The sequence below is a fragment of the Thalia democratica genome, chromosome 2, assembly GCF_965202585.1.
Source record: "Thalia democratica chromosome 2, ktThaDemo2.hap1.1, whole genome shotgun sequence".
Lineage (NCBI taxonomy): Eukaryota > Metazoa > Chordata > Thaliacea > Salpida > Salpidae > Thalia > Thalia democratica.
Window position 1 is genome coordinate 37,103,972 of NC_139166.1, and position 122,323 is coordinate 37,226,294.

Genomic DNA, 122,323 nt, shown 5'->3' on the forward strand with positions numbered 1-122,323 from the left:
TATATTTATTTATTTATAATATAAAAAAACAACTCGTTTTCAAATCGTTTACTTAGTTTCGATGCTTTATGCATCTCCTCAGAACGATAATAAAGAACAAAGTAAGATTTTTAAAGAATAAAACAAAAAAACACATTGTGACGTTTTTCAACTAAAATTGAATAATTTTAGTTAGCCTATTTTAAAAACAAATTATGTACAAGTTAACTTATCTTTGCTTTGTTTGTTCTTGTTTTTAGATTTATTTTGTTGTTATTTTTTTGTTATTATTTAGTGGTTATTGTTCTTTTGAAATACATATTTTGATTATGTAGGCAGGGTTGCTGCTTTTATTTAATGATAAATCTTTTTTAATTTTTTCAATCTCGTATTTTCAATCTTGTATATATATATATATATATAGAACTAAGTTATTTAACTTGATAAATCAAATCTTTCACACTGAGCCCACCTTGAGGGCTTTATTTATAAAAAGGATTATTTCAAGAAGTAAAACTTCAAGGACTCGAGTTTCGTGCTTGTGCACTCATCAGCTTCAAAACAAGTTCAAGATAAAGCACAAAAACAAAACACACAAATAAAGTTAAAAAAATTAGAATAAATAGATTATTTAGCAATCTATTTATGCTAAATTTTTTAACATTCATTTGTGATATTTTTTTTAAAGTAAAATTAAACTTAAATAGTTTTTCAAACGATTTATTAGCAAACAGCATTATTTTTTCTATGTTAAAAATTTGTAGTTTTAATTCAATATTGTTTAAATAATAAAATTCTCTTGTAACTTTTTTGTATTGTACATAAAACTAAATACTAGCATATAAAATTTAAAGTACGTTATTGTATAGCAAACTAGTATAACATGACCTATATAATGAAATTAAGTAAATAGGTAGTAAAAATAGTGATTAAATTTTCAAACAGGATAGAATATTGTTGAATGACATTTACTATTTAACAAAAGTTTAATCAAACTTATAAAAAGTTTAATATAAAAACAATATTAGTCGAACAACATACACTTTTTTGAATATAAAATAAATGTTCATACTGACTTTAAAGTCTATCCTAATAATATGTTAAGAAAACCAATTATCCATTGTGAAAATCCACAATTTTTAAAAGTTTTGGTTCTAAAATTCAATTTCAACTACTTTTTTTGCAACATAATAAAAAAACATATAGTAAAAAAATTGTTAAATAATTTACATTATTCTATATAAAGCCTTTTTTGTTAACTATAACGTTAATATACAATAATACTGTTTAAGGTTTTGTTTTAATTAATCAATAACTAGAAAAAATTACAATGAAATTTTAGTTTAAAATATTAAATAAATTTATTTTTACAGTTTGTTTATAAAAAAATACAATCAAAGAAATTCTCAGAAAAATTGAAATGACATCAAGTTACATCTTGTTTCATTGTTGAAATGACACTATTCTTGTATTGTGTTTAGCTTTCCGATGTTAATATTATCTAAAAGAACAGAACAATTAATTTTTCTTTTTATCTAAAATATATTTTGAAATGACACTAACGTTAGAGTTAAATATAAGCCTAACAAAACAAGTTAATTGTTATGTAAGTTCACAGCTATATGTAACATACAAAGAAAATAATACTTAAAAAGTACAAAAAATAAGTCGCATTGTTGAAATGACACTATTATATACAGTTGAAGAGACACCTAAGTTGCCAGCTAAAATCACATTCAGTAATATTAGTACAGCGAAGCCCTGCTAATGTACCTATTTAAAAAATAGCTTGAAAACAATTGAAAATAAAGCTGAAAAATTTTTGTATATTGAACCAAAGTGTGAGCAAATGAAGTTGAGTATAATCATCTTTTATTTTTTGGAATTACTGTATTTACTTAATGTCTTATGTTGCGATTTACTTTTTTTTTTGTATTAAATAATAAATGATCACAATTAGTATATTGTTTAACATATTTGTGTATATTTTTTGTAAGGAACTAAGGTTTGTTTATTATGATTTTTATTAACTTATAATTTAAAATTTAAGTTATACACACGAGTCGGGGCACACGATTTTCAACATTATTTGCAGGTACTTTTACTATTTTATATGATATTCAATATATGTATACTAACAGGTCCAAATTTCTTCAATGTGTTTTTTAAAGAGTAAAGACGTCGGTAAGGTACGAACTTTGAGAGGTACGCACCCGCTTAAGGTACGCACTTTTTTTAAAATTTTCCTTTAACTATTTATAATTGGTTTGAGATACTTATTTAAAACTAAGTATTTAAAAGATAGAAATAGTAGATCAAAAACTGTAACTTCTAGTGACATTTCAACTACGTTTGACATTTTTACTGTATCAAAACTTTATCGTCAAATAATTGAAAATTTTAATTTTTATGAAACATGTATTTGACTAAAACCTAAAAAAAAATAAGTTTAATAATAAGTTTAAATTACTTTAGTCAATTTTTTACTAGAACTGTTTAAAAAAAAAATTATATTTATCAGTAGATTAAAATAAATATGCAACTATTTAAAATAAATGAAACTCTAAAATTTGTCAAACTTAAACAAAATATAATAACTTTTTAAGTTTTAACTACAGACTAATTTTTAAACAACTAAATAAACAACTTGAACTTCCTTTTACTTAGTTCAATTTTCGTTTGTGTTATCTGTGGAAGATAAACCAAGTTTTTTAGCATTTTATATCGTTAGGTCAACAATATTATAAATCATAAGTTTCAGCCGAATTTTTAGGCTAAACAAAAAACTAACAGATAATCTTAAATATAAACCTTAATTTATTTCAAAAAGAACTATTATAATAATACTTTTATTATTTGATGATTATTTAATAGTATTATTTGTATCAGAAATTTAGCCTCAAAAATACTTTAACTTTAACCTTTTTTGTTTAAAAACAGCTTCTACACATGACTCATGCTTGTTTCGGAAACTAAAGATTATCTTTTAAGCGTAACTACTACATTGCATGACTGACTTGATTTTAGCAAAACATAATATTTATTCTGATGTAGTTAAAAAATGCTATGAAACATAAATTATTGCATTAACTCTTATACAAAAATCTACTTTTTCATTGATTAAACATATGTAAATATAAAACTAATTATTCTGCTTTTGTATCAACGCTTTTTATTACTTACAAAAACTATTTCAATAATACTAACAACTTAACTATAAAGAAATATCTTCATATGAACAAAAACGAAAATTTTTAATACTTTTAATACTATAAATTAACTACTAAAATCATCATTCTGTTCGTACAGGAGTGACCTCCCGCACTCAACTAGCAATTTAATTAAAAAACGAATTACAAACAAAAAACTTTTAAGTACTACTAACATATTACTTTTAGTTATCTGAAAAATTAGTCTTCTTCTTCTTCGTACGGGAATGACTTCCTGCACTCAATAAACAAATAATGAAACTAGTTTATTTTGTTCTTTTTCAAAAATAAGTATCTAAACACACTTTGTTCTATTTTCAACTCTTTGCCGCGACCACTTATGTGATCCTTCAGATCACCCAAAAACCTTTCTACCGTTTGGGAATGAACCCAACGGTTTGAAGGATTGACGAAACTGACGCGATGGCAGGCATGGTAAAATTTTAAAACCACTAATTGCAGCTCTTTTATGGCTATAGTAACTAGAAAACTAAAATAACAAATTATGGTTACATGACAATTCAAATTCGGACAATTCAAATTCCGACAACTCAAATTCTTAAAAAAATAATTAGAAGACTATATCTCAAAAAATAATTGAAACTTGAGAAAAAAAAAAATGCTTATGTAGACCTTATTAATATCTACAAGCCACTTTTTATTTTTTGCAAAATCTTAAATACTTTTTAAGATATTTTAAAACTACTAAAAATAATTATGTTTTTTACTTTATTTTAACCATATACCAAAAAATATTCAATGTTTTGCAAAAAGAAAAAAATGGCTTGAAGATATTAATAGGACTTACATATGTATTTTTTATATTTGACAAATATGCATTACTTTTTTAGTTGTAGCCCTTTCAATTTTTTTATAAGAATTTGAATTGTCGGAATTTGAATTGTCCGAATTTGAATAGTCGTGCACCCCAAATTATAGCTTCTTATTTTTTCTCATACTTTACATTGGATTATATTTTATAAGTTAATCTTTATTACCAAGCTTTAATAAACTTATTATAATACTAAATTACAAAAGTTTAAATTTACAATCTATTAAATATAAAAAAATTGGTAACTTCCTAGGATGATGTCGCACCAATATCACTATTTTACACTTTCAATTTTACACTTTGATAAGACAAGTATAGAAATAAAAAGCTTTAAATAAGTTTTAAAAATAGAGACCGTAAGGTAAATAAAAAGAACAAATATAAATAAATAAAAATAAAATATAATGTATAAAAATAAGATTTTAAATATATTTTTAAAATTTAAAATTTGTAGTTACGTATATAAATTAATTTCATTTAATACAAAGTTTTTAATAATGCACGCACACTTATTATTTAAATTAAGCGGTGTTTTTAGAATATTTATTAAATAAAAAATTACTATAACTATTTACAGATAAAAATGAAGACAAGCTGTTTAGAGCAAAGATAAATTACTGCAACTTCTGCTGACCTATCATCTAATTTCGATATTTTAACTACATGCGATTTATCGTGACATAAATAAAATATTCTCATTATGAAAGTCTGTATTTAGTTTAAAATAAAGTTATAATAATAAGTATTAAACAGAATATATCCTTCCAGTTATATAAAAATTACTTATCTAACACTTGTAAGTAAATAAACTAAGTAAATAAACTTAAACAACTAAAATAAAAAAAACTTTACATATAAACCGTTTTATTAATAAACGAAAATGATATATAATTAATGTCATGAAGTTTTAAATTAATATAAACTTGTTTAGTTAATAAACACATGAATTAATGCTTTTCAAAGTTCTATCATTTTAATTGTATAAAGAAATATGTGTAAAAAAGTAATCAAAAAGAAAAATAAGAACTTATGTCTAACACACTTATTTTATGACATTAGCTGGGATAAAAAATAAAAATTACTACATTATTAACTTACCTATAACTAGTTATTTCATGAACCATAAAAAAGTTTACTTGATATATATATTATAATTTTAATGATAATAAGAAATAATATCAGTGTACAGCTCGATATTTTTTTTGATAGTAATATATTTAATTTGCGACGCTTGTTACCATCTCTGCGCTATGGTTAACGGTGTAATGGCAGTAATCAATCGACGCCCCGTTGGTGTCGACAAGATTACTTATATTGTTGTCGGCGGGCCAGCAGTCACTTATTATAATAGGTCCTCTTCTAATATGTTTTCTAATGAGCGGCTCGAGGTTTGGCATGCTTTGTCTACCGCCAAGCCCGAGAGACACACAAAACCTTCGGCCCGTGTGTCTCTCGATGCCTCCGAACGACGCCCCCGATGTTGTGCCTAATTAACAGGTCGCGGTAGTATTGTTCTCTTCTAAATTTAGCGCTCTGTATTAGTTTTTTATTATAATTATCAAATCCTTTCACTTTATTATATACTAAAAGTTTATTAACTTTAAACATTATAACTGATAAACTAATAAAGGACATAATAAGATATTAAGAAAGTCAGTACAGTGCTTATTCACTTATACGGACACATTGGGCAAGATTTTTCTGTAAACATGTCCATATAACTAAAAATCCGGAAACTACAAAAAATATTTTTTTTCATATAATGACATAACTGCTGCATATAATGCAATGCATAATAAAAGTGTTATGGTAAAACTAAATACATAGTAATTGTGAGTAATATATAAATAGTAAAAGCTAAGCTTTAGGTTAATTAATTTATTTTTTCAATGGTAGAAAAACATCAGACTTACTAACCTTCTGCAACTTTATACGTTTTTCGAGGGTCAAGCAAGTAAAATTCATCATTTGCAATTCTACCTGCCCTAACTATTGAATTTAAAAAAATATTAACTTTTGTTTAAAAGAAATTATGATATTAAATTGTAAATAAAAAACAGACAGAAAGAAAACGGGAAACTTTGAATAAGTTTTAAGTCAATTTAACGGAAATATATCACTCTTAACAAACTAGTTTTTATTGGAAGTTTTACTAAAATAAGAAATAATAGACGTTTGTTTTATAGTTTTTCCACGTTTTTCAGCAGAAAACTCCTGGAATAAAAAAAAATGTGAAACATTTTGAATGAATTTTTGTGTTTACTATTGAATATTTTTTGAAATTTTTTCTGACCGAAACTGTCCGGATAAGTGAGTGTCCGGAATCCGGATAAGTGAAGTCCGGATAAGTGAATAAGCACTGTACCTTTAGAATTAGCGACATTTTAATCAAGTCCTTTTCTAAGGGACAGACTCTACATTCTTTAAATTCTATATCAGTTCCATAGATGATAGAAATGTTGGTAATTTTATAACAATATGATTTGCAATGTTTGCTTATTACTAGTTTTTATGTTACCATTGTCACAATTTTAACGTGTTTCAAACAAGTTATTAAATATTGTTTCAAAACAACTTGTTGTGGCGAGTTTTATAAAGTATTAGTTGTAGTTATTTTTAAATAAGTAGTAGTTTTACGATTTTTAATAAAATTAATTAGTATTGGCATGATTTTAAAACAATATTTTGGTCATGTTAATCAAATTTAAGACTAAATTCTAAAATAAATAAATAAAAAAAATAAAAATTTAATAAAATAAAGTAACATTTATTTTAATAATATCAATTTTTTTATTGTTTGGTTTTTTCAATATTGCTAGGTTAAACTGCTTTTTACTAAAGCTAACGAAATTTTACTTTTATTTTTATATTAAATAATTTCAAACTTTATTTTTTTTTAAATGCTTGCCTGATTAGTAAGTTAATGTTATCTTCAACGCTTTCATTGAATATTTTTTATGAATTTAATTTAGGCTTGCATCGTTATAGTTATGCGTGCAACAATTTATAGTTTAAATAAAACTATTTTACCAAGCTTTTATTGTTGAATAAAGAAAAAAAATAAATATTGTGCAGATACTTATTAAAAAAACAACAATGGATTGAAAATTTTATTGTTTTATTAAGCACATACATAGTGTGTGCAATGATTTTTTAATATAATGAAACAATTTAACCAAGTTTTAATTTAAATAAACAAGAAATTTTACGCGTGCATAAACTTTTAGAGAAAATAAAACAAGTTAGTCCAAATTTATTGTTATATAAAGCGAAAAATAGCAATCTCTTTATCGGTTTTTTTAATAAACGTTTTTAATATTGTTAACATCAGTGTTTTACTTTTGTTTCTTATATAAAAAAACTAGAAAGAGCGTAGCAGTCGCCTCTTAATTGCCATGAAACAGCTAATTATAGCTAAGCTTTAGGTAAATAATCATAATTAAATAAATAATTTTGAAATTTCTAGGTTTAGCTTTTGACAAATGTTCAAATATTTTAGAACTAATTTGACTTAAAACTATTTTAATACTTTTTAAATCTTAATTGTAAAAAAACGATCTAATTTTTTTTTTTATTTTAATTTTCGGCAAACAAAAAAAGAAACACAGTTAAAAAAAATATTGAATAGTATATTTATTATAAAAGTATAGTATATTTGTTATACTTAATTGGTTTTAAAAATTAAATTCAAGTTGTTTATTTACTTAAAAAAACATTATATTTTTTTAAAGTTTGATAAATTTTAGAGTTTCATTTCTTTTAAATAGTTGCATTCTTTTTTAATTAACTAATAAATATAATTAATTTTCTATTTAAAACAGTTCTAGTACAAGTATGACTAAACTTTGGATTAAGTAAATATATTATTAAACTAATTTTTTATAATTTTATTTGTTTTTTGTCAAATACATGTTTCATGAAATAAAGATTTTTATTTATTTGACGATAAAGTTTTGATACAGTAAAAATTTCAAACGTAGTTGAAATGTCACTAGAAGCTTCTTAGAATGTTTTCGTTTCAGATAACACCTGTAAAAAGTTTACAAGTAGTTATTTTAAAGTATGTTTTCTAAAAAAAATTAAAAAAAAAGTTAAAAAAAGATAGTGCGTACCTAACGCGGCTGCGTACCTCTCAAAGTTCGTACCTTACCGACGTCATTACTTTTTAAAAAGCACATTGAAGAAATTTGGACCTGTTAGTAAACATATATTGAATATCATATAAAATATTAAAAAGTTTCTGCAAATAATATTAAACAGCTTGTACCCCGATTCGTGTGTATAACCTAAATTTGTCTGTGTATTTATGGCTATTTATTACTGATAAAAATACTAAATAGCATAAAGTCTATCTAGTTTTTAAGTATTGAGTGTCTTTTTTTGAAATTTGTTATAAAAAATTAACGTGACTTGAAACTTTTGTATTGTTTAGTTATGCAGGGTTGCCAAACACTCAGGGAACTCATGGAATTTTCAATATATAGAAAATCTCAAGAAATTTTGATTCTTTTTTTAACTCAGGGAATCTCAGGGCAGTTTTGGTTTTTTCTAAAAATTGCATAGAAATTTTAAGATTTTTTAAAAAATCGCAGGGAAAAATTATTTCTAGATCTAGAATGAGATTTAGTGAATCAACTTTTAATATTTTGTTTAAAAAAGTTAATTTTATTCATTTTCAAGTGCTTATTTGAAATTTTTTTAGCCTTGCGGCTAATTCTTCAATATTCTTAGAATTAAAATTGTAATTTTGTTAAATGTTACTCAAGTTAGACACACATTCGAATACAAGTTCTATATTGGACTTTCACCTCCATTACTCACTTTAATCTTTAAATATCCTTTTAATATTTCGTACATACAATTTAGTACATCTTTTCTTTAGGAAATAGAACATATCGAGAAAAAATGACGATTACTAACGTCATAATCGACCAAAAAATTTAAGGATTTGAAAAAAACTCAGGGAAGTTTAAGGTTACTCAGGGAAGTTTTTGACTATTTACAAAAGTTAACTTAAGGAATTTTTTAAAAGAAAAATTCACCCCCTGACCAAAATACCATGCTATGCCACTGCAAGGTACTATGTTCCATGCTCACAATATTTATGACAAATTCCTTGCCCACCTTATATAAAACTTGTCTTGTGTGGTAAAAAATGATAACTTTCTCTAATTGTGCTCAAGGCAAGTTTATTTTTAGACGAGCATAAAGTTAATTTTATAGGCAAATTTATTAATTAAAAAAAAAACATAAAACTTTAATGTGAATTATTTTTCTTATCTTAAAAGCTATCTAAAATTTTTTATTTTATTTTAGAGAACGCACCTTTGTCTTTAATTAAAAAAAAAAATATTTGGTTTGGGGTTGGAATTATTTCATGGGGTCCCTCCAAAAATAAAGGTTTTTTTTTTGTTTTTTTTTCATCAAAAGGTATTAAAACCAAAAATAAATATTATTTTTTATATTTTATTTTCTTTTTCCCTTAGTTTGCATGTTATTTAAACTCTTAAATGTTTATTTTATAATTAATGTTAATATTTTTTACAATTTGGCCCCAAATCAAAATGTAGTATATTACACTATCATTTGCCTTGGCCATTTCCTAGATAAAAAATTGATAAAAGAAAAAAAAAAGTTAAAAAGAATGTGAATTACAACAAATTTAATTAAAATAAAATAATTTAATTAAATTTGTTGTAATTCACATTCTTATTAATTATTTTTTTCCTTTTATCAATTTTTTATCTAGGAAATGGCCAAGGCAAATGATAGTGTAGTATACATCATTTTGATTTGGGGCCAAATCGTAAAAAATATTAACATTAATTATAAAATAAACATTTAATAGTTTAAATAACATGCAAACTAAGGGAAAAAGAAAATAAAATATAAAAAATAATATTTATTTTTGGTTTTAATACCTTTTGATGAAAAAAAAAGAAAAAAAAAACCTTTATTTTTGGAGGGACCCCATGAAATAATTCCAACCCCAAACCAAATATATTTTTTTTAAATTAAAGACAAAGGTGCGTTCTCTAAAATAAAAAAAAAATTTTTAGATAGCTTTTAAGATAAGGAAAATAATTAACATTAAAGTTTTATGTTTTTTGAAAAAATATTAAATTTGCCTATAAAATTAACTTTATGCTCGTTATTTTTAGGTGGTCAAGGAACAAAGTAGAAAAAAAAGCCTGTACACACAAAACAATTTTTAATAAAAATATTTTCACATATATTAACAATATTTTCACATATAAGTACAATTTGATTGAAAAAATATCTGTCTAAGTCCATAAAGGATGAAAGTCTCTTAAATATATTTAATCAATTACATAATAAAAAAGCAGCTAATTAAGTAGGTTATCTGCTACCTCTTTAGTTCTGTTCTCATGCTTAATTACACTTTTTTTGTGAACATAATGTGTGCAGATGAGGGAGAGGTGACTTTAAGTTTATTAAGTGAAATTTGCTGTATCTTGAGTTATTACAAAGAACTTAATGTGCACAATGTTTACAAAGTTAGTGCACATATAGTTTTTAAAACTCACATAATATTTTAAAAGACCTTTTATAAATCACTTTTTAATTTAAGCTGAAGAGAATTTAAATTTGTTATGATGACATCACAACTAAAATTTGTTTTGATATGTATTTTTTTCTGATACATAACTTTTTGTAGTGACTAGTAGTTACTAGATTTACAAAAAGAAAAATTCAAAAGAACTCTGTGTTATTAGTTTGACACAGCAAAGCTTGCATCAGCCCAATAAATCTAGTAGAGTGCAAATTGTTGCAATATACAGGGTTCCCACTTCCCTAGTTTTTTTCTATTTCCTCTACTCAGTACACTCAGAATATTTTGAAGTTTTTGAAAATCTCACCACAGCTCAGGATAACCTTGGATATTTTAATTTCTTTTAACTCAGGCTAACTCAGGATATTTTTTTTAAATACAAGATGGTTTTAAGATTTTTTTCAAATCTCAAGATAATTTTTCATAATTTTTCATAATTTTTTAATGAGATTCAAGGTCCTGGACAAGACATTAAAAGGTATACGTGGCGTGTGACTCGATAAAGGTTCTTTGTGCACCATGTCTTATGACCAAATATTTTGAGCATTTTTTTATCGTTAATTGATTTAGTTTCAATATTTTGTTATTTTATATCCAATTTTCAGGGTTGCCACACACTCAGAAAACTCAGGGAATTTTCAAGTTGTAGAAAATCTCAGGGAATTTTGGTGTTTTTTTTTAACTTAAAATATCAGGGAAAAATTTTTCTAGATCTAGAATGAGATTTAGTTAATCTAGTTTCAATATTTTTTTCAAAAAAGTTAATTTTATTTATTTTTAAGTGCTTATTTAGAAATTTTTTAGTTTTGCAGCTAGTTCTTTAATATTATTTTAATAACATTTTAATTTTTTAATAAATAATAAAGTTTTTAAAAATTTGAAAAAAACTCAGGGAAGTTTAAGGTTACTCAGGGAAGTTTTTTTTTTAAGGTAGAAAAAGTTTTTTTTCAATCAGGGAAGATTTTTTGACTCAAAGAGTGGCAACCCTGAATTTTATATAAGAACTAGAACTCAATTTAATAAAATTATAAGCCTTAAAGTTATGCATATTTTGATCTGTAGTTGGTTTTAAAATGATTTTTAACTGGTCTACAAAAAATTGATTATATTCAGTAGTCGACTAAAAATTATTTAATAAACTTTAAATTACAAATGACATCAAACTTAGTTTTTAAATTCAAATAAGATTTATCATACTTTGCAATAAATATTATGCAGATTATTATAATATTTCAAATGAAATAGTTGTTTTTATTGTTATATTCTTAAAACAATCTTTATTGTACTAAAGATTAAAAACAAAAAAAGTATAATTTATTTATAAATTTGGTTTTTATTTTAGTTTATACAAAATTTTGATTTTTCACAGATCTGATTTGCTAAAACTTGGTGATAATGAAAATTTCAGTTTACAACTCTACTTCAGATATGGTTTTTCAAGTAGAAACCACTTTTTCTGAAACCCTTAAACAGTTGAAAGAAAAATGTTGTATTAAAATCAAAGCAAATGAAACTAATAACATAAAAATTTCTAAGGATGGAAATGAATTGCTAGGAGATGAAAAGCAGTTAAAAGAATTAAACATTGTAGATAATGATTTTTTGATACTCGTAGTAATAAAGCAAACTGTTCAGGCAACTTCATCTAATTCTACTAATACAGCTCCCATGATTGATTTTTCAAAAATTAAGGTATTAAGTTGGTACCTTTGTTTAAAATGCTGTGCTGTTGTTATTTTTTGATACTTATATTGGTTTAATCTTAAAACACCTTTTTACAAATTAGTCTTATTTTAATAAGTTTTAACTAAGCTACAAGCTGCTTTTTACAGATTTTTTAAACTCATAATAATTTTTGAGATATAGCTGGTTAAAATTAGAGACTATAATAGGTTCCTTATGGGAGGCGTAAAGTAAAACAACAAATAACTAGCAATCACTAAAAGTCTATCTTATCCCACGTTTTTTGAGATAACTACCTCAAACTTTCAGGAAATGTTCCTTGCAATACTTAGAAAATTCTGTCATAACAAAATTTGAAAAAAATTAAAAAATAAAAATATTATTTAAAAAACTAACAAAAAAACTTTTGATTTTGTTTATTTTTTAAATAATATTTTTTTTTCAACTTTAAAAAATTTCCATATGACAGATTTTAAAATATTGCAAGGAAAATTTCCTAAAAGTTTGAGGTATTTATCTAGAAAAATGTAGGAGAAGATAGATTTTTAGTGAAATAGTCTATTTTTGATATTTTAGTTTGTGCCTCCCATAAGTAACCTAATATAGCCTCCAACTTTGATCTGCTATATCTCAGAATTATTTTGAATTTTTAAAATCTGTTAAAAGCGTCTTGTAGCTTACTTAAAACTTAATAAAAAAGATAAAACTGTGAAAAAATTGATTTACCACCCCCCTATGCCCTTAAGCTTGTAACAAAACATTTAAGAAATTAAAAATATTAGTATTTTTACTAAACTTCTTAAAGTTATAAAAAAATGAACTCTCTTTTAAGAGTTGATACAATTTTTAAATTTTTATTTAATTAGAAATTGTTTTAAAAAAATTCTAAATGGTTACAAGTTTTAAGAAAACACAGTTGGAGAATAAGTAAATGAGTTAATGATGCAGGGTTGCCAAAAGACACGGAAACCTATAAAAGACTAAAATAAGAAAAAAAATGGGAAAACTCTAAAATTTTGATTATGTTACAGGGTTGCCACACACTCAAGGTACCCAGGGAAATTACAGTTTTTTTTTTGAAATTCTAGAAAATGTTATTGTTACTCAAGATATTCTGAATTTTTTTTTTAACTTAGGATGACCTCGGGCAGTTTTGTTTTAAAAAAAATCTGGATAGTTAAAAGATTTTTTTTTAATCTCAGGGTATAATTTTTCTAGATCTAGAATGAGATTTAGTTGATCCAGTTTCAATATTATGTTATTTTATATAATCAATTTTGTTAAAGAACATGGTTTTGTTGATTTAGAAATGCCTTTGCAGCTAGTTCTCCACTATTTCTAGAAATAAAATTTTAGTTATTGTTTTATATAAAAAAACAATAGTTATCATGGATTGAGTTTATATAAAACATAAAAAGTTTAGAGATATAAAAGTTTTTTTATGCATAAAAATGTCCTAATATAATTTTTAATTTTAGTTACTTATATAGTTTAGTAAAATTGTATTGTTTTATACGTCATTAATTTAAAAACAAAGTTGTTTGTTATAACTTATAAATACTTCTTTTCAGTAAAAAAAAAAACTACAGACTATTGTTGTCTGATTTTCAAAAACAGTATTTCTCATAAGTTTAGTGAATATCTAATATAGAAGCATACTCATTTATTCATCCTTTAAATTATTAAGAAGTAAAATGAACATGAGATATAAGTAAGTTGCAACAGAGGCAAAAATTTCCTTTTTAAGGATTAAAAAACTCAGGATGACTCAGGGCAGTTTTTAGTCACTCAAGGCAGTTTTTTTTGACTCAAAGATTGGCAACTTGATATTAAACAATTTTTACATGTTAAGTAATGAAATTCTGTTTTGATACGAATAGTCTATAATAAACAATAGTTTTTTTGGTATCATTTATAGTTTTATTTTTTGTAAAATGCATTTTAAGTATTATTATAGATCTTTTCAATATTTTATACTATTTATATCAGTTATTTATATTAAATTAAGTTTTATACTTTTAAGGACATAAAAAAACATTCAAAAACTTGGAAAAAATTTAGAAAACAACGAAAAAAATCAAAAAATCTTTGGCAACCCTAAATATGTAATGTAATACTAAGTTAATGAAAAAATCATTATATTTAAATATTTTATTAAAAAAGACAAATCTCAAACAACAAGTATAAATATTAACTCACATATCTAATATAAATAATGATAAAATGACCTACAATTCAACGAGTCTATATAAATATAGTAAAAAAAAGATTACTTGATTAAAAATATATTAAAACTTTTTATATTTTTTTAATGTTGACATGTAGGAGTTGTTTTATGATTTTTTATTAAAAAAACGTTGTTTGTAATTTGATTTGAAACAGATTAAAAAACAATAAGTTTTTAGCATGATTTATAGCTATATAATATCAAGCCGTAGTGATACTTCCATAATTATTTAAAAGTTTGTAGCAATTTTGCAAACTTAAGACTTAATGTATAATTTTTTTCAGGTTCCTAAAGCTACAAGAGTAAAAAGGCAAGAATCTGCATCAGTAGACCCTATGTCTAACGCGCATGCGGTTGCGAAACAATTGAAATCTGATCCTACTGCATTAGCTTTACTCAAAGAACGTAATCCTGACCTTGCTAGTGCCCTTTTAAGTGATGATATGGCTCAGTTTGCTGCACAGCTAGAAAAAATAAAGTTTTTTTCTTTTTATTTTACTTATTTATTCCTTCATAGCTATTATAATTTAATTTGTTTTAGATAGAACTTTGGAGTATTGTTTTTTGACAACTATCCTAGTACTTTATTGATATAATTTCTGAGAGTTTATTGCTACTATAAGTTTTACTACTTTTAATATTTATGTCGCATGTTTGAAAAAGATTGGCGTTTCCTATAGCTACTTATGCTATAATAATAGCAATAATTAGTCAACTGTTTATTACAAATAAATCTTTTAATTGCTTTAAATTTTTCTTATATGACCTTATTTGTACAATAGTAATTTTTTAGTTTAATTATATTACAGTCACACTGTTGAGTACAGCTCCTAAAACTACATTAAAGCTATAAAAATAAAAGTTTAATTTAACAATGGTACATGACTAACAATAAAGGCAAAAACTATAAACCTAGTAAAATCAAAAATACTAACACAAAAAAAAACATTAAAAAGTAAATATGCAACCAAAATAACTTAAAGCTCAGGGTTGCCACTTTACCTGGATTCCTGGAAAAACCTGTAATTTGACAATTCAGGCTAAAAAGTCCTGGAATATTAATAATTTTCACATGTTCAGTAGTAAAACTTCGATTTGACTGAAAAAATCTATCATATAAATAAAAAAAATTTGTCATCATCAAAAAATTTTTTTATTAAAAAACATATTTGAAGTAGCTTTGCAGTATCTTTTCAATGTTTTTTTTTTTACTTTTTAAATTAGTTTCTAACCTTAAACTTAACTTTTTACTAAAAATAGACCCAAAATGTATACTTTTAAAAACCTGGAAGAAATTTGGAAAACTTGGTAAAATGTTTGTAAAAACGAGTGGCAACCCTGTAAAGCTTGATATATTTTGTTAAATTATTAACTTTAATCAGTTTTGTTGGGTTTTGAAAGGGAAATAATTTAATTAAAGTGGCTAATTTATAAAAGTTGTGGATTATAATATGGTCAACAAATTCAATAAAAGTATTACTAATAATTACTAAAAAAAATGTTTAAGTAAAAGGGGACACCAATCAACTATTTTTTTCTATGGAGTGTTTATGTTATGTTAGCAGACACTACAATTAGTCTTTCCAAGTTACTGTTGCTTAAACGTCTTAATCTGAATTAGGATACTAAATGTCAGATTTTATTAGTACAAGTCAGAATTGCCACACACTCGTTTAAGTCTTAAATTACAAATAAATTATAGATCAACTTAGTCTAACTTAGGCTTTGAACTTTGAAAATCTCCGGCTGACTCAGGTTGTTTAAACATTTTTACTTAAATCTCAGGTTAGTTTTTATGACTTTGAAATACTTTTTTCCTTAAAAGTTGTGTTTTTTATCTATAAATTAAACCATTTTGTTCTAAAAATGATGTTTCAAGCTTGATTACATAATTTAAATATATAATTTTTTTTTTTCTTAAAGTTTTCTAATAAACTCAGGCTATTTTGATAAAATTAGACTAGATTCTGATCACTCAGGCTGACTTTTTTACTACAAAGAGTGGCAACTTTGACAAATGCTTGAAAATTTCTCAACTCTCAAAAGAAGTCTGTAAAATGATTATTTGATTCGTTCTGTTTAAAACTTATAATTAGTTTTGAATAAGATTAAAGTAGATTTCAATTTAAGAGAAAATAAATAATTTAATTGTTAACAAGAATGAGAAGTTTAATAATAATTATATAAACACAATAAACTTAAAGTATGTATATACATAATACACTAAATGCTATATAAAAATATAATTGTAATAAATTACATTATGGAAGTTAAAACTTTAAAAATATTAGACATATAAGCTGATGTGCTAAGCCGTGAAACCTAGTAACTATTGAAACAACTAATAACATGTTTTAAGTATAAATCAAAATGATAATTGTAATTATGGAACTAAGTAAACTAAATTTTATAAGCAAAATGCAAAAGAAGTTCTTAATGACATCACACAGCTTAAATATTAATAACAAAATTCATTAAAAAATTGTATAACTTTCTATGCACATCGCACATAATTCACAATTTTTGTAATCATCACAATTATTTTGATAACGGATTTTGAAAGTGTAATCAGTTAATTTGACTGGCAATAAATAATCTGAAGACACAAAATTAAAGAAAATATCAGGGAAAGTCTATCAGACCAAAGCTTGGACTTACGTGTGCTGAGACAAGCTCAAGTTAACATAAAGGTTTGATCATACCATTTCGATCATTTTGTTTAACCAGATAGACATTCACCAATGTTTTCTTTGATCGCACTAATGATCTAAATGGTATGATCAAACCTTATGCCAAATTAAACACGGTTACAGTAACTCTTAGTGGATTTTAGTATTCATTAAGTCAGATCTGCTTAGGTGATTTTTAAGTTCTCACAGAATATAAATAAAAGATAATCAAGAGATCAGTGCAATATTTAAATCATGAGCAACATAACTTTTTATCACTATTTTTATTAGCTGTCTGTGATCATTAGGTTTTTTTTTGTATAACTTTATTGTAGTCTTAGGAGCTGTACTTCAGCAAAAAATTGCAGTTTAGCATATGATTGTTTATTATATTCCTAAATTTCCTTATCTTGATTGATTTAATATTAATATGTTTGACACATCTGCTATCACACCTATTTAAGTAAGCTTAATCTTTACATAATATTTTTAAGCTTTCTGTTGATTTTTTATAGTTTCCTCAAAGTAATATTTAAAAATAAACTACTTAACCTTGATTTCAAGAGGTTAAAATAGATACTATTAAACTATATTAATTAATTAAGTCAGTTAATAAGGTTAAGTTTTCATGAAATTATTTAATAATTGAAAAATAAACTATTACTTGAAAGTTATTTATTAAAGGTTATGTAAATAAAAAAGGAAATAGAAGCAAGCAGTTATTTTCTATCTTTTTTAAAAAGTATAGTTCACAACAATTCCAAAAGCTAGTTTTTAAAGTTATTACCCTAAATATACCATACTAATAAATAAATTTTGTAAGTATGTACCAACATTTTTAATCACATTTTATTAAAGATAAGTGCTAAATATATTATAAGTTTAAAATAATGTTTTTTATATTAATAAGTTGTTTACTATACAACTATTATTGAAACAGGCAAGCTAAAGCTAAAGAAGATATGCAAAGAATTCAAATGATGAATGCTGATCCAATGGACGCTGAAGTTCAAAGAAAAATAGCAGAAGAAATTGAAAAAAGAAATATTGAAGAAAATATGCATTTGGCACTTGAAAATGCTCCAGAAAGTTTTGCCCAAGTTGTAATGTTGTGGATTAATGTTAGAGTTAATGGGCACCATGTAAAAGGTTTAATATTTTCTTATAGATTGTAAACATTATGACTACCTTATTAAAATTACAACTTTAAAAATAAAATTATACCAGTTTTATTAATATTCTTTTTTGTACTTTTTTTCAGCTAGATTTTAAGAAACTTAATACTAACTATGTTCATATTGTTATCCAGGGTTTAAATTCTTTGTTTAGTAGTTAAAGGTCAAATAAACTTAGTTAAAAAATGCAAATATTTCACTATACAGCAAGAACGTAGCAAATCTGCAGCAACGTACTATGTTTTGCAAAAAAAAAACGAGCTTTTTTCCAGTGTTTATATTAGAAATGCTCTGTTTTCGTAGTTTGAGTATGAATTTATGCTTAGTTTAAAACTGCTAAGAGATAAATAAAAAAAGATACTGTTACTAGACTCTTTAACAATTTTAGTATATTTAGGTGTTAACAAAAAAATTTTTTTAAGTTTATGATGTAAAATATAAACATATAGTATATTTTTAAAGTTAGACATTATAAAAATCTACTAAGATCTTAAGTTTTTATGAAATTAGAGAAAAAAAATAGACAAGTTTTTTTAGTATTGACTTAAATTAATTTTTACAATATGTTTTAAAAACTTATTTATTCTTTTGGGTTTTAAGAACCCATGAAACTTATAAATGTTAATTGCCAACTATAAAATTTCACACATAATTTCAGAATGTTTCAGATATTTTGAAATTAAAAAGTTTTTAATTTTTGTGAGTGTATTGAGCCCCATAAAAATAAATTACTTTAAAAATAAAAATTAAGGTCTTGATTCATAAAAGTCAGACTAAATCAGTTTTTTTTTTGGAAAGTTTAGCAAAATCTCAGTTTTTTTCAGTTTAAATGCTTGAAAAATCGAGAATAACTTAAAAAAATAAATAATTAACTTTTGGACTCATTTTTGAAGAAGAATTTGGTTTTTGTAGCCTTAATTTAAGTAAAATCCATGCAGTGTTGGCAAAATGTCAATTTTTATCATTTCAAATGCTCGAAATTTTCTGAATTTCTAAAAACAAATTTGAGAATATGTTTTTTTAGGTGAATTATTAAATTGTGAAATTTATCATTTATTTTTTGTAAACAATTTGTCAGTTATTTGTCACTACAATTTCTTTAAACTTTTCGAACTCCTAAAATAGACTTTTTTTTTGGGTAGATATGATTTTCAACTAAAGCATTGAAGGATTTTTTGCAAAATGGTTAGTATATTTATCGGGTAGTTGTCAAATATGCACTAATGGACACTTTTGTAAGAGTTAAAATTTTTATTTATCTATTTGACTTTTTATTAATTTACTTTTTATTTTATTTTACAGTCACTCTTACCCCTAACCCTTACCTTGGTCGGTAAATTTGTTTTCTTAAAACTTTACTTGTTTATTTTGTTTATATATATTATTTTTACTATCATTGTTACACCTAACTATTTTATACCCTTGGTCCGTATTTTTTTCTTTTTAATAATTGTTTGTTTTTTCTTTTTCTTATTGTTATTTGTTTTTTTTCTCACAGTTACCCTTAATCCTTACCCTTGGTGGGAGTTTTATTGGTTTATTATATTTTTATTAATAATTTTGTTTCATTTTAATTTGATCATTTATTTTTTTTCTCTTGTTTAAAAATTACCCTTCATTTAAAAGTGTCTTCGTGAATATTTGACACGTCCCCATATTTATCAGTGAGAGGTGAAAATTATAAAGTAATTTTGTCACTGTTGCTGTTATTCAAGTTAAAAATTAAGAACCCGTGAGCTAGCAATATGAAAATAAAAATGAATATGTTATTAGTAATTTAAAAATAATATAAGTTTCGAAAACTAAAATTTTTGAAATAGTTTTGGGGCTATATCTAAATAAATATTGATAAATAAAAATAGATTAAAAGTTCTACTAATAAGGCTACGCAGTTAGCAATAACCTAAAAGATTATTATATATTTCATCTGATTATAAGCTCAACTGGGTTGCCAACCAACAAAGGTTAGGAAAATTGTCAGTTAAAACCGGTCTAAGTTTTGAAATATCAGTCTAAAGTTGCGAAGTTTTGCGTACGAAGACGTTGGTTGTTGTTTATAAAATTTTGAACATAGTTTCAGTATGTATCACATGTTATAAAAATTAAAAAGCTTTAAAATTAAAAAATGCTGAGTAACAGTCACCAAAATAACAAAAGCTGAGCGCGTATAATACAGGGTTCGTGCGCGTCAGGCTAAATCTGTTTTTTTTTTTGAAAAAAGTTAAAAAACGTCAGGATAAATCAGTTTTTTTATTTAAAAATTTGAGAATCTCAGTTTTTCTCAGTTCAAATGTTTGAAAATTTTTGATTAAAAAAAATCGAGAAATGTTTTTAAGATCAAATTGAGATGTGAATTTATTTCTAAATAAGTATTTAACTGTTCAAAAATATAGGTTTAATGGTTTGCTAACAAAAGATCCTAGTGAAATAACTTCACTGGAATATAAATAAAAACAAATTGTACAGTAATCTTCCTTTATTGTACCAACATGTGTTTCTGTGTGTTAACGAATCAACACACTTTAACTGGGTTGTTAATGGAAAAGTTTTTTGGGAGTTTTTCTTTCCATTAACAACCCAGTTGAAGTATGTTGATTCGTTAACACACAGAAACATGTGTTGGTACAATAAAGGAAGATTACTGTAAAATTTGTTTTTCTAAATAAATATTTAGTTATTAAAGACAAAATCAGTCAGTATTTGTAAAAATAAATGCTTAAAACTTTTTGTTGAATTTCTAAAAGTTTTTTAAGAATCTTCATTATTTTGTTTTGAGTAGATTATATACGTCATTATTATGAAAAAAAAAAATAGTTTAACATTACAATTTAGGTCAACAACTTAGCTGTTTGTTTGAATTTGTTTACATCAGCTATGTTTTTCAGAGTTTAGTTGGTTGAACTGTTTTAATTTCTAATTAAAAGGCTTTATACCAAATACTTTTTAGATTAAAACTCTTAGCAGTTTATTCATATATTTTACTGTTTGTTTAAAGTTATTAGACATATTCACAAAACTAAAACTTAGCTTAAAGATATAAGTACTAAGTTTTGTTGGAGTACAAATTTAAGGTACAATTCATTTTTCTTTACAAGAACAAAATATTAAATTTTTTTTTTATTTGTAAGCTTTTTAAATCTAATACGACATCAATAATCACTGTATTTATTTAGAGTTGAGGATTTATAATTATGTATCAATTTTAAGTATTAGTCAAAATACTATAATAAACATTTTTTACATATTTAAATAATCGTGTAAGCGTTTCATTTTAAATTTTAATAAAACACGACAATGCACGTCGTTTTGTTATAAATCTTCTGGTTGTAATGTTTTTACTTAGTGCTTAATTAAATTGAACAGTTGTGTTTAGTAACATATATTAAATTTTTACACTAGTAATAGATTAGATATAACACTTATTTTAAAACTTATTACTGAATTAGTTATGTTAAGGGCATAGGGGGGTCAATCACCTTATTCACAATTTAGTCTTATTTTATTGAGTTGTAACTAAGCTATGAGTTGCTTTTTGCATATTTTTAAAGCTCAAAGTATTTTTGAGATAAAGCTGGTTGAAGTCGGAGACTACAATAGTACTAATCAAAACCCCCCAATATCTAAAATGACTTCTAAAAGGGATTTTCCTTACTTTAAAAAAATGTCAGGCTAAATTGGTTTCAGTCAGGCTAAATATAAAAAATTCGCGCACGAACCCTGGGTATACTGGACCACATAAAACTTAAATAGAAATTAGAATACAACATGTTGATTTTAAACTCTTTAGTTTTCTACACAGTTTCTGATCGTACCATGAGCTTTAAAAATTAAAAATGTTTTTGACAAATTTCAAAAGTATTATCATTATTAACAAATTCTTTATTCCAATGCTTCTTAAAACTTACGAGGACTTCTATCTCATTAGTTATTTTGATATGGCCAGAGAACAGAAAACTTTATTTAGTAAATACATGATGCTGTAATACATGATGCCTACAAGCTAGCCAAAATATTTGATTACCAAGACACTTTTAGAATTTTACACAAGCACCTGTAAAGCTTGTATTGCAGCTTGTGTGTCAAAAACCATGTCATGAATGCTGTTTACAAAGTTCAATTTTTAAAGAAAGTTAATCGTCTCTTTACGAACTTTTTTATCGTAAATATCTACAAAATGTTTCCTCATAAAGAAACTCATAGAAATTTATGTTTTATTTCTTGAGGCAGAAACTGACAAGCGTTTTTCTTTTAAGTGCCATCCAATATTTGGTTAATTTGTTGACCTAATACACTAGAAGGTCTTTTTTTTTTGAGCAGGCCATTGATATTGGAAGAAACTGCTTTAGTTATATTCAGGGTTGCCACTTAACCTGGAAAACCTGGAATTTGAGAAGTTTTGAAAAAAAACTGGAAAAACCTTAAATTTAACAATTTTCACATGTTCAGTAGTAAAATTTGGATTTTACTCAAAAAATATATCATATAAATAAAAAAATTTGGTCATCATCAAAAATGTTTTTTATTAAAAAACATATTTGAAGTAGCTTTACAGTATCTTTTCTATATTTTTATACTATTTAACACAGTTTCTTACCTTAAACTTAACTTCAAACGAAAGATAGACCCAAAAATGTGTACTTTTAAAAACCTAGAAGAAATTTGGAAAGCCTAGAATTTTTTTTGAAAAAACGAGTGGCAACCCTGTATATTGTTTAAGAGTTTTTGAATACGTGCTTAACTTAAATTAACAGAATTTTATATCCACAACTAATATCTATAACATTTATAGTATCCTAATCACATAAACAATTGCTGATAATTGAGCTGAATTGATATTAGCAGGGTGGCCAAAAAACCTGGAATTTGATAATTTAGACTAAAAAACCTGGAATTTGAGAAATTAAAAAAGAAAAAACCTGGAGTTTTGAACGAAAATCACTGAAAAACCTGTAATTTTAACCAATTTTTTTCGATATGACACAAAAAATCTAGAATTTTTCTTTGTCATCATCAAATTTTTTTATTAAAAAATACATTTATAGTAGCTGTACAGTATTTTTTCGATGTTGTTATACTATTTAACACAGTTTTTTACCTTAAACTTAATTTTAGATTACAAATACACCGAAAAACAAGTACCTCTAAACACATGGAATAAATTTTGAAAACCTGGAAAAAATTTGCCAAAAACCATGGGCCACCTTGATTACTTCTTTTTAAGAAATTCAGCAGGTAAAAACACATACTTTTTTTTGAAAACATACGTGTGCGATTTTTTCTTAGGAAGTTCGATTTATGATTGCACACCCGAATCTAAATTAAGAAAGTCACTAAGGGGAATTTCTTGATTTGTCATAACTAATAAGCAAGATGGTTTTGAGATTTCCTTGACTACCTTGTGGTTGAGTTTATCAATTCGACTAATGCTCCTTTTGTCTAAAACCTCTAAGTAGTTACTCAATCAGTATTTCGACATTTAAGTAAATAAAATATGCTGCACACAAGAAGGTCAGAATTCATTACATAACAATAATATATTTTCTTTATCATCTGAGGTGAAAATTATTTTTAAAGCACGTAGTCTCTTTTTTGCTGTTTTAGTTTACTTCTTCCCTAAGAAAAAAATTAATTTTCCAACTTTGCTATTGATCAAATAAAAAATTGATATAAATTAACTAAATAGCAACTTATAGCTTGGATAAAATCGAGTCTTGTTGAAACGTTGAGGTGTCTTCCCTAATACTTGCTGAGTCAGCAAAATGAAAAAGTTTTTTTTAATGACGTTTTAATTTTTGAGTATTAAAAAAAAATTTTTTAATTAATTTTTAATATTTTTGTGTAAAGTTGGTTAGAATAAGGGTATAAAATAAAAAAAAACTTTAACAAACTTTGCTAACTCAGCAAATATTAGGGGAAACACCTTCATTACAATCAGACCCGATAAAATCCTACAAAATAAATCTAACTCGTAAAAAAAAGACCCCCATTAACCTTATAAATCTACCGATAAAACGAAGTTTTCAAATGTAATTAGTTTAAATTTGGTAAAAGCGAAAAAGTTTATTTTATTTGTGCTACTTTTCTATATGATTTGCCACGCTGAAAAACATTACAACTTTTAGCTTCAGTGTTTTGCACCGGATACACCCTACTGTTTATAGAGAAATTAAAACTTTAAATTTAGTCTGCTTTTTTTTTGTTTTAGCATTCGTTGATTCTGGAGCCCAGATGACAATAATGAGTGCAGATTGTGCTAAAAGGTGTAACATTATGCGTTTAGTTGACAAACGTTTCTCTGGCATTGCAAAAGGAGTGGGCACTCAACCTATTCTTGGTAAAGTACATTTGGCACAAATACAAATTGAAAATATATTTCTTCCTGTTTCTTTTTCTGTTATGCCTGACCAACCAATGGACGTTTTGCTTGGACTCGATATGCTACGGAGGTTAGCTACATACTTTTTATTTTTAAATTGAAGATATGCACTTAAAATTTTACATTGATACCATAATATTCATAGTTATAAAGTTAAGTTACTTTTTGCTAAATGAAAAAATCCATTTTTTTTTTATTTATAGGATTTTATTACAGTATAATGATAATTTATTATAAGGTAGTACTCACTGGAAGGCTTATTATATTATTTTTTATTTTCGGGATTTCAATAACATTTTATTTTAGGTATTTTTGATTATAAAATTCAAATTTACTATAAGTTTTATTTGAGTAATTTAAAAATTGCTGAAAGTAAGATTAAAAAAAATAAAGAAAAAATGTTGCTTATAAACTGTAAATTACGGATATAAGGGGTTGCTCTAACATTTTTATTAAAAAAACATTAGCTCTTAAATGAAAGCTTATAGTACAATATTCACTTATCCGGATAGTTTCAGTCAAAAAGAAATTTCAAAGAAAATTAATACTAAACATAAGCATTTTTGTGCGATACAATTATTTAGGTTTTCATACTGTAAGAAAATTTTAAGTGATTTTATAAAATCTCCAATTTAGTTCATACTATTATGACGTAAAAACTTTATACAAAACTAGTTTAGTTATCAAAAACCTATGTATGTAAAATATAACCCTCAGCTCTTGATACCAACAATTTACCTGGTTTGTGTTTGTCTGATATGTTAGTCGGCTCAGGGTTACTTGTTGGTATGTGGTTACTAGCATCCAAAACCTTTTCAGCGTCTTGAGCACGCGTTGCGTGTTCAGTAACTAACCTCGAGCGGTCATATGCTGACAAAGGTATGGATTTCTTGCTGCTAGCACTCATATTGATATAAAAGTGATTGTGCTACAAATCGTGTTAATGAGAGAATGTTACAATTAAATGTACTCTACAAGAGGTCTAATTTAATCTAGCCTACAAATAAGTGCTAGAGATTTAACTTAAGCTTAACTAGGTTTAATTCTAGTTAGTAAACAAATATGAATTAACACTCAATATTTTTGTACAATGTAACAATCTACGATCTTCGAAAAGAAACTAAGTGGCTCGCTAAAATTAGTGACGTTATCAAAAATATAAATCAATGCCCAATAATGCTTAGTAAATGACTCAAAAATTCGTCTCAAACATAATTAAAAGTAGTGCTCGAAAACTAAGCACATACGCCTACACCTACAAATTAACGCCAACTAACTCTACATTAACACGCTTGACCTCTCTTGCGGTGAATTTTATACCGTTTTCGCGTGTTTAATAAATCTCTTCAGAATGAGACAAAGCAGATATGCATTTAAAAGTAAGTCAGTAATTTTTTAATTTTAAATAATATTATTTGAAACATGACTTAAAGTTTTTTATTTAGCTTTTAAAGTTTTTTTGATAGTTGATTAGATTATATATTTTTAAGAATATGAATGTATTGCCCAACATGTCTGGATAAGTTAATAACCACTGTAGTAATTGTTGCAAGTTTTTTCAACAATGTAAGAATTTGAATGAACTTTTTCATTGCCAGTTTTCTTTGAAACTTAAAACTTCAATAAAATTATATTTACTGTTTTTTTTTGAGCTAGAAAACTATCAGGAAATGTTCCCTTCAACATTTGGAAAAATCTGCCGGAACAAATTGAAATTATACAAGTATTAATATTTTTCTGCAGTTTTAGAGAACTTTAATTGCAATAATAATTTTTAACCCAATATAATAAAGTATTTTCTATTACATGTAGTTTCATATTAAATACTATATCTTTATATTTTAAAACTATGTGAATTTTTTTTTATCTGTCAAGGTAGTTAATATAATTAAGATCTTTTAAATATTGATTAGACTGTTTTTCTTATAGTCTCCAGGATAACAAAAGAACTCATGACTTTAGTCTAGTAAAAGTAAAGCATACATGCATAGATATAATTTTGTTCACATTACATCCTCTGCTAGACAAGGTTTCAATAAAAAAGGTTTTATGTCTAAAACTATAAAATATTTTAGGCACCAATGTATTATCAATTTACAACAAAATTGCTTGTCAATTTCAACCCCACAAGGAACGACTGATACTTATTTTCTTGGTGAAGCTGATATTCCAAACAGTCAAAAATTTAATAATAAAGATTTTGAATCGGAGAATCAAAATACTTCATCCGGCGTTTCATCAGCTGAAAACATTGTACGTGTTTCTAATATGTGTTTCGTTATTTTTAATTGATTAATCAAAATTCTCATAATCTTAGTTTTTTGCATAGAAAATGTGATATATTTTAGTTTTTAGTTTCTATTTGTTTAGTTGTACAATTGTTGTGAAAATACATATTTATTTAGTTTAGATTTTTCTTAATGTTAAGATGTATGGAGCGCAAGTAATTTAAAAAAGATTTTTTTTTACTAAAGTTGAATCTTTAATAAATAAAAAAATATTTATAAATAATTTTATGAGAAAAGATTTTAAGTTCATAGATGCTTTTTAATTATTCACAATATTTTAGTTTTTCTATAATACTTAAAAATGTCCAAGTAAAAACTATTAAAACTAAAGTAAAGAAATATTTACTCTTGTAGGAAGGTTTTTAAACGTATTTGTATATACCATTTGCAACGTTTTGTTAACAGATTACTCATTTTGTTTTATATTTAATTTCACAAAGGTTTTCAAAACTATACTAGTTCCATTTTCAAATGTTAAATGAATTTGAAAAAAATTTTGGTTAGTAAACAGTTTAAAAATAACTTTAAAATATGACGTATGAATAAATTTAAATAAATACAACTTTAGTGATTAAGCAAGTAAAACTAAAGTTAATATATGTTTATTAATAAATTGTTAACAATTTTGCTTTTCCATTTAATGCTGTTTGCGTATTTAACTTAGGTCGCTCTTCCTCAATCAATATTGATTCCAGGTTGTAGAGTTCGCTTTGTTTACATCGTTTCAAAACTTTAAAGTTTTGAACTATGTCAGAGTTTTGACAGGGTGTGCAATTAAAAAGATGTTCAAATATTGCGCTGTTTTTATCTGCTCCGCAGTGGTCTGTAATTCGTCGGAAGATTTGCTTTGATGTTTCTTCAATGTAGGAAATGCTCTGGTCTGCAGAGCAGGTTTATTTATAAATAACATTTGCGTCAAATGCTTCCGAGCATTTACTTTTGTTGCTGAAGTAGTGAGAAACTTTTTTGCTGGTGTAGGCCGGTTTAATAACAATGTTGTGTTTTTGAAATATGGATGCTATTCGTTTTTGAAATCTTATTGAACAACTAACTACCTACGTAAACTGTTGTGAAATAAGAGCAGTTTTCGGTTTCTGTTTTCTTTTAATTTTTTGTATTGATATTTTCATTATGTTTAAATGTTTAGTTGTCGATTTTGTGAACTTAAAGGAGTTTGTTGATTTTGGACTCTATAAGGTTTTTTTGGATACTGATTCTTAAGAAATAAGTTTTTAATTTTTGTAAGTTCTTCTTTGAAAGCTGTAAAATTTGAGCATATATTTAGCTCTCTGTTTAGAAAAAAAATTATTAAACCGAGTTTCCAAGATTTTGGACAAATACTAAAGTATTGCATTATTTGACCTGTGTCTGTTGCTTTTCTGTACACATTTGTGTGTAGTTGGTTTGATACTTGATTTAATTCAGTGTAGAGAAATGGTAGTTTTTTGTCAACAAATCTTTCTAAAACGAATTCTAAGTTTGGGTGTAGAGTATTTATTTCGTGATAGAAGTTTGTTAATTCAGTTGTGTGTGACTACGAATGTATCATCTACGTATCTTGAGTAGAATAGAGGTTTTGTTTTTCAAGGGTAGTTATTTTTATGGGTAGTATTTTATGGGCACTGTTTTATGGGTAGAATTGCTGCAATTAATTCTGCCCATAATTTGATGTAATGTCATTAAAATTATGGGTAGTATTTAGATGTTGCTGCAATTAAATGAAAAAAAAAAACTGTCTAGGCCTGATATAAATATTATAGATTGTTTTTTATTTTAAAATTTATAAACATACAAATAAAAATAACTTGAATACACATAAACCAATAGTTTGATTTATTTGTACAATTATTTAAATTATACTTTGTAAACTGACAGAAGTAGTGGCTAGAATTATTGAAAGATTATGGATAGTTTATTATGTAATGTTTAATAAAGAAAAAAAACTTGTTTACACTTAAACTATTTGTTTGATTTATATGTAAATTTATGTAATTTTTATTTTTTATACTAACAGAAGTAATGACTTAGAATACTATAGGTATTTTGAATATTTTTTTTGTTTATGATTTTATAAACAACATAAAAAAGTTAAAATTTTGTACACATATACCAATTGTTTGATTTATAGTTGTATATATGTAATTTATATTTAGTAAACTTAAAGAAGTAGTGGTTTGGCCTTAAGTGTACTATTTTATGGGCACTATTTTATGTGTAGAATTGCTTCAATCAATTATGCCCATATTTTGATGTGATGTCATTTAAATTATGGGTAGTATTTAGATGTTGCTGCAATTAAATTGCTGTAACTAAATGAAAAATAAAATACTGTCTAGGCCTTATATAAATATTATGGATAGTTTTAAATTTATAAACAAACAAAAAAAAAATAACTCAAGTAGACATAAGCCAATAGTTTGATTTATTTGTACATTTAGTTAAATTATATTTTGTAAACTAACAGAAGTACTGGCTAGAACAAATTATGGGCATAATTGATTGAAGCAATTCTACAAATTATAGTGCCCATAAAATAGTACACTTAAGGCCAAACCACTACTTCTATAAGTTTACTAAATATAAATTACATATATACAACTATAAATCAAACAACTGGTTTATGTGTGTTCAAGTTTTTTTTTTTAATTTTGTTTATAAAATCTTAAATAAAAAAGTGTCAAAAATACTTATAATATGCCAAGCCATTACTTCTGTCAAAATAAAAAATATAAATTACATAAATTTACATATAAATCAAACAATTAGTTTAAATGTGTTCAAGTTTTTTTTTTCTTTATTAAATATTACATAAAAAAGCTATCCATAATCTTTTAATAAGTCTAGCCACTACTTCTGTCAGTTTAAAAAATATAATTTAAATAAATGTTAAAATAAATCAAACTATTGGTTTATGTGTATTTAAAATATTTTTTATTTGTTTGTTTATAAATTTAAGACTACAAAAACTATCCATAATATCTATATAAGGCCTAGACAGTATTTTATTTTTTATTTAGTTGCAGCAACATCTAAATACTACCCATAATTTTTATGACGTCACATCAAATTATGGGCAGAATTGATTGCAGCAATTCTACCCATAAAATAGTGCTCATAAAATACTACCCATAAAAAGTCCTACCGGTTTTTTAATTTGTTTGTAATTGGCAGTTTTTTTTTGATGCTACAAACCAATTGGCTAGGAATGGGGCCAATGGGCTACCCAATGTAACACCGTCTGTTTGTTTGTAGACTTTTACACCATAAAGGAAATACTTTGGGAGCACAACTGTAAAGTTTTTCTAAATATATTTTTTGTTATTTAAGTTTCTTTGAAAATTGATTTGATGTTTGTGTCATAAGTTGTTCTAAATATGTCTTCAATAACGTGAGTATATAGGCTTTTTGATGTCTAAACTAGCAAAAGCGTTTGAATGTTTTATATTTATAAAATATATAATAAATAAATTTAATATATAAACGTTGAAACGCTTTTGCTAGTTTAAAAATAAAAAGATTATATACTTACGTTCCGCTAAAAGAAGTAAATGAAGACATATTAACAACAATTAATGACACAAATATAAAGCCCATTTCCAATGAAAATAAAATTACAAAAAAATATATTTAAAAAAGTGTTACAGTTGTGCTCCTAACGTATTTTCTTTATGTGGAAAACGTCTACAAACTAATAGACGGTGTTGCAATGTGTAGCCCATCGGCCCCAAACCTAGCCAATCGGTTTGTAGCATCAAAAGAAAACTACCAACTAAAAAAAAAATTCAAAAACAAAACCTCTATTCTACACAAGATACGTAGATGATATATTCTTAGTCACCCAAAACAAAACTGAAATAACAAACTTCTGTTACGAAATAAATGCTCTACACCCAAACTTAGAATTCACTTTAGAAAGATTTGTTGACAAAAAATTACCGTTTCTCTACACTGAATTAAATCAAGTATCAAACCAACACACAATTGGTACAGAAAAACCACAGACAAAGGTCTAATAATGCAAAGCACTAGTATTTGTCCAAAATCTTAGAAATACGGTTTAATAAACTTTTATTATCTAAACAGAGAGCTAAATATATGCTCAAATTTTACCGCTTTCAAAGAAGAACTTACAAAAATTAAAAACTTGTTTCTTAAGAACCAGTATCCAAAAAACCTTATAGAGTCCAAAATCAACAAACTCCTTTAAGTTCACAAAATCGACAACTAAACATTTAAACATAATGAAAATATTAACACAAAAAATTTAAAAAAAACAGAAACCGAAAACTGCTCTTATTTCACAACAGTTTACGTAGGTAGTTAGTTGTTCAATAAGATTTCAAAAACGAATAGCATCCATATTTCAAAAACACAACATTGTTATTAAACCGGCCTACACCAGCAAAAAAGTTTCTCACTACTTCAGCAACAAAAGTAAATGCTCGGAAGCATTTGACGCAAATGTTATTTATAAATAAACCTGCTCTGCAGACCAGAGCATTTCCTACATTGAAGAAACATCAAAGCAAATCTTCCGACGAATTACAGACCACTGCGGAGCAGATAAAAACAGCGCAATATTTGAACATCTTTTTAATTGCACACCCTGTCAAAACTCTGACATAGTTCAAAACTTTAAAGTTTTGAAACGATGTAAACAAAGCGAACTCTACAACCTGGAATCAATATTGATTGAGGAAGAGCGACCTAAGTTAAATACGCAAACAGCATTAAATGGAAAAGCAAAATTGTTAACAATTTATTAATAAACATATATTAACTTTAGTTTTACTTGCTTAATCACTAAAGTTGTATTTATTTAAATTTATTCATACGTCATAATTTAAAGTTATTTTTAAACTGTTTACTAACCAAATATTTTTTTAACTGATTTTTACTATTTACTGGAAAATGGAATTAGTACAGTTTTGAAAAGCTTAGTGAAATAATATATAAAACAAAATGATTAATCTATTAATAATAAGTTGCAAGTGGTATATAAAAAAGGAATATCTAATATTATTACTTAATTTTCACTTTTCATTGTTGAACGAAAACGACTAAATAGTACTGTTTCATTCAATTATTAAGCGTAATTTTTAATTTACATAGTTAGACCAACTATGTTGTGATCTAGCAACTTGTAAGTCATTTATTAAACTTCTGTACATAAAACATGAATAAAAAAACTTTTTAAATTCAAGAAGTGTTACTGAAAATAACAAGTTTAGTCTTATTTAAGTTATTTATAACAAGGTTATAGCTTGATCTTTTAGTTGTATAAATAATTTTAATTACTTGTAGAATTCTTTTGAACAACCTCCGCCTAAGTCCAAAAAAATGAAAACAGAAACTCCCATGGACGTTGGTGATCAGTCGTCGAGTTCAGATTTTAATGAAAATATTGATGAAAATAAGTTAAAGCAAATAACTGACATGGGTTTTTCTCGTTCAAATGCTATTAATGAATTAAAAGAGTGTGGAGGAAACGTACAAAATGCTATCGCTTCGCTCATTAACAAATCGAGTAGTTGTAATTAGCTTTGTTGTCTTCAAAAAATCATTCCCTTGTGTATTAAAAAAAAAAGCTTCACAAGTTTCCATAAAATCACAAGCGTGAGTAACTCAGTTTTTAGATTAAGAATATACACAGGTATACGCGTACGTTACGTAATTTATTGACACGTTTGCTGATTTTTTATTTTAAATTTGATATTAAAGTTAGTTTACTAAAATACTTGGTTAGTTTTGTTAAATGTTGTTTTTTTTTTGCTAATTAAAAAGTGCAATTACATACTGTAAATAAAAAATAAAATAAAAAACATTTGTTATTTATCATATGTTTATGTAAAGAAACTGTTTTCAGTTTTGTAGTCTATATTTTCTTCAGTTTCAAAAAAAAGATCGAAAAAATATCAGTTTCAAAAAAAAGTTTGACATAAGTATATGGAAGAAAAAATTGTTATTGTAAATTACTCAAAAAAAAAAAGGTATAATCTTTCAAGACTTTAATTAGTAAACTAAGTTTCGGTCAAAGACCACGTCAGTACTTATATAAAATTCATAAAGATAAGTTTGACTGTCATGTAAAATAGTATGTATACAAAACTAAGAAAATAAACAAAACAAATCGAATATTAATATTAAGGTTAAATGCATGGTAAAATTTAAATTTTAGTTAAGTTTCTGCTTAGTAATTAATAGGCGAAAGGATTAAAATAAATCAAAATAACTTGCCATCTAATTAGGCACTTCCTAGAAATAAGTTGCCGGTATAGTACGCACTTTTTAACCAAAAAACGATGTGTTCAAAGTGCAATTTTTATTTACTTTGAAATTAAAAAAAAACTATAAGTAATGGTACAAAAGTATTACAGTTTATAATAATTTATTCTATATTTAACTTTAGTAAATTAAAACTCAAGGAGCCAGAAAATAGATTTTTAACTTTCAAGTTATATATCAAACCCAATTACAAAAACAGACATTTTACGGTTTATTTATTTAACTAAAAAATGAACAGTTCAACTAACACTTACATACCCAATGATTGAAACATAAATAAAAAAAGCGTGTAGAAATACAACATAAAATTTCGATTAAAAAAATGTAAATCTAAATAAAATAAGTAAAAAATACACTTATAAAGTTAGTAAATGTGTTAATCACTCTTTCTTAAATCTGTTACTGCCAATATTTACTATGAAAACCTAAGTCTAGTATGAGCATCACCCCATTTCCTCTTAAGAATACCACACCATTTTGTCCTTTACTAATGTGTTTTCTACTGTGAAAACCAATTTAAATACAAATTTTTTCTAAATAATTAGTAAGCAGGAATATAATTTATAACCCTTTACAGTTCTTAATAATTTATCATGACATTTTCAATTGAGAAGAAAGCGCAAAATTGTTGTAAACAACAAGATAATTACGTCATAAAGCTAAGTTAAAAACTTTGAGCTTAAGTTTTCAAGAGTCTATGTAAAACCTTATCAATTGCAACTAATTACTAATTGTGTTTATTATTATATTTATATTTCTTTGTAACTAATTTCAATGTGAGTCCTGTTTATTACTGTTTTAACTTATTAATTAATTATTTTATTTTTTTAGTCTATAATACCTATAAAAAGGAGTTCTTTAGTCACAGGCTAAATTTTATAAACAAAAATCTTTGCGGATCGCAGTTTTAGTCATAGTTTTTGCTGCACATAGAAGATGTCATTTAATGATTACATTAAACTTTGGGCGAGATTCCAACTCTAGTTTTATAAGTTATTTATGTTTACACTCGGTAAGCTAGAGTAAGAAAACTATTTACGATAATAAATCCAAAAATAACTTTTGATAAAGAATCACATTGGTTCGAAAAACTTAAAGTTTTATAAAACTTTTGAGCACGAAAAATATATTTTTATTAAGTTGCAAGTGGTATTTTAATACAACAAAATTCCTTCCGACAATAGAAAATCAAAAATATTCTATATTTATGTTTGAAGTTTTGCAAATACGTTAATAAAAAAGTATTTAAGTCTACTTAAATATTTGTATAATTTACCTTTTTTAAAAAACAAGTTAATTAATATTGAAGTGATAATCGTACCTAGGTTTGTAATCCTTAATTCGAAGTTGGAGTCTAAATTGACTTAATGTATCTGATTAAAACAGATTTAACAAAGAAAACAATACAGAAAAGCTTACAAATGTACAAAAACTAGCAGTTAGTCATTTAACGATAAACAAATTAACAACCTGAGATGCTTAATAGAATTAGAATCTATTAATATAGTAAAATAGATTGATATTGGATGTTTTGCGTTTGTCTCAGTTCTCGATAAAATATATTTCTTTATAAAAACAAAGTTTTTAAACTTCTATGCAACACTAGCGTTGTAAAAAACCAGGTGAAGCTTACAAACAGTTATACGTCACTTTTGAACTACTCTTTTATTTCAATGCCCTTTTTTTTTAAATTGACTTCATAATTTTAAGTAGTTGAAAATAATTTCAATATTCAAAAATGTTTAACATTGACTTCTATGGTACCAGTCGGGCTGAACGTCTTGGCAAAGGGATTTCAATGTTTTGGCTAATCGTGGAAATACAGGATTACCCTAGACTTATCTAATATTTCAGTTAAGTACTGAATGAGCAGGTGAGCCTATATTGAATAAAACTTTGGTGCACGGCTATTCAAATACTGACAATTCAAGCTCCGACAACTCAAACTTTAATCATTCTAATTTATTTTTAAATATACATTGTAGTAAATGTTAGTGAACAAAGTATTTTACTTTAATCTTATTAATTAAGCCTACATGAGTTTTTTTATTAATTTTGAAATTTTGTTTGAGATATGACTAAAGTAAGTCTTAAAAGTAACTAAATATTGTAGTTTTTAGTAAATATGTATTTTTTGTTTTAGTAAATTAATTTTTTTTTTGTACCATCGTAATCTTATCATTTAATGTTGAGTATGCACTTTAGGCTCTTCAGAATGTGATTTCAAAGGAATAGTACCGACCAAAGTTATTCATTGAATATTTTTATTAAGTAATGAGGAAATTGTAAGACAAAATTGGCAGACTTTTAAAGTAAATTACCATATATACCAAGAGAAGTCACTGGCAGGTAGCAATAAATTAAAAAACATCCTTTGTAGGGTCTACTTAATAACAAAATTAAGTACTGTAAAGCAAAACTTTGGTAAATAAGATATATTATTGAACTATTATAAATTTTATTTTATATAGTTTTTATAACAACAAAATTTACTAACAAATTGTTTAAACATTTAACTAGGCTAATAAGATTTAGAAAGGTAAATTATTTATCAATATGTATATTTCACGTCTTGTTTTAAAAATTTAATCTCATCAAAATTAATTTAAGCTTATTGAAAAAGAGTTAAGAAATCTAGAGCTCGTACATATTGCTAGGTTTCAGGGGCGTCGCGTGGAGTGTTGCACTGCCGCAATTGCACCACCTTAAAACTTTGTAAGAAAAAATTAAGTATCTGTAACGTTTTATTAATTTTATTGAATAAAATCTCTTATAAAGCTCCAATTTAGAAAACGACCATTTTGCTCACTTCACTGCCGCAAACTCTAAGCTGCCTGCCACAAATGAACTTAAAAAAGCAAAATTTCTTCAAAAATTAAGTAAGCTGGTAAGTTAAAAATTCCAAAAACAGTACAGGCTTAAGTATCATTCCACAACCTATTGTAAACAAAAAATGAAAACAAAGCAGAGCAGAGGCAACTCGAGCATAGGCGACTTTAGCACTGGCAACTCGAGCAGGGGAAAATTAAGCAGAGGCAACTTGAACATGGGCAACTCGGCAATTTTTTATTTTTTGCACAACCTAAGAAAAATACCACGCAAAGCCACTGCTAGGTTTATAAAACTATTTTTAGATTGAAAATATAAAACTAAAAGTATCAAGCTGTTTTTAAAGTGTCTCAACAAGAGCTAGTAGTTTCGCCGTAGTTTCGGGGCAATCTTGATTTTTAGTTGAAATCTCGGTGTGTGACCGAGTTCGAGGTGGTTTAAGAGTTGAAAATCTTTCATAGTTATATACAGCTTAAGATTCAATACCCTTTTCAATGTTTCTTTTATAGACATTTTATTAACAAATTTAAACTAAATATAGACTAACTAGAAGAATCTAAATGTTTCATTTAAGAAAAAATTAACACCAAAATAAAAGGGTGTTACAGTTATATACTTTAGAAGGCTTTTTGTAATTCACGAATTCTAGTTGTGCTGTAAGAGATGGTTGCTCATACAATATACTGGTTCAGGACAATAGCACTTATGCTTCCTCCTTGACACAGGCTGTAGAGCTCGGCGAAACTAAAACTTTCAATGTTGAAATATAAAATTAAAAGATATAAGTACCAAGTAGATGCCATCGGATGCGAGGGCTTGTTCGTCAGAGATATATATCCAAATTAATTAGAGTTAAAAGTTTATGCTAGAGATTCATCTTTGTAAAATGGCGGCAAGTCATCCAATTCTTAGAGTGACAGCATACCACTTCCAGTTGTCGCTGAGGTAAATGACCTAATTCATGCTTTAATTGGTCGTTTTTATACTTGCATCCGCGTGATTGTTGTGTAATCTAACGCTTTTTGAGACCATATATGGTGGTGTTTGGCGCAGTTAACTTTTTTGAGCTAATGTAAGTTATAAGTTTCATTCTTTCGTTGATTAATCAAGAGTTTAGTTTAGGGGTGGGAAACGTTCGGCCCGCGGAGTTAAAATGACCGGCCCGGCCGTTTTTTAAGTTTCAATGGAATCCGACCCGCAGACGGAAATGACTGGCCCACGAGTGAAGTGTCCGGCCCGCAGAGGTCAATATTACAAATATTTTATAAAACTTTGTATCATATTTTTACGAAAAAAAAAATGTAAAGTTTGACTTTAAAAGCATGTTTAAAAATGATTTTTAAATTTAATATCTACTGATAAAAACACCATTTTGTCCTAATATTTTGTGTTGCTCTAACTTAGTTGAAATATTTTTTTGTCAAATTACCACAAGCAAAATGTTTGTTTAAATCTGATATTTTACATACCTACCTTTGTCAACTACCATGTCAATTCTATTTGTAGACATTATATAAACATCTGACATGTCACAATCTACATCTTAAGTAGTCACACTTGAGAAAACTTTGAGAATTAAATGGAATCAGAAAAGGGATCAATCATATTCATAAAATTGGATTCCGGCCAAATCCGAAACTTTTATTTAAATAAGAATCCGACCGGATCCGGATCTCGATTCAAAATTAGTATCCAGGAAGATAAGTATAATATTTTTAAACTAGGATACTGGATCTGCTAAATCACTAATTCGAAATGCTCCTACCCGCCAAAGACTAAAACTTTTCGGATCCGGCCCGCCGATTGAAAACGTTACCTACTCCTACTTCAGTTCAATATTTACAAACAAGTCATCTTATTTCAATCGAGAAGTCATGATGAAAATTAGAATTAATTTAGCTTTTTTTGTCTTTTATGGGAACCGCTCAGTTCAAACTCACGATCATTTCCCACCCGCGCACAATTCCCACCCGATCAAATCCGAAAACCCTTTACCGACCAAGGGTTGGGGAAACAGTGATAGTAAAACATAAATAAAAAGTAAATAAATAAAAAACATAAAAATTGAAAATAAATAAATAAAGAAAAACAAAAAAGTTTTTTGAAATTTGGCGCCGGTGGGAAATGATACGGGTGAGACTTGTTAGTATACTGTCTTTTATTAGTGAAGACTTGGTTTTTAAGAATAAAGTTTTGTATATTCTATTTCAATAAATTTTTTACAGCTTTTGTAAAAAACAATTTGAATTTTGGATACTTAAAGCAAAAATAGTAAGATTTTGCACAAGTGTCCTACAACAATCCTGTTTTTTTTTCTTTTAAGTTTACAAAAAAAAAAGGTACTAATTACAGAAAAAAAAGAGCACTATCAATTAAACAATTGTTGCTTTAATAAATTTTAGGTTCGAATTTATTGGTCAAAGAAAAAGAAGGTCATAAAAAAAAGTAAGGCTATAAGGTTGAATTAAAAAAACCTGTTAAGTTTTGAGGTTAGCATTTTCATATAAATTTTTTTATAGTAAGTCATGGAAAGCTTTAAAAGATGGTTTTATATAATTAACACTAAAAAAAATATTTAAAGCTTTAAAAGATGGTTTTATATAATTAACACTTAAAAAAACATTGAAAAATATCTTAAGACTAAATACATTTAAGCAATTCTTGTTTATCTTTTATATGTTTTTTTTTTTCTAAAAAAAAGGTTTTAAATTGTTTACAAAGTTTAAACTTCCCTTCTATCTTGCTGTAGACTTATTTTTCTGACGTTGGTTGTTTTAAGAGTGGTGAAAAGTTGACCTTGCCGGTTACATTCTATGTAGGAAGTGTAAAAAGTGAAATGGTGTCTACTTCTATTTGAGTGATTTAGACTCTGTTTTTTGCATACGCATTTTCATTGTTTTTACATTTTGTTACAATTTTTTTTTTCAAATCAACTGAAGATTATTTAAAGTTTGAAAATAATAACATATTTAGTAGTCTGATTGCTATCACAGGGTTGTTAGGTCTTAAGCAAAATATCAGTAATAAATCATTCAGGGAAAACGTAAGTAAATTGAATTCTAGTCGAGTAAACATAAAACTATTTCTCTTAAACTTCCCGTGGCAAAATAGTAGCTCAAATATATCACAACTTACATCCATTGCATCAATGAAACGAATCTGATTTTTTGTTGCAAATTTACTTTTTACAAGCGATCAAAGGTTATCAATTTTTAAAGTTTTCCGAGCAGCACTAAAATAGTAAGTTGAAAAGCTTTGTAAAATTAACATGCTTTTAACTTGTTTCCACGCTATAAGTAACTTAAAACTATTAATTTAATTTAAATATAAACTAAGATGTTGTGCGCACATAGTGATTCATTAATTTTAAGAAACTGTTTTCGAAATTTTAGGAGAACTAATCTAAGTAGTTGACTTTGAATAACAATTGTAAAATTCGAGACTATTTTGTTTTGTAGTTTTTTAACCGAAAAAAATTATATAAGATAAGTGGTTGTCCAATTTAAGAGTTATTTATACAAATTAATTTGTAATGATATCAAATATCTGCACGTTGTACAGGGTTGCTATAAAACCTGGAATTTGATAGTTTAGGCAATAAAACCTTGAATTTAAGGAATTTGGATAAAAAAAGCATAAAAAACTTTTTATTTTTAACAAAAATCACTAACAACATGCAATTTTAAACAGCTTTGATGTTAAATAGTTAAATTTTGATTAGGTACGAATAATAATATATAAAAATTTTGTTTTGTATCATTTACAATTTATTTATCATAAAAAATATTTTAAGCAGCATTACAGTATCTTTTAAATACTTTTATACTATTTAAGACACTTTTTACTTGAAATTTAATTTTGTACTAAAAATTGACAAAAGAACTTGTATTTTCAAAGTCAAGGAAAAAAGTTTCAAAAAACACATGGCAAAACTGGCTGAACTACTATTATACTACTTTTTTTTTTGTTTTGTTCGTATTTAATATCAGGGTTGCCACAAAGTCAGGAAATTTGAAAAAAGGCAAAAGTCAGGAAAAAATGAGGGGGTTTTGAAAATACGTCAGGAACAGTTAGAAAACTTGATAAAAACATATTCTTAATAATAAAGTTATTTATCACTAAAAACTGCTTTTTTTTTCTACAAAAGTTTGCTTTTGCAACTCATTTTGTTCAGAGTCCAATTAAATTTTTGGAATATATCGAAATCTTTTATAATCTCACGTAAACACATAATTTTGATGTTTAGTAGAACTTCAAAAAAGAGTGATTCCAGCGTTAAGGTAAATGGTTTTTTTATTGAGCAAAGTTAAAATATTTAATATCTAAGTCTGGTATTAGATTGAAGAATAACTACTTGTTGAACTAAGTTGGTTTAATAACAATGTAAAATACCTGAATTAAGTATAAACATATAAACTAAAATGAGCTAAAGCTTAATAATTCTACATCCCCTTCGGCTCATTTAAGGAAAAATTAATTTAAGGTAAAAAAAGCTTAAATGAAAAAAACTAGATAATTAACAAAAGCATTTAGCAAAAATTGAAACAAATTGGACATACTAATAAAATCAATTGGCCTAAACCCCAGAAAACGCCCTATTTTTTTTTTCTAAGCAAATAAATAATATAAATGTTATACAACAAAAAAACATTATAATTAAATTTTACACAATTAGACATATCCAATTTAACATGAGTCCATTTCGGCTTTGTTAGTATCACCAATTAGGACCTGGGGCATTGAAGTTTTTTAAGTAACTCAAAGCAAATGGTACTTTCTTTTTTATGGGAACCATAGGAGCAGTAGTATGCTCTTCCTCAACATTCTTATGATCCCTATCAGCTTCATTTGTCTCATTAGTTTTGGCATCATTCGAATCATCTGGAAACATTGAAGACGAACCAGGAGATTGATGACTTACATAGTCTTCGTGTGAGCTAGGTTAATCTCGACGCCAAACATAGAGTGCCCTTGCATAAATACTCGTTGAGATTGGGTTGTACAGCCTAAAAAACCTTCTGTTCCTTCGTGCCAATCTCCGTGAGCCATCAATTTTCACCACAAGTTGATCATGTAGAAGCACCTCCATTACAAATCCATCCCTGTCCCATTTAGGTGGATGGTTACCGCTCTGGTTATGCAGTAGACACCTACTGCTTACGTACAAAGGTCGCAACTTCCTAGCTTTGTTTGTGATAGCTTCTGAGTTTTTGACGAACCTTGTACGCAGTGCCTCTTCTTTATATTTCCATGCTTCTCTCAATACAGGTCGCACCGTAGAATTAGAAAATTTTTCAAGCTTGTTTAAAAAAGCAAAAACATCTTGCAGCTGTCGTCCATATATAATTTCAGATGGGGATACTAAACAGTCGCTGTCAGGGGTGCTCCTCAACTGAAGCATCGCAATTAAAAATTTATCGCTACCTAGGCTACCTTATTCAGTAACATTTGACCTTAGGATTCTTTTTGATTGCTTTACAGCGACTTTTGCTCTTCCATTTGATCTTGGATAGTATGCGAAAGCTACTCGATGTGTAACATCCCAGGTTTTAAGAAATTCCTTTCTTGAACTAGACGAAAATTTCTGGTCCACTATCACTTGATATCTCCTCAGGTACTCCAAGTCTAAAAAATAAGTCTTGTAGGCACTTAATCAAACCACGCGAACCTGCTTGAGATATTCCGCAGGGTTTTGAAAAAATTTCTGTACAACCTGACTATCTGTCGCCTACTACTAGATAATTGTTTCCAGCAAACTTGAAAAAATCTGCAAATATCTTCTCGAAGGGGCTTGTAGGAGGATCAGATAATTTTTGTGGTAACAATGGTAGAGAAGGAAAGTTTTGGTTGCAGCTTTGAGACTTTTCTCGAACTAATTCAATGTCCTGTGTAACCCCAGGCCAGTAGACAATCTGTTGGGCAAGAGCATGCATTGATGTTACACCTTGGTGCGCTGAATGTAACTTATTGAAAACACGAGGTAGTAAACTTAAAGGCACCACTACTCTGTCCTTGTAAAGCATAACTCCATTAATCACATACAAAGCACAATCGTATCTAAAATACGCTGACAAAGATTCATGACGTTTTAAACTTTGACCTTCTTCGATACAACTAAAAACTCTTGATAGTAGCCTGTAATTCAATGTTTCTTCTACAGTTTCTTCCCATGTGATTGCGATTACTAAAGGCTGCAAAGATCTTGTGACTATTACTGATCATAAGCCACTAGTAAAGATTTTTGGTGATCGTACTTTAAACGAAATTCAGAACACACGAATATTTAGACTGAAACAGCGCACACTACCATGGCATTTTGAAGTACATTACATGCCTGGTAAAACAAATTTAGCTGCATATGCTGCTTCACATTATCCTATCTTGTCAAGTGAAATGAATTTGCATGATGGTTACTTGACTAATGAATCACTTCTAATTCCTTCATTAAAAAATGAAGTACGCTGTTCAATCGCAATCACATGGTCTGCTCTAACAACCAAGCAATAGCAAGCGACTCTCCTTCGATGGCAGTCTAATTCTTTTCTGCTCCATTTAAAAACCTTGAACCTGCAAGTGTCACCTTCCAACCAGTAGTGCAGCAGTCTGGTAATCGACTATTGCAATTGCAGTGTTTCTGCATGAAAAAGTTGCCTAAGCCTTGCTTCGACCAGTCAGGTCTTAGACATGTCAACTTTCCAAGATCAAAAATTTGTACATTGCTTCTTATTGCATCAACAATCATTTGTTTTGACTCATTTAATGCTTGGTTCAAATTTTCTGTCCAAATGAATTTGAGTTTTGGGCTGAGAAAGTCTCTAAAAGGTGTCATAACTTTACGAAGTTTGGCATAGTTGGATACTTGATTTATTAAGCCAAACCAGCTTGTATATCTGTGGCAGACTTTGGTGTTGGGAATTTCCGAATTGATTCCAAGTACTTTGGTAAAGATTCTATGCGTTCATTTGAAGTTCTGAAACTTGCAAAATCAACTGACACATGACAGAATTGGAACTTCTTTGGATTAAGGATTATGCCTGCTTTTCAAACTTTTGACAAAAAATCTATTGTTCTCCACCAGAGATGCTCTAATTCAGAATCATAAAACACAGTATAATCTATATACTTTTCCTTTCTAACTTTTTCAGATAAGATAGCTGAAAAACGACGATTGTAACCATCGCCAGACGAAACAAAGCCTTGAGGTGCTCTAGTATAACGAAACCTGCTAAACGGAGTGATAAATTTAGTTAGACGCCTATAATTTTTTCTCAAAGGAACTCCATGATACCCATTCCAAGCATCTATTACAGTCTTTATGTTTCTTTTTGGAATTTTGCATGCCAACTTATACGGAATTTCTGAAGCACATGACTCTCTCTTGCAATACTTGTTAAGATGTGAGAGATCTACAGTTTTTCTAGGTGACCCACATTATTTCCTTGTGACAACCATACGATGAAACCAGATTACAGGTTCACCAAATGGGACACGTTCCAAAACACCTAAGTTCTCATCCCTGATGAGATCCATTTCAACCTGCTTTTGCGAGTGAATTGGTACGTGTGCCGGAGTATAAATAAGCACGAGGTTTAGCATTATCTTCCAAATTATTTTCAAGTGGGGGCCCACTCGTTTGACTAAATGGTTGTTGCGGACATATATTAAACGTAGAAGCTGCATATCTTTGTAGAAGCCACTCACTCATCCTACTGACATTTTCACTCGTAGCCTTAAATGTAAGCTTGCATGGTTTATCTGGAACTTTGCATCTTGTTGGACAACTGCAGGTTACCTCGTGTGAGTTGAGTTTACTTTGATCTTTTTTATTCAAATTTGCAACAACTTTAGAATTCTGATGAGGTAGCTGAGAACCAATAGTGGGAAAATCTCTATTTATAAATAGAAGTTCAACCATTGTTTCATACAAGAGAAAAAACCCAGTCACTGACATAAATAATACTATTGCAGCTGATTACCTCAGTCTTTGGATACATTTCACTAACAGTAGTTCTGAAAGCGCCTAAATTATTTACTAGAATTTTGTTAGCATACGGAATTGTTACTATTAAGATTAAGTCATTCTTACCAAAACCAGCATCTTAAAAATTTTTCCATCCCAAAGACTTGACTGTGCACAAGTATCAGCTAATGCACTTACCATAACAAACTTATTTGTGCCGTATTTAGAGATTTTAATTGATGCACGTGGATGGTCTAATGTCTTGGCTCTACGCAAACTTCTCTTGTCAAAAATAATGTTGTTCAACATAACTCGTTTGTTAGCGTGTAATGACATTACTTGTGTATTCTGTTGAATAAAACAGGAACTATAACCTTTTGTTTGAACAGCATTAACCTTCTTTGACTGGCTGCGCCAACAAGAAAAACAATATCTGAAAGGTTTTACATTTTAAGTTTCTTTCCCTTTGAATGGATAAAACATTTTTTTACAGCGCTGGCAAGGTACATATTGGAACTTATCCCCTACATTGAACGATTGTTTTTTCTGTCGTTGAAACGAAGATACCGCTGATACATTCCGAGAGTTCTCTGTTGTATGTCTTCCCATTCCTTATTTTCAATAACGGAAATTATCTCAAACGATGACCTGTACAAAATATCTTCAGTGCTTAATTCTTTTCTTCTAAAATCTTCATCACCTACACCTGCAAGCATCACGTCTTTAATTGCTTCTTCTGTATAACTTGTAACATTTCTTTCCACATGCACACTAACTAACTGAAGTGAAATTACAAGCTTATGCCTTACATCGAACACGGGTAGCAATTGTTCTGAAAGGTTCATCGTGGTATTGATGCAAGCTCATCAGTTCTGATCTTTTGACACCAAATGCAACCTTTATGACTGCTACTGACAACATAAATTTAATTACATATTCGTCTAATTTAGCCATCAACCTAGGATCATTTGCCAACATGAGATCACAAAGTTCACGCACATTGAAACAGTTGTATGCTTGCATTCTGGCTGCTTATGTTTAAAGCAATTTTGAATGCCTTCTACCTGCGAATGAAAGTAAGCCATGAACCTTGGATGATCCCACGGTCCACTCTTGGCCGAATCAGTTGAGGTTCATTTGGCATTAATACACTTTTTAATGAACCACAATTCTTTTCATGGTCAATTTTATGTACGTCCAGAAGCCTGCAAACTAACTCACATGATTCAAACAGTTTGGTAGCTGCATTCTTGAATCGGATACTTTATCACAATCATAATAACATATTTTAAATGAAGAACAACTCCTTGTTGAATTAAGTGAATTTAATAACAATGTAAAATATCTGGAACAAAACAAGTATGAACATATAAACTAAAATGAACTAAAGCTTAATAATTCTACATAGATGACGAGTCAAATTGGAAGGCACATTGGAAGTGCCTTAAATCTAAGCTTACAAGAAGTTTTTTATGATGTAAAGGGGTCAAAGGGGGGCCACGATACCATAATTCAAAACTTATACTCGACGTTCTTGAGTCGATGATGAAGAGCAGTAAAAAAGTATTAGGCGTACCTCGAGGTTTTTTTTTTATTGTAGGATGACGCTATAGCTTTATTTATTTCTTTAATAGGGGCCTTATGAAAAAAAATGTTGGGAAACCCTGATTTAAAGTCTTTGGTTATGTATTTTTGTATCAGATATAATTAAGAATTTGATTTAGAAAATTCAGGAATTATTTTTAAGTTTGATATGTGGCAACCCTGCAATATTTACTACATGTAAAAACGTTCCACAGTTGCCTACAATCTTTCGAAAAATTTGTCTCAATAACTCTCCTATGTAGGAGATGCTCTGATCTGCAAAGCAAGTGTATCTATAAATGACATTCATTTATAGGGGCATATAGGAGGGGGTCGAGCGTTTTTTTTTCAAAATTAAAGTTGGCTTTATTTAAAATTCATTTTAATGTTATGCACCCAGTTGATCACTGAAATTACTTTTCTCGTTTCAGATTATTGCACCTAAATTATTATTTTATTTTTTTGTCAATTATAGAGTGTAAAAGTTTTTGCAGCTCTTTAGCGCCACATTAATTGATAAAAAATAATTTTATATTTTTGTACCTTATAATTTTATAATCAGAAAATCTATAATAGTATTTCTAGAATAATACTTTCCGCACCACCACCATCTGTGTATTCGAAGAATATTTTCCGAAGCTGGTAATTTTTACGAGCAAAAGGTAACCAATTAACTTTAAAGACTGGGAAAAAGTTTTTGTTTCATCATTACAAACTAAAAAAAACTAGAATGGTTTAATTTGTAGTTTAAAAGTGTTAGGTAGAGGTATCTTTTGCAGTTGTAGTTCGTTTTATGATTTTAAGCAGTTTCGAATTAATGTTCTATTCTGTTTTTTTTTTGTTACAGTAAAAGTTTAATCTTGAGTTAAATGTTAAACAAATGATTTGTTTATTTGTTTTTTAATTTTATTTATTACTAAAATCCATTTTTTCTATAACTTACAGCATACACATAACGAAAATACAAGTTGATCGTAAGTATAGCTTGTAAATATGTCGAAAAATCAAACTGAGGTCTTTTGTCGGTAGCTTGAATTTTTTTTCGTAGCGAAACGTATATTTTTTGTTCGTTAAAAAAGTATTAAAACAAAACCAGTGGATTTATTTACTAACACGTAAAAAAAAATTTAATTAATTTATAGTAATATAATATTTATTGTTTATTTGTAAGCTTGAATTATATTTACATAACATACAATTTAATATCTGACCGAATCCTAGTTTGAAAATAAATTTCGGATTTTAAATAAGAAAAGATTCGGATTCGGTAGATCACTAGTATAAACTATAAGGTACTTTTTATGGGAAGATTGAAAGTGTTAGCCGAGTATGTTGCGACTTCATATACATTTTACCAAAACACTTGAATGAGTTTTTTACTTATTTCCAATATTATATACCCTGTTTTTTAACCCTTAATCAAACGCATTTTCTTACCCTGACCCTTACCTTAATTTTAAAAGTTTTTCAAAAAAAATGCATGTATATGAAGCAGTTAAATGTTTTGTTACTAGTTGTGATTCAAGTTCGGCTAACAATTTAAATCATCCCCTTTATTAAAGAACAAAAAACTCCAATTAACTTTTGAGATACAACCAGTTGTGTAAAAAAAATCCGATACACAATCGTATGGTGCTAAAAGTTTTTATTGCCTATTTTCTCTGACTTATGAAAAATTCACTCAAAATACTCTTCTCATTTTTTTTAATAAATTATCTTCAACTTTTCGTGATATTTTCTTTTTAATATCATAAACATCTTGTTGGAAGCGGATTTTTGAAAAACTAAAAAAATAATAATTGATTTTCTTTGTTAATATTTTATGTACTATTGAAATTGACTGCAAAAAAGGTGCTCAACTCACACATTGAAGAACGAAAATAAAAATTTTGAATTGACTTGGACAATACTTGAAAAACAATATGAATCAAGACCTAGAGTAGAAACGTGCAGGTTATGCTTGAAAGAAGCATTAAACATCCTTCAAGCAGATAAGAATTGTATTAATAAAAGATCAGAAGTAATGAGTTCTTGCAGACACAGAAACAAATTTTTATCATTTTATTGGAATGAATCTAAACCTAATAATTTAAATATTAATAGCATTTTAATCATCTGTTAGTTTTTTTCAGAATTTTGTTTAGAATTTGTTGTGTTTTCGTTTATATTGCATTTAGTTTTTTTAAAGTTTTTTTTTATTAATTAATATTATTATTTAGTTCACCTAATTATGCATTTTCATTAAAATTTGAATAGTTAATGTTTATTTATTTTTTTACGCATCAATGAGTTCAGATTCACATTACTGCCAATGTCTAAATGTTATTTACTGTTTTGAATTTATTTGATAAGGTCAGCTAACGCTCACCGAAACCAGGTAATAAACCAAAGCAGTGCTTAAACATTTGTTTTATTATTTTATTATTTGTTAATATTTTATAAATAATATTTTATAAAAAAGAAAAAGAAAAATCTTACAAGTTGTTCAAATTTTAATTAAGATTAGGCTAGATTTTTCATAAATAGTCTTTTTTCGCCTTTTTTGTTTGTTTTACTTTTTTAGTTCCACAAATAACCTAATAACTCTCTTAATTTGATCGCTTATAGCTAATAAGTTATTTTGAGATTTAAAAACAGTAATACACTACTAGCAAATTAGTTTTGAATATAAAATAAGACCAACTTAAAAAAGGTACAAAATAAGTTGATAAAATTTAACACTTTTTACTTAACTAATGAAATAATCCATAATAGATATCAAACATATTTCTCGTGCACATATAAGCAACAAAATATTGAAAGTTGATTTTAAGAATTAAAAATTGTGTGTATTCTTTAAGCATTGTTTCTTATCTAATATTAAAATTAGTATTAGACAATAATTATTTAAATCAATTAAAAGTCATAGTCAGTAAAAAGTACACAAAAAGTAAAGGTTTTTAAACACCTACTCAATGTGTAAAGTCTTTCCTAAAGCACTAACGCCAAAATTAAGTTTACTAGAAAGTGACAGTTAAATATTGTGTTTAAAAAAACATAACTTTAAAAACTCATACATAGTCAGACTTCATCAAGTTTAGCACTAAACTTTTAAAGCTTGTGGGAGAATAAATATTGAAAATAGGTTATTCTCCAATATTTCTATGGTCTGTCCAATCAAAATTAAAACATATAACTTTCTAAAATGCATTTGTTAAAAATTATTCTAAAGATAACAAGTAAACTAATCTATTTATAATTGTTACCGAACTGTAAAACTTAATGGTAAAATAATGATTCACACACTCATTATAAGGAAATTAGTTTTCTAATTATTGATAGACGCTTTAAAAAGTTATTTTAATATTTACAAATACTATCTAAAAACTAAGTCTTTATACATAATCTGTAATTGAAATGTATATGTTAATTGTTTTCTATTATAATCATATAGTTATACTAATTCTTCTTATCATATTTATAATTTTATAGTGTTTAATTACTATTATTAAAACCAAAAGAAGTATTTTTGATGAAATCTTTTACAAACATATAATTTAAAATCATACGAAGTTTCTAGTTAAAGTCAAAAACTTAAAGTAGATAAATAACAAATACACTTTACTAGATAATTTTGTAGTTTTGCACTAACTTTAATTAAACTGATCACAGTTTACTGTTTTAAATTCCGAAAGTATTTATTTTCTAAGGCATTTTCTTTTTCAAATTTTAATTTAATTTTAATTTCAAAACGATACTTCACCCTCTAGAGCTATTTCATCGTAAATAAAATTTTATTCAAATAAAATTAATATTTAATTTAAAGTTCTATATATATTTTAAAGGCTAAATAATTTTTTGTAGTTTTCTTTACTCAAATAAAACCTGATTAAATAAATTCAAAATTTTTTCTGCTTGTTTTTATACAAATTTGAGAACTATTATTGTTTAGTTTAGAACTAAAACTATCAAATTTAAACATTTTTATATAAAAAGACAAAAAAAATAATTCTTTCTAGTAATACATTAAACTTGTTCTTGTTTAAATTGACATTTGTTATAATTATATCCCAATAGTTTTTAATTTCACTTCATTTATATGATGTTAAAAATTATTAAAGATATTTTGCAATTTTTACACTCCGCTACAGAATATGTTATAAGAATAACTGTATACAAAAAACTACTGTATAACGAATTAAAATTAAGAAAATGTAAAATTAAATATTAATATATGCTTATAAGAAATATATATGTAGTTTAAATTATAAACAGTTTCCCAATTTCAAAACCGGTTCAGACCGGATCCAATTTTTTGAAAACAACAATAGCAATTTTTTGTTAAAAATGCCTTAATTTAAAGAAACAATTACTTAACGTTAAAAAAACGTTCCCTGAAAAGACACAAGTCAAGTGTAAAAAAAAATCACAGTATCAGTTCTTTCACGAATTGTAATTAGTGTACATTGTAGGTTCACAAATACTTATTCGAGGCATATATTTCCTTAACTTCTAACACATTATATATGTTAATTGATTTACAGTAGTTTTACTACCTTCGTTTCATTCGTTTCCAATACTTTTTATATGTAGTGGTTTAGATTTTAGCACCTTTTTTATATGAGCGTTATCTTAGCTCGATTAGCATTTTTTGCAATTTTAAAAAAAATTCCAAACTTTAGATCCAATTATTTTCCTTATCTTTAAAGCTAACTAAGATTTTTTTGTTCTAGAGAACGCTCTTTTGCCTTAAGTTTAGAAATAAAATCCATTTGATTGGGGTATGAATTTTTGAGTGGGGCACTTAGAAAAAATGTTTTATTTTGGAGATTTTACTCTAACCAATGTTTTAGTCAGAATTTTTTTTTTTTAATATTCTTACTTTGCTGTGTTCTCAAGGATCTTTGTTTTTTTTTATTTTAATACTTTCATGATATATAAACATATGCCTGATTGTAAATTTCATAGACCTTCAATTTTCTAACGGTCACTGAAGCAAAAAAAAAATTTACGTATTTTAATACTCTTAGTTATGTTTATTTTAAATGGTCTTCGCTTTTTTTTTATCTAAATTGTTTTTATGTAAGACATGACCAATACACTTTTTACTAAAATTATCATTATTTGAACATGAAATTCCTCATTTTTCTTTTATTAGGGATTTTATGTTCAAATAATGATAATTTCAGTAAAACGTGCATTGGTCTTTTTGTATGTAAATTATTATAAGTATTGTCTCCCAAAAAAATTTTTCGAGACCTTTTGTGTTTAGAAAATACTCTATTACAACTATTATAATTTTTTATAACAGTCGGATTTAACATCATGTATTGTATCTATTATTAACCATTAATCTACAATAATCTATAGTATTTGCTTTTATTATTATTGCAAGTTTATCGTCCTATGATGGACCTAGGCATCAACTAAGCCATTTAAACAGAAATACACATAACGAAATAAATCCAAAACAAAAATATAAATAAAAATCGCACAAAAAGTTTATTTTGTTTAAAACAAAGATAAAAACATATTGTAATATATTATGTATAAAATTCATATATTAACATAAACAACTAATTTCTAAGCACAAACTTATACTTATTTACGCTTTTATGTAGATCGATTACCATAAAATATTTAAATGCATTGACTAGCAACATAAATAAAAACCTAAAATTCCAAGCACATTAAAAATAGACTGGCCAGATAAATGATCATTTAACATACTGAAAAAGGACCCATAATTGATAGAGGAAAGGTGCTGCTTTAAAAAATGAATTTTAGACTAAGCTAAATCTCAAAATTAAATCACCGGTTGATAAAAATTAGTTATTAATTTTACTTACAAAAATTTTATTCAAATTAAACTTTTTTAATTTTAATCGAAATTCTTCAAATTTTTTGCAAGAAACTAACTCATTTGGAAGTTTGTTCCATTTTTCAACTGACCGATAAAAAAAAGAATAATGCCAAGCCTCATTATTGAAATGATGTTTGCATCTAAATTTTGTGCTATTTCCTCTCAGTAAGTAATTAGTTCTATAAGGTTCAAAAATCGATTGTATATCAATTGTAGTTTCACCGTTAAATAGTTTGATAAAACGTAATGAGTTCAAACTCAAGTCTCCTGTATTCTAAAGATTTAATATTAAGTTTTGTTAGTTTATCAAACTATAAGACGGATAATAAATATCACAGCGGTTGAAGATTTATCTGATTTTTTTTATGAGCAGATTATATATGGTTAATATACTTTTATAAGTATGGAGACCAGATTAATGGATTATATTCCAACTTAGGACGAATGTGTATGAGAAACTACTTTTTAAGAATGTTTATATCCGTAGACTTAAATCTCTTAAAAACTTAAAAAGATGTAATTGATGGAATTCGGTAAAGGTATTTAGTATAGAAGTTCCGTTTTAAACTGTCAGCAACAAAAACTTCAAGATTTATAAACACTTTAGTTCGAGATAAGTTTGTAACGTATGTTTTAAAGTCAAAAGTAGAGATAGTAGTGTTTTTTTTTTAATAATTAGAACTCGACATTAACTAGGATTTAAGTTTAATTTTCTTACCTTTAGCTCATTGTAAATTTTATCTTAGGAATTCTGTAAAGTTGTTTTCGATTGGCTAAAAATTCTTGTGTTATCTGAAAAGAGGTCAATGTTGCTGCTAACATAAACTTCTGAAGCTATATCATTTATGTAAATAATAAATAGTATTTGAACAATAACCCCTCCTTGAGAGACTCCACTAAAAACAGGTAAAGATTCTGAAAATGTGTTATTAATTACTACCTTTGAGTTCTATCGTTTAGAAACTTTTGCAACCAACTGACAAGACTGCTATGAAAATTGTTTTGAGATAGTGTTGTAATTAATTTAATATGGGAGATAGAGTCAATAGCTTTTTTGACATCTGTATAGATTATTTTAGTAGACTTATTGCTTGAAAAAGACACCAACCAATAATTTAAGCAGTCTAATAATTGAAAACAGGATGTTAAATTAAGGAGAAAAGCAAACTGTTTAGGTGAAGTAAGGTTATTTGGAAAAAAAAATTATCAAGCATTTTTATAGAAATTATATGTTCAAAGATTCTGCAAAAGCTACTCGTCAAAGAAACTGGTCTGTAATTCAAAGGATTGTATTTGCTACATTTAAGAAGATGTAGCCAGAGAACAATTAAAGATTAGTGATATTGGAAAAATTATAGAATGATTGGACCTTTAATAAAAAACGAAGGAATATTATCCGGTGTTAATATTATTTTATCTTTTTAATGATTGACAGATTTAATTACTTCATCATTGCTTATAAAAAATTTGCTTTTCTAAGCAGTCTTTATCAATAAGTTCAAAACTTTGGTTTTCATCCTCTTTAACAAATACTTTTTTAAAGGCTTTATTAAACAAAAAGAGGTTTTATCAAAGTCAGATTCTATTGGTAAATTGTTATTGTCATGCAAAACAGAAAAAGCAGGTGCTATCTTAAGCTTAGATTTTATACAGCAGTAATTTTTTTTTGCATTTACGCTTTAGAAAAAACATGTTTCATGTTCCATATAAAACAATTTAATTGCTTTTTGGTATTCACTTTTTTAAATTTCTTAATTTCTTCTTTATATTTAAATAAACTTTTTTGTATTTCTTTATCATCTGCTTATTTGTTTTACATTGTTTATAGAGTTTTAGTTTTTTTCTGAACAGTTTTTTTATATTAAAAGGATATATTTTAAACTTTCTGTGACGTTTAGTTAACGGCACAAATTGTTTGATTGAAAAGTTTAATGTGTTTGTAAATTCGTCATAAAATTCTTGTAAGTTTTTTGAATTGTTATTTTTAATTTTTCTATTATTTCTGACAAAAATTTACTAATGTTATCAATTTTTTCTCTGTAAAAATCTAGGTATCTTTGTGCCCCTATCAATACTAACGCAAAACGAAATAACGCTGTGGTCATTAGCATCGGCTAAAGGCCAATCAACCGAATGAAACTTAACTCTGTCCAAACCCATACAACCACAAAGCAGTAAATCAAGAATGTAACCGTCTTTATGTGTAGGTGAATCAATAAGTTGTGTAAAAAGATTATCTGAACAAAATTTAGTAAAGCTTATGTGACAGTCATTGTAAGTTGTGTCTGCAATATTCCAGTCAGTCTATATTTGCAAGTTGAAGTCAGCAAGAATGTAAAAAGGAAACTTTTTTTGAATAAAACCTTTTTTGAATAAAGTGTCTAATCAGTTTAATAATATTTGAAACAACTATTAGATATTTAAAAGAATTTGGAGGGATGTAATCACATAAAAACCTTACTTTTAGTCTAATAAGAATCAAATGAAAACATATAGATTAATAAACGCATATCTTTACCTACTTTAGCATCTATTCTTTCCTTACAGAATTAATTTTTTTGCAATGCTCCGTTAAAGTGTGTTAACTTGTTAACACACAGAAACATGTGTTAGTGTAATTAAAGAATGAGTACTGTTTAAATTTGTTATTTTTAAACTGTAAGTGTAAAGTTGTACTTTGTTATCTTTTGGCTACTCTTATTAGGGCTTTCTCTGCACTAAACTAATATATAAAAATACTAGTATAAAAAAGTAAAGCGTGCCGCAAAAGTCTATTTCGAATGGATAGGTGTCAAATATGCACGAAGGGTTACTTTTGCACGGGTTGAAAAATTTTTTAATTCATTTTATTATAAATTTTAGTTTGTTTCTAATATCACTGTTACCTCTAGGCCCTAACCCTCGGTCGGTAACTTTTATTTTGTATTTTAAAAAATTTACTTCCTTTTTATCATTATTTTTATTAGTTATTTTTACTATCATTGTAACCCCTTACCTTCGATCAATAACTTTTTTTCTTCTTTTTTATTAATTAATTTTTTTTGACTAATAACCCTTACTTTTCCTTTCATTGTTACCCCTAACCCTTAACCTCAAAAACTTATTTTTTCTTCCTTTTTGTATTCTATTAATCTATCTTTTTTTCTTTTCTTTATCTACTATTTTTATTACTCTTGTGCAAAAATGACCCTTCGTGCAAAAGTGTAATCGTAGAAATAAGATCCTTCGTGCAAAATGTCTTCATACATATTTGACCAATTCCCATGTCGATTATACCCAGCTGCAATCAAAACACTGCATTTAAGGTTCATTAACTAGAGGATTTTTAGTAGCTTATAATTCAACATCGAATAAGTGTACAAAACCTGAATTGTATAGGAATAAAAAAGTTATTAAAGACTAAACTAATACATATAAAATTATTGGTTTGTCATGAAACGAAGGAAGCAAAACTACTGTAAACCAATCAACATGTTTTAAATGTCAGAAATATGTGTCTCAAATAAATATTTGTAATCCTAAAATGAACACCAATTATAATTTGTGAAAGTACTGATACTGTGATTTTTTTATGCTTGATGGTTTACTTGTGTCTTTTCAGGGAACGTTTTCTTAACTTAGTGTAATTGTTTCTTTAAATTAAGGCATTTTTTACTAAAAATAACTATTGCTGTTTTCAAAAAATTGGATCCGGTCGGAACCGAATCTATTTTTGAAATTGGGAAACTGTTTATAATTTAAACTACATATATATTTCTTATAAGCATATATTAACATTTCATTTTACATTTTCTTAATTTTAATTCGTTATACAGTAGTTTTTTGTTTACAGTTATTTTTATAACTGGATAACTGGTTGTCTGTAGCGGAGTATAAAAATTGCAAAATATCTTTAATAAGTTTTAACATCATATAAATGAAGTGAAATTAAAAACTATTGGGATATAATTATAACAAATGTTAATTTAAACAAGAACAAGTTTAATGAATTACTAGAAAGAATTATTTGTTTTGTCTTTTTTATATAAAAATGCTTAAATTTGATAGTTTTAGTTCTAAACTAAACAATAATAGTTCTCAAATTTGTATAAAAACAAACAGAAAAAGTTTTGAATTTATTTAATCAGGTTTTATTTAAGTAAACAAAACTACAAAACATTATTTTGCCCTTAAATTATATATTATATTGTAACTTGTTTTAAATTAAACAATTTAAAGTTCTCGATCTACTATATGCAAATATAGGAGTGAAACATTGTTTTGTTAGTAATAAACTGTTAAAATAAATATTAGTTAAATTATATATAGAATCTTATATAAAATAATAATTTAATTTTAATTTCATTTCATTTACGAATGAATAGCTCTGAATGAAATATTGTTTTGAAACTAGAATTTAATTAAATTTTGAAAAAGTAAATGTTTTAAAAAATAAAGGCTTTCAGATTTTAAATTAGTAAACTGTGATCAGGTTAATTAAAGTTAGTACAAAACTATAAAATTATCTAACAAAGTGTAGTTATTATTTACCTACTTAAAGTTTTTGACTTTAACTAGAAACTTCGTATGATTTTAAACTATATGTTTATAACAGAGTCCAATAAAATTAATTCGGTTAATTTTATTGAAAATAATTAAACACTATAAAATTATAAATATGATTAGAAGAATTAATAATTATATGATTATAACAGAAAACAATTTAACATAGACATTTCAAATACAGATTATGTATATAGATTAAGTTATTAGATAGTATTTGTAAATATAAAAACGATTACTTAAACTTTTTTAAGCAAGAGTAGCCATATTGACCGACTTTGTAACCGGCTAACAGACATGAATACTTCACAGCTTCTCTTATATCTATTTCACTTGATGATGAAAATACACGAGGATACAAATAATTGATTAAAGCACCATTGAAAGTATCACCTGCTCCTAATGTGTCACGTACAACACCATTTGGTGGTGGAAAAGCTGAAACCATAGAAACAATATTATTATCAACTTTTGAAGTTCCACAAGCTGCACCATCACTGCCCCAAGCACAAACAATATGACACCTTTAAGTAAAAAATTACGTGAATACTTTTAATATGTAAAATTTATTAATTGAATATAACGTTTTCTAAAAGTTTTTATTTAAGCAACTACATTTTAAAACTTTTTTATAATCACAATTAATCATATATCGTTATTTATAATTTTCTTTGTTAGAGCGTATATCAATAATTAGAAAACTAATTTTTTCATAATGAGTGTGTAAATCATTATTTTACAATTAAACCTTACAGTTCCGTAACAATTATAAATAGATCAGTTTACTTGTTATTTTAAGAATAATTTTTAACAAGTACACATTAGAAAGTTATGCATTTAAATTTTGATTGAACACACCATAGAAACATAGGAAAATAATCTATTTTTAATATTTTTTCTCCCACAAGCTTTTAAAAAGTGGTGATAAACATTATCAAGTATGATAATGAGTGAGTTTTTTAAGTTATGTTTTTTTAAACACAATATTTAATTGTCACTTTCTAATAAACTTACTTTTGGCGTGCGTGCTTTAGGAAAGACTTAACACACTGAGTAGGTGTATCAAATCCTTTACTTTTTGCGTACTCTTCACTGACTATGACCTTTAATTAATTTTAATAATTGTCGTCTAATACTAATTCTAATAATAATCCAGAAACAATGCTTGAAAAATAGACAAAAATTATAACTCTAAAAATCAATTTTCAATATTTTGTTGTTATATGTGCACCAAAAATATGTTTAATATATAATAAAAATATGTAAAATGTTATCAACTTTTTTTATACCTATAAAATTTATAATTATTTCATATTCAAAACTAATTTGCTAGTAGTGTATTACCGTTTTTATAATTTCAAAAAACTTTATGAGCTATAAGCGATTAAATTAAAAGAGTTAATAGGTTATTTATGGAACTATCTGTATAAGTAACTACCTAGTTTAACTATGTTTTGTATTACAGACTTTACCATTCTTGTAATTAGTTTGTGAATAAACTCAACCAAGAAAGATATATTTATTTATGATAAAGTCAAGCTGAATTAAATCAACGATGCCTGTGATTAAATGCCCTCTTGAGAGTTGCACATATGAAACACCAGACGTCGATTCTTCTGTAGTTGCCTCTTTGCTTATCATTCACAACAATGTTCACATTAGTGCAAATTCTTTAAAACCAAAGCCTCCAAAGATGGACCGTCCTCGAATAGGGACAGACTGCAATGAAGAGGGTTGGAACATATTTGTACAAAAGTGGACTATTTTTAAAGATAGCATAGAGATGACAGATGTAGAAAAATGCCGTCAACTGTACCAGTGCTGTGAGGAAGATCTAGGGGATGCTATTCTGAAGGGACATGAAGATGTAGTAAATTTAAGTGAGCAAGAGCTTTTAAGGAGGGTCAAGCAGCTTGCAGTTATTCCTGTTTCAGTTGTTGTACGACGATCAGACTTTCTTAGTGCAAGACAGGATTTGACTGAAAATACTAGATCATTTGCTGCCCGTTTAAAGGGAAAAGCCAGTACATGCTCGTACACATGTAAATGCCCAAAGGATGGCTGTAATAAAATGATAGATTTTACAGACATAATCCTAAAAGATGTCATGGTAACAGGTTTAGTGGATGAGGATATCCGTTAAGTGGTGCTAGGATGGGAAAATCTAGATGAAAGAAATGTCAATGAGACAATCCGTTTTATTGAAGGAAAAGAGATGGCACGTGATGCAATGTCGAAACCTGCTGTTACAGCCTCAGTTTTCTCATACCAATCCTCAAAGAAAACCACACAAAAACCAAGTGGTAAAATAACTTGTGGCATATGTAATAAATCAACTGATAAACTTGTTTGGAGCAGTAAAAGTATGAGGTATATTGAGTGTTTTGCCTGCAAACAATGCTGGATAAAGTCCCGTAAAAAAGTTTATCAAAGTCACCAAAATTATGCTGATGAGTAAAATGCACTTGTAGTTGGTGGATTGTATACACAAAACTTTGATAACTTTTGCAGCCAAGGTCGTAGGAAAAATATGTTCGAGCGTAAAAAGAAGAAAAAGGAGGTACAGGGACAGAAAAATGTATTTCTACACACTGGATGGCGACGAAAACCGCAAAAATCCCAAAGCAATCCTCACCTACCTCCAAATGATAAGAAGTCATTACCTTACGTCAGAAAGAAAGTTATGACTTACAATAAACCGCAGATCTCAAAAATTTGGCGTGAAATTTGGAATAAAAAGAAAGAATCTCTCAGTATTCGTTTTGTTAAGTCTCTGGAAAATAAAGTGAGAACACAAAATCTTTGCCACCTTTGAATTGCGGTGATCATGTCGTGATACTAAATCAAACAGGTAACTTTCCTAGCAAGTGGGGGAAAAGTGGAGTGGTGGTGGAAGTGATGGACTGTCATCAATGTGTTGTCAAAACTGATGGATCAGGTCGCTTAACTGTTCAAAATCGTAAGTTTCTAAGAAGATTTACAAATGTTTGCAAATGTCTAAGTAGTATCCCTTATCTGAGAAAAGCAAACATACCACTGTAAAAGTTTGTCTTTTCTGGTAAATTTGAAAAAAAAGATGTCAAGAAAAATTTTGATGTTCTGTGTTTCCAGAAGGAAGATTCTTTTTGAATAAGCATTGTGTAATTTCCCTCTGTACTAATGGTTTTCTTCAAAATTGATGTTGAACTGGAATGGCTCGGATTTGCTTTTATCTATATTTTCTTGACTTATATTTTATACAGAAAAGCAAACAGACCACCAAAGTTTACTTGCAAACAATAATGTGTCTGGGATGAGTGTGTGAAATTATCGGATTATTTGCAGCGTTTCCGTGTAAGACTTTATGATGCTTTTAAAAAGCTTCGTGACACCGATGTTGCTGATATTCATTTATTGTCAAGTTGGAATGTTCACTGTAAATTAATGTTTTATGGTCTAACTAATGAATGAGTTTCAGTCTAATGGTGACGTCATAAAGTTTGTAGTTGACTTTGCAGCAGACTTGTCTAACAGCCATCTGTTCAAAGTTATCTTGGATGAGGACACAAGGATTGACTTTCGAAAATTCGAACTATTAGTTGGTATTGAGTATTTGGAAAATAAGTGTAGCAGTATTTCCTCAATGTTTAATGCCATCAGTAATGCACATTCTACTTTGTTTGAAGTCAAAATTATGATAAAGATGTTTATCGGCAAATTAAGTCAAGTTTCAAGTTAATTTGATGAGTGGCGTGTGGTTTCGTTCTTCAAAGCTGAAAAGTTCAAATCGGTAAAGCAATTAAGTTTTTGAATGCTTGTATTCAGTAAAGTGAAGAAAAGTAAAGATTAAGTCTCAAATTTTTGTTACTGTTTGTTTGTTTAAGTTGTAGTTTGTTTTAACAAATCATTTAATAGTGAACTAAGCTAATCGTAATTTTTTTAATTTTTTTGTCCTCTTGAGTTTAATTTCGTTGAATTTTAGACCTGAAAAATGTGTTTAAGTTGAAACAAATTGTTTTAAAATAATTTTGTTTCGCTAGGTGATATTAACGTTTTATCTCCTTCGTAGATAAAATCTGGGGGGAGATGTATAAGTATTTACCTAGTTTAACTATGTTTTGTATTACAGACTTTACCATTCTTGTAATTAGTTTGTGAATAAACTCAACCAAGAAAGATATATTTATTTACTATCTAAGTAAAACAAACAAAAAAGGCGAAAAAAGACTATTTATGAAAAATCTAGCTCCTCCTTCAGTTTTGAGCAAGTGTTTTAAAACTTTCTCAGTCTAATCTTAACTAAACTTTGATCAACTTGTAGGAATGAATTTTATTTTTATTTTTTTATGAAATTATTCATGTTAACAAAGAAAATCAAAAAAAATTTATATTGAAGTTTTTCAATAATCTGCTTCCAATAAGTTGTTTTTGAAGTTTTCTGTTTTTTAATAAAGGGGAGGATTTAAAATGTTATCCGAATTTGTAGCACAACTAGTGGCAAAACATTTAACTGCTTTATATACTAGCGAACTTTTTACTATAATTTAAGTATTAGTTAATTATTGTCATCTAGATCAGAGATTTTTAACCTTTTTAAAGGTTGTGCACACTAAGTTAATGGAAAATAAGTTATGTGGAAAATTGACAATAAAAATTAAAAAAAAAATTTCAATGTCTTTATTTATAAATAACCTGTTAAGAATTACGATCTGTATCTTGTAGAAATTGACAAAATAAACGTCACTTAAAAGTTACTTTTTACCTTACTTAATTTTCAATGTACAATAATATAAGTTCTATTTACGCTACTGCGCACAGCTGTACACCATTAAGACCAATAATCGGTATATTGAAATTAATATATTTAGCTTTATTTTTTTAAACCAAAAAGAATTATTTAAAACAATACTGCTCAACATTAAAACTAGTAATAATTTAATTTAAATAATGTTTTAACTAACTAAATTTGCATAAGGAATTGAGGAAGTAAGAAAGGAGCGTATTGGCTTTTCGTATTCAACAGATACGTAAACTTGTTGATCATTGGTTTTATTATATTCACATACAATTTCCATCATTTGTTGAACAGATTCAGTTCGTCCCTTTTAAAATAAACATTACATTATATTATTAAAAATCAAATACTTTATAATAAACACAGAACAATTAAGACTCAAGCTTTATAAATAAAAAATTATTAAGTATTTTTACTGATAATAAAAGTCCGTTTATTGCGTAATTAAGTTTATGAAGCCTAAAACAATAAAACACACATAAATATTGAAGTGATTAGTTTTATGAATTCCAATTAAAGTGTTAATTAGTGAAAAAGAAAAAAATTATCATATACTGATTTAGTTATTACCATTTAATATATGTTTTAAGAATTAATTTAAAAAGTTCGCGGTTAAATAAAAAAATGTTTAGAACAGGTTTATCATTATAAAATTAACTAACTTTAAAGTGAAGGTGTAAGGAATAACTTAAATTTGAATTGGTAACATATCGATAACTTTTTAAACTATTAAAATGTCATAAAAAAATATAAACATGTTATTATAAGTGATAAAAGTTTTAAAAATTAACAATATTAGAATATTCTAAAGTATTTACCTATCTTCAAGATGTTGATTTTATTTTAACATGATTAACCTATGCTTAACTGTTGCTAACTTAAATTATTTTAAATATTAAAATTACTTACTAAACATTTGTATAATATAACTATTTTACAACTTTTTCTAAGTTTTTTTTTTACTTTAGTTTATCTCATTAATTAATGTTTGTAAACTAAACTGTATATCAAGGACGTAGCTAGCTCAAAAAAGTTATGAATCTGCAAAAAAATAAAAAATCTGAAATGACGTGTGATAAGGTTCTAGTACGCGGGATCAGAGCAATTAAAACTACCTCTAATGTTATTGAGTTTAATATGAAAATATGCAGTTATGTTAATACTTCAAAAATAAATGGAATGTTGAACTATGAATGATAACTTTATACAAGGAAACTTATGTGTTTCCACTTGTGTAAACCCATAAAACTTACATCGAAAATAAGTATAAGAAAGTATAAATCAAAAACAGTTATATTGTTAACTGTAAAACTTTCGGAAATTTTGAGGAATTTTTCAAAGTCGAAAATTTAACTTAGTCAATAGAAACAACATTAAACTGTACAAATTTTTGAAACATAAACTTGTACGATTTCGATTTTTGAAGAAAAATTCACAGATTTTATTAGAACCAATTGAGCAATGCATAGCTTTTTGATAAATAAAATCTATATAAGCTAAATGTATACAGTTTAAAAGTATTTAATTCGTTCAATTTGTACGACACTAAAAGTGCTAAAGAGTACATAAATGTCAAAATTATCTCTCAGGAGTGCAAAACTAAGTATAAATGAATACTAAAAGCTAAGAAAGCAGGGCCTTAATGAAGTGAAGAAATGAAACATAAGTGTTTTTTTTTTCGCACAAAAGTATACGGTTCTGCAAATCTGCAGAAACGTACCAAGCTACGTGCCTGCTGTATATGAATATTGGTTAGGTGTCAAACATGCACAAAGGGACACTTTTGAACGAAGACATTTTTGCATGAGGGGTCACTTTTGCCTGGGTTGAAAATTTTTTTTTTTTTCTTTTAAAAAATTTTTTTTTTTTTGCTATAACTGTTAGTTACCCCTAACCCTTATTCTCGGTGATAGCTTTTTTTTTTTCTTTTTCGTCGATATGTTTGTTTTTTTGTTTTTTTTTATTATTAATTATCATTACTTATTTTTCTTTGTTTTTTACTATCACTGTTACCCTTAACCTTAACCCTACCTGGTCAGTAACTTTTTTTTTATTATTATTAATAAGTTTATTTATCATAAAAACAAATTATACAGTAATCTTCCTTTATTGTACCAACATATGTTTCTGTGTGTTAACGAATCAACACACTTCAACTGGGTTCTGTAAAATAATAAATACTGTAATGAAAGAATAGAAGCTAAAGTAGGTGTAAACATGTGTTCATTAAAATTAAAATAAAATAATTTCTACATATTTTTAGAGGTTAATAGTTATAATAGGTAAAATACTTAATGTTAAATCCGACTGTTATAAAACTATATAATATTATTTTATTTTAATTTTAATGAACACATGCATGCACCTACTTTAGCTTCTATTCTTTCATTACAGCATTTATTTTTTTACAGAAACCAGTTGAAGTTTGTTAATTCGTTAACACACAGAAACATATGTTGGTAAAATAAAGGAAGATTGATGTATAATTTGTTTTTATTTATATTCCAGTGGACTTATTTCACTAGGATCTTTTGTTAGCAAACGATTAAATCTATATTTTGAATAGTTAGGTCTCTAATATAATCTTTTTAAATGCATTTTTTCCACTCAGTAGAAATAATCTATATCTCTATTAATTATTACCTTTTTACTAGTAATAGCAAATTAAGTTATCGAAATGTGTACATATATTAACATACTTCAAAGTGAATCCAGCTGTATTTCTCTAAAATAATCGTATTGAAATCATCAATGTTAACTTCAGTTGCAGCACTAAAAGAGTTATTAATAAAGTTATTTTTATTTGTAGTACTTTAACTATTTGTTTATTTAAATTAAACTTCGAAATAATTTTTTTATCACACATATATACTTATCACATTTAAAGTGTAATAAATAACTAAACAAAAAATGCGGTTTGTAATATACGGAAATGTATTAGTTTATATCACTTTCTTTTAGTTTGCATTAAAAAACAATCATCAAACAAATGTTTAGTATTATTGGAAATACTATCAAGAATTATAACCAAAAAAATATTAACAAAGCTTTCAAAACTTCGCAGCTTTAAAAAAATATCAAGAGAGGAAAATCTTTTTTTTTAATTAGCATTAAATAAAAGCAAGATAATGCCTTTGGTTAAACAATCAAAGTTTTTAGCAATAACTACTACAGTGTTTTAATGAAAACTTAAACTATAAAAAATTGAACAAGCTAAAAACAACTTATAACCAACACTTGCACAATATATTGTAATATGGCCCAATCATTTTACACAGAGAAATATATGTGAGTTTAAAAAAAAGTACTGTGCAAATTGTTTCTATTTTATTAATATTTATTTATGTTAGTGTTCAGTGTAAAAAATAATGAAAGTTTATAAAACAATTAAATATTATTAAGAAAAAAAAAAAAAGTTTACAAGAGTAAAAAAAAATTCTAGCAACTTTAAAGTCTTAGTAGGAGACTAATAAACAACAAATTATTCAAAAGGTTTATTGCAATAATTATTATACCTAAAGGTGTTATCAAGCTGTAAACTCTGAAATTTGAATAGTAATTGTTATGTATTGTTAAGTTACAATAAAACTACTTGTAAACTACTGATAACTAAATAAATATATTGTACAGGAATCTAATTTTTGTAAGCAACAATACGTTTATAAGTCTAATCTTTATAAGTTGTTATAGATTAAATTTGAATTTTGTCGCTTATTTTTTATTTTTATTGTTGCTTATCTTAGTTAAATTACTGATCAACTGTTTTATATATGTATTTATGAATTGTAAATGTCTAATTAATTAATTTTTGCTCAATTATGCTAATTAGAGTTAATTGATTTTTCTGATGTAACCTCTGACTATTTATTTACTCAAAATTTAATCTTAAAATTAGTTGCTAACAAAAGTAGTTGAAAAGCGTTAGCCGAAATCGATTTTATTTGTTGTTTGCTTTAATAAAGATGTTTCAGAATGAATATTGTCTTAGATTCCTGTACAATATATGTAGTACTAAAAAGTTATTTAAATAAATATATATATACAAAAAGTTTTAGTAATGATAAAAAAAACAACTAATGTTCGATTTGTTTACTATAGTTTCTACGCTTCACGATTCACGTTTTACACGTTTCATCAGAACAATAAAGTTAACAGCAAATTTTTTAAAGAATCACAAAAATACACATTATAACGTGTAAAATAGATTGAATAATTTGAGGTAGCTAATCTTAAAAACAACTTCTGTACAAGTTAATTAATATTTTGCTTTGTCTTGTTTGTTCTTATTTTTAGTTTTCTTGTGTTGCTGTTTTGGCTATGTTTTAAATTTTTTGTTTTTTTTAAATACATATTTTGGTTGTGAAGACAGGTTTGCTGTTTTTCTCTCTTTTATTTAGTATAGATTCTTTTTTCATTTTCGTATTTTTTAAACTACATAATTTACATGTTTTGTTGTTTTTTGGTTTTGTTTGAGTTCTGCACAGTATTTCCCATTTTAAATTATAGTTTTTGTTTGCGTCTTTTAGTTCCCATATGTAGTTTGATAACTCAGTACTATGTCTTTTTAATTTATTATCAAAGCTTGCCTTATGATAACTGTATCTATTTTTGTATGTTGTGCTTGTTGAACCCACATAAAGTTTTGTTATGTTATTTGTTTTTAATGTAGCTCAGTAAATTAGGTTGCTTGCTAGGTAGTTATTGTTTAAAGGGCATTTTTCGTTTCTGCATTTGCAGGTTTTTTCTTGCTGTTTGAGGTTTAGGTTGTTTAATATTTTGTTATTAGTTTAAGAATTTTGTTTTGAAATTTCCATGCAGCTATAGAAAATTTCAAAAGTGTTCCTGTTAATAATTTTGTGATATAGGTGGTTTGCGTACGAGTGAGTTTACTAAATTTAAGAACTCCTTGCCTATTTAGTGGCTACATTTAAGGAAAAATGCGGGTTAAAATAAATAAATACGTTGTAAAACACAGGCCAACCAAGAACTTTTTGTACCATATCCAGCCCTAAAAAGTTGTTTCTGGCCTATGGACTAGAAAAGTTTCTCTTTTTTATTCTTTGTAAAAAACAAATAAGAAATTTAATTTAAATTGTATTTTTATATTAGACCTCTTTCAATTTTTAAATTAACTGACTCTAGTTCTGACTGGATCTTGCTTGGAAAATAAAATAAGGTTGCGATCAAATCCTAATTTATTGACTTAGTAGATCACTAAAAAGAACTAATTATCATGAAGAAGAAAAAGCATAACTTAGAAAAATTGTCTTTATGTCATAAAATATAGCGTGAAACTAAGGATTAAAATACAAAACAGCCAGAGTTTTGCAAAATAAAAACTTCAACAAGCCTAAGTATTCTAAATAACATTTAAAAACTTTAAAAACTGTTCTAAATTAATTATCTATTTTAGGCAAACTTTGCAATTTTTTTAAAAAGAATCTGTTCTAAATTATCTTTTCTAAAAGTTTAAACTAGCCTGAGTAATTAGCAACTATGAAACAAGGTAAGATTTATTAGAAAACTGTACAAAACAGATATATATTTTGGTTAATAAAACTTACTTAAAATTAACAAAAACAATTTAATAAACCTGATTTAGGCAAAAACAATTCTAATACTAAAAGTGAGTGAGTCTGCAATTTTTAAAGATTTAAAAAAATCAAATTTTCTGATTAATGGTAGTCTTATTGAGTATTTTCTCAAATATTCATTGCTAAAAAAATAGTTTCATCTCTATAAGTGTTTCCTAAATTTAGTCATATGGTCACCTTAGGAGCCATTTTAAAAGTTAGGACGCCTTAGGGCCATAATTTGAAACTTATACTAGATATTCTAGAATTCATGATGATGAGCGAAAAGAATACTAAGTGGATCAAATTACTTAAACATTTGATAAGTCATGTCTATAAACAATTTAACTTAGAGATCATAGAGTAGTCGGTTACATGAGAATTCGGAAAATTCAAATTCTTGGAAAATATTTCAAAAGGCCTCAACTCAAAAAGTAATGTATATATGAACAAAACAAAAAATTACGTTTTTAGGTCTTAATAATACATACAAGCTATTTTTTATTTGGCAAAGAATTTTAAATATTTACAAAGGTAATTAAAAATTACTAACTATAAGTGTATTCTAATACTTATTTTAGCCATATCTAAAACTGTATTCAAAATTTTCAAAAAGAAAAAGATGTCTTGTAGGTATTAATAAGACCTAAATACGTATTTTTTTATTATATTCAAATATACATTACTTTTTGAGTTGTGGCCTTTTGCAAATTTTTCCAAGAATTTTAATTGTCGGAATTTGAATTGTCTGAATTTGAACTGTTGTGCACCCAGATAGTTAGAATCAGTGGCGTCTCGTGGTATTTTTCTTAGGTGGTGCAGAAAAAAAATCCGAGTTGCACGTGCTTTAATTGCCCCTGCTCGAGTTGTTCCTGCTTGAGTTGCCTCTGCTTGAGTTGCCTCTGCTCGAGTTGCCTCTGCTCGAGTTGCCTCTGCTCGAGTTGCCTCTGATGGAGTTGCCTCTGCTCGAGTTGCCTCTGCTCGAGTTGCCTCTGCTCGAGTTGCTTCTGCTCGAGTTGCTTCTGCTCGAGTTGCTTCTGCTCGAGTTGCCTATACTCGAATCGCCTCGTCTCGAGTTGCCTATACTCGAATCGCCTCGTCTCGAGTTGCCTATGCTCGAATTGCCTCTGCTCAAATTGCTTCTGCTCGAGTTGTCTCTGTTCTGCTCAGCTTTGTTTTCATTTTTGTTTGCAACCGCTTGTGGAATGATACTAAAACCTGTATAGTTTTAGAAAATTTTCAACATAGCTTACTTACCGCAAGATATTGATTTTGCGGTGATTCTTGAAGAAATTTTGCCATTTTGAGTTCATTTACGGCAGTCAGCTAAGAGTTTGCAGCAGTGAAGTGAGCAAAATGGTCTAAGTCTAAATTGGAGTTTTATACGAGATTTTGTTCTAAAAATAACTTAAACGTTATAGATACTTATTTTTTTCTTACAAAAGTTTAAGGTGGTGGAATTGCGGCAGTGCAACACCTCACGGGACGCCCCTGGTTAGATTTTTTTTACAAAAATTAACATTAGCTTTATTATAAAACTAAAGAGGATGAAACAGATAGCTCAACTAGTTTTTGAAATATAAAAACTTATTTAAGAATTTTGGTAAACAAACTTATACACTACCCAACATTTCTTTATTTCAACTTTCTTAGAAATTTAAAAATTTATCATTTATTCCTACTTTTATTTTTCAAGCTAAGAACTTCAAGTTTTTATGAAATATTTTTTAATAGTTTTAAAACAATACAAGATGTTTTAAAAGATATCAATAATAGTTTAAATAAAAACAACTATTCAAAATATAAATTCAATCGTCTGTTAACAAAAGGTTCTAGTGAAACAAGTTCACTGAAATATATAATAATAAAAAATATACAGTTTCCTTCTTTTATTACACTAACACATGTTTCTGTGTGGGGGGGTAGGCCATGTTTTTTACAAGTTGATCTTATTTTATAGAGTTTTTACTAAGCTTCAAGTTGCTTTTTACCGTTTTTAAAAATTCGAATTAGTTTTTGAGATATGACCGGCCAAAGTCGGGCCGCATAACAGGTTCCTTATGGGGAAGGAAAAACTAAAACGGCGAAAAAAGACTAATGCATTCAAAATCTATCTCCTCCTTCATTTTTTAAGCAATCTTCTTCAAACTTTCACAGTCTATTCTTTATACAATAACAAAAAAACGTTATTTGTGACTTTAAAAAATTTCAAGTAAAAATACCTTTTTTTTGAAAAAAATAAAAAAAATTTGATAAAAAATCTTTTTTTTATTTTTATTTTTGTCATAAAATTTTTATTTTTTTAAATTATTAAAATTCACAAATAACGTTTTTTTCTCATAATGTAAGTAACATTTTCTGAAAATTTGAAGAAGATTGCTTGAAAAAAGAAGGAGAAGATAGATTTTAAAGCCGTTTTTAAAAACTCGAGAAAAACGGCTTTAAAGTTACCCTTTATATACCCTTTATATAACCGGTCATAAAAAAAAATTACTTGATATTTTTAAAATCTAAAAAAAGCATCTGAAAGATTCTGAAATTTACTATAATATAAGTCTATATGTTATTTTTGGTCAAAAAATGGCTTCTACCCCCCCTATGGCCTTAACGAATCAACACACTTCAACGGAGCTCTGTAAAAAAAATAAATACTGTAAGGAAAGAATAGAAGCTAAAGTAGGTGTATAGATGTGTCTATTAAAAATAAAATTAATTGCTATAGATTTTTATATATCAATGGTTAAAAATAGATAAAACACTTAATGTTAAATCTGACTGTTATAAAGCTATATAATATTTGTAATTATTAAGTAATTTCAATGATTAGTAACCAGTAAATATCTAGAATTAGTACTTTAGTACTTCCTTCACTTTCATGTAAGTAGTTTATATTATGATTTGTTATTTTATTTTGTATTTTTACTTTAATTTATTTAATTTAGACTTACTAAATACAAATTTTAAATATTTTTCTAACAGTCGAATTTTTAAGTATTTTATCTATTAACCTATAAAACTCTAAAGCAATTTTTTTTATTTTTAATGGACACATGTTATGCATATACCTACTTAAGCTTCTAAACTTTTCTTACAGTATTTATTTTTTTTACACAGCTCTGTTGAAGCGTGTTGATTCGTTAACACACAGAAACATATGTTAGTGCAATAAAAGAAGGATACTGTATAATTTGTTATTATTATTATTATAAATAAATTATAAATGTATGTGTAAAAATTTGGAGGTCAAAATCATTTAATAACAAAATAGTGTATATTTTGAAGTACTGTATTACATTGGTTATAAAATCAATGAGAAAAAAAAATTATCTAAATAGTTGTTTTTGTCTTTTTAGTTTTCAAATCTATACAGTTTTTTTTTAATTAACCAACTTGTATAGTTATATAAAGAGTTTTATTTTAAACTATTTGAGCTGTATAATTATCTAGTATTTGAGGTAACTTATAAAATAATACTAGCATGTAGAAAATAATTAAGATTCTCCGCTTTATCCTGGACAAGACGTTAAAAGATATCCGTGGTGTGCGACTTGATAACTGAAAGGTTCTTCGTGCACCAGGTCCTTAAACCAAAAAATTTGAGTATCACTTTTTGGTGTTCAATAAACTATAACTTTGTTGTAAACCTCAAAACTAATTTACCTAGTGTCTATATTCAGAACTATTTAACCTAGAACTCTAATGATCCAAAAAATTGGTTTTTGGCTTGGCTGTGATAAAATTATAGATCTATTTCAAGCAATCTCTACAGACTTAATAATTCTTATAAACCACAAAAATAGCTTTGCAAAAATTGGTAATTGAAATGGTTACTCTTGAAAAGGGGTTTTACTTACTTTTTTCTTGATTCACCATTTTTGCAAAGCTATTTTAGGTTTTTGCAAGAATTTTTATGTATGTAGAGATCGCTTAAAACAGGGTAGCCACTCGTTTTTTCAAAATTTTTTTCATGTTTTCAAAATTTTCTCCAGGTTTTTATTAGTACACATTTTTGGGTCTATTTTTAGTTTAAAGTTGATTTTAAGGTAAAAAAATGTATTAAATAGTATAAAAACATTGAAAAGATACTGTAAAGCTACTTTAAATGTGTTTTTAAATAAAAAATGTTTGATGATGACCAAAAAAAATTATCTATTTGATAATTTTTTTGTATCATATCAAAAATTTTCTACTTAACATGTAAAAATAGTTTAAAATTCCAGGCATTTCCAGTTTTTTTAGTGATTTTTGTTCAAAATCCCAGGATTTTTTTTGCTTTAATTGTCAAATTTCAGGTTTTTCTAGGTTTCTAGATAAAGTGGCAACCCTGTTAAAATCGATTTAAGTCAAAACTATTTGTTTATCGTTAGATTTTCCAAAAAAACTGAAAAAAAGCCATAATGTACCACTTTTTCTATGGGCTACAGCACCATTTATACCAACCCAATATAAAAATAAAATAATAGTTCACAAACTAGATACTCTAAGCTAAAAGATGAGGTATAAAACATTATTGTAGAAGTAGCGATAAGGATGTGGATGAGCGTCAAAGCTAAAGAACTTTAGTAAAAACCGTAAAAGTTGTACCGTAAATGGAATGACGCTCGTAAAACCAGTACCAAAACCAAACTATACAAAAATGTTTGTGTTTGATATTGAAAATTTCTGAAACTGTCCAGATAGGTGAGTGTCCTGATAAGTGAAGTTTGGATAAATGAATAATCACTGTACTTCAAAATTTACACTTTTTTGTTGTTAATTAATTTTTAACTTCTATTTTTTACATCATACATTTATAATTTTAACTATACTACTATTGATAGCTATTTAACATCTTGTATTGTTTGAAAATTGTTGAAAAGTGTTTCGTAATAACTTGAAGTTTTAGCTTAAATAAAATAAAAGTAGGAATAATTGATAGATTTTTAAGTTTTAAAGAAAGTTGACTACAATAAAATTGTTGTAACTAATACAAACTTTTAATTAAAGTTTAAATGAAAAAACCTTACAAAAAGTTTTAATTCAAACAAACCTTTTATTATTCATAATTGTCCTGGAACCATTTTTCATGTTAATTATTATATTTGATACTATCAGTTTTGAATCTTTAGACTTAATTACTAGACTCATTCCAACTCCATTATGCTTCATTTCATTATAGACAAATCTTTTTACAACGTTTACAGCATAAGTTATTTAAATAACATAAAACTGTTAAACTTATAAAGAAAATAGTTTCTTTTAATATAGATCTGTAATATCTGTCTTGAAATTTAAATAAACCATTTTTCAGTTAAAAACCTAATGAAAAGTAATAACTTATACTACAAAAAAACTTTACTGAAGGTTTTGTTTGTCAAACAGTGCACCTTCTTCATCTTCTTCCGGCAAATAGCCAAAAAAATCAACATTTTGACCTAGTATTGCAAGAACTCCAGCAGTATTTGCTGCATTTCCACCTTTTTGCATGTACATCTTTAAAGTTCTGCAAAGATTTAATCTATACAATTTTGGTTCTTTTTAAATAAAGACTTATTTAAGGCCAAGGGGGGGGGGGGGGTCCAGTATTGTTTTACAAAAATTAACTTTGGCTTATATATGAAAATTTAAATACAAATTACAAGCCTGTTTTTATAGAATTCAAAAATATCATTTAACTTTTGAGATATTTTATTTTTTGTAAAAAGTTTCCGATACAAACGTATGGACTGCAATTTTTTTTTCTCAGAAATTTAAAAATTCACTAAAAATCTATCTCCTCCTTCATTTTTCAAGCAATCTTCTTCAAATTTTCAGGAAATGTTTCTTATATTATACTTTAGAATATTATTAATGTAAAAAAATAAAAATTTTATCACAAGATTTAAAGAAAAAAGTGTTTTTTTTTTCAAAAAAAAAAAAATTTTTACAAATCTTTTTTTAATTCCAAAGTAACGTTTTTTGTTATTGTATAAAGATTAGACTGTGAAAGTTTGAGGAAGATTGCTTGAAAATGTAGGAGGAGATAGATTTTAAATAAAATAGTCTTTTTGTGCTGTTTTAGTTTTCCCTTTCCATAGGGAACCTATTATGTGGCCGACTTTGACTAGTCATATCTTAAAAAATAATTTGATTTTTTAAAACGATAAAAAGCATCTTCAAGCTTAGAAAAAACTCTTTAAAAGAAGATCAACTTGTAAAAAACATGGTTTACCCCCCCCCCCTCCTATGGCCTTAACTTGTATCCTGATAATAACTAAAATTAAAATAAACAATATTGAATAGTGAATACTATTTCATTGTATGTGTATTACATACTCATAAAAATTAAAAGATAAAAAAAATAGTTTGAAAATAAATTCTAGCTAACTTAATCAATTATATTATGCAATTTATAAATAATTAAGTTATCATTTTTTAAAAGTCAACACACAACTTTTTGTTATCATAACATTTCAATACTGATAGTAAATTTTTTTTTTAATTTTAAAAATATTTTAAATATGATAAATTCAATGATATGAAAAAAGCAAAGGAATAAAAGTAATTTTTTAATGATTTACTTTTGATCACAACCTTCTTCTGGAAAACCTTCTGATAATGTTACCATATCTAAACAAATCAATCCTACTGTAAGTATTCTTTTTTTCTCCATTACTTATTGTATGTACTTGAATAGCTTTTGTCAAAATTTCTGTTTTTTGGTAATATACTTTTATAAAAATTCATTGTTAAACTTTTATTGCATTACGCCGTTTCCCTGCAGAGCAGTTCATCAGACGCTAAAAAAAGCTGAAAACAAAAGTGTACAGGGCGATGAATTGGGAAATAAAAATATACACATAAAAGAAAAATAAAATTTACATTTAAAATATGAATTTTAATTAATACGTAGTTTACAAAAGTTAAATTTTAAAGTTAAATTAGTTTAAAATAAAATATAGGTAAGTTTAGTTTAAATAATTTATTAACTATAGATTTTGTATATTTTGATAATCTATTTACTAAGCATTTAATATATTAAGCTTTGGAAAAAATGTAAATACTAAGACTTATAGGGGATTTTTAGAAAACAGAAATAATATTTTTTTAAATAATACTGCTAATAAGAATTTCAAAGTTTTTTATTTAATCAGTAGTCCTTTAGATCAGTAACCTCTCCAAATCTAGCACTTGTTTGGTTACACACTCTTGATACCCATTTTAGAATTCTCAAAAAATAGAACAAAGAATAATAATTTTAAAAATATTTAGTGTTGTATAAACTTGACTTCTTGTGTTTTTTAATAATTAATTCTTATATAAAAGTTTTAAATGCTAACTTACCTCTCTATATCTTTATATTTCATAAAATTATGTTAGGTGTCTTAATCACCCTCCTTACCTTTCAAGTCTAATAAGGTACAATGTTCAATTCCTTACATGATTTTAGGCATAAAACTTTATTTGAACTTAATAAACTTTTACAAATTAAATAGTAAAATGTCGGTTTTACACCAAAAATCTATTATATGTATTTCCCCCCCTCCCCATTACAAATTCTTTTTTTTTTATCTTATTTAAACTTAAAGAAGTTTTTAGATAACATCTTTATGTACTGAAATCGCTATTTGTCCCTGCGTTGTGATAATAGTGAATAAGTTTACAACTTAAGTAGTTGTAAACACTGAGAAGTTTAAATTTATTAAAGCACTATGACGACCAATTTTTAATATTCTTGTTGTAGCAATGGTCAGTTATTGATGAACTCTGATTGATGACAGCACTTTCCACCTTTGAATTGAATTGAATCTCTGAGTGGAATTCAGTTAAGCGTTTGAACTTTTGTAAATTTGTTGCTTTAAAAGAAAGTACCAAATTATAGATTAAACTTTGTTGCTTATTAAAGAAAGTACCAAATTATTAAATTATTCTTTAGCTTTATAAACTTTTTGTACAATTTCACTTGAGTTAATAGGTATTTTTAAAATTACATTTGTTATTTAATATTGTATACTAAATTGTGCTGTGTAACTTATAACCAGGTTTTTAATTTGAGTTACTATTTAAGTGATTACTATACTATTAGAAATGATTAAGACTAAGAAGGGTTTAATACAACGGGGTTTAAGAACCATCAGTATCTGCTGACTTCATTTATACTATTTAACACAATTTATTACCTTAAACTTAGTTTTAAAATAAAAATAGGCCCTAAAAGGTGTAATTTTAAAAACCTGTAAGAAATTGTTAAAACCTGAAGAATATATGCCAAAAACATTTGGCAATCCTGAAATAAGTTTAAGGGGGTAAGTACAAATTAGCGTTTTTAAGAGTATTTCATTATACACAGTTGATTATGACGTCACTCCTCGTTATTTTTACTAAAAATCTATATTTGTAAAACAAAGGAGGTGTTCTAAATTATAACAATGAATATTAAAAGATTATTTAAAGAGTAAAATGAGTTATGAAGGGGGAATTCCAATATTTTAGTATTTTTACGGTATTTCATCTTATACAGTTGAAGCCAATACTCATTATCTTTTCTCAAAATCTATTTTCACTCACAAAAGGAGGTGTTCTAGGTTATGAGTACAAAATATTATAATGATATTTAAAGAGTAAAGTGAGCTTTGGAGGGGAAAGTTGAATATAGAATTCGTTTTTGAATTTGTGTCTATTTTGAGTAAAGTAAATTACTTCCGGGTTGTTGAAAGTACATCTTTTTTGATTACTTTTAGTACTAAATTAATCTTAAGTTAAAAAGGTGTTTTTTGATAGATTTAAGTGCATAGGGAGGTGAACACCTTTTTTTTGAAAGTTGATCTTATTGTTTCATATAGTTTTTACTAAGCTACAAGATGCATTTTACAGATCAGAAAAAATCAAAATAATTTTTGAAATATAGCCGGTCAAAGTCGGAAGCAACAATAGGATCCTTATGGGAGGAGCAAACTAAAACGGCAAAAATAGACTATTTAATTTAAAAACAGTATTATTTTTTATTTTTTTGTTACAAAATTTTTATTTTTTAATTTTTAAAAAACTCTTTTTTTTGACAAAATTTTCTAAATATATCACGGAACATTTCCTGAAAATTTGAGGTAGTTATCTCAAAAAACGTAGGAGGAGATAGATTGTGATTCCTAGTTATTTGCTGTTTTAGTTTGCGCCTCCCATAAGGATCCTATTGTTGCCTCAGACATTGACCGGCTATATCTCAAAAATTAATTTGATTTTTTCAAATCTGTAAAAAGCATTTTGTAGCTAAGTAATAACTATATAAAATAAGATCAAATTTCAAAAAAAAGGTGTTTACCCCCTCCCCCCTATCCCCTTAAACTACTACTCAAACAATACAATACTACTATTATTAGTACAGGCATCTTCAATTTGTTGATACTGATAGCCTCTCTAAAGTGTTTATTGCTTTAAACAAAAATAACTTTGGATATACATGAAAACTATTTCTAGCTTATCTTTGATGAACTTATTATGTGTATTTGGTTAATTTACAGTGTTTTTTTAATTAAAAGAATTTATGAAAAAGAAAACAACAAAGTCTAAAGTATATAAGTTAGGACTTAAACATACCAACAAAAACTTAAAATTAAACTTACCAACAAAAGGTAACAAATACACAAAAGCTTTAAAACCACACGGAGATACTAGATAACTTAAAAAAATATTTTAAACTTGTATGTCTTTATATTAGTTTAAATCCAAACTATTAACCATAATTAAATAAGAACATTAAACCTGACTAAAATTCTTTTTTGTTGTTGTAGTAATAAATCTAAGTCAATTTTAAAATTGACTTAAACCTGACTAAATGATACTTTATATGATATAGCTATTTTAAATAAACTAGGAACAACTAATACCATATACTTTAAATTTAAGATAGATTTATTATAGCCGCTATAAATACATTTGGCATAAAAGATTGCATCAGAAATTTTTATTTGCCTCTGCTCTTATTTTTCTCTTGCTCTTAGTTTTCTCTCTAATTAGTTGCATAAGTCAGAATTAAGTTCAGACATTCAAATTAATCGAAATGCAAGTAAAAAAATAGTTTTATTAGTTAAAATAATTTGTTCAAAAAATAATTTTCCAATTACTAATTAAAAAATTATATACTCTTGATTGAAGTCTAAAAATTGAAAAAATTATAATTTTCATTATATCAACATTTCAGAATTTTCAGGTTTTTGTCAAAATTTCCAAATTCCATGTTTTTTTTTGCCAACTACAGGACTGGTATTTGAGAAATTTCTTCCAGGTTTTCTGAATTTCTTTCTTGTTTTTGAAAGTAAATGTTTCATGGTCTATTTTTAGTTTAAAATTAGGTTTAAAGTGAAAAAACTGTGTAAAGTAGTATAACAACATAGAAAGGATATCTTAAAGTTTCTTTGAATGTGTTTTTTAATATAAAAAATATTGATAATGACAAAAAAAAATTATCTATATGATAGATTTTAGGATCAAATCAAAATTTTACTACAATGTACAAATATTTGAATATTCTATTTGAATAAGGTGTAATTTTATTAAATTAAAATGTCAATGCAAAAACCAACAACCTTGAAGAGTTTGGAGAAATTGATGGAGAAGTTGTTCATGGAGGTGAGGGCAGACTTTGCAAAAGGTATGGGGGGTCTTTCAAACGATATGAGGGAACTGAAGGAGGAGCTAATGATCCAGAAGAATAGAGTTGTTGAGCTTGAAAAGTCTGTGAAATTTATTAGTGGTGGTTTTGACAAGCTGGAGAAGGAAAACAAAGCCATGAAAAGTCAAATAGAAGTGCTAAAATCAGATAATGTAAAATTATCTGAGATTGCTAGTAAAGTTAAAGAAGGTGGTTAGTTGTCCCAAAAAGTTAACCAGATGGACAACTTTCTTAGAAGGTCAAATGCTGAAATCCAAGGGATACCGGTATCAGAAAATGAGAATCTGGAAAGTTTAGTGATGAACACATTGAAAATAGTTGACCCACGGATTCATAGAAAGGATGTTGTTTCATTTAGAAGGATGAAACCAACTGGAAAGGCTGAAGATAAGAAGAAAGCATTTAATCTGATTTTAGTTAAGTTTAGATCTTTTGAGCAGAAGGTCAAGATCATGAAAGAGAAGAAAAAGTTGGCAAATGCTAATCTTAACTCAATATGTAAAAATATTGAGAAGATTTACATCAACGAGAACCTATCACAATTTAGTCGGGACCTTCTTTACCATACAAGAAGGTTCCAAAAGGCTAATGGCTGGAAGTTCTCTTGGTCGTCTGGTGGGGTGGTTTTGATGAGAGAGAAGGAAACAAGCAAGGCTGTGGTAGTTCATTGTGTAGAAGAGTTAAAAAAATATTCTAAAAGTGATTGTTAACTATCACTTAATTCTAAATATTAATATATTTATGTTTTTATTTATTTTTTTTTTTTTTTTTAAAGATTTGTTGAGATTTTACTTAGTACTTTAAATGAGCTCATATAAGACAAAATTAGTTAAAACTGCTTTTGTTGAGATTTGTAAAGTTTGTAAAAATGATTTTAAACCTCCAAATTTTGAATCCATATATTGTGATGGGTGTAAAAGATGGATACATTTAAATTGTTCTGGGCTATCTAAGCTTAATTTTAACTTCTATTCTTATAACAGTGATTTATTTTATTGTAAAAATTGTACAAATAATTTTAAGTTTGACATTGTTGGGAGTGAAGACTTTTGTAAAAATTGTTTTAAAAGATTTTCTTCTAAAGATAAATGTGTGTATTGTGAAGGTTGTTTTAAATGGATGCATTGCAAATGTGTCAGTATACCAAACAAGAGTCTTAATAAGATATGTAAAAATGATTTACCTTTTTTTTGTAAAGATTGTGATTTGAACATGTCTGTTTGTTATAGATGTAGTTTAGCTTGTAAAGACTCAGAAAATTGTTTAACTTGTTTTTTATGTAATAGAAAATGTCATTTTAAATGTACAACTAGTAAAAATGCTCTGTACCAATCTAAAAGCAATAGTTTTAGATTTTATTGTGATCTATGTGAAAAATCTGTTTTTCCATTTCAGAATGTTGATGATCTTGACTATGATTGCTTTAATAAACCTATTAAGATGAATAATAGTAGAAAAGATGACCAATATTTAGACTTAAATTGTGTGAATTTTGGAAAAGAAAATACTATTAGTGTTGTTTACATGAATATTAGAAGCATAAATGCAAATCTACATAAAATTGAGGAATTTTTGAATTTAGTGAAAAATCTACCTGATATAATCTGTGTTTGTGAAACTTGGTTGACTAGTCTGAGACCTTTTATGGGTAAACTGCATGGGTATGATTTTGTAAATAAACTGCTAATAGTAATCAATCTGGTGGTGTTGCATTTTTTGTAAGAGCTTGTCACTGTTATGAGGTTGTAGAAGGTATATCACTTAAACAGTGTGATGTAGATGATTTGTGGATCTCTATTAAACTTGGAAACAATAAACATCTTATACTTGGTAATGTGTACAGACACCCAAGCTCTACATTTAATACTTTTAAAGAAAATTTTGTTAAAGTTTTAGATATATTAAATGAAAAGAAAAGAGATTTTATAATTGGTGGTGATGTAAATATAAACTTATTTAGTAGAGATCAGCGTACTTGTGACTATTTGAATTGTGTTTCTAGTGCTGGTGCTAAACAATTTGTTGATTCCCCAACTAGACTTTCTTCTGATTGCTCCTCTAGTTCTTTGATTGACCATGTTTATTCTAGTTTTGGGCGTGAGAAGCAAAATGTTAATGTTGTAGATTATGATATATCTGACCATATGCCTGTTGTTTGTGAAATTAAATGTTTAATAAATAAAAATGAATTGTGTTATCAAAAATCAGTTCAAGATTTCAGTAAGTTTGATGTTGGAGTTTTTTTAAATGATCTTAGAAGGAACTTGGGTAAATTGAAAATGAGTATTACAAAAGGTGAGGATATAAATGAGTGTTGGAATGAGTTTGAGAGTGTGTTTGGTAGCACAGTGTTTTATCATGCACCAATTAAAATTTTAAATAAAAAAGATCAAAAACTAAAAGCTAAACCTTGGATTTCAAAGGGGATTATTGTTTTAATTAAAAAGAAAAATCTAATGTTTAAGTCTGCCATCAAAGATAAAACAAAAAAATTTTCAATTACATTCAAAAAATATAGAAATATTCTGAATCGAGTTATTGAACGATCTAAAATACTTTACTTTAAACAGGTTGTAAACAAAAACAAAACAAAAAGTAAAAAGTTGTGGAAAATAATTAACAATATTGTTGCTACTAAACCTATCTCTCATTCAAAAATCAATGGTGTGCTTGATGTGCATGGTAATGTTGTTGTTGAACCAAAAAAAAATGGTAATGTTATGAATAAAAATTTTGAGTCAATTGCTGATGATTTAATAAAAAAAGAACACATGTTGCTTGTGATTATGATGAGTTTTCAATAGGTTCTGTAAAAAATGGTTTTGTTTTTAAGAATATATCAGCGAGCGAATAAATAATTGATAATAAATTGAAAATTATATTAAAACAATGAACCCTAACAAGAGTGTGCGTTCTGATGTCCCTAGTATTCGTTTTGTGAAGCTTAGTGCAAAAATAATTTCTCCCTATCTTTCTATGTTGTATAATAGTTGTGTTGAGTATGGTGTGTTTCCTAATTCTCTTAAACATGCTGAGGTAGTGCCGATTTATAAAAATGGTTAAAAAAACAATGTAAATAATTATAGACCTATTTCTCTTTTGTCTCCTTTTTCTAAAATTTTTGAGTCATTGGTGTGTGAGAGACTGAGTGGTTATTTTCTGTCAAATAATTTACTGCACTGCAAACAATATGGGTTTAGAAAAAATAGTACGACTGAGTTAGCAGTAAATCAGATTGTTGAGGAACTAATTGAGGCTGGTGAAAAAAAAAGGTAAATTGTTCTGTTTTTTTGGATCTTGCTAAAGCTTTAAACACAGTTAACCATAAAATTCTAATATCAAAACTTCAATGTTATAATATAAAATGCTCAATGTTAAATTTTATTGAAAGTTATTTAAAAGATAGAAGTCAGTCTACTGTTGTAAATAATGTTGTTTCTGAGCGTGAATTTTTGAATGTTGGGATACCTCAGGGTTCTTGTTTTGGTCCATTGTTGTTTCTTGTATATATAAATGACATATTTTCAGCTACAAATATTAAATTGAGATTGTTTGCAGACGATGCTTGTCTGAGTTATCAACATTGTGATATTGACCATGTTAAGGCCATAGGGGGGGGTCCGACTTTTTTTTTTACAAAAAATAACTTTGGCTTTTATATGAAAGCTTTAAATACAAACTACAAGCCTGTTTTTATAGAGTTTAAAAATATCATTTAACTTTTGAGATATTTTATTTTTTGTAAAAAGTTTCCGATACAAAAGTATGGACCGCAAATTTTTCAGGGTCAACTTTCTCGGAAATTTTAAAACTCACTAAAAATCTATCTCCTCCTTCATTTTTTGACCTAGAGACTTCAAATTTTCAGGAATTGTTCCTTTTAATATTTTGAAGAATCCTAATGTTGGAATTTTTGAAATTTTGAAAAATAAAAATTTTATCCACAAAAAACTAAAAAAAAGGGTAGTTTTTTGACAATAATTTTTTTTTTACTCAAAATTAAAAGAATTCCTACAATAGATCTCTTTAAAGTTTAATGATACAGATTCTGTAAATATTTGAGAAAGATTACTCAAAAAATGAAGGAGGAGATAGATTTTTAGTGAAATAGTCTTTTTTCGCGTTTTTAGTTTTTGCCTTCCATAAGGAACCTATTGAACGCCCTTTCTTTGATCGCTTATATCTAAAAAGTTACTTTGAGTTTTTTTAAGCGGTTAAAAGTGTCTGATAGCTCAGATTAAATTCTACAAAATAAGATCAAGTTGTAAAAAACAAAGTGGACCCCCCCCTATGGCCTTAATGTTGTTATAAATATGGAGTTCAAGAAAATTGATGAACGGCTGTGTAAAAATAGATTGTTTATAAATTATTCAAAGACTAAGTTTTTGCTGTTTAATAGAACTGCAAAAAAGAATGAATTCAGTGTTAAGGTAAATGGTTTTGTGATTGAGCAGAGTGAAAGTATTAAATACTTAGGTGTGGTATTAGACGATAATTTAAATTGGAAGGCACATTTAAAGTACCTTAAGTCTAAGCTTTCAAGAAGTTGTTTTATGATGTCAAAATTAAGATATTATTTGGATACGAGTACTTTGAAAATGGTGTATTATAGTTTGTTTTATCCTCATATCCTGTATTGTATATCTGTTTGGGGTGGTGCTGCTAGTTGTCATTTGAAACCAATTGTTTGTATGCAAAAAAGAATTGTAAGATATGTTTGTCACGTACCTGCACTGACTCCTACAAATTCATTGTTTTTAAAAACTGGTATACTGAAATTTAATGAGGTGTTTAATTTGCAAGTTTGTAAGTTGATGCTGAATACTTTGAGAGGATTTGAGGTTGACCACAGTTGTTTTACTCCAGTAAGTATGGTTCATACACACTATACAAGACATTCAAAAAATAATAATTTTGTTATTGAAAGACCTAGAACACAACTTGGCCTAAACTCCTTTAAGTATTTGGGCCCTAAGTTGTGGTCTAGTGTTCTAGAAATTTTTAAAAACCTAAAAAAAGATCAGTTTAAATATAGTTACAAAAAATTCTTGTTGAGCCAGTATACTGAGTAGGTTTAGAGTGCTGTGGTTGAATATTTTGTGTTGCATGCAGATTTTGATTAATTGCTTTTGGTTGTTATTTTTATCTGTTTCTCTTATTATATGTATGGTCAATTTTGCTTGTGTCTACTCTGATCATGATTGGCTGGTTTTGGTCTGTTGATGGGCAAATATATTGTATGGTTGTGTGTGATTGCTTTTTTTTTGCTACTATCCAGTTTTTATTATATTTTTGTTATATTTATTTGTTAGCTGTATATATTAATTATTATTGCATAAATATATATATATATTTTTTTTTTTTTACTTTTATTAGACTAAAATTAATTTCTACAATACAAGTTTCAGAAACTACATTTTTCTTAATAGTTTTTGTTTAATTTTTATTTTTATTCTTTTTTTTTTATCTAATTTAGCTTAATTTTTAGATTTTTTTTTTCTGAGTACCATTTCAGTAAATTAGTTAATTATCAAGCTTTAAGATAGTTATTTAATGCTAATGTATTCATTATAATACTAGTTTTATGCATTTGCTCAACAGCTGATTGTGAGTTCACTTTGGTGGTGGTGATCACATGATTGGATTGTTGGTGTGATTTTTTTGTTGTAGCGCCATGAACACTTACTTAGGGATTTGAGCTTTATGATTTTCCCACACTTTGTGGTTTTTAGTGTTGAGATTTTAGCCTTGTGAGTGTTCTCCAAATGGCGTGTCACCAAGGGCTTTTTATTTGTTTAAAAGATAGTTTTTTTGTTTATTTTATTTTTGGATAGTTAAAGTTAAATATTAATGGGGCAGGTAAAATTACATATGATGTAACACACTCACTTTTCCCCAGAAAACGTTTATCATTGCAAGGGGTAGAGTTTGAGACTGATGTTTTATTTACCATTAAAAAAAAAGAAAAAAAAAAAAAGTTTAAAACTCCAGGATTTTCCAGTTTTTAATCAAAATTTCTACTACTCCAAATTTTTTAGCTTAAGTTTTCAAGTATTGGGTTTTTCAAGGATTCCAGGTTTTGTGGCAACTCTGCAATTATGTCAAATTTCAGGCTTTTGCAGGTTTTTTTTTTGGGTGCTTTGCTAAATAGGCACACTATTTCTGCAAATAAGTACCAGTTTTTTATTGAGCATGAAATAACAATGTTTCAGAATTGCATGCACTAATAACAACCAAGGCATGCTAAGTTGTAAAACAACTTAAAATTTGATATGAAAAATGTAAATAAAAATAAATTTAAGAGGCTGAAGTTTGATAGACATTTAAATATAAGAATTTTAACACATTCAAATTTTTTACTTACAGTCATCACCGAACTTTAATACCGCTCGTACTTACATTAGAACAATGAAACTCTAGAACCTTGTTCCATGTGCGTAGAAATACGTGATCAAAAAAAAATTAACTTTCTACTATAAAAAATAAAATAGTTATGGTACGCCGAAAAATATCGAATTTATTATTAAAAAAATAGACGAAGCTTAGTAAACACTCTTTAAAACCGCTCGTACTTACATTAGAACTATTAAACTCTAGAACCTTGTTCCATGTGCGTAGAACTACGTGATCAAAAAAAAATTAACTTTCTACTATAAAAAATAAAATATTTATGGTACGCCGAAAATATCGAATTTATTATTAAAAATAGACGAGGCTTAGTAAACACTCTTTAAAACCGCTCGTACTTACATTAGAACAATGAAACTCTAGAACCTTGTTCCATGTGCGTAGAACTACTTCATCAACTAAGTAAATTAACTTTTTACTATAAAAAATAAAATAGTTATGGTACGCCGAAAAATATCGAATTTATTATTAAAAAAGTAGACAAAGCTTGGTAAACACTCTTTAAAACCGCTCGTACTTACATTAGAACAATGAAACTCTAGAACCTTGTTCCATGTGCGTAGAACTACGTGATCAAAAAAAAAATTAACTTTCTACTATAAAAAATAAAGTAGTTATGGTACGCCGAAAAATATCGAATTTATTATTAAAAAAGTAGACGAAGCTTGGTAAACACTCTTTAAAACCGCTCGTACTTACATTAGAACAATAAAACTCTAGAACCTTGTTTCATGTGCGTAGAACTACGTGATCAAAAAAAAATTAACTTTCTACTATAAAAAATAAAATAGTTATGGTACGCCGAAAAATATCGAATTTATTATTAAAAAAACAGACGAAGCTTGGTAAACACTCTTTAAAACCAATCGTACTTACATTAGAACAATGAAACTCTAGAACCTTGTTCCATGTGCGTAGAACTACGTGATCAAAAAAAAATTAACTTTCTACTATAAAAAATAAAATAGTTATGGTACGCCGAAAAATATCGAATTTATTATTAAAAAAATAGACGAGGCTTAGTAAACACTTTTTAAAACCGCTCGTACTTACATTAGAACAATGAAACTTTAAAACCTTGTTCCATGTGCGTAGAACTACGTGATCAAAAAAAAATTAACTTTCTACTTAAAAAAAAAATAGTTATGGTACGCCGAAAAATATCGAATTTATTATTAAAAAAATAGACGAAGCTTAGTAAACACTCTTTAAAACCGCTCGTACTTACATTAGAACTATTAAACTCTAGAACCTTGTTCCATGTGCGTAGAACTACGTCATCAACTAAGTAAATTAACTTTTTACTATGAAAAATAAAATAGTTATGGTACGCCGAAAAATATCGAATTTATTATTAAAAAAGTAGACGAAGCTTGGTAAACACTCTTTAAAACCGCTCGTACTTACATTAGAACAATGAAACTCTAGAACCTTGTTCCATGTGCGTAGAACTACGTGATCAAAAAAAAAAATTAACTTTCTACTATAAAAAATAAAATAGTTATGGTACGCCGAAAAATATCGAATTTATTATTAAAAAAATAGACGAAGCTTAGTAAACACTCTTTAAAACCGCTCGTACTTACATTAGAACAATGAAACTCTAGAACCTTGTTCCATGTGCGTAGAACTACGTGATCAAAAAAAAATTAACTTTCTACTATAAAAAATAAAATATTTATGGTACGCCGAAAAATATCGAATTTATTATTAAAAAAATAGACGAAGCTTAGTAAACACTCTTTAAAACCGCTCGTACTTACATTAGAACAATGAAACTCTAGAACCTTATTCCATGTGCGTAGAACTACGTGATCAAAAAAAAATTAACTTTCTACTATGAAAAATAAAATAGTTATGGTACGCCGAAAAACATCGAATTTATTATTAAAAAATAGACAAAGCTTAGTAAACACTCTTTAAAACCGCTCGTACTTACATTAGAACAATGAAACTCTAGAACCTTGTTCCATGTGCGTAGAACTACGTGATTAAAAAAAAATTAACTTTCTACTATAAAAAATAAAATAGTTATGGTACGCCGAAAAATATCGAATTTATTATTAAAAAAACAGACGAAGCTTGGTAAACACTCTTTAAAACCAATCGTACTTACATTAGAACAATGAAACTCTAGAACCTTGTTCCATGTGCGTAGAACTACGTGATCAAAAAAAAATTAACTTTCTACTATAAAAAATAAAATAGTTATGGTACGCCGAAAAATATCGAATTTATTATTAAAAAAATAGACGAGGCTTAGTAAACACTTTTTAAAACCGCTCGTACTTACATTAGAACAATGAAACTTTAAAACCTTGTTCCATGTGCGTAGAACTACGTGATCAAAAAAAAATTAACTTTCTACTTAAAAAAAAAATAGTTATGGTACGCCGAAAAATATCGAATTTATTATTAAAAAAATAGACGAAGCTTAGTAAACACTCTTTAAAACCGCTCGTACTTACATTAGAACTATTAAACTCTAGAACCTTGTTCCATGTGCGTAGAACTACGTCATCAACTAAGTAAATTAACTTTTTACTATGAAAAATAAAATAGTTATGGTACGCCGAAAAATATCGAATTTATTATTAAAAAAGTAGACGAAGCTTGGTAAACACTCTTTAAAACCGCTCGTACTTACATTAGAACAATGAAACTCTAGAACCTTGTTCCATGTGCGTAGAACTACGTGATCAAAAAAAAATTAACTTTCTACTATAAAAAATAAAATAGTTATGGTACGCCGAAAAATATCGAATTTATTATTAGAAAAATTGACGAAGCTTAGTAAACACTCTTTAAAACCGCTCGTACTTACATTAGAACAATGAAACTCTAGAACCTTGTTCCATGTGCGTAGAACTACGTGATCAAAAAAAAATTAACTTTCTACTATAAAAAAAAAAATATTTATGGTACGCCGAAAAATATCGAATTTATTATTAAAAAATTAGACGAAGCTTAGTAAACACTCTTTAAAACCGCTCGTACTTACATTAGAACAATGAAACTCTAGAACCTTATTCCATGTGCGTAGAACTACGTGATCAAAAAAAAAAATTAACTTTCTACTATAAAAAATAAAATAGTTATGGTACGCCGAAAAATATCGAATTTATTATTAAAAAAATAGACGAAGCTTAGTAAACACTCTTTAAAACCGCTCGTACTTACATTAGAACAATGAAACTCTAGAACCTTGTTCCATGTGCGTAGAACTACGTGATTAAAAAAAAATTAACTTTCTACTATAAAAAATAAAATAGTTATGGTACGCCGAAAAATATCGAATTTATTTTTAAAAAAATAGACGAAGCTTAGTAAACACTCTTTAAAACCGCTCGTACTTACATTAGAACAATGAAACTCTAGAACCTTGTTTCATGTGCGTAGAACTACGTGATCAAAAAAAAATTAACTTTCTACTATAAAAAATAAAATAGTTATGGTACGCCGAAAAATATCGAATTTATTATTAAAAAAGTAGACGAAGCTTGGTAAACACTCTTTAAAACCGCTCGTACTTACATTAGAATAATGAAACTCTAGAACCTTGTTCCATGTGCGTAGAACTACGTGATCAAAAAAAAAAATTAACTTTCTACTATAAAAAATAAAATAGTTATGGTACGCCGAAAAACATCGAATTTATTATTAAAAAAATAGACGAAGCTTAGTAAACACTCTTTAAAACCGCTCGTACTTACATTAGAACAATGAAACTCTAAAACCTTGTTCCATGTGCGTAGAACTACGTGATCAAAAAAAAATTAACTTTCTACTATAAAAAATAAAATATTTATGGTACGCCGAAAATTTCGAATTTATTATTAAAAATAGACGAGGCTTAGTAAACACTCTTTAAAACCGCTCGTACTTACATTAGAACAATGAAACTCTAGAACCTTGTTCCATGTGCGTAGAACTACTTCATCAACTAAGTAAATTAACATTTTACTATAAAAAATAAAATAGTTATGGTACGCCGAAAAATATCGAATTTATTATTAAAAAAGTAGACAAAGCTTGGTAAACACTCTTTAAAACCGCTCGTACTTACATTAGAACAATGAAACTCTAGAACCTTGTTCCATGTGCGTAGAACTACGTGATCAAAAAAAAATTAACTTTCTACTATAAAAAATAAAATAGTTATGGTACGCCGAAAAATATCGAATTTATTATTAAAAAAGTAGACGAAGCTTGGTAAACACTCTTTAAAACCGCTCGTACTTACATTAGAACAATGAAACTCTAGAACCTTGTTTCATGTGCGTAGAACTACGTGATCAAAAAAAAATTAACTTTCTACTATAAAAAATAAAATAGTTATGGTACGCCGAAAAATATCGAATTTATTATTAAAAAAACAGACGAAGCTTGGTAAACACTCTTTAAAACCAATCGTACTTACATTAGAACAATGAAACTTTAAAACCTTGTTCCATGTGCGTAGAACTACGTGATCAAAAAAAAATTAACTTTCTACTATAAAAAATAAAATAGTTATGGTACGCCGAAAAATATCGAATTTATTATTAAAAAAATAGACGAGGCTTAGTAAACACTTTTTAAAACCGCTCGTACTTACATTAGAACAATGAAACTCTAAAACCTTGTTCCATGTGCGTAGAACTACGTGATCAAAAAAAAATTAACTTTCTACTTAAAAAAAAAATAGTTATGGTACGCCGAAAAATATCGAATTTATTATTAAAAAAATAGACGAAGCTTAGTAAACACTCTTTTTAACCGCTCGTACTTACATTAGAACTATTAAACTCTAGAACCTTGTTCCATGTGCGTAGAACTACGTGATCAACTAAGTAAATTAACTTTTTACTATAAAAAATAAAATAGTTATGGTACGCCGAAAAATATCGAATTTATTATTAAAAAAGTAGACGAAGCTTGGTAAACACTCTTTAAAACCGCTCGTACTTACATTAGAACAATGAAACTCTAGAACCTTGTTCCATGTGCGTAGAACTACGTGATCAAAAAAAAATTAACTTTCTACTATAAAAAATAAAATAGTTATGGTACGCCGAAAAACATCGAATTTATTATTAAAAAAATAGACAAAGCTTAGTAAACACTCTTTAAAACCGCTCGTACTTACATTAGAACAATGAAACTCTAGAACCTTGTTCCATGTGCGTAGAACTACGTGATTAAAAAAAAATTAACTTTCTACTATAAAAAATAAAATAGTTATGGTACGCCGAAAAATATCGAATTTATTATTAAAAAAATAGACGAAGCTTAGTAAACACTCTTTAAAACCGCTCGTACTTACATTAGAACAATGAAACTCTAGAACCTTGTTCCATGTGCGTAGAACTACGTGATCAAAAAAAATTAACTTTCTACTATAAAAAATAAAATATTTATGGTACGCCGAAAAATATCGAATTTATTATTAAAAAAATAGACGAAGCTTAGTAAACACTCTTTAAAACCGCTCGTACTTACATTAGATTAATGAAACTCTAGAACCGTGTTCCCTGTGCGTGGGAAAATGGGAAAGAAAGTTGAAAAATGTTTTCTACAAGCTGTAAGTTCTTACGCCTTGTATTTATTGAACTCAATTGAAACAAATATTAATCTCGAAAAATTTTAGATTTCAAACAATGATATCATCAGTTTCGCACATGTATATGGAAATCATTGGATCGGAATAGTTAGTTTTTGACATTTTTAATTTAAAATTAGTTAAACATTCATGAAAATATTAAGATTTATATCATGAAACAGTATTTTTAAGCAGTAGTTGTCTTTATTATTAATATTAATTCTATTGTCGTTTTGTATTTTGGTTTATACAATAGTTGTTATACATATTAAATATTTAACTGATGTCAAGTATAGTAAATTTAAATATGTTTGCAATTTATTTAACTCATTAATAGGTTTGAGTAATTTTGAGCTGTTATCTTAACAAATCTAATTTATTTTTTTAGTTTTTGTGAACGATATAGAAAACAAAACATGAATAATATAATTACATTATAGGATTTACGTTATAAAAAAAAGTACGAAAGATATTTTTTGATTATAACATAATAAATTTAGTGTTTATGTTAACAGTTTATAACACAACGAAACATATATGTGTTCGACCCTCAGAAAGACGAAGCTGGAGAGATGCTTGATGGAGAAACATTTAAAGAACACATTATGTAAGTATTTCATCGTGACAATTAATTTATATTTTGAACTTATAAAGATTAATTTTATTTAAATTTTTCAGACAAGAGAGAGCTAGATTAAACATGTCAACCAAAAATGTTATGAAATTTAAGGTTGTAAGCATTAGGCATAATCCACAAATTGATGGTGTAAACTGTGGGGTACATGTCATTGAGGTATAAATAAACTGTTTTATTTTTATTAAATTCGCTTAGTTTAAGTTATACCCAGAAAATAAGTAAGAGTTTAAACATGTAGGCTGGAGAACAAATCATACAGCATTACCCAAATTTACCAGATACGATTACTTTAACAACTAAAAGTAAGAAAAATATAGTACAAAAGCGAACAGAAATAGGTGTGCGACTTCTCCATGAAGGATGTAAGTTAAAAAAATGACTTAACAGACAATATTGTATTTGTATAAAGTTTGTTTTCTAAATAATAATAAATATTATTTCAGTTGTTAATGTCAATTTTTGTAACGTTTGCTTTCGCCATTATGTTCAAGACAATTAATTGGTTATCCTGGTCCAGTGCGATGGGTAAGAAAAGATAACATTTTTATTAAAGGAAATAAACTGAATTTATACTTCTATATCAATCTCAGTGACAACACTTGTACTTATAATAATTATTTTTTAAAGATTCGATGTGACATTTGCAGCATTTGGTTTCATGAATGTTGCCTACAAAATACAAGAGCAGAATTTGATATTTTAAAGAATAAAACCTACAACTGCGATTTGTGCGAATAAGTTCAAAGTCTTCATGACGATTCTTCATGTTGTTAACAGATAAATTAATTGTTTTTTTTTTACAAGTTTAATTTTATGCACCGTTGCACATGGTTATTTCAAATCTTGTTGCAAAACCTATTGCTTTTGCTTTGGTGTATTTTGCATTAAAACATAATGCAAATATATATTTTCTTATTTCATTTTAAAGTTAATTTTATACATAAAGTTGTTAAAAACATTATTTAAAACATATATTTTTATCCTAATGCTTCTTCACCGTGATCATACAGTTCTTTGTTCGTGTGCATTAACTTAAGTATTTTTTAAGTTCATTATGCGTTAATATTTATTGCATACATATATACATCTTCTTACTTTTTTTCAAAGTTAATTTTAAAGAGATGTTGTTAAACAACTTGAAGCAAAATATTCAAATATATAATTTTGTACTAATGCTTCTTCAGCGTAATCATACAGTTCTTTGTTCGTGTGCATTAATTTTAGTGTTTTTTAAGTTCATTATACGTTAATATTTATTGCATACATATATGTTCTAACTTTTTTTCAAAGTTTATTTGATACTAAAAGTTGTTAAAAAACTTATTAAAAAAATCTTCAAATTTGTTTTTGTACCAATGCTTCTTTAGTGTAATCATACAGTGCTTTATTCGTGTACATTAATAAAATAATATTTATTAACTTTGTTGTATGTGTATTAAAATAAATAGATTGTGACTTTAATTCGAATATTTAAGTGCTTTTGAAGGTACCGTAATTATTTTATAGTAGAAAGCTAAATTTTTTTTTGATGACGTAGTTCTACGCACATGGAACAAGGTTCTAGAGTTTCATTGTTCTAATGTAAGTACGAGCGGTTTTAAAGAGTGTTTACTAAGCTTTGTCTATTTTTTTAATAATAAATTCGATGTTTTTCGGCGTCCCATAACTATTTTATTTTTCATAGTAGAAAGTTAATTTTTTTTTGATCACGTAGTTCTACGCACATGGAATAAGGTTCCAGAGTTTCATTGTTCTAATGTAAGTACGAGCGGTTTTAAAGAGTGTTTACTAAGCTTCGTCTATTTTTTTAATAATAAATTCGATATTTTTCGGCGTACAATAAATATTTTATTTTTTATAGTAGAAAGTTAATTTTTTTTTGATCACGTAGTTCTATGCACATGGAACAAGGTTCCAGAGTTTCATTGTTCTAATGTAAGTACGAGCGGTTTTAAAGAGTGTTTACTAAGCTTCGTCTATTTTTTTAATAATAAATTCGATATTTTTCGGCGTACCATAAATATTTTATTTTTTATAGTAGAAAGTTAATTTTTTTTGATCACGTAGTTCTACACACATGGAACCAGGTTCTAGAGCAGGGGTCGGCAGGCAGTTGGTGCTCGCGGGCCAAATTGAAAATTTCCAAAATCTTCGCGGGCCACAGTTTTAGTTTTAGTGAACTTTAAATAAACTTTTGGTTTTAGTTTTAGTCACACTAAAGAAAGTTTTACTTTTATTAAGTTTAAATTTTAATAGACTTTTAGCTACACATAAACCGTCTATTTAAGTTATACATACTTATCGAAATAAAATTTACAATGACTAAAATACTTAAGTCTTAAAAAACTACGTACTGTCTTTACGACTATATAAGTTTAATTTAAAGTTTTTACTTTTTACTTACAATCTATTTCTCTATAAAAACCGAGCTTTAAAAAAATTTTTGGGGCGGTACTTTAATACATTTTTTATATAATGAACCGCTTTTTCATATTTTGTAAAACATTAACCTTTAAAAATAACTTTTGCGTTTTAAATAGTTTTTACTCTTTAAAAGTTCAGTAATAAGTTAACTAAATATATTTATACCTTTTTACAAGGTAAAAACACTTAAAAAGTATTTTAACAAAATTGATATTCAAATACTTTAATAAAATAATTTTTTGACAATAAATTAGTCTTTTACATGATCAACACTTAAAAAGCAAACATGACTGAGTTATATCAAACCATTCTAATTTTATTACAAGTTGAAAAAGCTAAAAACTTGCTGCTAATCAAACTTAAATACCTAACTAAAATATCATCATTAAATAAAGTACATAATATGTAAGTAGGCTAGAATAAAATAATAATCAATAAACTACACTATAAACATAAAAACTGTTATGAGAATTCAAAAATTTATTCAAATATAAAAATTTGACACACACCCGAGTTTTAAAGATGTCTTAAACAGTTTTAACCTAGTATGAGTTTTTCAAATTTTTAAACTAGCCTGTTTGTTTGGAAGCCCTGTTTAGAATAAAGTTTACAAAATAAAGAGATAAAAATTTTTACCAACTATTAATCGAATATATTAAAAAAAATATATTATAAGTCAGCTTGAATAGACAATTAACTTTCTTAAATTGTTTTAACTAAAGTATACAATTCATTAAGCCATTAAAGAAGTAGAAAAACTATTTTATTATTGAGCATTACTGCAATTTGTTATCTGCAATAAAGTATTGGGTTTTAAAAGAGTAAATGTGAAATATAAAACGATCAATAAGAATTAAAAAAACGTTAGTTAGGAGTTATTGCGAGAAACGAAATAAAAAAAACAAACTACCTAAGTCAGTTTCAACAAAGCACATGATTATCTTCTTTTAGTTACAGAATTAATAGAAAAAAATGTTAAGGCAAGTTATAAAGTAGCAAAAGTGATTACTAAAAAGAAGATACCGTTAAGAATTGAAAACTTTTTTAAAGAAAATGTTTTGGCGGTAGTAAAACACTTTTGTTTATTTGTTCAATAACAAAAAAAAATCGTGTTTAGAAGATTTCTGAAGATTATAAAGTAATAATAATCAAATTAAGAATTTAATCAATTTGTTAAGATAAGACCACTGATACAACAGATCCTGCTCATTAGAGAAGTTTTATAAGAGGTGTTTTAACTAACTTTGAAATTTTAGAAGAACTTCTAGGTTTAATTCCAATGCAAAGCACAAAAATAGATAAAGTTAGTTTATTAGCAGAGGTGCAATGCACCAGTATAATGGGTGTTGATTTTAAGTTTTTTTAAACAATATTGCTACTGCAATTATTGCTAGATACATAATGTTAATATGATTTTGTTTAAAACCAGATCTTGAACTTATGTTGTTTATCATTAACTTCATTTAGTAATAAACCAGGAAGCATTATGAGCGAAGATAACAAGCATAAGAAATTATGAAATTAATAACTTAAGTAGTGAACACAATTTTGTCAAACAAACTTTACCACCGACAGTTTCAAAAAATAGTAGAAAAACGAAAAGTCAATACGTTGACCTAGTTTACTTTTGGCTTGTTCTTTGGTTAAGATTTCGTTTGATGTTATAATTAGTCTATGAGTTTAGAAATGAAATTTTATCTTTTCTTAAAAGTAAGCATATGAATAATACTGCTTATAAAGATAAAAACTTGATACTATTTTAAGCAGTTCTGGTATTTCGTACATCGCAACTTAAAAACCTAACTTGGTTTTACCAGAAAAAAAAAAAAGGAGTAACAAAGTTAGACTATAGGGGTTTCAGATAAAAGAAAAAAAAACTATACAAAATTCCACAACCTTTAAAAGCATCAAACTAACAACAGATGTTGACGTTTTCAATGCAATTATTAACTTATCAGACGAATTTTCAAACTGACTTTCTGACCATCAACTATTAAATAAAATTCAGATCCTATAAAACTTCCACAAAAATGTATTTTCTTAAAGTGTAGCGCACATTTACAACCAAAGTTTAATACGTGCAATAGCTTGATTGAATTTTTTTCTTTTTTTGTAAATTATGAAGTACCATAGCTTATTAAAAAAAGCAAAAAAATGGCAAAAGAAACAAAAATTTGCCAAAAAATATTGTTAGAAAATTGAAAATATATACCTAACAAAAACTACTTTGGTTTTTGTTATATATATATCATTTTAAGCATGTCTGTACACACTTATGGAAATAATAATACTAATAATACATTGTTTTTAAACTTAACTTATTCTAACTTAGTACTAAATAAAAAAGTGGTTCAAAAATGAGTATCTGAGTACATTTGTGTGCATAGAAACTAATTTAATGTACACAGAAAACTTATAAAAAATCAAAATGTGTCGAAACCAAAGTATAACAAACCTAAGTTTTTATTATTATGTACTTTTTAATGTGTTCGTGCACATTTAAATATAACATATAGTTATAAATCATCTATGAGAGAAACAAAGGTATAAATTACATTATAAACTAAATACTTAATTTGTAAAAAAATGACATTTTAGTTAATTACTGTGCATTACTTTTGTACAAAACGAAAACATTTGCATTTAGTTTATTTACTAAAAAGGTATTATATAACTATCTTACTAATTCAAAGCACTTTTTACATTCTTTCTACAGAAATTAATTTGCTGTTGTAAAAATAAAATCATTATGAAATTGAGAAAAATAACCTGGTGCAATGCTAACCTGTCTTTTTCACATTTTTAAGCTAAATCAGTAAAGTCTTTTAATTATATTATAATGTTATACAGGGACTTATTACTAAATCAATTAAACAAATTTATATATTAAATAAAAAATATTATTAAAAAATTTAAAATAAATTTTTGCTCAGCGGGCCACATTTTCATGCTCGCGGGCCAGAAAATTTTCTTTCGCGGGCCGCATTCCGTTCAAAACATAGATGGGATCCGACCTTAGGCTCAAGGCCAAAAATAAGATCAATGAAAAGGGGATTTACCGAAGGAATTTAAAATCTGTCTACAAAATGCACGTGACTTCAGATATTGAAATACTTAAATTTCTATATATAGGTTTCTTCAGAAATAAGTACAGCCAAAGTAAAAAAACATGTAAGTTATTCAATGATTAGTTTTTTTTTAGCTTATATTGACATATCTTGTTCTAACTATAAAACTTTATTAAAACATGAGTTTAAATTAACATCTTGTTTATTTAGTTTAATTATAATAATAAAAAACATGCCTTAAACTTTTGTATATTAATGTTTTTTCTTAAGTTACTTTAAAATTGATTTCATCTGACTAAAGTTGTGTGTAAGAGTTTTTTTTATAGTTTATATTGTTTAAATAACAAAATCTAATTTTAATAAATATAACTGCTTAATTACTAGAAACATTACAAGTTTCAATAAACTTTTATAAAAAAAATTATTCAATAAACAACTTAAAATTAAATATAACAGCTTTATATTAAAATGTTAGTAGTTATGTTGCCTAAAGTTTATAAAAATTTAAAATACATTGTTCTAAATAATACCTTTACTAAAATTATGATTTAAGTTTAGGCATTTTAAACTTAACTTACATTGTAAGCTTCGTCTATTTTTTTAATAATAAATTCGATATTTTTCGGCGTACCATTACTATTTTATTTTTTATAGTAAAAAGTTAATTTACTTAGTTGATGACGTAGTTCTACGCACATGGAACAAGGTTCTAGAGTTTCATTGTTCTAATGTAAGTACGAGCGGTATTAAAGTGCGGTAATGACTGTAATTAAAAAATTTGAATGTGTTAAAAATCTTATATTTAAATGTCTATCAAACTTCAGCCTCGTATCTCACGAGCATTAACTTAGCTTGAATGTATTTTTTTTTTAACTTATTTTAAACAAACTTTAAAACTAATTATTTACAATTCCTTTAATGCTAACTTGGAACATTTTTTTTTTAATTAAGAATGTTTTTTTTTGCCTAGCTTTTCACAATAATTTTTATTGAATTGGGGTTTTACTTTTGTAGTGGGGCCTCTTTAAAAATTTAATGTTTGTTTGACCTTTTTCACTCTGCAATGTTTTTCTCCAAAAATTTTTTTTTCTTATTTTTTTTCTTTTAAATATACTTATTCAATTGAGTTTTAAGACGTTATTTTTTTTTTTTTCAAAAAATTATTTTTATAACATATGTTTAAATAAATTTTTCAGAAAAGTTCTTATACAATCAAGTTTTATGATGTTATTACATTTTTTTGAGATCTTAATTGGCTAAGATTTTTTCTGGCTAAGATTCAAAAAATGACTGAAAATATTTTGCTTGAATAACTTCATTGCGGCTATTGTTGGCTAAAGTAAAAACTGGCTAATGTTGGCTAAAGTAAAAGTTATCTAAAGTAAAAACTTGGCTAATATTGGCTTAAGTATTACAAACTGATGAAAGTAATTAATAAAAAGCTAAAGTATTGATAAAAAGGCTCACAAACTGATAAAAAAATAGAAGCAAAAAACATATATAAAAAAACTCAGTTTTAACTAATTTGAAACTCAAACTAAAAAAATTAAATAATAATAATTTAAAAAAAGTTCAAAACAAAAAAAAAAGTTTTTAAACATTATTAAATAAAAATAATTTTGATGGTTATTATCTATTAAACTAAAAAAAGCTTTTAGAAAGATTGTTTTAACAACCTGGCATATGAGGCAATCGAGTAATACACTATTGAAGATTTTAAAAATAGTAATAAAAAATGTAAAGTATTTTACAAAGTACCTTTAATACGTGAAAAAACTATTTTTAAAACTTCGCGATATCTGTAAAATTATTTGTTTTAGTGTATAAAACTGTTCTTTCATGTAAAGTTTAAAAAGTAAGAACTTTATACAAACTACTATTATAAGATAATGAAATTTTTTCTAAAATTTTTTAGGTTAATTATATCAAAGTAAAACTAATAAAAATAATGTGTTACCATACGCCAGTTTTTAGAAATTAAGCTACATATACTTGTATCCTTTGTTAAAAATAAACGTTTATTACCTATTTTTCATAAGTTAAAGTTTTAAACCTCTTTATATCTTGTATAACTAAACACATAATTTTGTTTCTAAACAACTTAACAACTATTCTAAGTAAACGTTAAAAGTTTTGAAAAAATATATATAATTGTTACATAAACTTAAATTACATTATTTAATCAGTACAGCCGTTGACAACCTTTTTAAATTCGACGAATTTTATTAAAAGTTAATCGCGGGTGTATTTTATTTAAAGTATTTTAAAACATTTATAAAGTGTTTTTGGAACAAATGTTTTTAAAATTACCTTTGTTACATGAATGATCTGCGTTTAAAACTTAGTGCTGTATTAAAAAGTATTTGTTCAAGAACTAAACACTGTCCTTGCCATGATCATAACTTCCACAGTTATAATTGAAATCTTGTCAAACTTTGTAAAATCGTTGTTAAATGTTACCTAATATTACTAACGAAACAAAATGTTTTTATATTTCGTAATTAAATATTATAGTATTTTTAAAATTACCTTTTTTACATGAAATCCTGGAATACTGGAAAAATCCGGAAAACCCTGGAAATAAGTAATTAGGGCGAAAAAAACCTTGAATTTGATATTAAAAAAAGAATTTTTAAACAAAATAACCAAAAATTTTGAAAAAAAGCTGTAACTTCAAACAACTTATACATGTTAATTAGTATAAACTTTATTTGAAACAACAAATAAATCACATAGATTATAGTGTCTTGTCATCATCACAAACTTTAAAAAAAAAATCTCTACGATATTTTTTATTTTTGTTATACTATTAAACACAGTTTGCTACCTTAAACATAAATTCAAATTAATGTAGACCCTAAAACATGTAATTTTTGAAGCTTGGAAGAAATTTTTAAAACCTGTGGAAAATCTTCTTAAAATATTTCGCAACCCTGCCATTGTTATAATTTCTTACACTGTTAAAGTTTTCTTAAAGAATTAAAAATAAATTGAGTACTACTACACGTTACATTTATATTTCATAATTTAATAAATTTCTTTTCATAAACTTTCATTTGTTTTATTAACTTTTACAAACTTCATTATGATTGAAGCTAGTTTGTAGAAGTTCAAATGATATTAAAATTAATTTCTAAGTATATTTAAGTTATTAATTTAAAAAATATAAAGTTGAAAATCCTTATATAGTCTAAAATATGTTATGATAATTGTTAATTACTTACTAGATCCCTTTAAACAAAAAAAAACAAAATAAATTACCAGAAACCAGTACTAATTGTAATGGAAATGGAAAACAAAAATTGTATAATTAATTGGCTACAAGTTATTTATCAAGACTTCCCAATTTTTATTGAATTATTAATTTTAAAAAGTTTGACAAGATTTCAAGTAAAAATATAGAAGTTATGAACATTGGAAAAACATTGTTAACTTCTTGAATATATGCTTTATGTTACAGCGCTAAGTTTAAACGCAGATCATTCACGTAAAAAAGGTAATTTTGAAAAGACTATAACTTTTTAAGTACAATATATATATAAGTTTTGTTTGAAGTAGAAATTCAGTTATCATTTAGAAACGAATTTACAAAGTTTGACAAGATTTCAAGTAAAAATATAAAAGTTATGAACATTGGAAAAACAGTGTTAAGTTCTTAAATATATGCTTTTTGTTACAGCGCTAAGTTTAAACGCAGATCAATCACGTAAAAAAGGTAATTTTAAAAAGACGATAATATTTTAAGTACAAAAAATTAAAAAAATTTGTTTAATGGAAAATTCAGTTATCATTTAGGAACGATTTTACAAAGTTTGACAAAATTTCAAGTAAAAATATGGAAGTTATGAACAGTGTAAAAACAGTGTTAAGTTCTTAAACAAATGCTTTTTGTTACAGCGCTAAGTTTAAACGCAGATCAATCACGTAAAAAAGGTAATTTTAAAAAGACGATAATATTTTAAGTACAAAAAATTAAAAAATTTTGTTTAATGGAAAATTCAGTTATCATTTAGGAACGATTTTACAAAGTTTGACAAAATTTCAAGTAAAAATATAAAAGTTATGAATATTGGAAAAACAGTGTTAAGTTCTTAAACATATGCTTTTTGTTACAGCGCTAGGTTTAAACGCAGATCATTCACGTAAAAAAGGCAATTTTAAAAAGACTAAATTTTTTTAAGTACAATATATATATAAATTTTGTTTAAATGAAAAATTCAGTTATCATTTAAGAACGATTTTACAAAGTTTGACAAGATTTCAAGTAAAAACATATAAGTTATGAACATTGGAAAAACAGGGTTAAGTTCTTAGATATATGCTTATTGTTACAGCGCTAAGTTTGAACGCAGATTATTCATGTAACAAAGGTAATTTAAAAAATACTTTAACTTTATTAGTACAATATATACATAAATTTTGTTTAAATGGGAAAATTAGTTAACATTTAAGAACGATTTTACAAAGTTTGACAAGATTTCAAGTAAAAATATAGAAGTTATGAACAGTGGAAAAACATTGTTAACTTCTTGAATATATGCTTTTTGTTACAGCGCTAAGTTTAAACGCAGATCAATCACGTAAAAAAGGTAATTTTAAATGACGATAACTTTTTAAGCACAGAAAATTTAAAGTTTTTGTTTAAATGGAAAATTTAGTTAACATTTAGAAACGATTTTACAAAGTTTGACAAGATTTTGAATAAAACTGTGGAAGTTATGACTATCTCAAGGACAAAGTCTATCTTTTATTCTCTTAGTACTTTTTTAACTCTATAACTCTTTTAATGTAACGTTTGAAATGGTCTAGAGTTATTCTGTTTCGGTTATGAGACTATTATAAAGTTTTTTATTTAACACTATAAATTTATTATAATTATACTGTTACGGTACTTTAAATGTGTTTGAATTATATTAGTTAAATTTATTGTTATGAATTAAAATTCTATTACATATTTATTTATTTTACTTATTAAAATTCTATACCAAATTATATTCGGTGTTCACCAACTTAAAGTTTAATATTTTACAGGTTGTTGTTCTGCTGATATTTCAAATTCCAAACCATTTTAGGATACAGCGTTAAACAGCTACTCTCTCTATTTTTAACATCATGAATACCTTTTTCACTGAGCTTTACATTGAGTAATATTTTCTTTCAAACTAAACTGATTAATTTTATAAATTAAATTTTATTAATGTTTAATTTTTATTGAAAGTTTATACTTTAGCCAACTTTAGCTAATATATAAAAGTGATTTGTATAAAATTTAAATTTTTTAATCCAACATACTTATGTAAAGTTTTAAATTAATTTGTGCATAACTGTGGAGATTTTTATGCAACAATAGTGTTAAGCTCTAAAACAAATACTTTTACAAATAGCGCGCAGTTTTAATAGAAGTTTTTTCATTTAATTTGCACGTGATTATAACGTTTTTATTATTATTTTAATTAATTTAAAATGTTATTAGCTGTTTAACTATATTGTAAAAAATGTATTGTAGTATGATGATGTATTATAAGATTTCTTAAAGATTTCCGATTTTTGTAAGAAATTCTCAAAACATACTTTATAAGCGCTTGTTTTTCGTTTAATAAACATTTATAATCAAGAGTTTTTTTTTGATTTTGTTTTTTATTGATTATGTTTTAACTTATTAACATATACTTTTGGAAACTTTAACCTTTAACTTGAGTTTTTATTTTGTTATTTTAGTTTCATTTCAAAAATGAGTCTGTAAGTCAAATTCTTACTTTAGCCAAAATTAGCCAGTTTTTACTTTAGCAAACATTAGCCGCGATGAAGTTATTCAAGCAGAACGTTTTCAGACTTTTTTTGAATCTTAGCCAGAAAAAAATCTTAGCTAATTAAGATCTCAATATTACATTTTTCCCAACTTTTTATTATTTTACAAATATATGACCCATAAAGTTAAACCTAAATTTTTAAACGTAATTTGAGGGATTTCTTGATCAAATACTACAAATTTAGCTAAAACTTAATTATATAATTCTAATAAAAAAAAAACTTATTAAAAAAATAATTTACTTTTGCTATAAAACATGTAAAAAAAACCAAAACCATGCAAATTTGGAACTTTTCTGAAAAATTTATGTATAATTTATTTATAAGCATATGTAATAAAAAAATTTAAAAAAAAAAATTAATAACGTCTTAAAACTAAACTCAATTAAATAACTATATTAATAATTAAAAAAAAATTAATTATTTTTGGAGAAAAATGTTGCAAAGTGAAAAAGGCAAAAAAACATAAAATTTTTAAAGGGGCCCCACTACAAAATTAAAAACCCAATTCAATAATAGTTATTGTGAAAAACTAAGCAAAAACCATTCTTTATAATAATAAAAAATTCCAAGTTAGCATTAAACAAATTGAAAATAATTGGTTTTATAGTTTGTTTAAAAATTACAAAAATATCTGTTCAAGCCATGTTACAAGTAAAAATCTCCTCAGCATCAAAAATGAAAAAATACCCTAAAAAGAATGGTTTTAAAACTTTGAGTCTAAAAACTTAAAAAATCAATCACGTTCGCAAATCTTATCAAATTTAAACAAAAAACATCTTAAACTATTTTTTGTGCTTTGTAGTACTCAGATCTTTATTTTTATTAAAAATAACAGCTGACAAATAATATTTTTTTCCGGCTGAAATTCAAGCTATTTTTCACCTATTTTTCTTTGTTAAAGTGGGCATATTTCTTATAAAATCAATCACGTTCGCAATTCCTATTCAAATTAAACAAAAAACATCTTAAACGATTCCTTGTTCTTTGTAGAACTCAGATCTTTTAGTTTTATCACAAAAAAAAGCCGACAATTAGTATTTTTTCCATCTAAAACCAAGCTGTTTTTAACCTGCTTTTTTTTGTTAAAGTGGACACGTTTCTTATAAAATCAATAACGTTCGCAATTCACGAGCGTGAACTTAGCTTGAAATCGTTTTTTCAGGAATTTTATAAGAATGTCCAAACTTAATACCCAATTATTTTCCTTATCTTAATAGCTAATTATAAACCTTTTGTTATTCTAGAGAACGGTCCTTTGTCTTTATTTAAAAAAAATATTGAATTGAGGTTGTAATCGCTATGTGTCCCTGCGTTGTGATAATAGTTAATAAGTTTACAAAATAACTAGTTGTAAACACTGACAAGTTTAAATTTATTAAAGCACTATGACGATTGCTTAACGACGAACTTTTAATACAAAATGCTATTCTTGTTGTAGCAACGGTCAGTTATTGATGAACTCTGGTTGATGACAGCGCATTTACCTTATTGAATTGGAACTCTGAGTGGATTGCAGTTGAGTGTTTGAACTTTTGTAAATTTGTTGCTTTAAAAGAAGTACCAAACTATAGATTAAACTTTGTTGCTTATCAAAGAAATTATTGAATTATTCTTTAGCTTTATAAACTTTTTGTATAATTTTACTTGAGTTAAAACTTATTTTTTAAATCACATTTGTTATTAAATATTGTTTATTAAACTGTGCTGTGTAACTTATAACCGGTTGTTTTTTACTACTTAAGCTACTATTTAAGTGATTACTATACCATTAAAATGATTAAGATTTAAGACTAAGAAGGGCTTAAGACAAAAAAATAAGTTAACGGGTCTTGCAGATACTGAGCCATCAGTATCTGCTGACTTCAGGGTTAGACTTTTTGAGTGGCGCCCATTTAAAAAGTTTGTGTTTATTTCGATTTTTTTATTTATACAGCCTTTTCTCCAAAAATAATAATTTTTCAAATTTTTTTTTTTAAATATTTATTAAAATGAGTTTAATGGTGTTGAAAACTTTTTTATTTATTTATTTTTTAATACCATAAGACTGAATAAACTTTTCAGAAAAATCCCTATTCTGCACGATTTTTGTTTTTCAGATATATAACCTTTTATGCAAAAATAAAATATTTTCTAATAATTTTTATTTTTAACAGATTTGTATATTTATGTTTTATGATGTTGTGATATTTTTTCCTAGTTTATTATTGCTTTTAAAATATATGACCCATACAAGTTTTACCTAAACACTTAGCACTTGAGCAAGAAATCCATCAAGCATGTTAAGAGTTTAGGTAAAATTGTATGGGTTATATATTTTAAAAGATATAATAAACTGGAATAAATATCACTATACAAATCTCTTTAAAATAAAAATTATTAAAAATAGATTTTATTTTTGCATAAAAGGCTGTATATCTGAAAAACAAAAATCGTGTAAAATTGAAGTTTTTCTGAAAAATTTATTCAGGCTTATGGTATAAAAAAAAAATATTTTTTTTTAATTACAACATCATTAAACTTATTTTGATAAGTATGTACAAAAAAATTGGAAAAAAAAAAATTTTGTGGAGAAAAGCTTGTATAAATAAAAAAAGTTGAAAAAAACACAAAATTTCTAAATGAGCCCCACTCAAAAAGTCAAACCCCAATTCAATGGATTTTTTTTTTTAAACTAAATACAAAGGACCGTTCTCTAGAAAAAAAAAATTAGTTAGCTATCAAGATAAAGAAAAAAATTGGGTCTTAAGTTTGGACATTTTTATAAAATTGCTAAAAAACGCTTTCAGGCTAAGTTCACGCTCGTTCGCAATTCTTATTCAATTCCTTGTGCTTTGTAGAACTCAGATATTTTAGTTTTATCAAAAATAAGATATCAAGTTAAAAAGCACTGAATATCAAAAGAAAATCACTTGCAAATGAAGTTCTTTTAATAGTAGGTTAAAATACAGTTTCATTATCAGATAATATTTTCAAACCTATTAAGTGTTATCAAATAATAGCTAATTAAATGTAAAACTTAGGTCCACCAAACGATGGTCCACCCTTGGATTACTGTTTTGCGGGTGGAGAAAAGACATAAGAAGTACAAAAAAGAAACGTCTTTCATAGGTTAGTTAATTAAAAATTTAAATAAGCTAGTTGTTACGGGACACGTTCACAATCCACCCGCAATCAAAATCCACCCGCGATCAAAATCCACCCGATCAAAATCCACCCGAGTCAAAATCCACCCGATCAAAATCCACCCGGGTCAAAATCCACCCGATCAAAATCTACCCGGTTCAAAATCCACCCGATCAAAATCCACCCGGGTCAAAATCCACCCGATCAAAATCCACCCGAGTCAAAATCCACCCGAGTCAAAATCCACCCGTTCAAAATCAACCCGGTTCAAAATCCACCCGATCAAAATCAACCCGGTTCAATATCCACCCGATCGAAATCCATCCGAGTCAAAATCAACCTGGTTCAATATCCACCCGATCGAAATCCATCCGAGTCAAAATCCACCCGATCAAAATCAACCCAGTTCAAAATCCACCCAGATCAAAATCAACCCAATCAAAATCAACCCGGTTCAAAATCCACCCAATCAAAATCAACCCAGTTCAAAATCCACCCGAGTCAAAATCCACCCGATCAAAATCAACCCGGTTCAAAATCTACCCGATCAAAATCCACCCGAGTCAAAATCCACCCGATCAAAATCAACCCGGTTTAAAATCCACCCGGTTCAAAATCCACCCGGTTCAAAATCCACGCGATCAAAATCAACCCGAGTTCTTTTTTTTTTCGAAATAAGAATTAATTTCTAATAGAATTTTGTAATATTGAATAAAGTTATATGTTTAAACAACTATTAGTATAAAAAAGAGTAAGTATTTATAAAGAAAGAAATTTTAATTTATTTATTAAAATAATTAAAAAATAAGTTAAACAATATAATTAAACAGCATTAAAAAAAATATTCTAAGTAGCTTTACAAGTTTTCAAAATGTTTATAATTTATTATTGTTAGTAGTGTTGGTGTTACTTTTAAAAAAAGAAGTTAAAAAAAAATATAAAAAGAATTACGCTCAGTTTTAATCCATTTAAACTTCCTTCTAATTTAATTTCCCAAAGTCAATCATAATTAAATAAAAATATTTACTAAGGATAACTTATAGTAAATTAAAATATCAAAACTATAGAAGTTTATAAATTAGAAGAATCTTTAATAACATTTATTAAACTAAAGAAAATTACAAAAATCAAATACCAAATAATGTAAATTTATGAAAATGTTAATAAAATGTTACAAAAAGAAAATTAAAATATTAATCTAAAATTTTTGAGCTTTTTTTTTGATGTAAAAAGTTTTGTGTTTTGTGCTTTACTTAAATTTCAAAATAGTATTACATACAATATTTTATTATATAAAAAATTTCAACTAACAGTGTTTATAAAAAATAAAATATAGATAAAGAATTATATAAAATTGCTACGTGATAATAAAATAAAAATCCTTTGTTAAATTTGGAAAAACTATCACCTATTAATTATATTTTAAACATTATTGTTTTCGACGTGGAAAAGACGTTAAAAGATATTTTTGGTGTGCGACTCGATAACTTTAAGGTATGTTCGTGCAAAAGGACTTAGGACCAAATATTTTGAGCGCTTTTATTTGTCGTTTAGTAAACAATTTATTGACGTTTCTTTTATTAGTAATTTCCAAAAACAGAACATAAATTTTAATATAAGAATACGAAAACTTATTTACTAAAAATATAAATGAGGAATATGTAAGAAATCAATAACTGTTTTAAAACAATTTTATTGTTTTCTATCTAATTTTTGTTACAAATATTTTTTAGTTATTTTTTTAATTTATATAATAATTTTAGCTGCTATTATCTTTTTTTCAAAGTGTTTAAGTTATTTGAATTTTATTTTATTAAAGGTTTTTTTTATAAACCATCTATTTTTGAAAAAACTAAAAATTGTTTCGTCTAAAGTAACTAAAGTTATAAGTGATTTTTAATTAGATAACAACTTAATTTGCTAGTTTTTAACTAATAGTACAAATTAAAAAGCTAAACATTTTTCTATGAATTCTAAAGTCCTTTACATAAAACAAATATCGACTCTACAATTCATTGAGTTTGCTCAAATAGCTTGTAAATTGCAACTAAAAAAGTTAGTAGTTAGACTTGAGCTAGGGAAATTATATACTTTAGAATTGTAGTAGTAAACAAATAAGTTGAGTTTTTTAGAAATGACACTATATTTATAACAAATATTACGAAAAAAAAACTTATAACATTTTTAATTTATTATTAAAATGTTCTATTTTTACATATGTTCATTAAAAAAAGTATGTATTTCAGACAAGAGAGTTTAAATTCAAGTATAAGTTATTTTTATGAATTTTTGTACCAGACTGTATCAACTTAAACAATCGTATTATTAATTTTATTAATAGGTTAAGGCCAGTTTTGAAACTGATTAATTGAGTGGTTTTATAAAATTTAATCTCTTTTGGTTAACGTTTTAATTTTAAATTTAAAATTTTCTAATCTAAAACTTTTAATTTACATGCGATAAATTTTCTTGAATTAATTTCCGACAATTTAAGTTAAAAGCTATAACTGCATGTTTTTAATTAATTAGTTGTAAACGTTTTATGTTTTTTTATAAATATAAAGTTGCATAGAAATTGTAATTAAGTAAGATAAATTATTATTTACTGTTCAATATTATATTGTTAATTGATATTTTTTAATTCATAGAAATGGAAATGTTATTATTTACCACTATTTTTTTTAAATATAATGTTCATATAAAAAAAGTCCATTTGTTAAAACTTAAGAAATTTTAAGTAATTTAATTAAAAATGAAACAATATTAAAATTAAACAAAATTTTATATTGGTTATAACGAATTTAAACGGTAAAGACAACTATTGTTATAACAAATTGTTTAGTAGACAAATTAACTTTAAAAGCGTGAAAATTTTGTCTAACAAATAAAACCGAAAATTAATAAATATTTAATTTAAAGTTAATATTGAAAAATCTTTAAATGGCAATACAGTAAAGGTAACTATCTAAAGTAAATTAGTGACCTTTTCTTAACAAAGATTTCTAATAGTTACAAGTTTTAGTTTGTGAACACTACAACTGTAATACTTACTGAGGTAATAAATTTTAGTTCACTTTACTAACAAAATCAAAGTATGTCAGTTACATTTACAAAAAACCAGAAAAACAACACGGTCGCTTGCTTTGATGAAGGGCATTCTTTTTTTAAAGCCAAGGCATCTAAAAGAGACCTCACCTTAATATTTTATACATGTGAAATGTATTATAACAAGGACATCAAATGTCTAGCCAGGGTAATTTTAAAACTTTAACTAGTTCATTATTCTAGTCTGCAAATCTTAAATTTATTTGTTTATTATAATAGGACTTTTTCAATAAAATTTTATAAAATGTTTTTTATTATTACTTGTTGTCTTATGTTGAAACAACTCATATATATTCTATTATTCAGAAGATTATCTAATAATATTTTTGTAAACTACTATAAAATAATTGTTTTAAGTTATTTATATTTATGTATATGTAAAATATACAAAAATATTGTAAAAAAATGCAGTTTTTTCGCTGTTTCTTCATTAGAGTTACATCTTTAACAGTTATGCACAGCACTTTTGTCTAAAGACTTATAAAAAAGCTACATATAATATATAAGCACAGAACTTTAGCTTTTTGTAAAGACTAAATAAACTGTGTTGCAAATTTAATATTAGGATAGTTTTTTTTTATTTCTTTATATAATCATTTGTATAAAATATATTTTAACCAGGGTTGCCACAAGTTCAGGAAATGTCAGGAAAAACTCAGGGAATTTTCAAGTTGAAAAAAATCTCAGAGAATCTCATGGAAACTCAGGGAATTTTGATTTATTTTTTAAACTCAGGGAAGTTTTGATTTTTTCTAAAAAACTCAGGGAAGTTTTAAGATTAAAAAGAACTCAGTAAATTTTTTGCTTGATTTTTTAATGAGATTTAATTAATCTGGTTCAATATTTTGTTCAAGAAAATTAGTTTTAATTACTTTTAAGTTCTTATTTAGAAATTTTTAAATTTTGTGGCTACTTTTTAAGGATTAAAAAAAACTCAGGGAAGTTTAAGGTTACTCAGGGAAGTTTCTGTACACTCAGGGAAGATTTTTTGACTCAAAGAGTGGCAACCCTGCAGACAAAATGTGATAATTAAAAAAAAAATTTCTGAATTTTTTCAAAAACCCCAATTTTTATCTGACTTTTGTCATTAAGTTAGGTAAAAATTGGGGTTTTATAAACAATTTAGAAAACATTCATTTAAAAAATTTCTGAAAAGTTGAGTGGTAACCCTGTGTTTACCATCAATAATAATAATTAAGTAGTTTTATAGTAATGTTTTTATTGTTAGTACATAGGGTTTGTCTTAGATATTAAAGATAATTGTTATATTGAAATTTAAATTATATTGAAAGGATTCAATTAAACATCAATACTATTTTTAATTTGTTTTTTAATTGTTATCCTTAATATTTATTATGATGTTGCTAACTTGACAACTTTTTCATACCCTTACCAACTTGTTCATCATCTTATAAGTTACTACTAATAAATTTTCAGTTACACATCAGAGGAAATCAGGTCATAAAAGAGGTAGGGTCTCACTCTCATCTACCAAATCCATCAAAAATAAAGGTATATCTATTTGTAAATAACAGCTTAAAAAAAATCTATTTAAAAAATTTTATTAACTGGGACTGCTGAAATAAACAACTTTATTTAACAGGTACGTAAAGCTGTTGAAGAGTTGAAAAAATTGAGCAAAACTGGCATTGTTAGCACAGAAAACTCTGTCAGTAGATCCTTGGAGGTAGCTGGTGAAAATTGTGGAATGCAATTACCAAACAGAGATTCGTTAAAACAAAGAAGTAGGAGAGCGAGACAAAAAGCTGGAAATGTTGTTCCCGAACCAACTAACTTGCGGGACTTAATATTGCCAGAATATCTAACTACATTAGACGACGGTACTAACTTCCTCCTCCATGATTCTTTAAATGAAGTAGCTGGCTCAAGGATAATCATTTTTTCAACTCAGAAAAACCTTGAGTTGCTTGCTAGGTACAAAAAATTCATGTCAGATGGTACATTTAGTACAGCACCAACAAGGCATTTCAATCAGCTATATACCATTCATGGAGAAGTCATGGAGACAAGTTTAGACGAAAAACCTGCTGTATTCCCTTTAGTGTACGCTCTGCTTCAAAACAAAACACAGGACACATACACTAGACTTCTCACTACATTAAACAATGTAAACAAAGATGTTTCTTTAGCCTCAGATCTTTTGCTTCAACATAGGGGTTGCCCAGATGAAGCAAAACCTATTGTTAAGTATTTCGTTCACACTTACATCGGTGCCGAAGGTCGAGAACCACTTTTTCCGATAAACTTTTGGAGTGTTTACGAAAGAACAAGGTCAAATTGCTTCCGGACAAACAACTGTGTTGAGGGTTGGCACAGACGATTTAAGTCCGTCATGCAGTGTGCCAACCCTGGCGTGTTTAAGTGTGTGCAGACAATTGTCAAGGAACAAAAAACTCAAAGCTTAGAAATTATGAGGTTAAACGCAGGTGAACCTCCAAAAAAGAAACAAAAACAGTACAGAGATCTTGACCAGAGGTTGAAAAGAATTGTAAATAGTCGTTCTGAAAAAACTATATTAGAATACCTTAGAGGTATTGCCCATAACCTTTAATAACTAGCGTTTGTATTATTATTCGTTTTTTTTCATAAATTTGTTTAAATAAGTTCATTTTAATGTCATAAAGATTTAAATTCATTGTTGTGTGCTGTTTAGTTCTTTTAAAAATTTTGAAAAATAGTTTATACCAATAACATTTTAGAGTATTTATATAGTATCTTTTATGTTAACTTTTTGTTCGAGATATTTAAGCAGGCAACTTTAATTTGCTTTACACCTGTACCAATTTAGTCTTTTTTTCATTAAGTTGTTTAATTTGGTTTATTTATATGTCATAAAGATTTAAATTTAGTGTTATGTATAATTAAGTTCTTTTGAAGATTTAGAAAAAACATTTGTGCCACTAACATTTTAAAGATTTATATAGTAGTATTCATTATGTTTTTTTTTTCTAGGCATTTAAGCAGACAACTTCAGTTTGCTAATACCTGTACCAGTTTTGTTTTCGTTCGTTATTAAATTCTTTAATATGTTATGTTGCATAACAACTAATATAGTATATTACACCTATTAGATTTAAGTCTAAACTTAGTAACTATATCTATAATATCATTATTAATATTGATAAATTAATATCAAGTAGTGTATAACTTTGGTAAGTTATTACAACTTTATTAAAAGCTTAGAAGCATTGTCTAACTCAGTGGTTCTGAACCTTTTTCTGGTGGCGGAACCCTTTTCCAAAGTTAACTTTTCCGCGGAACCCCTAATTTTAATTTTACATAAAATGTTTAATTAAATAAATATTCTTTTTTAAATTTTGAAAGGCTTCGCGGAACCCCTGAGAGGCGTCGCGGAACTCTAGGGTTCCGCGGAACCCCATTTCAGAAGCACTGGTCTAACTAACATGACCATAACTTTTAAAGATTAAAACAGCTTAAAAAATTATTAAGTTTTTATATATGTAAAACGTTAAGATCTTGAAGTTTTCAGTAATAGATAAATACGACATGACACAAAAGAGTGTGTATTTGTATGTTCTAAAAATTTTACAATTTTTTTTTTTGTACTATAGTTTCTAAAAATGGTATAAAAAGACATTTAAAAACTTCATGTCTAATTAATAACAACTTTACTGTTTTTCAAAATCAAACTTTAAGTTTTAAATAAGCTTAGCTTATTTTATTCCAAATATAGTTCACAAAGAAACTAATTAAAGTATAAGTGCCTAAGTTTTGATGCCTGGGTCCTTCGTATGACAATAAACTTGCAATAATAATTAAAATAAAGTGATGATCATACCAATTAGATCATCAGACCACAAGCACTTGGTAGACTGAGACCCGATCTGAGTCTAACAAGTGTTTGATGATTGAATAGGTATAATCAAACCTTTATGTAAAACAGAGCATGCCTCACGGCACAAGATTTTCTGAACTATTTCTACCGGCTTTCGCCAAAGTTGTCATTTAATTAACAATTAATTATTTTTATAGCTAAGACTAAAAAAATACTTTTATAGATAAATATCTTGTTAAGACCTTTCACATAAAAAAATTATATTAAAAAAAACACAAACTAAATGAATTTTAAACGTTTGCCTTTTACTTTTTTGTAATTAAAAGTAACGAAGATGCAGTTGGATTTAATCAGAGTCGGCAGACAATTGTTTATCTCGGGCCAAATTTCATGTTTCAATTTTTTCCGCGAGCCGTTGTTTTATTCAATTTTTGTTTTTAATCTGTTTTAGTCACGTTTATCTACTTATAGGGATCAGGCCTGGCATATTTAAAACGAATATTTTTTTCTAAAGTCGAAAACTATTTTTTTAAAAAATTTGTGTCATATTATTATTTCTATTATTTTATTTACAAGGTTATTTAAATTAGATAAAAATTTTTAGTTTTCATGACCACTTATCTGTTTAATAATTAAGAAAGCAATCTATGAAACGTTTTGTGTTTCAGAAAACAACACGGTACACAACAACACAGTGATGCAATAATACAATTAATAAAATTTGATATCCATTTCCTCTTCTGGTTCGGTTTCATAAAGTGTTGTTTTTTATCTTTCTTTCAGTCTTTTGCATTTTGTTGATAGCCATTTCAGGTTGTCATTTACAAGCAACTCTCAGTGACATCTGAAAAAAACTAAGCTTAAAAAACAGGTGTAGATCATTATGTACACTTTTTATAATCAATTTCTATTATTTTATTTGTATTTTCTTTTTAGTAGTTAAAAAAAATCTTTTTTTATTTAATGCACAGCATATCACGTATTTAAAATTTTAGTGATTTTGTTAAACTAGTTAAAATATAAACAAATATTAATACTTTCATTTTAAACAGTGTAAGTTTTTCTTTTAAAACCTTTAAATACCTTAATAATCTATCTAAAGTTTTTCGGGTTGCAACTTTTTGAAACAAAAAAAGTACAACAGTTACTTCAACCCAGTCACCGTGTTTTTAAAAGTTAAAAACATGTAAAATTGCCAATTAAAAAAACTTTGCAATATTATATAAGTAATTTATCCAAGTATGTAAACTTTTGTTGTTTAAAAGGAAAAGTAAAGTCTAAACTTTAAAGAAAAACTTCTAGATTTACTATCTGTCTTTTTTCACATCTAAGGCTTAAGCATAATAAATGGTTTTTAAATGATATTCAGGAACTTAAAAACAAACTATTATAATTTATTTTTCTTTTTTTGAAAATTTAATTTAAATTTTGTTTTGTTTAGCGGACCAAATTTACATGCTCGAGGGCCACATATTTACACTTCGAGGGCCGCAGTTTGCTGACCCCTAAATTAAATGGATTAATTTGTAGTATAAATGGTAGCTTTCACTTGTAATACTCAGTTTTTATCAAAACTATATCGTGTGACGTATTTGTTTAAAAATTACTTAAAAGTTCTAAATTATTAAATTTTATACCTAGAAACAGTAAATTATAATTGATTGTCGTGTAATTGTGATTGAGATAATACAAGATTATTTTTTCTGGCACATCCTTTAGTTTTCTAAAAGTTTTAACATAGTCATATTTGTATAGTAAAACTTTAATTTATTTATCCTTACGTTGTTTAACTTTTATTAGCTCTTATAGTTATACTTATATCAAAAACAACAGTTCCTTTAAAAGCTGCTTGCCGGCTGTAGCTATTCAAAATTATATTCAGTAATCAAAAAAACAAAAATATTTTTGTCAAAAATTCCTTATAATAAGCAAAAATACCAAATAACAACTCAAAAAACCTCACAAAATAAGTTCAATCTGTAGTACAGTTTTTATATTCTTCGGTCAATTTATAAGGGACAAAAATACAAGATTTTATAAGTGTTTTTTAAATAAAACTTGTTTAAGATTGGTACTTTAGAGTGGTGAGATTTGTTTAAATGATACTTGATTTAAAAAGAAATAAATAAACAAGGTGCTTGTTTCGATTCGGTTGGATTTTGACTTTGGTTGATTTTGTGTCGGTAGGATTTTGACTCGGGTTGATTTTAACTCGGATGAATTTTGATCGGGTGGATTTTGACTCGGGTGGATTTTGATCGGGTGGATTTTGACTCGGGTTGATTTTGATCGGGTGGATTTTAAACCGGGTGGATTTTGATCGGGTGGATTTTGAAACGGGTGGATTTAGAGTCGGGTTGATTTTGATCGGGTGGATTTTGAACCGGGTAGATTTTGATCGGGTGGATTTAGAGTCGGGTTGATTTTGATCGGGTGGATTTTGATCGGGTGAATTTTGAAACGGGTGGATTTAGAGTCGGGTTGATTTTGATCGGGTGGATTTTGAACCGGGTGGATTTTGATCGGGTGGATTTTGAAACGGGTGGATTTAGAGTCGGGTTGATTTTGATCGGGTGGATTTTGAACCGGGTGGATTTTAATCGGGTGGATTTTAACTCGGGTGGATTTTGATCGGATGGATTTTGAACCGGGTTGATTTTGAACCGGGTGGATTTTGAACCGGGTTGATTTTGATCGGGTAGATTTTGACTCGGGTGGATTTTGATCGGGTGGATTTTGAACGCGGGTGGATTTTGATCGGGTGGATTTTGAACGCGGGTGGATTTTGATAGTATACCAGTTGTTACACTACTTAAACTTAAAATTACTTTAGATTCAGTGTGAGGTTACAAAATGTAGAAGATGGTTTTACATGAAAAGTATTGGATTAAATATTGAGCCACTAAAAGAGTTTAAATGTATGTTGTGTGAAGATTCTTAACTAATTAAAAATAATTGTTTTTTTTTTCGTTGCTGACATGTACAATAAAATTTAAGTTGAATACAAGCATTTTTTAGTTCCTTTTTCTCCGTTGGTAATTTAGCTGACAAGTATAAGTTGTTTATAAGCTTAGGTGATGAATTTTGACAACCTTTTCTATAGAGATTGAATAGCTGATTAAAACGACTTGTTATAACGATTTATTTGTTTTTAAATTCGTTATGACACTACTTTCAGTTATTTTGTGTAAACTGCGCAATACAACAAAAAATCTAAAAAATAAAAAAACATTTAATCAAAACACGTCGAAAAAAATTTTCTTCTTAATATTTTATAAAAAACTATTTAAGAGGTATATTTAAAAAAAATATAGTTTTTATCCCAGTCTGATACACCATTTTGCTGTAATATACAATTGTTTTAAATAACTTTAATAGAGTAATTCTTGAAAATTAAAGGAATTAGTAAAGTGTTATGTTTATTTAATCCTGCTATTAAAACTTAGTTTTAAAGGGTCAAAGAAATTATGGTTATAAACAAACATTTATTAAGTATTTAGAATTAATTTTTTATCTATTCCTGATGTTTATTATTCTGCTAATTATAAATTATCTCTATGTACAATCGGCAGGCTTGGTTAGACAGTGTTTTTTTAGCTTGCAAATAATTTGTGCGAAATAAATGTATAGAAATGTTACAAATGCTTTTAGCTCAACATTAAAAACCAACAAAGGTAAATAATTTTTAAAGCTAGTAGAAAAACCTTTCACTAAAAACAGTACAAAACCTTACAATAAGATTCTTAACAGAAACACTATAAAAATAAGCTACTCATGTATGTCTAACATCGAATCTGAAATCGCAAAATCAAATCTCAAAGTCATAGAAGAAAGTAATAACCAGAAGGAAAATAAAACAACTTGCAATTGTAGAATTAGAACATTATGCCCAATAGATAGTAAATGCCTTTCAAAAAGTGTTATATATAAAGCTACTGTCGCATATAATAATAAAAAACTCCATTTTACCGGAAGAAACTTCAAATCAATATACAATGAACATAAGCATAGCTTCAGAAATAAAGATCTGAAACAATTCACAAAATTAAGCTCATTTATTCAGACTGCTAAGTTCAACGAACATATGATCAAAAACAATGTTAAATGGAATATATTACATAAAATTAATCTACTTAAACCGTGTAGAACATGCACTCTGTGTAATGTAGAATGATTTGAAATAGCATTCGCTTACAAAAAATCATCACTCAACTCCAGAACTGAATTAGTTGGTAAATGCAGACACTTTGCCAAATTTTACTTAAAATAATAACATTGCAATGTCCATACTTGCAATTTTTTCATCTTTTATAAGTTTGTTGTATTTGTGCTTGAGTTTTTATCGTATTTGTATCTTTATTTTTATTTCTATTATATAAAGAAACTATATCGGATAAGTATTTTTCATCTAACCGTTATGATAACTTTAACGATAGTTCTACAACAATATTTTAATTGTTAATCAAGTACTTAGAATTTTTGCTAAATTGAGATATATATTATATTTAAACAGTTATTATTAGAATATAATTAGTACTAATTAATAACACTTAATAACAGTATATTTAGCCTTAGTTTTCAAGTTCGTGATCATTGCTTTATGCATTAAACACTGTGTTGAAAAAAAATCTCTGAATTTGAAATTGTTTCATCAATATTAGTATTTATTTGTTCCTTTCTAGTTGAGCTTTTTACAGTGGAAATATAAATTACCATAAAGTCGCATTATTAGAAGTATTACATAACAAATAACTTAAAACGTGCTTTTTATAACAAGTTTTGACCCTTAAATATGTCTACCGAAAGCAAAGAACGGTAATACTCTTGAAAAACTAAGACTTAGAATAAACTAAAGTTTAAGTTTTAATAGCTAACTCAAAAATATATATTATAGCTAAAACTTGATATCTAACTCAGTGGTTTCTAAAGTTTTGATAAACTTGGTATTGTTTATTACTATAGATAGTTTGCGGCATAAAAAAATTTTAAACACAAACGTTACTGCTGGTTTAAAGTTCTAAAAGCAGCTTGTTCTCATAAACACAATTTTATTTTTAGCATTTTTGTTTTCTTTAATTTGAGCTTGTTTTTAGTGGTCATTGTTTTTAGTTATTCTTAGATTTTAGTTGTGAATGATGAATTTTAAAATACGAAACTAGATTCAAAATCACGAGTGTGAAGTTAGCTTGATAACGTTTTCAAAAAAATGTCCAAACTTTAGACCCAATTATTTTCCTTATCTTAATAGCTAGATAAAAACTTTTTTTTTTTTTTAAACAGCGGTCCTTTGTCTTTAATATACAAAAAAAGATTCATTGGATTGGGGCTTGACTTTTAGTGTGGGGCCCCTTGGATAAAATGAGTTTTTTTATCAATTTTTACTTAGCTCTAATTTAGAAAAAAAAATAATAAACAATTTTTTTTTTCTTTTAATATTCATATTTATTAGTTAAAAAATTCTATACAACACTTTTTTTTTCCAACTGCTAATATTTTGTACTATTTAGCCTTGTTCTTGAATTCTTAATTCCGAAATAAGGTTAAACAGTACAAAGTATTATTTTTGTTATCGATTTTTAGTTAGCTCGAAATAAAAACAAAATAAAATAAGTTAAATTAGCTTTTATGTTTATAAGTGAATAATGTTATACAATTTATTTTAATGGTTAGTGTTTTGTTTTATTTGGCATTATTCCGGAATTAGGAATTCTAGAAAAAGGCTATATAGTACAAAATATTAGCAGTTGGAAAAAAAAAGTGTTGCACAGAATTTATTTACTTATAAATATGAATAATAAAAGAAAAATAAATGTTTTTATTTTTTTTTAATTAGAGCTAAGTAAAATCTGATAAAAAACTCATTTTTTCTAAGGGGCCCCACACTAAAAGTCAAGCCATAATCCAATGGATATTTTTTGTATATTAATGACGAGGAACCGCTGTCTAAAATAAAAGAAAAATTATCTAGCTATTAAGATAAGGAAAATAATTGGTTCTAAAGTTTGGACGTTTTTTTTTAATTCTTGAAATACGTTATCACGTACTTTTTGCTTTAAAGGTTGCAATCAAAGTTCTCGACTTAAAAAGGAGAATGATTCAATGATAAATTTTTAAGATTTTATTACAATACAATGTTTCACTCGTTTAAAAAAAAAAACGAGATCTTCAGTTGTTTAAAATCTGTAAAAATTTATGTGATAACAAGTAGGAAGACATTAGGCTAAACTTGAAATAAAAGAAGTTAAAAAGAAAAAATGTATAACAAAAAACTGAGTAAAATCTAATTAAAACCTATAGTTTAAAGTTACTAGCGTATTATGATTTTAATGTTGCTAGGCTAAATTTAGGAAAATGCACGTTACTTAATAATTATACAATCTTAAAACTTAAACAAACAAAAAAAAAATACAATAAAAAATAGTTCTACTAACATTTAGTGGCCTTGTGAAATCTTTAGATAACTAACAAAGAAAAACATCTCTTTAACTAAACCTTTAAGTTAAGTTTACTCGTTTAAAAAAAAAGTTTGGCTATTGTATTATGACGTAATTATATATTGGTTTAAGTACTTGTACAAATTAAAATAGATATTTTTTTATCAAAACGCTCTTAAGTTTTGAAATAAAGCTTCTTAAAGTGTATACAAGAACATATTAACTCGTTCCTTTTATTTAATGATATTTCCCCGTCAGCGTTCGCTATTTCCATTTTTTCATAGGAGCAGGTCCTGCAGATTCTCTGCGGTTTCCTTATGTGTCCGATGTGGTGTAAAATTTCCCATTTGATGTTGTAGTTAGTGTTGTTGCGTTTTAGCTTCCAAATATATTTGGATAGTTCGGTTCCGTTCTCCTTGTAAATTTTTATATCTCTTATGTGGCTATACCACCTTTTCTTGAAAGTTCCTCCTGTGCTTCCTACGTATTGCTTTAATTCTTTTTTCGTCGTGACCGTAACTTTATAGATAACATTATTAGTTAGGCATTTGTTTTTTAGCGGGCATAAGTTTTTGTTTCTACAATTACATAGTGACTCTTCTTTGTCGGTATTTTCAGTTTTTTCTGCATTATTTAAAGTTTTTTTGTTGTGTCCTTGGATTAGCATTTTTATGTTACTCATGCAACTATACGCTAACTTACAGTTGCTTTTATTTATTAACTTGTTTAGACTGTTGTTCTGATTAAAATGCTTGTTGATTAATTCAAAAAACATTTTTCCTATGTTTGTTTTTACTGATTCGCAAAATGGTGGGTTGAAATAAATTATTTTTCTTGTTCTGTTTCTTTTCTTTTTCTGTTTGTTAAAATCTTCCTTATAAGTCAGTTTATGTTTAAAATTTGATTTGTCTAAAGCGTTTTGGTATGTGTATGCATTTTGATCAAAAATATTTTTGTTTTTAGATAATTTAATCAGTCTATTTTCTATCATTGCCGGTAAGTTCTTTTTAATAGTTTTAGGATGGTTAGAGTTTCTATTAATGTATCTAATTTCTGTGTTTTCTTTTTTGTACGGTTTAAATAAGTTATTTGAAAGGTCTAATGTTATATCTAAAAAGTTGCATGTAGTTGCACCGGTGTCTATCGTTATTTTAAAACCAATATCTCTGAATATTTTTATTGTTTTTTTCTTTTTATTTTCTAAATCTTGGTTGTTTTTTGGTTGGATAATTGCAAGGCCGTCGTCTCTATACAAACCGATCTCTTTAGTATCATAAAGAGATTCAAGCTTGCTCAATGCATATAGCCCGATTAAATCGCATAACTCGGCGCCGAAGAAGGAGCCCATGGGAACGTCGAATAGGTTGTTGTTATCTTTTTTGATCCAGGTTTTTTTGTTAAAAGTCAAAATTGTTTTGCAGGTGTGCTTAATTAATTTTATGTCCCTGTCTTCTATTATGGTGTATTTTTTTGCAAAGTTTATAGCGTTAGTTAAATGATTTTCAGTGATACTGGGGTAGAAATTCACAATATCGAAGTTTATAAAGCATTTTTTTGATTTATTTTGTACATTATTGAACCATTCGATTACTTCAAATGAGTTTTTCCACTGGACCAATCTTGACGCGTATCTTATTTTCGTCACAGCTCTTTCTAAGATGTTTTTGCTTATCCTCCCAAGCTCGTTTTTGTCTGGGTTTAATAGTCTGCACTCAACATTGAGGGGGAATTGTTTCTTGTGATCCTTTACTGTTATAAAGGCGTCCGAGGTTGAGAACTTAGGTATTTTTTTGTTTTTGTATTTTCTGTCGGTGATTAGTTCTTGTGACTCGGTATTTATTTGTTCGATTAGGTTTTCGTTTGAAGTTTTGTAAGTTTTAGTTATGTTGTTAGTTAAGAGTTTCTTGTAGTTGCTTGGGCTTGTTTGGTATAGGTTTCTTGTTTTATCTGCGAAAAGGATGATTTTATTTTTAGTTAGTATCTGTTTTAAATCTTTTTGCAAAGCTTCTTGAAATTTGGACTTATATGCGGTAAACTTGATATTTTTTATAACATTAAAAAGGTCGCTTTCGAACGCTTTAAGTTCATCACAGGCTGGTGCTGATCTGGAACTTTTGCAAATGTCCTCTTCTTTGTGTTCATACTGGTCGTTGTTATCGCTGTTGTAGAAGAAAATCTTCCATCTAAGTCTGTTTATGAATTTTGTAGTTGCGTCGTACATTCTGGTTAGGTATTGCTTCTTGCTTGCTAACGGGATGTCTTTTAAGCTGTATTTAAATTCAATTTTCTTAATGTCTTCCATGTTAGTATTGCTTTCTTTAGTAAAGTGCTCAATTCAAGATAAGAAGAGCAATATTGCGTACTTTTTGCTTTAAAGGTTGCAATCAAAGTTCTCGACTTAAAAAGGAGAATGATTCAATGATAAATTTTTAAGATTTTATTACAATACAATGTTTCACTCGTTTAAAAAAAAACGAGATCTTCAGTTGTTTAAAATCTGTAAAAATTTATGTGATAACAAGTAGGAAGACATTAGGCTAAACTTGAAATAAAAGAAGTTAAAAAGAAAAAATGTATAACAAAAAACTGAGTAAAATCTAATTAAAACCTATAGTTTAAAGTTACTAGCGTATGATGATTTTAATATTGCTAGGCTAAATTTAGGAAAATGCACGTTACTTAATAATTATACAATCTTAAAACTTAAACAAAAAAAAAAAAAAAAATACAATAAAAAATAATTCTACTAACATTTAGTGGCCTTGTGAAATCTTTAGATAACTAACAAAGAAAAACATCTCTTTAACTAATGAAAAACTTAACTTTGCAGAAAAAACTGAAAATACCGACAAAGAAAGTCACTATGTAATTGTAGAAACAAAAACTTATGCCCGCTAAAAAACAAATGCCTAACTAATAATGTTATCTATAAAGTTACGGTCACGACGAAAAAAGAATTAAAGCAATACGTAGGAAGCACAGGAGGAACTTTCAAGAAAAGGTGGTATAGCCACATAAGAGATATAAAAATTTACAAGGAGAACGGAACCGAACTATCCAAATATATTTGGAAGCTAAAACGCAACAACACTAACTACAACATCAAATGGGAAATTTTACACCACATCGGACACATAAGGAAACCGCAGAGAATCTGCAGGACCTGCTCCTATGAAAAAATGGAAATAGCGAACGCTGACGGGGAAACATCATTAAATAAAAGGAACGAGTTAATATGTTCTTGTATACACTTTAAGAAGCTTTATTTCAAAACTTAAGAGCGTTTTGATAAAAAAATATCTATTTTAATTTGTACAAGTACTTAAACCAATATATAATTACGTCATAATACAATAGCCAAACTTTTTTTTTAAACGAGTAAACTTAACTTAAAGGTTTAGTTAAAGAGATGTTTTTCTTTGTTAGTTATCTAAAGATTTCACAAGGCCACTAAATGTTAGTAGAATTATTTTTTATTGTATTTTTTTTTTTTGTTTGTTTAAGTTTTAAGATTGTATAATTATTAAGTAACGTGCATTTTCCTAAATTTAGCCTAGCAACATTAAAATCATCATACGCTAGTAACTTTAAACTATAGGTTTTAATTAGATTTTACTCAGTTTTTTGTTATACATTTTTTCTTTTTAACTTCTTTTATTTCAAGTTTAGCCTAATGTCTTCCTACTTGTTATCACATAAATTTTTACAGATTTTAAACAACTGAAGATCTCGTTTTTTTTTTAAACGAGTGAAGCATTGTATTGTAATAAAATCTTAAAAATTTATCATCGAAATACGTTATCAAGCTAACTTCACACTCGTTTCAAAATCAAACGAATATTTGTTATAAATTTGCATTTTTGAGTCTGATAATTCAAATCAAAATAATACAAAAAATTTGTTCAAAAATTTGCATTTTTAGGCTGAGATTTTTGAGGCTGAAAAGACTTTAATCAAAGTGAACCCTCCTATGTTCCAACTTTTGTAAAAAAAATAATATTTGTCCTCCTAAGCCCTTAAGTAGAGTTTTATTATAAATTGTCAACAGAGCTAACATGGTAGCTCTTGATGTTTTTCTTAACTTTTTAAGTTTCCATTGTACTGTGGTTGTAACTTTTTGATTTTTTGTAAAAAGTTTTTGCGTACTTTTTGCTTTAAAGGTTGCAATCAAAGTTCTCGACTTAAAAAGGAGAATGGTTCAATGATAAATTTTTAAAATTTTATTACAATACAATGTTTCACTCGTTTAAAAAAACGAGATCTTCAGTTGTTTAAAATCTGTAAAAATTTATGTGATAACAAGTAGGAAGGCATTAGGCTAAACTTGAAATAAAAGAAGTTAAAAAGAAAAAATGTATAACAAAAAAATGAGTAAAATCTAATTAAAATCTATAGTTTAAAGTTACTAGCGTATGATGATTTTAATGTTGCTAGGCTAAATTTAGGAAAATGCACGTTACTTAATAATTATACAATCTTAAAACTTAAACAAATAAATAAAAAATATACAATAAAAAATAATTCTACTAACATTTAGTGGCCTTGTGAAATCTGTAGATAACTAACAAAGAAAAACATCTCTTTAACTAAACCTTTAAGTTAAGTTTACTCGTTTAAAAAAAAAAGTTTGGCTTTTGTATTATGACGTAATTATATATTGGTTTAAATACTTGTACAAATTAAAATAGATATTTTTTTATCAAAACGCTCTTAAGTTTTGAAATAAAGCTTCTTAAAGTGTATACAAGAGCATATTAACTCGTTCCTTTTATTTAAAGATGTTTCCCCGTCAGCGTTCGCTATTTCCATTATTTCATAGGAGCAGGTCCTGCAGATTCTCTGCGGTTTCCTTATGTGTCCGATGTGGTGTAAAATTTCCCATTTGAT

At 26.7% G+C, this 122,323-nt stretch overlaps 4 protein-coding genes across 4 annotated transcripts; 3 read left to right on the forward strand and 1 right to left on the reverse strand.

Annotated features, from left to right (window-relative positions):
- The first annotated feature begins 11,967 nt into the window (after positions 1–11,967).
- Positions 11,968–32,812, forward strand: LOC145829395 (protein DDI1 homolog 1-like). Its single transcript, XM_082937173.1, has 6 exons — positions 11,968–12,286; positions 14,789–14,982; positions 18,114–18,322; positions 24,554–24,794; positions 26,800–26,977; positions 32,317–32,812. The coding sequence occupies exons 1-6, from the start codon at positions 11,990–11,992 to the stop codon at positions 32,551–32,553; spliced, it is 1,356 nt and encodes a 451-aa protein (XP_082793299.1). The 5' UTR covers positions 11,968–11,989; the 3' UTR covers positions 32,554–32,812.
- Positions 32,813–55,953: 23,141 nt separating this feature from the next.
- On the reverse strand, positions 55,954–77,185 carry LOC145849740 (ketohexokinase-like). Its single transcript, XM_082954785.1, has 8 exons — positions 76,943–77,185; positions 72,941–73,071; positions 71,740–71,883; positions 71,431–71,565; positions 63,528–63,600; positions 60,995–61,135; positions 57,069–57,157; positions 55,954–56,578 (listed from the first exon to the last, which is right to left on the reverse strand). The coding sequence occupies exons 2-8, from the start codon at positions 73,030–73,032 to the stop codon at positions 56,290–56,292; spliced, it is 963 nt and encodes a 320-aa protein (XP_082810911.1). The 5' UTR covers positions 73,033–73,071; positions 76,943–77,185; the 3' UTR covers positions 55,954–56,289.
- A 61-nt stretch (positions 77,186–77,246) lies between these two features.
- On the forward strand, positions 77,247–77,738 carry LOC145828572 (uncharacterized). The gene has a single exon (XM_082936327.1). The coding sequence runs from the start codon at positions 77,247–77,249 to the stop codon at positions 77,736–77,738; it is 492 nt and encodes a 163-aa protein (XP_082792453.1).
- A 30,607-nt stretch (positions 77,739–108,345) lies between these two features.
- LOC145829918 (uncharacterized) lies at positions 108,346–109,760 on the forward strand. Its single transcript, XM_082937794.1, has 3 exons — positions 108,346–108,383; positions 108,623–108,697; positions 108,789–109,760. Exon 3 carries the CDS (start codon positions 108,894–108,896, stop codon positions 109,755–109,757), a length of 864 nt encoding a protein of 287 aa, XP_082793920.1. The 5' UTR covers positions 108,346–108,383; positions 108,623–108,697; positions 108,789–108,893; the 3' UTR covers positions 109,758–109,760.
- The last annotated feature ends 12,563 nt before the right edge of the window (positions 109,761–122,323 follow it).

Excerpts from the sequence above, each read along its gene's own strand:
- LOC145829395 (XM_082937173.1), top strand. The coding sequence starts at position 11,990 with ATGAAAATTTCAGTTTACAACTCTACTTCAGATATGGTTTTTCAAGTA. Across the intron at positions 12,287-14,788 it reads TTGATTTTTCAAAAATTAAG|GTTCCTAAAGCTACAAGAGT; the intron begins GTATTAAGTTGG and ends AATTTTTTTCAG. Across the intron at positions 26,978-32,316 it reads TTTCATCAGCTGAAAACATT|AATTCTTTTGAACAACCTCC; the intron begins GTACGTGTTTCT and ends AATTACTTGTAG.
- LOC145828572 (XM_082936327.1), top strand. The coding sequence starts at position 77,247 with ATGGACAACTTTCTTAGAAGGTCAAATGCTGAAATCCAAGGGATACCG.
- LOC145829918 (XM_082937794.1), top strand. The coding sequence starts at position 108,894 with ATGCAATTACCAAACAGAGATTCGTTAAAACAAAGAAGTAGGAGAGCG.
- LOC145849740 (XM_082954785.1), bottom strand. The coding sequence starts at position 73,032 with ATGGAGAAAAAAAGAATACTTACAGTAGGATTGATTTGTTTAGATATG. Across the intron at positions 63,601-71,430 it reads ACAATTATGAATAATAAAAG|TGCTGCAACTGAAGTTAACA; the intron begins GTTTGTTTGAAT and ends TAACTCTTTTAG. Across the intron at positions 61,136-63,527 it reads ACAGCTGGATTCACTTTGAA|GGACGAACTGAATCTGTTCA; the intron begins GTATGTTAATAT and ends TTATTTTAAAAG.